The sequence below is a fragment of the Coenobita brevimanus genome, chromosome 56 (assembly GCF_032717465.1).
Source record: "Coenobita brevimanus isolate Jiangsu-jjx chromosome 56, ASM3271746v2, whole genome shotgun sequence".
Classification (NCBI taxonomy): domain Eukaryota; kingdom Metazoa; phylum Arthropoda; class Malacostraca; order Decapoda; family Coenobitidae; genus Coenobita; species Coenobita brevimanus.
Genome location: NC_137009.1, coordinates 39,630,726 through 39,774,904, shown reverse-complemented (window position 1 = coordinate 39,774,904; position 144,179 = coordinate 39,630,726). Strand labels below are relative to the sequence as shown.

The following is a 144,179-nucleotide window of genomic DNA, read 5'->3' as shown; positions in this document are numbered from 1 at the left end:
ATCATTAAGCTTGTAATGTAGAGCCACCTGAAGTGGAAAGAAGAGTAATAAGAAGTGACAGGCAGAAATGGGAAAAGTAGGAAAAGAGAAGAGAGAGAAACAATGAGAAAGAGACCTTAGTAGGTTTAGGATGATGATGATGATGACTAATAGGTATTATTTTGTAGACTGAATATAATTTCATCATTTATATTAGTAAAAATAGCTTTAGGATGATGGTGGTTGTTAAGTGATGATGTTTTTTCAGACTGAGAATGGAGGAGGAGCCAGGCAGTGCAGTGATGACTGAGACAGTTGCAGGAGGTGTTTTGAAGGGTGGCTACAACATGAAGAGTCAACAGTATTCCCTCCATGACACCTTACATCCAGGCTGAACTGAAATGCAACTGCCTTCCACACGTCAGACTTCTGTAACAGGTAGGTTGGTATTGATGTTAAAGGCTGGAATATTTAGAAAAGCATAGTTTCAATAAATGGCTGGTCTGGTACCACATTTGCTTTGTGTAGCCATGGGTTTGCTCATTGTGTTACGTTATCTCATTTCACTCATTTTCCTAATCCTGTTTCTCACAGACATCAAGGTGGGATCCAGAAACAGGAAGACGATGGCACCTGAGTAGTGAATATTAATGGAGTGGTCAGTAATATAGCATGAAAATGGCATAATCAGTGTGTGTGAGAGGGGGGTGTGAGTTGGGAGCAGGGGAGTGAAATGGCGGGGGACAGGGCGACTTGGAGGCGATTTGTTTGTGGCCACCCCAAACGGGATTGAGGCATCTGGCAATAGATAGATAGATAGTTATGCAGACTTTTTTTGTTGTTTTTTAATTTTGCTGTCTGGACCTTGCCTCACCCCATCCATTGGTGGTAAAAGTGATGGGTATGATAATAATGTTCATGCAGTTCCACACTACCATAAATCTTTTACATATTGAAAGGGAACAAAAAGTTCTTTTGACATTTCCATAGGTTAATTTAGATTTGCAGTAATATGGTGAATATTGAACTACCGATACTGTTCTTACAGTCTGTTTCTTTGAAATGTTTTCAGGATCATTCATTATTCCTCATGCAATAGTCATTTAAAGCTGTAATGACCAGTCACTTTACCATGAGTTGCAGTATAAGCAAGTCTTAACCACTCTGGATTTAGATTGACTGCCAATCCTTGTCCTCCTTAAAAATAAAAATAATAATTGGGATGATTTTATTTAGCAGTGGGAAAAACTCCAGGTGTGAATGGAATAGAATGTAAACTTGCTCCATTTTATTATTATTAGCATTCCCCCCCCACCCTCCTGAATGCAACTTCACTGCATATTTAGGTGGAAATAATGTGTCGGTGACGATGATAAGCACTCATACCGTACCCTAAACACGACAGGTGCAATGTGGTGCAGCTACAACAAGCCTGCCAACACTGCAACTACAGCTTATAAAATGCACCTGCCACCCACCCATTGACCACGTTACACCTGGGAGAAAAATCCACAGCCCCACCACCACCTTGTTTCACCTGCAAGAAGAATGCCCATCCTACTGAGTGGCTATATGGTACTCCAGCTGGTGATGGTAATGTACTAAAATGCCTTTATTTCACTTTTAGGGATTTATGGTAATAGGCTGGTCTTGTACCCCTCTCTCTCTCTCTCTCTCTCTCTCTCTCACACACACACACACACACACACACACACACACACTACGAGCTTGACTTATTCCTGGTAAGATACAATTAGGTAGGAACACACACACACACACACACACACACACACATACACACACACACACACACAAAGGCCAAATAAAGGCTACCAGTGATACATGATAGGATGGGTCAACCACCAGTATAATCCAGCAGACAAACAAATGTGAGGTTATAATGACTCTCTTCATCATCATCATCCAATCCTGTGTTGCCCCTTGAGGAGCATGGGAGCCCGGGGCTAGGCAAGCTGGTCCTGATAAATGTTTAAGAGGAGAGTGACCAGCCTCTCATCCCTGAGTGGCATTACGTGATCAGTAAACCCTAACCACCCCATGGATATAAACCTACACAGCCTCAGTCTGATTGGAGTGTCTTAATTACCCAGTATACCACCAGGTGCCATAATTGATGTAATATAAAAAGCAGAGTGTTGAGACAGTAAGTACTGCCAGTATTAATAGGTGGTACAGGTACTAATAAGAAAGAAAATGGTTACAAGACACACCTGTATGTGTAGCAAGTAAACAGAGGAGGATAAGTGTTTTTGGTACGGATTATTATATATACAGTTACCTTTCTATTATTATTGTTAGTCACAAGGAAATAAACAAACCATAAACAGTAAAGAATATATTATCATTATTATTGTATGATTACCATATGAATATTGGTGTAAAGTAAAGAGTCTTCAGTAATTTCTCTCAAGGTGCAGGTGTGTGAATGTTGAAGTATCAGTAATTCAGTGTTGGGTATACTGTACTGGTGGTTGACCCATTGTTGCTGTGAACAAAGAATAGTGCAGGGATTCATTCATTCATTCATTGCCAGACGCCATGTATCCCAAACGGGGTGGCCAAGGGCTTAGAGTTAATTATTTTACAGGGAGGGGCACTAATCCTCCACCAACCCCACTTGACACGTAGGGATGCTGAGATTTATTATAGAAACAATACAGTACAACCAGAGGGAATATTTACAACTTTAACACTGTCATTTAACTGTTTATTGATGGCATTACACTTGTTTCCCTACTTAGGAACTGACAGGATCTGAGAGTCGGATTGTAACTTTAGAAACTTGTGAAAGTCAAAACTCACTAACACAGGGTTATATAATTATGTACAAATCATTGGTAAACATGAAGGAGAAACCAAAGTACCATTGTTGTACCAATTGTTTCAGGTATTTTTAAGCATAAATACTGTACCATTAAATATTAGCGAGCCTGTTTATTGTATTTTGTAGTTATAGATGAAAGAATTACATTAATAGCATATCAGACAAATAATAATTCTGAAAGTTTCTAAGTAGGTGAGGAAGTGCAGTGTTGTGTTGGTAATTGTTGCTTGTTAATATAATGGGTATTGCTACTCCTCACCCAGCCCTAGGGTGGGAAAGGAGGTCCTGATGATGATGATGATAATATAAAATGTCATTGTCAGAAATAATTATGTTATACACAGGTACAGAGTGGTGTTGAGTTTGGATTTTTATATATTTGTATAGAGCGACTTATTAATTGTTGGATTTACTGATAATGTTGGCTGCAGTGCCTAAAAAGCAACAAAGCTGAAAAGTTTGGTTCCATTACACTGAAATTCCTTGGCTAAGTTGGTTGAATTTGCTCAGTTGAGATGCTTTACATGAATACAGTATACTTGGCTGAGGAAAACAATGAAGAAAGTGTTACCAGGTATCCAAACTTGTGAATGTAAAAATTGTCATTCTTTTCACGCTTGACTTTACAAACTGTGATATTGCCATACAAGTATTTGAGGAGAGAGGACACCACAGACCCATACTGCTTACCCCCTGGTGCCTAAGCAAGCTGTTTCATTGTATTGTTGTAATGACTCTGATTCAACTTAGGCAGCACCTGTCATATGGTAGAGGGTTACTGAGGGACATACTTAACACCACCAGTTTATAAATCCCTACAAGTGAATGCAATTGTGGGTGATAATTATTCTTGTGGCTCCAGAGGCTCACCCACTGAATTTGAAGGCTGACAGTGCCCATTTCCTGCAGTCCCCCATGTTTCTGAGGATAGGGCGTGAGTTGGGGGACATTTATAGAACGGAACAGCTATGCCATATTGGTACACTGATACCACCCATCTCCAGGACTTTAGGAAGAAATAATATAGAAATAAGAATGTCTTCAATCAGCACTGTGGGAAGATAATAATACAGATTTAATAATGTCCTCAGGCAGTAGGTGTTAACTGGCATGTAGTTTGGCCATCAGATTGTATATATTGTAATAACCAAGTCTTCCAGAAGTCATCCACTGTACATGATATACCCAGCCTGGAAATACACATGAAACTACAGTACTGTATAAATGATGTAAACTTAAAATTGGGGGAGGGGGGTCAGAATTAGACATCATTAAACCACAAGGTGCTCTCTTAAACTGAATAATGTACAGTCAGCTTGCCTATAACACAGTCTCCCATAACTATGATTGTCTATAATGCAGTTAGCAGTTAGTTAGGCCCTAAAAGTTACCAGAACAGAGAAATATCCACAACATGAGGCACATACACAAATATACCATTCTGTCACTTCATTAACGTGTCTGCAACAGAATAGGCCTTGTGACTAGTGAGGTGCATGCTGGTGTGGTCTGGCTGATGGTGTGGGGTGAAAATGTGGATGATGATGGTATGGTCAGTGATGGTGTGGGGCAGTGGTATGGTTAATGGTGTGGTCTGGGTAATGGTGTGGGGCATTGGTATTGTTAATGGTGTAGTCTGGGTAATAGGTGTGAGGAAATAGTACAGTTGGTGGTCTGGCCTACTACAGGATAAAATAGTGTTTTTGTGTTTATTTTTGTTTGGTACATTTAAGGCAGGTGGTTTGGCAGGCTTGGGGTGTCATTGGGGTTGACTGGAGGTGTTGAGCTGAAGCCATTTTTACCATAGGCTCTGTATCTACCATAACAGCTTCTAATGTTAACCAATTAGTTTGTTGAAGGCAAGCTGTCTGTCAGGTAACAGCAAGATTCTTTCTGGCTAAGATGCTCTTTTTTTTTTTCTTCTAGTGGATACTTTCACTTTAGTAGTAAGGAGGTTAATGAAGACTGTATGTACCAGTACCTCCTCTAGGCTCCCCTGTCTCCAAGCTGGGGAGGTGGGCTGCTCGTGAGCACAAGTCAGCGTTCAAATAGAATGTGACCTGCCTTCCTTTATTTATAGAATTATAGTCTCATTTATTCTCACTGTTACCAGCTGATAATATTCAGTATGGGAAGGGTTGCAGCAGTGAGGGGGTTAGTGAAGGCTTGGTAAGAAATAAGTCAGGGACGTCTTTTTCACAATACGGTATTGTGTCTGGCTGAGGATTTTATTCAGCTTAGGATAGTCTGTATGAACGACATGGGTTTAACACAACCACTTCAAATACCACAGACTTTTTGTAGCTTCAGGTACATTATGTGGTGGTAGTAAGAACAAACTAAAAATGATGTCACCCAGATTCACTTGGCTAAGTTTCACCTGTGTGTTGTGTACAGTGGAAGACACGTGTGGTTGGTCTTGGTACCAGTGTTGTGAAGTATCCAGATGAAGTGTGTTCTTGGGGAAAATAGGGAGGCTGCCAGATATCAAGCAGCATGGAGAGCCACCATTAGATGACCAAGGCCGATGCATGCAAGTATGTTGGTGCCTTTATAAATGATTCAATACGAAGGAATCGTGTCCACGTGAGGTATGGTCTTTATTAACACAGCAAAGTCATCCGAATGCTGAATAAGAAAGTATGATAATTGCTTGCTTGCTTAATTTGAGAAATAGTTAATCAGATTCAAGGAAGTGTGTAATGGCCAAAGCAAGTCCTTTTTTTTTTTTTTATGGTAATTTACAAATAACTATTGGTGCTAGCTGTGACTTGCGTTGTGTGTCATAACCCATCCAGAACATTGGACATATTTTGTTATATGCTTAAGAAATTAGCTAAAATGGAGGCTTTACTGCAGTATCACTCAATTTATTGATCCTATAAAGCTTATTTCAGTGATGCTGTATTTTTTATTTTACTGCAGAAATCCAAACTTGACACCATTTAGTATTTTGATCATTTTTAGGAAGCTCAAAATTAAGCCCTTGAACCCAATTAAATTTTCCTAAGTTAAATGGATCAGTACTTATTTGTGTAGTCTTTCACTCTGAATTGCTTAGTCAGAATATTATATGACTTTCTCTGACAGAATTAATGTCTGTTTTAAAACTTATAATGGAAAAATAAACACAGTTTACTCAAAGTTTTTATTTAGTGACCTGTTCGTGTACAATGGGTGGAATACCCCCAATCTTCTCCATAGCACAAACGTGAATGTCATCATTGAGGTGTATAACACTGATCACAGGATGTTAAGGTCAGGTAGGTCCCAGTCAGAGCATAGTCGTGTCAAGTGGACTTCAGTGAGAGTGGTCTTGTCGGTCAAACTACAGTTAGAGTGGTCTTGTTGGGTGGATTCCAATTGAAATGGTCATATTGGATGGACTTCAGTTGGAATGGCCATTGTAGTGGTGGGCTCCAGTCAGTGATAGCGTCGGGATAGACTCCAGTTGGAGTGGTCGTGTCAGGCAGACTCCAGTTAGGATGTGGGCTTTAGTCAGGGCACAGCTCTGTCCAAGGTAAGGCCCAGTCAGGGAGTACTTGTGAAGGGGAGAAGTCCTGGTATAGTCGTGGCGCAGGACTCTGAGGTTGTTATTATCGTGCCTTGGCAACCTACCATTCAAAAGTGTGTCTGATTTTGTGTATATTTGTGCTTAATATGATACAAAATCAGGCGCACTTTTGAATGGTAGGTTGCCAAGGTGTGATAATGACAACCTCAGAGTCGTGCGCCGCAACTGTACGAATAATATCCTCTAGGTAGGCCCCGGACGGAGCATAATCTCCTCGGCTGGGCCCCGGACGGAGCATAATCTCCTTGGCTGGGCCCCGGACCGAGCATGATCACCTCTGCTGGGCCCCGGACCGAGCATGATCTCCTCGGCTGGGCCCCGGACGGAGCATGATCTCCTCGGCTGGGCCCCGGACGGAGCATAATCTCCTCGGCTGGGCCCCGGACGGAGCATAATCTCCTCGGCTGGGCCCCGGACGGAGCATAATCTCCTCGGCTGGAGCATAATCACCTCAGCTGGGCCCCAGGATCACCTCAGCTGGGCCCCGGACAGAGCATAATCTCCTCGGCTGGGCCCCGGACGGAGCATAATCTCCTCGGCTGGGCCCCGGACGGAGCATAATCTCGGGCTGGGCCCCGGACGGAGCATAATCTCGGCTGGGCCCCGGACGGAGCATAATCTCCTCGGCTGGGCCCCGGACGGAGCATAATCTCCTCGGCTGGGCCCCGGACGGAGCATAATCTCCTCGGCTGGGCCCCGGACGGAGCATAATCTCGGCTGGAGCATAATCACCTCAGCTGGGCCCCAGGATCACCTCAGCTGGGCCCCGGGCAGAGCATAATCTCGGCTGGGCCCCGGGCGGAGCATAATCTCCTCGGCTGGGCCCCGGACGGAGCATAATCTCCTCAGCTGGGCCCCGGACGGAGCATAATCTCCTTGGCTGGGCCCCGGACGGAGCATAATCTCCTCGGCTGGGCCCCCGGACGGAGCATAATCTCCTCGGGCTGGGCCCCAGATGGAGCATAGTCCTGTTGGGGGGAGGGGGAAGTCGTCAGGGGGGGAGGGGAGGGGGAATAGTCTTGTCAGGGGGGGAGGGGAGGGGGAATAGTCTTGTCAGGGGGGGAGGGGAGGGGGAATAGTCTTGTCAGGGGGGGAGGGGGAATAGTCTTGTCAGGGGGGGAGGGGGAATAGTCTTGTCAGGGGGGGAGGGGAGGGGGAATAGTCTTGTCAGGGGGGGAGGGGAGGGGGAATAGTCTTGTCAGGGGGGGAGGGGAGGGGGAATAGTCTTGTCAGGGGGGGAGGGGAGGGGGAATAGTCTTGTCAGGGGGGGAGGGGAGGGGGAATAGTCTTGTCAGGGGGGGAGGGGAGGGGGAGTCTTGTCAGGGGGGGAGGGGAGGGGGAATAGTCTTGTCAGGGGGGGAGGGGAGGGGGAATAGTCTTGTCAGGGGGGGAGGGGAGGGGGAATAGTCTTGTCAGGGGGGGAGGGGAGGGGGAATAGTTTTGTCAGGGGGGAGGGGAGGGAGAATAGTCTTGTCAGGGGGGGAGGGGAGGGGGAAGTCTTGTCAGGGGGGGAGGGGAGGGGGAATAGTCGTGTCAGGGGGGGAGGGGAGGGGGAATAGACTTGTCTGGGGGAGGGGAGGGAGAATAGTCTTGTCAGGGGGGGAGAGGAGGGGGAATAGTGTTGTCAGGGGGGAGGGGAGGGGGAATAGTCTTGTCAGGGGGGGAGAGGGGGAATAGTCTTGTCGGGGGGGAGGGGAGGAGGAATAGTCTTGTCAGGGGGGGAGGGGAGGGGGAAGTCTTGTCAGGGGGGGAGGGGAGGGGGAATAGTCTTGTCAGGGGGGGAGGGAGGGGGGAACAGTCTTGTTGGGGGGAGGGGAGGGGGGAACAGTCTTGTTGGGGGGAGGGGAGGGGAGGGGGAATAGTCTTGTCAGGGGGGGAGGGAGGGGGGAATAGTCTTGTCAGGGGGGGAGGGAGGGGGGAATAGTCTTGTCAGGGGGGGGAGGGAGGGGGGAATAGTCTTGTCAGAGGGGAGGGGGGAGGGGGGAATAGTCTTGTCAGAGGGGAGGGGGGATATCTTGTCATGGGGGAGGGTTGGAAAGCAGTCATAGGGGGGGGGGAGGTCAGAGCAGTCCAGTCAGGGGGTGATCAGGACAGTCCTGGTGGGAGGGGTAGGTCATGGCATGGTCCTGTCTAGTGGGCAGGGGGTCAGGGTATTGTCCTGTCACAGAGATAGAGGATTGGGGGATAGTCCTGTTGGGGAAGTGAGGGTGGTCAAGATGTAGTCAATGGGGGGAGAGGAGTCCTGTCTAGGGGGTGGGGGTTGGGGCAGTCCTGTCTGGGGGGTGAGGGATGGGGGGCTAGGGCAGTCCTGTCCTGGGGGTGGGGGATGGGGCAGTCGTCTTGGGGCTGTGGGTTGGGACAGTCCTGTCTCGGGGGTGGGGGTTAGGGGAACAGTCCTGTCAAGGGTTGTGGTGTGTGTGTCTGTCAGGGGCTAGTTCTGTTGGGATGGGAGGTCAGGGCACTGTCCTGTCAGGAAGGAGGTTGGGGGGGGGGGGACAGTACTTTCTGGGAGGTGGTCAGAGCAGTCTTGTTGGGACATAGTCTTGTCGGGGTGGGTCCTGGTCAGGGCATAGTATACCTGAGGTGGGTCCCAGCTGGCACAGTCCTGTTCAAGATGGTGTAATCCAAGCGTAGTCCTGTTTCGGGAGGGCTCTGGTGGTCCCAGTGTAATCGTGTCTTGTCTAACAGCCATACTACTCAAGTAGGTCCTGTCAAAAGAATATGTTACTATGAAAATCCCAGTTTTACTACTTACCATGTCCCCATGGCTTGACTCTGAATCCAGAGGTGGTCTTACAAAGGATTAGAATATTCTTTTGTACTAAAAGGTTTCTGAGGACCTCATCTAGCTCAAAAAAAAAAAAAAAATATGCATGGCATGAACATATACAATAAACCTTCTCAAAGTATTGTAACTAAGTAAATGACTGCATAGTGTAATCTGAAAGTTTAAGTCCAGTGTTCAACAATCAGCTTAATTTAAAAGCCCAGGTTCAATAGACACATATCTTGTTAATCAAATATATTACAGCACCTTATGTTACTGCTGTAACTGTGCATATGTAGTTTTATTTATATTAAATGTTATATTTTGAATTACTGGGACACTTCATATTTTACATCATTAATCCATCCATCCATCATCCAATCCTACGTTGCCCCATGGGAAGCGTAGGAGCCCAGGGCTAAGCAAATTGGTCCTGACATTTAAGATGAGAGTGACCAGCCTCACTCATCCCTGAGTGGTATTATATGAGCAATAACCCCAACCATCCCCTGGATATAAACCTTCTCCGGCTCAATCCAATTGGAGCGCCGTAATTACCCACTAAACCACCAGGTGCCATAATTTGGTTATATGGTTACCACCCAGTGTAATACATGGTTTCCTGGTGTACAGGAAACCATTCGACCTGTCACTCACTGTTGAGTCACCCACAGGCAGAAGCAAGAAGAAAGAATTGACAAAGACAAAAGGGGGAGTGTAAAGTCATCCGTAGGCAGAAGGATGTGGAAAGAATGAAGTAAACAAGGACAGAAGAGGAAGGAAGGAATGGAGGGAGGAGAGGAAAGGGCAGACACCCGAGAGCTCACTGAGTAAGTGGATGGTGAGTGCCCCCACCTAACACAAACATCATTAGTAAATCAATAAAAAAATAACCAGGTAGGCAGCAGTGTGGTTTATATTTCCCAAGCCAAGGACGACTGATGCCACTGGTTAGGCCCGATTCACACGACCTCTTTTGGTTCCGACAGGCAGGCTGCTGGCTTGATGCCATCAGACTGTTGTGTATTCACATGACGTGTTCCCAGTCTGTACAACATCGCCATTCAGTGTGTGCTCATTGTTGCGAGAGGATTGTGACCAGTCAGTCTCTAAGGAATTTGGCGGCAATTGCTCTACTATTACAGGAAGAGGAGGAAGAAAAAGTTCATGGAAAGAAAAAAAGGTTATGGGTACACTAGTCACTGAAAAAGAGAAAGTTTGAGGGAGAATTCTGGAACCTGTATAATGAACTGGCAGATGATGAGGTAAAATTTTTCAGTAGTCCCGCTGAAGCACTACCTTGGGAGTGATATAGCATGTCCTGTATTAAGGCTGAGTGATATAGCATATCCTGTATTACGGCTAGAAAAAAACTGCCTGGCCAGCGCTGTGGTAATGATGCATGAGCTGAGCCCTGCGAGCGCTGATAGAGTGCGTGCGAGTTGAGAGAGCATGCATGACGTGGCCATACTCGCAGTGATAATCTCCGTTTGCACGCACGCATGTTAGCAGCTCTGTTCACCTCCGTGTACTTCATATACATGTATGGTGTATGCATTCCCCGCACCCTTCGTACACGTACACCACAGGTGCAGCTAGTTCGCTCAGAAAACGTAATCACAAAAATTTCTATTTTCCTATGTTTGTTTCTTCATGCCAATGAAGCAATGAAAGCAGAAATATTTTACCTAGATGTTAAGTTGTTCACTATCTATCTATTGCCAGATGCCAAGATCCCATAAAGGGTGGCCATTGACTTGGAGTTATTTGTTTTACAGGGAGGGGCACTAACCCTCCACCAACCCACTTGTTGACACATAGGATTTGGTTATATGGTTACCACCCAGCGTTGTAAATGGTTTCTTGGCTTACAGGAAACCATTTGGTTTGTCAGTCAATGTAAAGCCACCAGTAAATGAAAGAAAAGCAATAAGAACAGACAGAAAAGATGGGAGAAATAGGAAGAGAGGAGGACAGGCACAGGAAAAAAAAATGATAAAGGCTAAGGAAGAAGTAGGCATCACTACATCAAGTGAGTGGATGATGGTCGCCACCACCTACCACTAATCAGTTGTTCACGTATTAAATTACGTAAATATATTTCCTCCATTACAGGGGCGTAGCCAGGATTTTGGAGCGATGGGGGCCAAGTCAGACATCAGTGGCTTCCAACCTTTCGAGTTATGACCCTTCAGAGCTTCCAAATGGCTATCACGGAGGCCTGCAGTGACTTCTGTGACCTTTTTAGAAGAAATCAGAATATTTTCTAGTGTTTCACAGCCACCCTCGTATTTCATACAACTTATTCACCTATGAGCAGGGGCCATGGCCATGTGGCCCAGTGGCGTTTCTAGCCCCACTAAAGTGGGGGGCCACCTGGGGGCCAACAAATCATCTGTAGTAGCAAGAAGGACAGTGAGCAGACTCAAATGAGAGCCCCTTTCAAGTAGTGAAAATTGTTCTCTTAAACAAATAGTGGGTACGACCATAAGAAGTATTTGGAGCACTTCTGGAAGTAAAATATATATTTTATATTTATGAATATTTTTTGCTTTCCACCTCTGCATCCCGAAACTCCTTCGGTCTCTTGTGTATCTATGTAGTCCCCCTCGACTGTTCACAAGAAACGAAAGATGAATATCTTGTGTATGGAACGTTTGAGCATGGGTAATGCTCGGAGAGAAGTGCGAAAATCAGTCTTCCGAAAACCAGCTTTTGCATGAGGAAGATACAGCTATCCGTGCATACAATGGCACTGACAAAGTATACGACACCATACACTATAACTTCAAAACTGTATACTTTCAAAAGTTTAAAAACTTACAAAAGCCATAACATCAGTGTGCAGGGCCGTAGAGAGCTTGACTGCGCCCTGGGGTGCCGGAAAACGTTTGATATGGGCCAGAAAAAGAAGCAAAATTGTCACAATCCTGGTGTGGGCCCCAGTCCCTCCATACTCCTGAGTTTTGGCCCCAGGAATTATCCTCATTGCCCTCTTCTCTCTTTCATGCAACTCATGTGCGATAACTTAAATTAGTTTAAAAGGTGTTGAGTATCGCATCGATACATAATCTGCAACTGGGTGATTGGGGTACTATAGTCGCAGCGCACGACTCTGAGGTTGTCATTATCGTATCCTGGCAACCTATAATTCAAAAGTGCGTCCACTTTCACATTATACACCAGGGGTGGGGAATGTCCGGCCTCCGGGCCGTGTAATTCCCACAAGACCATTTGATCAGGCCCACGAGGCAATTCATAAATGCAATTTCATAAACTCATGAACGAATGAATATATATACATATATACTGTATATATATTTTGTACTAGGCTACAGTTGATTTAAATTGATAATTCTGTATGGCCGGCAAATGTCAAACATATCCTAGTGGCCAATAATAGGAGAAAGGTTCGCCACCCATTATACACAAATCATATTATTATGCATGAATATATTAATACACGAATCACATGCGTCTCATATTATACACGAAATCAGATGCACTTTTGAATGATAGGTTTCCAGGGCACGATAATAATAACCTCAGAGTCACGCGCCGCAACTATAGTGCACTCACTTGAGGGGCTGAGATGCCTGTGAAAACTGACCAGCAGTGCAGCACCTGCAGGCTGCAGCTACTTTTCATTCATTCGGCAGACACAAATTCTTGGTCTTGGTCTTGGTCTCGGAGGATCTGGTCTTGGTCTCGAGGTGCCTGGTTTTGACTACAACACTGATATTTCATGTATAATAAACTAATGACACACTCACCTGGTTTATTTACTTCCTCGCCGACCACTTTCCATATCTTATCGTTATGCAGATTATCACTGTACTTCTTGTTAGACATATAAAATAACTCTTCACAAGAACACATAAGTTCGATCAGCCTTTCGTCCATGATGCCAAACAATGAACTGTATGTGTTATCTACATGGACAAGGTGGTATCAGCAAGTCATGTAATGGACGGGTACGCTACGTGTCCTCGTTCACATAAGCCATCACCAACCCGTCAGCCGGTGTCAAGTCGCCAGCTAGCTGGCCAGGATTTCTCGAGAAGATATCCGTGACGTGTCGGTCGGCTGCCGCCGTCAGCTTAATGGGTCATGTGAACAGTAACATTAGAATGCATGTAAGAAATCTCGATGGCGTCTAGCCGTTGGACTGCCTGTCGGAACCAAAGCGGGACATGCGAATCAGCCCTTAGTCAGTCAGCTGCATCTGCTGTACACTCTGAATCCTTGCAGTAATAGGGACAAAACTTGCTCAAAGAGCCGAAATTTTGTAAATGACCATTAAGCATGACGAGGGTTTATTCTATTACCACCAAACTGATAGGATTTTAGCCCTCAGTTGATCTGTTAACCCTTTCACTACAGAAAGTTTCCCATAAGTTTTATGTCCTTTATATATACAATATATGTATGTATGTATGTATGTACATACATACACACACATATATATATATATATATATATATATACATACATACATATATTGTGTATATATATATATACATATATATGTATATATATACGTATATATATATATATATATATATATATATATATATATATATATACACATATATATGTATATATATACCCTGACGTATGGAAGCGAGGCGTGGACCTTGCAAGAGGGGAACAAGTCAAGAGTGAGAGCAGTGGAAATGAGTTACTTGAGAGGAGCATGTGGAGTGACGTGGAGGGACAGGTTGACGAATGAAGAAGTGAAGGAACGTTGTGGGGTGGATGTGGTTGAGAAGATTAGGAGAAATACACTGAGGTGGTTTGGACATGTGAAGAGATTGGAGAATGAAAGACTGACTAAGAGGGTGTATGTAGGTGAGGTGGAGGGAGGGAGAGGGAGGGGTAGACCGAGGATGAGGTGGAGGGATGGAGTTGAGAGGTATATGAGGGAGGGGGGGGTGAGTTGGGGGGAGGGTAGTCAAATGGTGGGTGACAGAGTGACTTGGAGGCGTTTTGTCTGCGGCCACCCTTTGCGGGATTAGGGCGTCGGGCTATAGATAGATAGATAGATAGATAGATGTATGTATATCGTTTTTGTAGGCTCCAACATGCTTGCATGCGTCAGCCTTGGTCACCTAATGGCGGCTCTCCATGCTGCACAATCTACTGCAGCCTCCTTGTTCAGTCCCTTAACCCTAAGGTCACATTTTTTTTTTTTTTTTTTTTTTTTTTTTTTTTTTTTTTTTTAAATGTGAGGAAGAAGGAACCAAAGGCCATGAGCCTTTGGTTCCTTCTTCCCATGTATTTCTTGGTCTACCCCTCATAACCCCACCCCCAATATTAACACTTCTCACCTTCCTCACCCAATTATCATCCCCCATCCTCTCCAAATGTCCAAACCATCTCAATCTACCTCTCCTCATCACAACACCAATACACTCCAGTCCCATCCTACCTCTCAACTCTTCCATCGTAAACCCAGCCCCCCTGGACCTTGCACGCAGGGACGCACTACACATCCACCTAATCATTGTCATTTCTGTACGTCTGAGCTGGCGAATATCCTCCTCCTTTACTGCCCAGGTCTCACTACCATTCAGCATTGCACTCCTAACACATGCTGCATACAAAGACCCCTTAGCACTTGGAAGAGTCCTCTCAATGTCAGGAGAGGCAACAGCTCCCTGAACTTCCAACCAATTCTCACCTTAGCCATTATATATATATATATATATATATATATATATATATATATATATATATACATACACACACACACACACATACAGGCAGATCCCAATACAATACCCCGACATAGCAATGGGGGTAGAAATACCATCCTACCCTGCCAAACGACGGCCAAACCCCTCTATAACGATTTTTTGAAAAATTGATTTTGATGGTATTTTACTTAAATTTTGTTTTTAAGTTGAATTATAAAATGATGCTACTGCATCTAATCTTGGCCTTGTGCAGCTAACAATAAGTAAGAACATCCATGTTGCGGTGGCTGCAGGGGAGCAAGTGTCCTACTTTGGCCACCAAGAGACTAACAATCATGTGATCCTTCATGGAGGAGATGGAAAGGCCCCTTCACATCTGGATCAAGAACCAGAACTGCTGCAGCATGCCCCTGTCAACTACCCTTGTTACCATCAAGGCACTGCTGTTATGGTAGGACATGAAGAGGATGGACAATGAAGGTGGAGGTAAAGGAATTTTTAAGGTTAGCTCTGGGTAGTTCAGACATATTAAGGATTGTGCTGGCTTGCACCAACTCTACATGACCAGAGAGGCTGTCAGTGCTGACCACGAAAGTGACGATGCTTTCCTCAGCAACCCGAGGCTGCATATCCAAGGGGGGTACAGCAGCAGGCAGGTGCTAAACTTCAATAAGGCAGGCCTGTTTTGGAAGAGTGTGTCTTCAAAAACCTACTTCACATGGGAGAAAGTGCACCTGGCTTGATGGCAGCCAAGGTTTGCCTGACTAGCCTGCTACGGGCAAGGTTGAGGGAGATTTCACATTGAAGTCTCTGCTTGCACTCCACTCAGAGAACCTCACAGCACTCTATGGGTGTGTGGAAAGCCTGCAAGTGATCTGGAATTCTAACCCACATGGCTGAAAACATCATTGTACCAGTCACATGGCAGAGTCTCTCTTCCCTACCTTGAGAGACTACGTGGCCAAGAACAACCTGACCAACTGCTTCCTTCATGTGGACACTGCTCTTGTCACCCTCAGGCCATGGATGACTGGATGGACAACATCAAGGTAATGCTTTTGCCTCCCTAATCCAGCCCACTGACCACGGGGTGACAGCAACCTCTCAGGCATACTACCAGTGTAGGATAATGAAGCAATTCCTGGGTGCCACTGAAGACAACAAACCTAGTATCCAAGATTTCAAACTTGGCCATAACATCTTGCATGCCATCAACATCACAGATGCCTGGGGAGAGGTTGAGCAATTCACCACTATAACGCTGAGTCTTTATCCTGATAGCGTAGAGAAACTCTGTCGCTGAATTTTTGACATTTACTGAATGGATGACAGTGCTTGATAAATGTGCTGCCTTCAAGAGATTCTTTCTGACTGAACTTGTAGTTTGCTGGCAACCCACAACCCATGACTGCAGTCAACTTCAAAGTGCATAGTCAGTAAGACTGTTATCTGACCCTACCTTCTCTTGGACAAAAAATATAAGCAACAATGAACCAACACAAGCACATCAGTCAAGTATGCACTTCATATACAGTCACAACTCTGTACTGCATACGACAATTTGGTATAAAATACATCAACAGAAGGAAGAGGAAAGAGTTGTGTCCAGTTTTGGGTTAATGATAACAAAATTTGCTTGTACGATAATTGTGGTGGCTGCGAATGACAATCCTGTGCGTATGTGGTGCCTCCCAAATGAGCCGACAGTCAGACGTTTGAGCCAAGATGGCCATCCAGTGTTTACATCTGCTGATCAGCCCCCTTTTGTCCTGCTTTATGCATGCAAGGCCACTGAAACACAATCACTATTGCCAAATAACAGTGCAAGTGCACAACAAATAGTGTAGTGTGCGACATGAAGTGATAACTTTTGTGTGTGAAATATTGAAACCTGTGACCTGAAAGTCAGGTCTGGCACAAGATGGTAAGTATGTACACATTCAGCGGGGGGGATCATTCCAAGTGTTGCAGGAAACAAGCTGGAAAATTAATGAAAAGTTTGATAAATGGTCCAGGATGTATTCACTATGCTGATATGTAAGTCTAAGGAACAGTTACACCTACTTCAATCAAATAATCAACACTGATGTGTGCCAAAGTAGCACAATATGGTACTTAGCAACCGTTACACTTGTTTCGATCAAATAATCCACACTGATATGTAAAAATGTGAGATGGTAGTGCCAAAGTAGCACAATGTGGTACTAAGGAACAGCTGCACTTGCTTCAATCAAATAATCAACACTGTTATGTAAAAATGTGACATAGTAGTGCCACTGCAGCAGAGTATGTTACTAAGTGGGAACCCTACGGATCATTTTCCCAGTCAAACAAGTAACCAGATCAGTGACGTAGCACCCTAATAATGCCATGTTGAGCTGAACTCATGACACCTCAAGTAATGATGATTTTGTTTGCAGGTAACAGTAAGTGAATGGAAGTCCTTGCTGACATCAAGTGAATGTCCAGAGTGTAAACTACAGTGACTTCCTCCAACACGACCTTCACAGACGTAAAACTCAAGTCTACAAGGATACCCATTAGTGACTATTTTGTACACTCCAGTGCCATGTTTTATGGAACCATTGTTTCAAGCACCCTGACAGGAGGAAAAATCACCCAGTCAATCTCATGGCTGGGTGTAGTACCACTGTTTACATGGCAGGGTGTGGCACCACTATTTACACGGCAGGGTGTGGCATTACTGTTTACATGGCAGGGTGTGGCACCACTGTTTACATGGCAGGGTGTGGCACCACTGTTTACATGGCAGGGTGTGGCACCACTGTTTACATGGCAGGGTGTGGCACCACTATTTACACGGCAGGGTGTGGCATTACTGTTTACACGGCACGGTGTGGCACCACTGTTTACACAGCAGGGTGTGGCACCACTGTTTACATGGCAGGGTGTGGCACCACTATTTACATGGCAGGGTGTGGCATTACTGTTTACACGGCACGGTGTGGCACCACTGTTTACATGGCAGGGTGTGGCATTACTGTTTACACAGTTTACCACCACTTTTGTTCATGTATTTGTTTGAGTAACCATACTCTCTCACCTTCCCCATATTGAGTGATTTTGTACTTGTAGCTTTCTATTTTTGTTCTTGTGAATGGGAAAATTCTTAAATTTTGTACAAACATTCATGATTAGTTTGATTTACACCAAATCTAGCGGTACACCCCTTATTTTTTACTTATCCTTCCATCAACACAAAACACACACCTAGGGAGGTTGTGATGGGACTGGGAAACTATTTATCAAGGATTACAGTAACTTAACATCACCAAAACAATTCACTATCATTACAGACCATTCTGTGTCTCAAATTTTCCAGTTTAATAAGAACTGATTTGACTGCAGACATCTTCAGTTTCAGTTTTATAAGCATGACCCTGGTGAGGCAAGCCAATCACCCCCACTCCCACCCCCAGTCAGCTGTTACTCCTAGTGTTGTGTCTGTTTTGAAACGGGTGAAATGGAACAAGATTTTTACAATATACGAGTACAAAAACAGCAGTCAGTAGTACAGGAAGGTTATCTTCAATAACAGTGCTACATTTTATATTTCTAGTAAAACTACCAGTAAATGTGTTTACTTAAAAGTTTTCAGCATTTAGACTTTATAAATTCCAGTTTTTGTGGGTATCTGAGTACACCAGGAGAGCTATACACTAATATGTGCCATTAGCCATTTATGCTCCATAATCTAATTTTGTGAACCAAGAACTCCCCTTTTACAAGACTAGGAATGAAACCTCTATTTTCTCACAGGGTATGTGCTATATCGGACATGATTCTTGCCAAACACGCAACCTTTGGAACTTCATCTACTCCATACGAGGAGGGTTGACTGTACTGAACATTTTCATTCTAACATCTATGGATGTTTATCATTACATTAAATGGCACCAACACAGTGCCATACAGACACTTAACTGGTTCATTAAACACACAGCTGCTTAACCCCTGGCATCCGACATTTATTTCTGCTGACCCTTCCCACAGCCTGGGATTTCTGGAAAATCACCATTTTTAAAAACCACATTTCAGCTAATACTTAGCCAAAAATAAAAAACTAAGTCATAATACACACCAATCCTTCAACTTTAAGCTGATGGCCTCAGAGTGTTCTGGTAGTGCATAGAGTCAGAGAGAGAGCCTTTGGAAGTGGGGTAAAGTTTTGTGTTTTTTTGTGGCAGTGTCCATATGCATGGCACAAGTAAGGCTTACACTAGCCCTCAAAAAAAAAAAACAAAAAAAAAAAAAAAAAAACTTTCAGAATACTGTACCACAATCAACCACAAACACCATTTCCATGTAGGCTTTGAGAAGTGTGGTGTGAGCAGGGGGGGTGCGGTCACTATTGCAATGACCTTGTGGCTGGCTGGCTGACGTTTCACTGGACAGAGGGAAAACTTTTTGCCAAGGTTCTACCTATGACAGACGTACACAGGTAACTGACACATGACTGGGACGCATGCAGGAGGGTTACAGCATAAGGGGGGTTATTTACCCATCAAGGGGTATTTACAGCCACCCCAAGAAGTGCTGGCAGAGTTTCAGATTGCTTCAGTCACTCTGCACTGACATCCATACAATGAAAACTTAGTGAATACATGGTAAAACTTGTGCCCCCATTACGTCATAATAAATAAAATATATATATCACACTAAGAATTATGTAAAACTAATGACATGAGTTAGTGATATATTAGAAGTTAACATTCAGATACTTCTCCCGATCTGAATGAATGTGTAATGTATTACTCTGCGCGCAGCATAACCCCAGTTCCTGATGTATCTGCTTCCCAGGATTTCAAATACAGATGCTTTAGTTTCGAAGACCAGTTAAGTTAAAACTCATGTGACTGCAATACACTACCTTATTTTCAAATGCTGTGGTGATGATACAGCAAGAATAAGAATGCCACAACAATGAATTTTTTCTTGGTAATGATACCCTACCTGCGGTAGCAGCAAGACCATTCTGCCTTTTATTCCTTATCTTCCCCTCGTTTAAAATAATTTGCAACTTTATTCCTAATTCATGGAAAGTAATTTCATGTTGTAAGATGATATGAGATTTTACCGTTTCTCATACATCAGGCAGTGAAGAGGACCAAAGCATGAATTATTTTTGAGGTTTTCCTTATTTTTCATTCATTGATAGTCCTCTGGCTTATCTTAAAACTTCAAGAGAATTTTCTTAATGAAAAACTGGCCAGATGCAGTGTAATAACTGCATGTCTTTGACTAAATGCCGTTTCCTTCCGTGCATGTGATCGAACCAATTAAAATAGCCTACTAACTTGCACCTCATTCACGCTTTCTGTCGACGTCCACGTAGACAACAAAACCAGAAATAAATAACTAAATTATTTCTTGGTATTATAACAGAAATTATTTTATACATAATAATGACTGATACTAATTGATCATTAATATTAAGTGCCTTTCTTTTTAGAAATTATCTATCTATAGCCCGACGCCCTAATCCCGCAAAGGGTGGCCGCAGACAAAACGCCTCCAAGTCACTCTGTCACCCACCATTTGACTCCCCTCCCCCCAACTCACCCCCCCCCTCCCTCATATACTTCTCAACTCCATCCCTCCACCTCATCCTCGGTCTACCCCTCCCTCTCCCTCCCTCCACCTCACCTACATACACCCTCTTAGTCAGTCTTTCATTCTCCATTCTCTCCACATGTCCAAACCACCTCAGTGTATTTCTCCTAATCTTTTCAACCACATCCACATCTACCCCACAACGTTCCTTCACTTCTTCATTCGTCAACCTGTCCCTCCACGTCACTCCACATGCTCCTCTCAAGTAACTCATTTCCACTGCTCTCACTCTTGACTTGTTCCCCTCTTGCAATGTCCACGCCTCGCTTCCATACGTCAGGGTAGGGATCACAATACCATCATGCAGTGACTTCTTAACTTCCATACTCACCTCCCTATTTCTCATCACTGCTTTCAGTGTACCAACAACCTTTCTTCCCTGCTGTACCCTTTCACGTACTTCATCCCCCAAAGTTCCATCCTTACTCATCACATTACTCAAGTACTTGAATGCACTCACATTCTCCATATCCTCACCATCCAACCTCACTGCACACTCTGTGACTTCATTCCTCTCAAACGCCATAACTTTACTTTTGTTTACATTAACTTTCAGCTTCCTCCTCCTACACACTGTCCCAAATTCATTCACCAAACCTTGCAACTCCCATTCATCTTCACTCAACAATACTGTATCATCAGCAAACAGCAACACCGGAAGCTTCCAAATCTCACCCTCATTCATTAGGGCCACCCCCACATCCACTGCCCTACCTTGTACCTCCTTTACAACCCCATCCATATATATATTAAACAGCCATGGAGACATTACACACCCCTGTTTCAGTCCCACATTGAGATCAAAGAACTCACTCAGCTACTAAAAAATTTTTGCGTTTTACCATATTAGATATGAACTCCGCAAATTATTCCTGACTGTCCCTGGGCGATAGTTCTAAAATTTCAATTAGTTCCGTTTAGTATTTTCTATTTTCATAATTAATGAACTGCTTCCTACAGTTCTGTAATATACTGGCACTTTTTCATTTGCTTATTGTTTTCTCTAACAATTTTATATAATAGGTTTCACCTTGTACAGACACAAGGAAGAATATGTACATTATCGATGACCGAAAACTTCTGGATTTCTGTAACAATTTTACACACTGTAATATGTTTCACCTTGTAAAGATATAAGGAAGAATATGTACATTACCGATGACCGAAAACTTCTGGATACTCTGCCGTAACTCCTTACGCCGACTGTACCACCTGCGGCTATGGGGTTATTTACCACCAAGGATTAAATGCCTAATTACCACCAATGGATAAAGGGTTAATTACTCCTGGGGCAAGTTTGGTTAATTACCACCAGAAGGTAAAGGGTTAACTACTTCTGAGGGTAAGAGTAATAATTACCCTCAGGGAGTTAACTGGGATGTAAGTTTTATAATATACCCATGAGGGGAAGGGTGAGTTAATTACTCAGTAGATACAAGGTGTTAATTACCATTGGGGTAATTACCCACACAGGCATGGAAGGTTAATTACCCCAAGGATTCACTCTCATCTTAAATGTCAGGACCAACCTGCCTAGCCCTGGGTTCCTATGCTCCTCTATGGGGCAACATAGGATTAGATGATGGGTGGATAAGGCTAATTATCCCATGATGGGTGGTGGTTAATTATACCAGGCAAGTGTTAATTAACCACAGGCAAGGGTTGTTAATTATCCCAAGGATATGAGGGACTAATAATTATCCCAGGATGGGTAGTGGTCAGTTATGCCAGGAAAGTGTTAAATGCCACACAGGCAAGGGAGATTAATTACCCCAATGATATGAGAGACTAATTATCACAGGATGGGTAGTGGTCAAGTATCCTTTTGGTGTAAGGATTGCTGGGAATAAAGGAAGTACCACAGGTGAGATTACTGACCACCAGGACTGAGGAAGGTTAAGCTGGGGGTGAGAGGGACTTATTACCCTAAGAGGAGTAAGACTATACCCCTGGGAAGGGTAACTTGAGATAGTTAACCTGGGGGTAAAGGGGATTTATTACCCTTAAGAGGGATAAGCATATACCTCTGGGAAGGGTAATATGGAGTTAATTACCCCTGAGGTTAGGCAGTTATTTCTGTTCTGACAAAGGCCCCCTCTTTTTTCCCTGGCAAGGGGTTAATTGACCGAGGGTAAGGGAAGGGCTGCTTTAACCATCAGGGGTACGGGGGTTAATTACCCTGGAGGTAAGGTAAGGTTAATTACTTCCAACAGGCAAATTACCTGAAGGAGGTGATGAAGGCAGGTTGATTACCACCATGTTGGAAATGAATTGGGGGTTAAATACCCCAAGGGGATTAAGGGGATGGAAAACATAAACACCAGCAAGACAAAACATAAGGACAACAAACAGGAGACAGTAGGCCACACAGAAGTGACAGAAAACTAGCAAAAATGGAAGCTGACCCCAAGGAAGGAGTAACCCACAGTGAACAAGACAACATGACGCACATACGGCAGCATAAGGCAGCAGAAAACCACCACTACCAAACACCACAATGATATAGAACCTGACCCCGAAGATGGAGTAAGCCAAGGTGAACAAGATAACATAAGGCACATATGGCTGCAAAGGAAGCAAAAAACCACCACTACCAAATAACAGTGAAATGGAGCTGACCCCAAAGAAGGAGTAACCCACGGTGTACAAGATAACATGAGGCACATATGGCTGCAAAGGCAGCAGAAAACCACCACTACCAAATAACACAGTGAAATAAGCAAAGAACACTTTATAGATGACACCCAGACTGACAGCTCTATAATACAGGGCTTGATAAAGTGATGGAAGTGACACAAACTGGCTATGAACCAGGCTGTCTCATACCCACACTGTCAGACAATTTTCTTACACACAGTGCCCGACCATAAACTCTCCCACAAAACTGTTCTAAGTCGAGTGGACAGTATAAAATTTGGGACAGTTTTTTTCTCAGTCAAGCAAACAACAGGCCACAGTTTTCTCTCATTCAAACGAATACAAGATAATGGGATGTAGTTTCCTCTCAATCGAGCAAACAATGTATAACTGCAAGTTTTCTCTCAATCAAGCAAACAATATATAACAGGATGTTTCTTCTCTATCGAGCAAACACTATATAAAAGGATGTTTTCTCTTCATAGGGCCAATGCTATATACAGTAATGGGATGTAGTTTTTCCTCACTCAACCAAACACTATAAAATGAGATGTAACAATTTCTTGGCTGGGCAAACACTATAATGGGAGTCAACCCTAGGCATGGCTTGGGAAACGTAGTGCTTACATACTCTACTCAATGCAACAAGTAATACAGCTAGTACACCTGTCATCCACTATTCAACAGGCATGCATTCCATAAAATGTGGCTGAATAACGAACTGGTCGAATAATGAACTAATTTTTCCCGTATGATTGTTAAGAAATAGGTGGGTTAGGTTCCTGGCCACCTTCGTCAATCAAAAAATATTCAATAAAGATGGAAAAAATACCGGTATATATGAACGAAAGTGACACTTGGATTTGAGGTGTTTTCTTATAGACCTACATTCTCAAGGAAAATTATTTTAGTACTACAGACATCTCGGCTTGAAGGGGAGGGGAAATAAAAGCAGCACCGAGTCATAAGAAGCCTGGATTAAAAACAAAAACAAAGGTGGGGGGGACGGAGGCACTGATTTACATGTGGAGCTCTGAGATTACATTCTTATATTTTCTGTAAAATGAACCCACTTCAAAAGAACAGTACCTGTACAAGGTTTTCTTTTAAATCCCAACAATTAAAAGAGTTCAAAAACATTACCACAAGTGAAAGGCTACAAGGTATGTAAAAAACAGCAATCCAAATTCTTGGTGGTGTAACAAGGCAACAACAAAGTAACACTGTATAAGACATTTCTCAAAGTGACAAAGTGTTGTAATTTGTTTCTTCTTGGTGCTGGTGGTGGGGTTCTCAGCAATGGTCTTTGCCACACCCTCACAATTGTTTCTTTGCCATCTTACCTTACATGTACTACACCTGGGCCTGTTATCTCAAGACACCTTCTCACAGTTCTATTTATGCCATCAAAATGGTGCTGGAGAGGGATGCCTTCATGTACTGGCACTGAGTCTTGGCTGCCTGGTTAGTCATTCTATCCCCTAAAAGACTGCAGGAAAATGGCAACTTCAGCCTGCAGTTCATTGGGTTCATGTCCTGATGACCCTTGGGCCACAGCAACAAAATAGTTTTACATCCCCCCCTCCCTTCCCAATAAATAAAATAAATAAAGAGGGGCATGGAACTACCAGAAACCAAAACAACCTTCCCAATAATAGCAAGTAGGCCTATTTTGTTCAGTTTCAGATGTGTTTATGCTAAAGACTGACTTCGATCTAAATACTCTGTGACTCTTTTTATATGAATTACAAATACAAGCAAACTATCTATCTATAGCCCGACGCCCTAATCCCGCAAAGGGTGGCCGCAGACAAAACGCCTCCAAGTCGCTCTGTCACCCACCATTTGACTACCCTCTCCCCAACTCACCCCCCCCTCCCTCATATACCTCTCAACTCCATCCCTCCACCTCAAACACAAGTGATAAAAAATAAAATATATAAATAATTAAAAAGAAATCCTGCATTACCCAAACATGTTGCCTCACCCCTTCTAAGGCACTGGCAATAAGAGCATAATCTCACTATTTTTACTGTAATCCAGCCTCTCATATACCACAATCACTTACCTCCCTCCCATTATGACACTCCAACGTAAAAGATCCTTGGGAGCGCCAAGCTGAAGAGGCATTCCTGCAGTCCACTGGGTTGGCACTGGCAGCATCCCAGGTTGAAGTTCCTCTCAATCAGACACAAGGGGGAGCTGAAGTCAGCCTCTTTCCTACCCTACCCCACCAGGAAGCATGTTGCTCCTTCCTGTGGACAATATGTACCATATTAATTCAGGTTTTTACGCTGTAACCTATAAAAAAATATTTTAAAGTAACATCCACATAAAAAATGTTTTGAGTAACTTCTATCAAGGATAATAATTCCTGATAGCTTACAGTAAACAGTATACAATAATGGACAAACTAAAATTCATAACCATAATTGGTGAAAAAAAAAAACATGATAAATATTAATAACACTACACTCTACAATTCAAAACCATACTTGTATCATGTCATTTATAAAAGCTCCAACATGCTTGCATTTGTCAGCCTTGGTCACCTAATGGCAGTTCTCCATGCTGCTCAATCACAACACACAAGTCAAACCCAGAAAATTACAAACAGATCAGCATGCAGTACCTTAAAAGGGAATATCAGATTGCTGACCAAGTTTATGATGGCATATGTGGCTAGGTTTGCTGTCACTGCATATCACAGAAACAGGTTAGCATGCTGTAACTTATGGAAAAATAGGAAATTGCTGATTAAGTTGACTTTGCTTGTAAGGATTGGAATTACAATCTCATTTACTTACTGGTGGCTCATGGACCTGCTGAATCCTGACTGCTAAAAAGTTTCTCCTTTATCTGTTATTTCTTATCAGGTCTGTGCATTATCGGTTATCCTGGTATCAATTCCAAGTGACATGTATCCTTCCTTATACAACACATCTCCAAAGTCATTCCAAGGGTCCTCTCCTCGCAATTCTCCGGCCACTGTAAGAAAAGTTTAGCATTAACTCAATCCAAAACGAATTGTAATGTCAATGCGTTCCATTAAGAAATCACTATACTGGGGATTAGCTATGGTACAGTTGATGTTTCTATGGACAAGACGTTAAAGCAAGTGCTAAAACCAGCTAATTACTTTCCAACAGTTGTGCAAATTGATGGGGAAAAAGAAATTCAGAAGGCAATAATATCTATAAAAATGTATGAGTCACAGCTTGAATTTGATTATTTACTTGTGGTTCAGTATCCTGCGTAAGTGATGACAATATGACAAGTTACCAAGCTTGCAGTCATGTTTCACTCTTGTTATTTCTCATATGACCTCTTACGTTCAATGGTAGCCAGACATTTACTACCTTATGAAGAAAGCTCAGCATTAATCAAGCACTGTAAACACTATTATTTATGTACAAGCTTCAGGATAAATATAATTCACAATTTTGTACAACAGACTTCATGATAATAACAGAATCTGTTGCTATTAACCACCTCTTGACTATGATGACACCTTTAGAGATTTAAATTTTTGTTACCAACAATCTTGACACTTCAAACTGGAAGAGCTATTGTACATACTGCCTTCATATACCTGTGCGATTATTAAAAATCTTTCCAAAATTAAATAAAACCGGTGGCTGCAAGATTAAAGTGTAAATAAAACAAAGCAGTGGCTATTTGTACAAGACAAGACAATTCCTTAAATGCCATTCTTCCTAGATGGAAATAATAATAAAGCTGTCTCAACCATAACAAGAACACAGTACAGTAACACCCCGATATACAATACCCTGGCTTGGTGGTGGGGGTACAAATACCACCACACCCCGATACCCGATGGCAGAGCCCCGGTTTAACCCACCGCGTCCCGTTGACGTATATATACATCCACACGTTTTGTCACTGTCAGTCCCGTTGACATATATAAACGCGCATGAATTGCAAGGTCCCTAATTTGCACAATTTTCAATTTTCGCGCGTGATTATTGGTACATACACATGGGACACCTTCCTCTACAAGATGCCAGGCAGGGACAATGCCTTACCACGCATGACCTTCCCCTTCCCCCCACACGCCATTGTCTCGGCAATTCACCTGTTACCAGTGACCTGGCCAGTAAGGACATGTCGTGCCACGGTATGAAATTCAGGGCCAGAGTGATTCCCTAATCGATGACAATGTGGAGGACAAAGTTTACATAGCATAAGAGGAAGAAACAGTCAGATATGATGATCAGGTAATGTCGCCAAAAAACATCAGGTGTGTTGATGCGTTTCATAAGTGAAACAATGCTTATATTGCCTATATTACTGTGTGAAAACCAATATACTCTCGTACTAGATATAAATTCGAACCAAATAAATAAATAAATACCGTTTATGAGTGGTGTGGAATAGTCACCCTCCCACAGAACTCGTTTTCTTTGGACCCAGCCTGATAGAAAACCCAGTAAGGTAAGGGGTACTGGTACCTGTATCGAGTATTTTAAACCTCAGGTGAGCGATTTCTCTATGAATTTTCGATGTTTCTCACCAAAAGTGGAGGTTTGAGCCAAAAAAAAATTTTTTTCCAAAATTGGTCAGGATTGGGGGGAGTCAGTGGTGGAAAATCAGTTGGGAATGGGTGGGTTAATGATGGGCCCTTCGATGTCGCATCCACAGGCAACAGGCTGAAGTTTTGAAATGCACACGTTGCTGCCAGCTAAGCCCGGCTGCCTCCCAGGATGTGCAGAAACGCTCACACAGGCCCTACAGCCAATGCTCACCCCGTGCTCGCCCATATCGTTCTTCTCGCACTGGCCATCTCAGAGTGAGGAACTTGCTTATACTCGTCCACCATGCATCATGTTGCACCACCACCGTTACACAAGCTGCTATCCTAGTGCATCGTAACTGTATTCGAGCAGTGATACTAATAATGTGTGAAGTGTGATACTGTGTGATTTTTGGCCCAAATAAGTGTGACAATGTCTGGTATGGGCGCTGCAAGTGGTGGGGCTAGTGGTGGTGCTAGTGGAGGCCCTAGCCATAGTGGTAAGTGGCCTGCTAGTGGTGGTGCTGGTGATGTTTCCACGAAATGCGTGCATAAGACTGTGTCACTAGAGGTGAAATGAGAAATTCTTAAGCGCCTCAACAAAGGCGAGGGTGCGTGTGCTATCGCATCGGATCTCCACCTGGCCCTGTCAGCTGTCTCCACCATCATCAAGAAGAAGGCCATTAAGCCAGCTGCTGGGGAGATTGCAACCTTATCCACCTCCCGTATCACCCACCAGCGAAAGCCTGCAATGGAGGAGCTGGTGTGGATGCTGCGCACGTGGGTGGAGGATCAGAACCGGCACAAGGCACCCATCAGCTAAGCAATTATATGCACTAAGGCACTCTTGCTATGGGATGAAATAAAGGTCAGGTGGGATCTTCATGAAAGCGAGACCTTTAAGGCAAGCCATGGGTGGTTTGACCAGTTCAAGAGGCAAGCTAACCTCCACCATGTGAAGATGTACGGTGAGTGCAAATACAGTGACGGTGGCGTTTCCTGACGAACTCAAACGCATCATCGCGGACAGTGGCTACAGTGCGAAGCAGGTCTTGAATTTTGACGAGACTGGGCTCTTTTGGAAGAGAATGTCCTCCAAGACATATCTTGCAACGGACGAAAAGTCTATGCCAGGATTCAAGTCCTTGAAGGACTGGCTGACACTCCTACTCAGGGGCAATGCCAAGGGCAGCACCAAGTTGAAGCCGCTCTTTGTCTACCACTACGAGAATCCCAGGGCCCTGGTGAGGTATGTTAAAAAGAACCTTGGGGTTATCTGGAATTCTAACAAGAAGGCCTGGCTGACTTCCGATATCTGTTCGTCATATTTCCATTTGTACCTCTCTCATATGCTGAAGAGGTATGCCTTGTGGGAGAATTTGGCAAACAGATTTCTAATGGTGGTAGACAAACCGCCTAGCCACCCTCCCGCGATGAAGGAATGGGCCAGCAATATAGAGGTGTGTTCCTGTCCTCCAACACCAAGTCTTTGTTGCAGCCAATGGACCAAAGGGTGACTGCTGCCTTTAAGGTTTATTACCTCCACCGCACTATGCAGCAGTTGGTAAGGGCCTGTGACAGAGAGGACAGGACAACATTGCAGCAGTTTTGGAACGGCTAAAACATACGCCACGCCCTAGAGAATATCACTGCAGCGTGGAGGGAGGTTAGCCAGGCCACCATGAATGGTGTGTGGTGGAAGCTGTGGCCAGAGTGCATCCACTCCTTCACCAGCTTCCCCGAGGGCGTGCAAGCTCCGCCTGTTCAGCATGTGCAGCAGGACATAGTGGAAGTGTTGCAAGAGGCAGGTGTCGAGGGGATGACTAGGATGACTTGGAGGAGGTTCTCGAGAGCCACATGGAGGAGCTCCTCAATATGGAGATCCAGCAGACACACCAGGAGGCAGAGGAGGAGGCGGTTGTTCCTGAAGTGCGAGCTTTGAATATAAAAATCCTGAATGAGATGCTAACGAAGCTGGACGAGATGATTAAGTTTATGCGCACACACGACCCCCTCCCTGGATGAAGCAGGGATGCAGTTAATCGGCTCGGGAGGGTATGAAAGTGTACAGGACGATGCTGGAGGAGAAGAGGGCGGCCAGGCAGACTACAATCACAGCCTTCTTCAAGCAGGCCCCCACCATGACAGCAAGTCATACAGGATCTCCCCAGCCCTCGACGAGCAGAGCATCTCCCCAGCCTTCAACCAGCAGAGAAATACCAAGGTACGCCTCCCACCAAGGATGTGCTCGGCCCGTGGTGCTGGACCTAACCTCCAGCCAATCCCCATCTCCTGTGTGTCCACTAGGGCACTCTGCCACTCCATCGCTGCCTTCCTTGTCCCAGCATCCATCTCCCACACCACCTCGGCCACTGTCTCAGTCTCCCTCGCCACGACGAGAGCCACCGCAACTGACTCCATCGCTACCTCATCATTCAGCGCAGCGTTCTCCCTCGCCACCTCACCGATCATCGCAGCTGTCTCCCTCACCACCTCCTCTGTCATGACATTGCACCCCATCACCACTGCCTGAGCCATCGCATCACACTTCACCACCACCGCCAGAGGAAGTGCATTAGTCTCCCGCTGCGACCACCCCACCTCACCAGGCTTCCTCCCCTCTGACCCTCCCCTGGAGATGGGGTTTGAGGGCTTTGAGGATGAGGATTGAATGTTGAGTGTTAGGGAGCACCACATGTCCCCTTCCCTCGGGTGGACAGCAATGATGATGACCTGGACCGGGCATGGACTTACAAGAAGGAAGTTATGAGAGGTGTCTGACATTTTCTAACCTACTCTTTATGATTTTCAGGCTTTATTTGTTGATTTTAGTGAGTTATTTACAGGTGTTAGGCTTGGGTTAGCTTCCTTGGCAGCTGTTAGGCTGTTTAGATAGCCTTTAAACCTGTTTTTTGGGCTAATCTGGGTGGGTTTTGGAGTTGGTTTGGGGGGAAACCCAAGGCTGGTAAACAGTCCACATTGAAATACATGTTAAAAATACCCCGATATACGATGGGGTTTTACCTAACCAATTACAGTCACTACTAGTTACACATTGAACCAGTATACGATAATTTGCTACGACAACAAAAAAGTAAAATCCCCAAATCCGCTTTATGATGAATTTCCTGCTATAACAATAATGTAAAATAATGTATTGCCATCAGAAAATTTCATACAAAGCGCGAGGCGCACACAAGGTGACCGTCGCTTGTCTCGGGCAAGATGGAGGCCCCAGCGTGCTAAGCATTGTTTTGGTTCAGTTGCAGTCCCGCCACCCCTTCAAAGCCCTGTCTTTTCCACTCGTTTATGTGCGTCCCCTGCTATCGTCACCACTCAGCCAAGCATCGTACTACAGTATACATCATGTAGCACCAGGCCAACGTTACGCAAGTGTGATTGTTGTGTTGTTGCAACGATTTACTGTACTAAACGCTGCCTGTATTGGTGTGATAGTGTTTGTTTTGGTCTTGAAGACAACTTGGACCGACACAGGAAATGATTAAGGTGGGTTGTCATTGTTGTTTCATTCTTGGGTTGGTGACTTTGAAAGTTAAGCTGACGTAACCCCCTTTTTATAATTTATTTCAATATACCAATTTACAACAAACTCGTTATACGTTAAGGTATGACCTGATGTAACCCCATCGTATAAAGAGCAGTGACTGTACATAGTTAAACCAAGGTATGCCTGTACCTTAAAACTTCAATGTAAAAATCATCCAAAACTAACAACAAAAATATTCCAAAACTTTAAATGTAAAATTATCTGAAACTTAAAATGTAAATATTTTCCAAAACCACAAAATTACCCAGAAATAACAACGACAATGTAGAATAAATTGGGAGTACTTGTTACAGATTAAAAATTACCAGAAATGACAAAAAATATCTGGAAATAACTGCTATGACAAAAATTACCCAGAAACAACTGCCACAACATAAATTACCTGGAAATAATTACTATGATTATGTGGAGATAACTGCTATGACATTACCTGGAGAGAGTTGCAATGAAATTAGGAATAATTGCTATAACTTGTAAAACTGTTCATAAATCTCTGCAACGGAGAAAATCTGCCTGGATATAATTGGAACAATGTCATAGTAACTCCCTGGAGCTCCTAAACTCCTTGTAAATGCTGCCTGGGAAAAAAGGAATGCTTGGAAATAACTGGGGGGAAAAAATGAATTTATACCTGCCATAGCAGCCACTGAGAAAAAGAATCTACAAATAGCACAGGTGACAGCAAAGCCTAACCATAATTTAAAGGTATCAGTGGACCCAAACAATAACTACTGAATTGGTGGAAATAAATTACTTAATTCATTTGTCAGCTAACATATTGAATTTGGCTATCTGTATTAATCTACTAATCATCCTAACCCTATTCCAACAACTAAAACTGGGGTAAGAGGGAGTAAAAATCATCAGTGCAACCATACCAACCCTCCATTCACTGACCATTAAACCTTTGGAATTCTTATATCACGCTTACCCATTACGCCCGGGCCATACCTTCAAACATTTGGAATTCTTATATCTATACTTCCCACTACGCTCGAGCCTTAATATACTCAAAATATATCCCTGCAAATGTTCACAAAACCCAAAGAAAGTGAATACCTGGCTAAATCAAGCTTCACCTGCTGACAAACTTCAAAGTCTCTCCCTCCCAAAACCTTTGAAAAAGCTCAAGTAAAATCGTTGTGTATCAAGTAAACTAAACACCATCTCAGGGTTATTTGTAACTAAACTTGACCTCAAATGATTCTTACCTGGCGTACAGTAGGTGACACAGCTGATATTTGCATTTTAGCAGTATGTGAGGAGGGAATATAAACACACCACCAAAACCTTAGCCATTTTCTCCGTCTGCGCAAGCGCGTCCGAGCATTCGATTCCTTACCTGTTCATTTATTTTATCAGCTTTAATCCATACCTCGTATTTAACAGATGAATGTGTATCAAATAATATGCCATGAATTAAATTTTATAATTATGGACTGAAATTTGGCTTCCTTAAAGTATGTGGATAAAAATAATTAACCAGCGATAATGAATGATGATTCATCGCAATCGCAACACTTTAAGATCTGTCCAAGACATTCGTAATTATTTTCGTTCATCATTTTACTTCTGGTGGGACTTTGGTCACCTTAATGATCGTACCTTTAGAAACATACATGTGGTAGGTGGGGCTCCTACCACCCATTCACTCAATGTAGTGCAACCTTTAGGTTAATCTACTGTGACAAATGCTTTCCTGTAATCCGGGAAAATATTTCCTACGTTTGACAGTAACGCAAGAACAATTATATGGTCTAACGAGTTAAGGTGCTCCAACCGGATGTGGCCCAAAAGGATTTCCATCCGAGGATTGGTTGGGGTTTACCAATCACAGAATGTCATTCAGGGACGAATGGGGCTGGAGCCTAGACCCCGGGCCCCTACGCTAAAAAAACAAACAAAAAAAAGTCTGATGATCAAGGCTGCGATGATGATGACAAACGCATTTCTGTAACCCATTCAGCTGCGAAAAAATCGTCTGACATTGGTTGGAATACAGTATTACAGCTGCTTTGGCCCTGAGAGAGTTAATGGAGGCAGTAATACCACTTTCAGGCTCCATGACTCAGCTGCAAAATATCACCTGCCATTAGCTGGAAGGACACCTGTTGTAAGGGTTAATGGAGACAGTACAAACGAGTGTGAAAGATGAAGCGAAAAGTGGCGGAGAGAGGAAGAATGGAAGAGTGGTTGAGTGGGAAAAAAAGGAAGGGTGAAAGACGAAGAAAGGGGGAATGGTAGAGGGAGAAAAAAAGGAGGATGAAAGAGGAAGAAAGGGAGGGACAAAAGGAGGGTGAAAGAGGATAAAAGGGAAAGTAGTAGTGGGAGAAAAAAAAAGTGTGAAAGAGGAAGAAAGGGAGAATAAAGGTGAAAGAGGATGAAAGGGAGAAAAAAAAGGAAGGTGACAGAGAAAGAAAGGAAGGCCGGTACAAGAAGAAAAACATTAACACTGAGGCTGCTATGACCCACTCAGTTGCATAAAATCATCTGCCATCAGCTGGAATTGTATATCAAAACTGTCTCTGTGAGGGGGTTAAGTGTACTGTACCTGTGAACATTCAGGGCCCTAGGACTCACTCTCACCTTAACAAAATCGTTTAACACTATACCGACAAAGCCTACCAGAGGGTTAACACTATTAAATCAACGAATAAAAATAATAATAATAATAATAATAGTTTGTGGTACAGGGGGGCGCTCAACATCCACTCACTCGATGTAGTGCTACTTTGGGAGCCTCTCCTTTCCTCTCGTCCTTCCTTCCTCTTCTGTCTTTCCTTCATTCTTTCCTCTTCCTTCTAACTACGGGTGACATTACACACCTTATTCTGTATTTCTTCCTTTCATTCTTTCCTCTTCTTTTTGCCTATGGGTGACTACACTAAGTGACAAGCCGAATGGTTTCCAGTACACAGGAAACCATTTACTATGCTGGGTGGTAACCATATAACCAAATTATGGCGCCTGGTGATTTAGTGGGTAATAAAGGTGCTCCAATCTGATTGAGCCTGTGCAGGTTTATCTCCAAGGGATGGCTGGGGTTTATTGCTCAAGTAATGCTACTCAGGGATGAGTGAGGCTGGTCACTCTCATCTTAAATGTCAGGACCACCTTGCCTACCCCGGATTCCTACGCTCCTCATGGGGCAACATAGGACTGAATGATGGACGAATGGATGATAATAATTAATAATAATAATAATGGGATGGGGTATACTGTTATTACTCCCGCCTTCACATGCTGGCACCAATATAACAGGGCAGGTCCTCTGCCTGACTATACAAAAGTCACTCAGTTTCCTCCCTATTCCCCAAAAGGAAAATGGTGAACTGAAGGAGAAACAGTCTGCAGTCCACTGGGTTCACATTAAAGGCGAATCTGGGGCATCCTTGACTGCTGCTGCAACTACTACTACTACTATAACTTGGTCTAAAATTGCCATCTGCCTAAATAAAAAGTTAATAACAAAGATGTGCTATGGAAAGGTTGTGGAAGCGTAACGATGCTTGTTTTACTGACCAACGTGAAAGAAGCTGCAATAGGACGAAAATCTGGGCCAAGTTATAGTGACAGGATTATAGAAATGAAAAATCTGAGCCACGTTAAGATGAAAGAACTATAATCTATACTTCTTGCATGTTTTTTATTCTGGTATATGTACAGTATTGCACAAAAGTATCACAATAATTATCACTGCACAGATTATCGATATACAGGGTGGTCCATAAATAGCACTACGCTCCAGCCCCACCTGCTGCTATCTTAAGTGCTGCAGGGATGGCGCAGTCTGCTGGTGTGGGTGTAGTGGGACAAGAAAATGTATAAATGATGCAGGATAAACACTGATAACCCTGACTAAACCGCCCTTACAGCAGAAGAAAAATAGGTGGGTGGAGAGGGATTAGAATTATATATAGCCTTCATGCGTTGTGCGGATGGCTCAGTCTGCTGGTGTGGGCGTGGCAGTAGGACTAAGAAATTAATACATGATGCAGGGGTGGCTCAGTCTGCTGGTGTGGGCGTGGGTGTGGCAGTGGGACTAAGAAATTAATAAATGATGCAGGGGTGGCTCAGTCTGCTGGTGTGGGCGTGGGTGTGGCAGTAGGACTAAGAAATTAATACATGATGCAGGGGTGGCTCAGTCTGCTGGTGTGGGCGTGGGTGTGGCAGTAGGACTAAGAATATTAATACATGATGCAGGATAGACAGTGATAATCCTAAGCTGTCCCCGCAACACACGAAAAATCAGTGGCTGGAATGAAGGGTGTTATAATTGGACCACCTCGTATTAAAACTGAGAGCATGAGGTGGTAGGCAAACACGCAATTTTAACGATAACTAGATGCCTGGTGGTCTAGTGGGTTAAGGCACTCCAGCTGCATATATAAAAGTTTAAGTGAGTGATGGTTAGGATATACTGTTAAATAATGCCATTCAGGAAGAAGAGACCGGTCACCCTCACCTTAATGAATGGAATTAAGTAACCTATCCCCAGGCCTTTTTGCTCCGGGATGAAGAGAGATTGAATGACAAGATGTAAATGCATGTAATGATGGGAGGACACCTCTGATCCATCTGTATTGTTCATGATAACACTATACAGTAATGTGGGATGCAGGCTAAACACTTCTAATAACACTTCTATCAGCTTCTAACAACGCTTTTAACAATTACAAACAAATGACCATCAAACATTACAAGGCCACTTATACCTTGGCTAACGAGGATGCAAGCTAATCACTTCTAACAACTTCAAACATCCTCCAATCAACTTCTGACAATTACAGGCGTTTCACAAACAACCATCACACATTAGGCGTTTGCTTACACTTTGGCATACTCAGTTTTAATACCACAACCCTATGGTAAACGGTTATGATGGCACGCTGTGAACTTTTTACAGAATCACTACCACAAAACAATATACCTTATATGTATTTACCCATGGAATCCTCTGACACGTTGTATATATGTATTTAAACCCATACGTGCTCCCTACGTGTCAACAAATGGGTTGGTGGAGGGTTAGTGTCCCTCCCCGTAAAACCAATAACTCAAAGTCGAGTGGCCACCCCTTATGGGATTATGGCGTCTGCAATAGATAGATAGATGGATAGATTTATTTACTTATATACAGTTGTTTCTTGCTATCACTTTATTTTACTTAACCAATGAAAGGCCTCGGGTACAGCAGGTGTTACTAACGGCTATGTAACATCGAAAGTGTCTTGTATGCTGAACAAATCCAATTATATTTAGGATAATGCCAGTCAACTGCCAAAGAGCCATTCAGGGCACAGAATTAGTTTTTTTTCCTAACTTCTTGCTTCAACAATACGACATGCAACAACTGAATTTAATCTGGGTCCCAACTGGCACATTCTAGGGGTGGCCAATGCGACATGAGGCGGCCACTGCCAACCCACCCATCCCTGTTACTATCCTTCACAGGTAGTGTTCAGAGCTTTGCTTTGGGCTCGTCAAGGAATTGCTTAACCAGTGTGACGGCGTGCATGGATGTGCCTGGCGCCGACATGACACCGTAGCCCCCGTGGCCGTAGTTGTGCACCACCTGAAGCATACCAAAGATGAGTCACGGCAGGAATACACCTGTTCCTGAGACTTACATTATGTATTACTCTGACTGGCCTCAAACACTTTTGGCTTGGTCCAGAAAATTTCGCTGCAGCCACTGTTAAAGTCTAGCTAACCCTGATGCAGCTACTTATGAATTTTACACTTCATTTTGGCTAATTCAACACAGTGTAGGCTAGTGGCTGATTCACAAACGCCTGGCGCCAATGGGAAGTTCAGCTATATGTGACAAAGTAGTGTTTTATGGGTCCGTCCTGAAGAGTAACTGAACTACTGTATAGGGCAAAAAATTCACTTTCTATCACTGGAAAATTGACTTGTCCTCATTCTGCTACCAACATGGGTCTAAATATGAGATTTCAAGCATAGGGTGAGACCTGAATACAGACTTCCAAGGAATACACCTATATAGAGTGGCCTTCCTTTATTTCAGCCGTTAACTGAGTAAATGATCATCCCACAGGTGTATGTGATGCCCAGCCATAAAAATTCAGGTGTTTACGTGTTTCAAAGCATACTGGGTGCCAAGTTGCTCCAGCACTACCACTGTGACAATTTTTTTTTATATGCTCTTACTGCTTCCAATTTTTACCGCGGTCCTTGGCTTAGAATTTAAGTTTTCCCTCTCCTAAGCCTGGTGGAACCCAAGGCTAATAATAAGCTCAGCCCCCAAGCCCAAGAAGCTTCGTGTAGTTGTGTGGGAGAGGTATGTACAGTGGCGTTCATGAGTCCCAATACACATGCAGTCATGTTGTCTACTACTGTGTCCACCGCCGATAGGATGTTGAACTATTTGAACTTGCTATCCAGCCAAATTATGTTCAGTGTATCAGGCAGTAAGCGCAAACGTTCCACATACCACAAGCAGTGAGCACCACAATGGACAACACTCCCACATATGTACTGGGATTCACGAACACCACTATACGTATAACACTCGGCAAGGACTCTGACAGCGCACTTTTCATCACCAGTCCGTTTCATCACCTTGTAGACCCGTTTTGATGTCTATTTCTTGTTAATCAGGGTAGAACAACACAAAGCTTTGATGCCCCCAACCTTTCCACAACACTTCTTCGTGACTAGCACTATACTGAGGGGATTTTCGCCGTTTTGCAGGTCAATCTCGTATTTCATTGGTAGAATAAGACAATGCTACTACGCCCAACCTTCACCATAGCACTTCTTCGTGACTAGCACTACATGCTATCATTACTATTTGACTGTGGAGATTTTCGTCATTTTGCAGCTTAACCTCGTAGTTCAGTTGTTGAATAAGACAATTCTATGACGTCCAACCCCCTCAACAGCACTTCTTCGAGACTAGCACTACATTCTATCAATACTACCTGGCTACAGCAGAGCGACGCAGATGGTGAGATGGTAATTTTAAGTCTGGTGAAAGTACACAATAAAAAAGGATGGTAAGGTCTGTGTATCTATAGTCAGTCTGTTTCCCCTGACATAAATAACTCCTTTACAGCTGAGTTTATGGCCAAGTGTTGTCTGATTGAGGGTAAATTCTTGACTAGTAACCAAGAAGACTCATTCCTGCCTCATAACTTCCAATTTCTGTTCAGTATATGGCCAAGTACTGTCAAACTGGAGGGTAAGCTTGACCAGTAACCAAGGAGACCCACTCCCACCTCATAACTTTGCAGTGTAGGTTATGGCCAAGTGTTGTCAGATTAAGGATAAATATGACTAGTAACCAAGAAGACTCATTCCTACGTCAAAATCAAGACCCTTTCGAATTTTCCTGTTGACCTTATGGAAGAAATTATGAGGAAGATTTTTACCCATACTGTAAGGTCAACAATAGTTGAGACTTGGACCAATGTTACTATATTATTATTATTATTGGGGGAAAGGGCCCACGAAGAGGATGGTGTGAGAGACTAACTAGGAGAATGTATGCAAGTGAGGTGGAGGGGGGGACCAAGGATGAGATGGAGGGATGGAGTGGAGAGGTTTACGAGAGGGAGGGAAGGCAGCAAAATGGCCCCTTACAGGATTATGATTTCTTGCAATAGATAGATAGATAGATTTTTACGATTAACTCAAGACTCACCTCCTCAATCTAGTACATAATATCCTGGGGTGTCCTCTTTCCTACCACCTACCCTACCACAACAATTCTTTCTTACCACCTACCTTACCATCCTCTTTCCTACCACCTACCCTACCACAACAATTCTTTCCAATCACCTACCTTACCACCCTCTATCCAATCACCTACTCTACCACCCTCTATCCTACCATCTACCACATCAAATCTTTCCCACCACCTACCTTACCACAACAAATCTTTTTCAGTCTCACCTTCAGGGTTTTGCCTCCACCGAAGTTCATCCTCTCTTTCTCCACTCTGACAACTGGTCTGTAAGGTCTCCAGCCAACCCACTCCCTCACAATCTGTCGACAAAGGCTTGGACTGAAGGGATCACACACATAACGAGGCTACCGGGCTCAGATTTTCATAGCTAATTCAATTTTAACTCAACACTGCTATATACCTACACAAATATCTATTACGTTTATACCAATAGATAAATAGATAGACTGATAGATAAACATGTAAACAGACACAAATGAAGAGGGACAGATAGACAGAAAAATGGATGGATAGATAAATAAATAGATAGACAGATAGATAAATAGACAGACAGACATGCAAGGACCTCACCTGGGCATCCTTGAGGCTGGGTAGTACTTGCAGGCACCGTTCCCAGATGGCTTGTGAATCGTACTTGCTAACTTCAGTGTTGTAACTGTCGAACTGCCTCGTTCCACCCAGCGTCACATAGTCCATGCCGGGAATGATGTAGGCATCATAATCACAGTAGTAGAAGTTCTTGACCCACGGCGCACGAACCTGAAATAGCAGTTCTTTGTAGCTCCTTTTCCTTAGCGATTTATTATTCTCACTGTGATCCTGTTTTCTCTTCTATCTATCTATCTATCTATCACCAGACGCCCTAATCCAGTAAGACGTGGCCACAAACAAATCGCCTCCACCTCGCCCTGTCCCTCACCATTTCACTGCCCTGCTCCCAGCTCACCCCCCCCCCTCTCATATACCTCTCCACTCCATCCCTCCATCTCATCCTTGGCCTCCCCCTCCCTCTCTCCCCCTCCACCTCACTCACATACTCTCCTCGTCAGTCTCTCACTCTCCACCCTTTCCGCACGGCTTTTTCTTGCTTGTTAATTATTTCGCTTTAATGCTGACATGTGTTTCATAAGTAATAGGCTATACAGGAGGATACTAAGGTGCTACGTGCTGAATAAACAATGAGGAACAGCATTAAGAAGACTTGTAATACGATCAATCCCATGTCATTTTCTTGCACATACTTTTGCACTTTATCATAGTTGGTGTAAAATATATTCACACACACACACACACACACACACACAACATAGCCATTACAACACTTCCACTCAGACATGCACTGCTTTCTCCCTTCCTGACTGGCACTTGGTCATGTTAATTCAGAGGCTTACTATCATAATCCCTCCAAGTGCAAGAGAAGAGCTCCTGCACGCGGTGGCATTGACAGAACAGTGTATAAAAACGTTCCTCAGGCCACAACTCCCTCCATATCCCCCAAGAGAAGGATGGTGGATCGTTAAAGGTCAATATCAGCCTCTAATCTACCAAGTACACATTCACAAAAGCCTGGAACACCACCACCACCATCCTTAGCATCATCATCATCACCATCACCACCACCACCATCATCATTATCATCATCACCACCACCACCATCATCATTATCATCACCACCATCACCATCACCATCACCACCACCACCATCATCATCATCATCACCACCACCATCATCACCATCACCCACCACCAACATATCTCACCTTAAACACCTGTCCTCTTATAGGTGTCATGGTTTGGTCTGGTACAAGGTCCTTGGCGCCAAACCCACAACAGTTGCACACCACATCATACTTGCCAGCCAACTCCTCTAAGCTGTCCAAACGTCGCTCCTCTATCACCCCCCCACGACTGGTGAACCTGGAGAGGGCACGCTGGGTTAGGTTTGGTTAAATTTAGGTTAGATGGGGTTAGTTTAAGCTGGGTGGGGTAGAATGAGACAGGGTAGGGCAGAGGCAGAATTTCATATTATGGAAAAGTAACCTAGGCAGCTGTATCAGTTTCTATGGGTGGGTTACAATGCTATGGGATGGAAAAGTGACCAGGGCAAATTTATAAGTTTTTACTACTACTACTAATACTAATACTCCTCCCATTACTACTATTGTTACGACTCTTCTTTCTCCTCCTCCTCTTCCTTCTACTACTACTATTACTATTACGACTCTCCTCTTCCTTCTACTGCTACTACTACTCTCCTCTTGCTGCTCCTTCTATTACTACTACTACTACTACTCCTCGTCCTGCTCTCCGTGTACGTACTTGCGTGTGAGGTAAGGCAGGTAGTGGGTACAGTCAGTGAGGAGGGTGGTGGCAAAGGTTCCATACTTAAACCCATGTGTTGACAGTTCCTCAGGGGTGCAGCCACGATACTCCTCCAAGATTGGTTTGAGCAGGGCGTTCTGTGTGGAGGGGTAGAGGCAAAGTTATCATCGCCATCAGTAATATTATCATCATCATCATCAGTGGCATTTTCATCATCATCATTATCAGTAACATCATCATCATTAGCATTTTCATCACCAGTAACATCATCATCATCAGAAACATTATCATCATAGCATTATCACCATCATTATCATCAGTAACATCATCATCAGTGACATTATCATCATCATCACCAGTAACATCATCATCATCATCATCAGTAACATTATTATCATCATCATCAGTAACATCATCATCACTGGCACTATCATCATCATCATCATCATCAGTAGTATTATCATTATCATCATTACGAGGAAAGAGTTCATTACTATCATTATCATCATTAGCAACGACATTATCATCACTATCATCATCATTATCAACATCACCATCACTGTCACCATTAACATCATCATCATCATCTCGACTTCTTTTCCTACTTTATGAAGGGGTGAGAGAGAGAGAGAGAGAGAGAGAGAGAGAGAGAGAGAGAGAGAGAGAGAGAAAGAGAGAGTCCTAATCTGTGTGTGTGTGTGTGTGTGTGTGTCACTTACCCACACAATCTTGGGGTAGTTGTTTGAGAAGTGATATCCTGACACTTTCTTCACCCCTGCACTGGCTGCCTCTGAGGAGTTGAGGATCTTCAGGTAGTGGTCGTAGGAATCCTGTAGCCAGCGTCTGGAGGGGAGATGATAGTAATAGTAGTAGTGGTAGTAGTGATGATGATGGTGATAATGTAGTTGTAGTCGTGAAGATGATGATGGTGATAATGGAGTAGTAGTGGTGGTGGTGTTGGTGGTGGTAGTAGTAGTAGTAGTAGTAGTAGTTAGTAGCTGTAGTAGTGGTGGTGGTGGTGGTAGTAGTAGTAGTAATAATGGTAATAGTAATAGTAGTAGTACCGATGATGATGATGATGATGATGATAATGATAATAATAATAATAATAATAATAATAATAATAATTATAATGGTTCTAAAATTGACCACAACACCTTTACTACGGCAGCTGTTTCCTAAAAATGAATGACTCTGGCAATAAAAAGATGAAAAAAGGAAATGGCGATGGCGTAGTGAATAAGTTTATACACGTGGATGAATTATACAAAGATGGGCTCTCGTAGTGAAGGGGTTAAAATATAAAATGCATAGTGAATACTGAATAAACAGCTACGTGAAAGAAATGAAGATAACACACATAAACATGAATAACTGAGTGAATAAACATCTCAGCATCTCACTTAAGGATAAAAATAATGAATAACTGAAAATAAACAATCTCAACACCTCACCTACGGATATACACAAATAAACATGAATAACTGTGTGAATAAACATCTCAGCATCTCACCTAAGGATAAACATAGAAATAATGAATAATAAACACAATCTCTCTCACCTACGGATAAGCAGACACTAAATAACTCAGTGAATAAACATCTCAACCTCATTCACCTATGTATAAACGAATTACTGAATAATTGCCTTAAAGTGAAATATTAAGGATAAATTGGCCACAGCTCAGGTGCACGAGGATATTAATTTTGTCAGGTGTTCCAATATGGCTATCTCCAACGCAACCAACTTCCACTTTACCTAACCCTCTCTAACCTAATCTAACTTTAATCTAACCTATCACTTCCTTAATCTAACTTTACCCCACATAACTTAATCTAACTTAAACCCATAGCCTATAACTTTATCTAACTTTAACCCATATTACTTAACCTGCCTTTAACCCATATAACTTAATCTAACTTTAACCCATACAACTTGATCTAACTTTAACCCATATAACCTAATCTAACTTTAATCTAACCTAACCCTGCCCAACAAACTCACCCTTGCTTAAATCAAACTAGCTTAACCTAATCTAACCTAGCCTAGCCTAATTCATCCTAATCAATATTATCCAACAACCCAATCAACCTAACCAATCCCAACCTAATCTAACTCAACCAAACTTCACTCAACCTAACAAACAAAACTGGCCTAACCTACCCTACCCCAGCCTGGCCTTGTAGTTAACATATCCAATCTCACATAATCTAACCCTATCTAATCTATCCCTTGACTATCTAACCAATCTCAACTAGCCTACACGCATTATCACTGCCTTAACCCCAACCCAACCCAGTCTAACCCAACCCACCATCTCTGCCCTAACCCCAACCCAATCTAACCCAACCCACCATCACTGCCCTAACACCAACCCAAAGTAACCTCGCAATGTACATAATCTAACCCAACCCAACCCAATCCCACCAAGCATATATCTCCTACGGTACATAATCCAACCTAGTCCAACCTTGTGATCTCCTGTGTGGGTCCCTGAAACTGGAGGCCTGGTCTGAAAATGCCCGCTGCCCCGTCTGAAGTGGTGTTTGAGAGGAACTTGTCGGCCACTAGGGTGATGGAGGCGTCTGGAGGGAGGGCAGCTTGTAGGAGTGTGGCTGTACTAAGACCAACCACGCCTCCCCCCACGACACACACGCGCACACCCATACCACTGCAAGAAAATAGTAGTAGTAGTAGCAGTAGTAATAATAAATGTAATAATAATGAGGAGGAGATGAATAAGATTTAGTTTTCAATAGAGACGCTGCACAGAAACATTAGCTAACCTTGAGTCTGAGCGTGCAACACAACACAATCACGTGTACCCTTTACCCCTCCACACACACACACACACACACACACACACACACACACACACACACACACACACACACACACACACACCAAGCGCTGACACAACAGCAAACATGCCAGTAAGTTTCACACACACACACACACACACACACACACACACACACACACACACATACATCAAGCGCTGACACAACAGCAAACATGCCAGTAAGCTTCACACACACACACACACACACACACACACACACACACACACACACACACACACACACACACACACACACACTTCTCTAATTTCAGTCATAACAATACCCCCCTCTGTTTCGTAAGCAGCAGGCAGTACGCACAACAACAAAACAACCTCCTCCTCTCTCTCTCTCTCAAGGTCTTACTACAAGATATCTCGCCCATACTCAAAATAAAATTGCTTTCTCGCTACCTCATTAAAATAAGTCTTATCACCGAGGGGTCAACAGCGTACCATGTCATCAGTATGTTAAAAGTGGTGCATCTGATTTGAGAGAGAGAGAGAGAGAGAGAGAGAGAGAGAGAGAGAGAGAGAGAGAGAGAGAGAGAGAGAGAGAATGGATGAAAAGATGAAAAACAGAGAGGGAGGAGACGGGATGGAAAGAGGAAGGGAGAGAGGGAAGGAGGAAGAGAAGAATGGACAAGATGGGAGGTTAGAAGGGCGGAGACAACTGAGAAATAGAGAGAGAGAGAGAGAGAGAGAGAGAGAGAGAGAGAGAGAGAGAGAACCCATCCTCAGGGTAGCTACATTGCTAGTCATCCTGATATTTTGGAAGGTCGCAGAGAGAGAGAGATTAATCTGTAGTTATGCTATCACGTTCATTCCCTCCCCATCTTACCCCTTCCTTCCCCTCCTGCGCTCTCTCCTTTCCCTTTTCTCCTCCCTTCCGTTCCTGTCTTCTCTCTTTCCATCCATTCTCCTTCCATCCCTTTACTTTCATCCTCCCTATCTCTCTTTCTCTCTCTCCGCCACGTTACTACTCTCATCCAGCTAACACCACACATTCACTGAGCAAAGTTATGAGGCCTCAAACTGTTCGTATTTTCAACGTTAACCCCCCTCATGCTCAGAACAACTCTATGCCGCAAGAGGAGGGAAATCTGTGTCAGTTTAAAGGGAATTAAAGAACCACAGCCAAGCAGACCCTCTCATCTGACAATAAGGTGAACATGAGTTAAGGGTCATACTTAAAAAAAAAAAAAAGTTCTAAAACGCCATTGCAGTGAAGTGGTTAAGTTACATTAATTAGCCCATCATGCAACATCTGCAACACGGCTCAGAGACTCCTGGGAATGCATGCAGTGTGTCTATGGTCCTCCCCAGCTAATAAAATGACGTGCAAACGAAAGGCAACTCAACAGTAAATGAAAATGAAAAAGCAGTTTGTTTCTCGCTATCCATGACACCATTTATTACCATACGTTGTAACTGTGTAACCAGAAGACTTCAGGTGATCTGGTGGGTCAAGGAGCTTCAACAGGGTGGGGTCTATACAGGCTTACATCAGTTTTTTTTTTTTTTTTAATGCTAAGACACTAAGGGCTTGGGGCCCGCAAATTGCTCCCTTTAAGAAAAAATACAAACATGACACTGCTCACGTAATGCCGCTCATGGGCCTGTGAGGCTGGTCACCCTCGCCTTAAATCCCGGCACTGAGAAGTCTTGCCCCGTACCGGTACCTTGTGAGGGGGGGAGGGCACCTCAGCTACGTCACTCATACAGTGTTACGAAACCAACTAGCCTATGCCACCTTGAGCATCCTCATGTATGTTGCTGATGCATACTGTCTTGATAGAGTACATAACGCATACCAAAATGTCTAGATGCCTAAACAAAATAAATCGCTATTGGGAAGTTGCTACGGCTCCAGTATCACCGTCTCCAACAGAACAAATATATAACGTAGGTAATATGTCATCTTATTAAATCACTAAGGGAAGATTATGAAGCCTCCTGTACCACCATTTCAAACAACAAAACTGAGATATATATATAACGTCGGAATTGTGTTATTAAAATCGCTAAGGGAAAGTTGCCACGAAGCCTCCTATACGGTACTACCATCTTAAACGGAACGAAAGTGCATATCGCCGGAATCGTGTTATCACCACTGGCCATGTAACTTATCAACTGAGGTGAATCGTCCTTGAGCATGCTAGGGTTTCAAGTCCATGTGACGTAATATGAAGTGTTTGATTTTATACAGGTTAGTGCCTCCCATACTCCTCTTACCCTAACTTGGTCTAAAATTGCCATCTCTCCTATTTGAATGCGGAGTTTTAACAGTAGGGAATGGCGCCTATACTCCTCTTACTCTAACTTGGTCCAAAATTGCCACCTCTCCAATTAGTAAGCTGAGTTTTAACAGTAGGGAATGGAGCTAGTCACGAAGAAGTGTTGTGGGAATGTACAACCACAGCCTTCGTCTCGTGCCACTCAGCTACCGGTAAATGAATTAAGGCAAGTGGACAAAAAAAAAGGGTCAATAATAGTATAAATCACATAAGAGAATGTCTGAGTTAATATGCAAAATAAATCTCTTAGGAAATAGTGCTAAGAACCCGAGAAATACGACTTTATCTCCTCACTAAAATGTTTTCCAAATTAAGTCTATTTATATTATGTACTTGATTACATACCGCATCAATAATTGAGATTCTGTGTGTGTGTGTGTGTGTGTGTGTGTGTGTGTGTGTGTGTGTGTGTGTGTGTGTGTGTGTGAGAGAGAGAGAGAGAGAGAGAGAGAGAGACTTCAATAAATGGATCGTCAGGAAAGTAATTATACAGTACAGAAAAACGAGAGAGAGAGAGAGAGAGAGAGAGAGACTTCAATAAATGGATCGTCTGGAAAGTAATTATACAGTACAGAAAAACAAGTGAGAAGAGAGAGAGAGAGAGAGAGACTTCAATAAATGGATCGTCTGGAAAGTAATTATACAGTACAGAAAAACAAGTGAGAAGAGAGAGAGAGAGAGAGAGACTTCAATAAATGGATCGTCTGGAAAGTAATTATACAGTACAGAAAAACGAGAGAGAGAGAGAGAGAGAGAGAGAGAGAGAGAGAGAGAGATCGTTGCTATGTAAACTATAAGAACTAGTTATAATGTTTCACGTCTCAAGGTCAGTTTGTGCTGTATCTGGGCGCAAAACACACACACACACACACACACACACACACACACACACACACACATCCCCCCCCCCACACACAAAGATCCCTCACACACACACACAGATCCCCCCCCCCCACACACAAAGATCCCTCACACACACACACACACACACACAGATCCCCCCCCCACACACAAAGATCCCTCACACACACACACACACACACACACACACGTCACTTGCATCACCACCACCACCACCACACCACCACCATAAAAAAAAAAGGATGGATCGATAGTCATAAGAACGGGCGAGTTTTGCACATGCACCCGAAGCTAGCAACATCTTTAAAATTATATACCATCCAATACATGACGATTAAGGCTATTTCGAGTTCTACTAATAACCAAGGACGAGATCTGTACTTATAATTACAGGCTGAGCAAAATATTACAAAACTTGTCCGTGTTTTAGAATGGTACGTGCAAAGGCCGATATTTTTTTGGTTGCCTGTACATACATAAGAGAGAGAGAGAGAGAGAGAGACTAAGCCACAGTTTAACATTCCCTACTCCTGCTTTGTTCAGTTTTAGTTGGTCTTGAGTTATGGCGTAGGGAACTAGTTATTATCACTATCATCATCATCACTAATAACACCACCACACCATCACTATCACCACCACCATCACCACTATCATCACCAGCACCATCACTACCACCACCACCATCACTACCATCAACATCAGCATCACCACTACTACCGTACCCATCATCATCACCACCATATCACCACCACCATCATAGGTTACTTCACCAATAAACTTTCAAATTTGGCGGGAAAGCCGAAAATTTTAATTATATATATACATATAATATATATATATATATATATATATATATATATATATATATATTTAATCTGGGGGAACTGGGTCACAGTAACACGAAATCCTGGTTACATGAGATTTTAATTTTACTCATGACCTAGGAATGAGTCTCCTTGGTTACTAGTCATTTTCATCCTCCAAACTGAGTACACGTACGCACCTGGCCATCAGATAACTGAAAGTGTTGCGGGTCTCTGATAAAGCCAGGTTTAACCCTTTCGCTGCGGTTGGTACCATTTATCTACCTATTTATTTGTTTATTTATTCATCTGGTCAACACCTAGCTTTGTACAAATGAGAAATCCTGTCAGTTAAATGCTTCGAAAACCATCTCCTGTAATCCTTGATGTTATTTGGTAATCGGCCACTGGAACACACACACACACACATTTTTTAATAACAAAAATGGATAAACATTTCGGGATGTTGGTCATACTTTCATTTCTCGATGCAGTTACGGATGCAATAACAATAATAACAATCGCGCAGGAGGGTTCCAACGTTATCTGAAACTATCACAACAGATAACAATGTCCCCAAAAGATTACTTTGTTATCATCCAAATATTTTCATAACAGTTCTGCATCACACAATATCACCAACATGCAATACTGGGCGTCCTCATCCATCGAGCATGTTGCATTAGCCATTGTTTGTGACAGAGTGTTTCATGTGGAATGTGGACCGACTGTTTTCATCCACTAAAGAGAGAGAGAGAGAGAGAGAGAGTGAGAGAGAGAGAGAGTCCCAGTTGTCTAAGGAAAAAAAAAAAGCTGGAAATACATTGAAAAACCATATCTCACCTCGTGCAAGTTTTAGATTAATCGGTTTTCCCTCAATGTATTCGTCAAACGTTGGGAAGATATCTATGTCTGTAGATATGTGAATTATATTACGGTTCACAGCACAGCTATATGTTAAATCCCGCACCAACCCAGCAGTTCCACGGTTAATGGGTAGCCTATCACAGCATTATGTAACTCCAGCACTAATCAGTCTGTGCCATCTGAAATTTCGTCCCTACCTAGCAACAAATTCCAAAGTACGGCAGACCTAAGTTGGTATAACATCAAATTTCTTATACATCTGATTACAAAGCATCCTATACTGACGTGAAATGAAGAACTATTCCTTATCTGTACACTATTATAGGAACTTAACACGATAGTCAAAGCAGGAGATACAACAAGAGTGACCCCAACTTTGCCATCTTTAAATTTTCGACTTACTCTAGCAACAAATATTTCCAAAGCAAGCTAGACCAGAGTTAATATAATCTCACATTTCTAATATATCTGCTGGGGAAGCATCCCAATATAATAACATAATGAACTATTCCTTATCAGCACAGTAATAAAGGAACAACACTTACGATAGTCAAAGCCCGGTACACTGCAAGTAACTCCACGCGCTGCTGCCAACACACTGAGCATCAACCACACACGACACTCTTCTATATATATATATATACACACACACACACACACACACACACACACACACGCTGGTACACACACACACACACATACACACACACACACGAGAAATCTCATATAATAAGGGCTGTCAAATTAATTTATCTCTTAAAAGCATAAACTATTACCACTGGTATAACTTAATATTCGTTAACTGATCGATCGTTATAAAAAAAAAAAATGTCTTAAAGCATAGGAAATTAGTTGCTTATATACAGGCTAAAACTGAACAAGGGAGACATATTAAATATCCGTTCAATTTGAATGTAAAATCCTGGAGTTTATACTATGGAAAAACGATACCAGGTGCTACAATATTTTTCACCTCAAAACTTAAATATGATGCTGTACTTGCTTGAGATTCGATGAGCCTTTGGCAGATTTCCTAACACTTCTTCCCGAGCGATTTATTTTGCACATGGCACCTCACAACCCTCTAGCATGTTAGTGAAGCACACTATCTTTTACATTTTGATAAGTTACGCCCAAAGAGGTTTATCAATCCTCCCTGATTAAGCCAGACCCAGATCAACTCCCTCACCTAACACTTTCATTTGCAACAAGAATATTTGGAAACTGCACTCCTTTGCTTGTTCTTTCTACAGCTATTTTCCTACAAAAGCTTCAGTAGTTTTCCTTCGTAGCCAAGATGTTTTTTTAGACAGCGAGACATGACATTCTAAAGTTCTTCCTGCATAAACGTAATAACGAGTTGGTGAATCTTAACGTTAGACGGTCTGAGTAACAGCACATGAAAGAATAACCATGCCATGATGTGAACTCAGCTTGGTGAAAAACTTGAACATCTGTGAATGACAGCTCTCCTACATTTCGTCCATTATCAGTGCAATGGCAGTTCAAATGTTCAAACATAAACAAATGGTCTACCTGTTTTTCTTCCTTACATTTCTTGTCTCCTTTGGACAGCACCTGAAGGTTATGTTCACTTACACACCATAACATTAATATAAACCACGAGTTCCACTGATACTCCACCACAGCACCCGTTTCATGAGGTGAGGCAGATGGACTGTCACTTCGAGCTTGTCACACTTATAATCTGACGCCTATATCACACTTCAGGGCCATACTTCTATTGTTTAGATCACGCCTCTGAAGTTTTGATCATAGCTATAACGTCTAAGTCATATTTACAACGTCTAAGCCATATTTACAACAGCTTGATCACCATCCCTTATACACACAAACCTCAACTAACGACTGTAATGGCGTCTGTCACCTGATGTTCGAGTATGTGGAAAAAATATTAAGATTTATAAAGTGGTTTAATTACATTTCATCTAATGCTACTTCGTGATTCAAACATTTAAAACCAAGCAGAAATAACGTAAAATTCATTACTCTAAATATACACTTACAGGAATGTTATTAAGCCTCGCGAATGCGCTTTATTTTTTTCACACGAGCGCAACATTTGAAATCCCTATCACCTCGTTGAGTTATGAAAACTTAATTAATTTAATCAGCATCTCCGAATGTCTTAAAACTGATTCATTTGTTAGGAGCTTTTTGACACATTGGCCCACATAATACGACCACTGGAATGCTCTCTCCAAAGTCTCTCCTCTGTCTACTTGAGAGAAGGGCTATAATGCAGGGTGTTAAGAGCTGGATGATCGAAGCTGAGGTAGACAGACAACGAGCAGAGATCAGTGTGGGGAATATTCGTGCATAGAGGGACTAAGTCGGGCCGAAGGTGTTTTATCTTTACAATAAACACTATACGTGGGTATAATTTTCCATAATGAAAGCTGATGAGACTCGTATGACAAAAGAATATGAAGGGGAGGGTGGTGATCTGGTGAGGAATTGTTAATGAGTAGGGACAGGATACATTTTTTTTTTTAACCCATCAGGAGCGCAGGGGCCCGACATTAGGCTACTCAGTTCCGATATTCAAGGCAAGAGTGGCCAGCCACTTTTCCCTGAGTGGCACTGTGAACATAAAACACATATAAATTCTTATGGGTCCAATTATGAAGGTCAGCTTGACCCACTGGATCGCCAGGTGTCAACTGGGTCTACAGTAACCATTTAATATAGAAGACTATTTCCATGGTTATGAGGAACCATTTAACTTGTCAGTACAGATTCACTTAATGGCAGCACTACATCAAGTGAATGGATGGTGACCGGCCCCACCTTCCACCACCATTTTAACATACAGATAAACAGCCGATGGATGGATGGATGGATGAATGCATAAAAAGGGCTACAGAAAAGCTAGATAGATCCAAGACCATATGAAGCTATGCTTGTGCTGTATCCTATCAGAGTTTGCAACTGAAGAGAGTGACTGACTGACTAGGCCATCCCGAGAGATGCCCCAGGCCCTATAATCAGACAAATTTAAGTGCACAGATGGATCAAGATGAATGAAGTACCAGGTATAATCCACTAAGTCATAATGTACTTTAAAATGGACTTAAGTAATTTTCAAAACTCAATAAAACGTGGGGGGGGGGGGTGGAAGCTCAGGGTTCAGACTTATGAGCTTCGTGACTATGAGTTCGTAGGCGGACGGTGGTACACAAGATAAATTCCCAGCAACTCCAAAAGCACAACCCTGAAATCTAATGGGATACAATAGACAGAAAAAATGTTGTGGATTTAAATATATATATATATCCATACATCTCACCATATCCAAGTGCCGCATTAACCCTCTCTGTCCACTTCTTTCCATGCATTTCAGCTAACTTAAGATGGTTTTTTCAGCTAAGAGGGAGTCATGAAAACCTGAAAGTGTAAAAAATAAAAGTCTGATTAAAAATTATACCATGAGGCTAGGCAAAGGCAGGGGTATTAAACAATGAAATTTTTATTATTGTTCATAAATAGTTTCTATGATTGGAGATTTTAACAATAATGAGAGAGAGAGAGAGAGGGAGAGGGAGAGGGAGAGGGAGAGGGAGAGGGAGAGGGAGAGAGAGAGAGAGAGAGAGAGAGAGAGAGAGATTGAGCACAAGATGGATGGCAGCAACACCACAACGTAAGTGAGGGACCAACCAGATCAGTGAGCGAAGGGTTACCGGTATGTAATTTTCTCACCGCACACACAAATACCTATCATGGACTAGGGGTGGTATCCTTATCAGCACAGCAGGCTACCAAGCACATCTTTCTTAGCTATTTGTCTTGAGGTGGAGGGTGGAAGAGGGAGGGGGAGGCCAATGATGAGATGGAGGGATGGAGTGGAGAGGTATATGAGAGAGGGGGTGTGTGAGCTAGGAACAGGGCAGTGAAATGGTGGAGGACAGGGCGACATGGAGGCAGTTTGTTTCTGGACACCCCTTATGGGATTAAGGCGTCAGGCAATTGACAGATACACAGATAGACAGAATTATCTTTTATGACAGTTGTTAGCTGTATCCTTTAATACCAACAGGTTTAAATAAATTGCTTAAATATATTCATCAGACATATGCTCCCTTACTCAGATATGTGTATGTCATGCCTTTGCTTATATAAATGTGCTAGGAAACATTGAGAAATATGTTGAAATGCTTGGCCATATGGAGAGGATGAAGAATAAGACAATGACAAGGAGAATGTATGTGACGTGTAATGGGAAGAGGGAGATTAAGAACGAAGAGGAGGAATGGGGTGGAAGGGTATATGAGAGAGGGGGGAGTTGGAGATAGGGCAGCATGATGTATATACAATATGCCTTTGCTTAAATAAACTCACCAGACATATGCTCCCTGCTCAGATATATGTATGTCATGCATTTGCTTATATAAATTAATTAATCACCTGTTGCCTTGCTGATATATATATACAGAACACCAGTGCTTATATAAATTTACAAATCACATGTTCCCTTGCTCAGATACAATAACATGCCTCAGATACAATAAATACCAATCATATGCCTTGTTGCTGACTCTGGCTGGCCCCTCAGAGGATAAATACATATGTAGTAAAATACAGGACAGGCCTTTGGAGTAAATAAATAGTCTTTTGGGCTTACGAGACTCTCCAGCACTTCTTCCTTACTAATTGTCACTTTGTTTTCATCTGACGAAGATCCATACCCCTTTCCAGCTTACATGATGGCCAAATGTAGTCAGACTGAATGGTAAATTTGACTAGTAACCAAGCAGACTCATCCCTAACTCCAAACTAAGGCTCACTGAATCTCAAGCAACCATGACTTAGTCTTCAAGTAGTTGTGCGGCCCAGTGCTGTCAGATGAAAACAGACTGACTCATATTAATAAGCCATATCCCCCCCACCCAAGAAAAAAAAAAAGGGAGTCTCCTAGGCCCACAAGACTGTTACCCCTGGACAGCAAGCATCGGCCACAGCAGACAAAACCTCCTGGATCACCGACACTTGACAACACACCACCTCACTCCACGTGCTTGCTATTAATCACATCATCGTCGTCGTCATCATTATACTGACCCCAATCTCACACTAATAAATGCTTTTGAAAATCTTGCTATACCCCATTATTTTGACCTTATTAGGGCCTATAATTTGGTGTTCCTTTGTTGTATCCTCAAAAAACACATCACCACAACCATCATCATCACCATTATCATCATCATTATCCGACTCAGTCCTATCCTTCAATGGTAACAACTGTCAACACTCCTCAGTATCATGATCATCATCAACTCAAAGCAAATTTCAAACTGTTTCAACCTTTCAATAATAATCATTATCATCATACTATCCTAATTTTCTACATTTCAATTCCTTCACAAAACTACATCATCATCATCATCATCAGTCCTAATCAAATATCAAACTGTTTCAACCCTTCAATAACATTAACAGTAATAGTAATAATAATAATCATCATCATCATAATTATCATACTATCCTGATTTTCTACATTTCAATTCCATCACAAAACTACATCATTGGTCCTAATCAAATTTCAAACTGTTTCAACCCTTCAAGAATAACAACAGTAATAAAAATCATCATCATCATCATCATCACAAACACCATCATTGTAACCTAATTTCCTATACTGTATAATCAATCCCATGACAAAAATTTCCAACAACTGTACTCAAATTACCACCATCATCTTACCCCAAAATCCAAATATCAACCATTCATCATCATCATCATCATCATCATCATCAATCCTGACCCATCTCCCACCTTTTCCACCACGTAACTCCTCAATGGCCGTGGGTTCAGAAATCTAAAGGCTTCCCTGGCCAGCCTCGGGACCATTTTTTCAAAGATCCAAAATCGATTTCTTTTTCTTACAGATGTAAAGAGAACTGTCTGGCACACCTAGCAATGCATTTTTATTTTTATTTTTTTTTTTAGCTTCCTGAACCTATCCTGTGATTCAGCTACGATTCGCGGAAGATGCATAAGTCACTGTGCACGTGATGTTAACATGTAAACATATGGGCGATAACACCCGAGAAAAAGTGATTGCCTGAGTGCTTGGAATGGTACAGTAGGGTCAGGAAAACATACCAGTGACCTTCATTCCTCTCTCTTAACTGTTTACAGTTTTCTACAACTCGCACTAATTCGATGTCACTGGCACATTTACGGTAATGCGTCACCAAACGCCAGCGGCCACTGAGGGGTTAACCAATACATATCATTATCACCATCACATCCTAACCAAAGTTCCAAACATTTCAATCTTGCATTAATTCACTGACCCAACAGACCAACAAGAGACAAAATAAAGAGGTAAACAGGAACATCTTCAGTATCATGACACATTTTTAATTATTTTTCTTTTTACCACTAATTCTTTTTTTTTAAATGAGACCTCCATGAAATTTTACTCAACTCAGGAAAGACCTCTATTTGTGAAAGAGGCATAAAAAAAAAATCCACATAAAAAAATCAATCATGAGCTGAAAACTGACTGGAACTGGCATAAATAAAAATAATAATAATTATAAAAATGAAATTGCCATCAGATTAAAAGTGGTTAATTAGCTTACAACACTCCTTGTGGTAAAGGAGCTAAATTCTAATAAACACTATATAAATCCTTCTCACAGTTTATAAATCCTTCTCATACACACTCACAACGGAGGAAACTCTACATTAATATGTACACAAAATATATAATGAGATACTCAGCCCTATATCATCATCATCATCATCACTCGGTCGCTCCCCTTTCAAAATATACTCGACATCAGAGATAACAACAATGTCATACTTAAACCATATTCCTGTGGGCTTAGAAGGATCCCCAGCACCCCTTCCTCAATGCTTTACATTCCTTCACCTTAATATTCACCTGTAACTTTATGATTATTTTTTTATATATGGACCCAGCCTGCAGAGAAAAATCATACCCACATATAGAAATGAGATGGAAGAATGGGATGGAGAAGTATATGAGATGCTGGTATGAGCTGGAGAGAGAGAAACAAGATGGAGGAATGGGATAGAGAGGTATTTGAGAACTGGGTGTGAGTCGGAGAGAGAAACAAGATGGAGGAATGGGATGGAGAAGTATATGAGAAGCTGGTATGAGCTGGAGAGACAAACGAGATGCAGGAATGGGATGGAGAGGTATGTGAGAACTGGGTGTGAGTAGGGGAGAAAAACGAGATGGAGGAATGAGAGGCATGAGAGAGAAGGATGTGACAGCTGAAAAGAGGACAGCCTGATGGCAAAAGACAGGGTAATATGGAGGTGGCTTGTCTGTGGCCACCCCATACAGGATTCAAGCATTTGGCTACACTCAGATAGCTGGATATGGAAATATTGTTTATGATGACGAACCAACAGTTTCAGCCCAACTTCACCCATCATATATCTGAACAGGTCAGTTTTATACGTGGGTCAAGCTTTCTTCATATGAATAACTGACAATAATGTGAAACCAAGACACAGTATCTAAAAATAACAAAACATTACAAGAGATATTGATACGTCATGTGCAGAAAAAAAAAAAAACACGGCCGAGGGAGGTGCAGGGGGACTTGTAAACCTACTGGAATATGGGCCTTAGGATTTATGGACACAGTAAAACAATATTAACACTAATAGTAAAAAATGCCATCTAGTATATACACGGACACTTAAACCAAGTAACTCTACACATTAGCTCTACAGGGGTTGGGTGGAGTGTTGGAATGGAGGGCTGGGGCTGATGGCAAGATATTTTAAAGTGGCAGAGGAGGCTTCATAAAACCCCTTCCTTACTGATTTATTTGCTATATTTCACTTAACACTTTCCTGAATGCTATTTATCATCATCATCAATATCATCATCATCATCCACACCTCCTTTCCCACCCTTGGGTTTGAAGAGATCTGGATGATGATGGTAATGAATAATGAGAAAATGTCAGGTTGTTTATGCATGTTATTTGTATCATTTTACTATCAACATATAGCAGTTTGCACCACTAACATACACAAGACAATGCTTAATTTTAATGTGCATAAAAACCCATCAATATGCAGGATTAATAGTCTCTTATGTTATTTATATTGAATTAATGTTGACATAATTTGCACCAATGTCACACAAGAGAATACTGAGGTGTCAAACGTAAAATAAATCACTAAGGAAAAGATGGGAAGACATCTCTCAAGCCAGTTAGAATGTGATCCGTACACTAAACACCTCTACACATGAACTCTACATATCTTAGGGCTGGAGTGTGTCTGAATGCAGGACTGTACTGTATTCTGTGTGGTCTGGACTCTCCCTGGCACCTCTCATATACCCTTTTTACTCTAACTTGACCTAAAACTGCCATCTTTCCATCTTGAATGCTGAGTTGTAATGCATTCTAGAGAGGCTGCTAGAGATCAAGCAGCATGGAGAGCTGCCATTAGGTGATCACGGTCTACACACATGGAAGTATTCTTGAGCGTTTATAAGCAAAATTATTCTTGTATGGTGTTACATAAAAGACACAAATAACACACACAAGATAAAGTGTAATATGCACAACAAGTCACTCACCTCTCCAGTTTAATTATGTATTTTCTAATGTATTCTTGCTACCTCCAGACAGATTTCTTTGACTTAGGAACAACCTCTAACTGTCAAGTAGTTGATGCTTTAGATTCCAGTTATGTTCTGTGTTCTTTACTCTTGTTGCTGCCTGACAAATTTTAATCAGCTTAGGACAGGCCTCTTGCATGGACGGGGTAAATGAAGGCTATATTTAACCATACAGTTCAAAAGGCATCCATTAACAAAACAATAACAAGCAGTTGATGGCAAACAGTCAAATAAAAGATATCCTCAGGCTCTATGGGCCAATGAAGGCTATATCAAAATCCTTATGTTTATAAGGCCTCTCTGCAACTGAATAAAACCATGTGGAGCCAACAAGAGTGAAACAGAAAGTACATTACTGGATCTGATGGGGTTAAGGAAGATAAATGAGAGGCTTGTAAAGGTATGAGAGTACAGCACAGAGAGAGAGAGAATGGGTGGAATAGCTCATGTTACTGTACAGTATTAGCACACGCACAAAATGCAACAAACATACAGAGAGCAGCTGGAGAGGGGAGGCAGGGAGAGAAGGAGAAGGAAGGAAGGAAAGTGGGAAGGAGGGAAGGAAGGAAAGTGGGAGGGAGGGAGGGAAGGAAGGTTCAAAAGAATGGATGGATGGGAGGAAGGAAGTATATGTGAAAGGTAAATGGAATGGATAGGAAGTTGGAAGGTATGGAGGGGGGAAGGGTGTAAGGTAAGGAAAGAGGCAGGTAGGGAGGCAATAGTGAAATGTAGGTTGGTAGGTAGGCAGAATGAACGGAGATAGTGATGAAGAAAAAATGAGGGAAGTTGAAACCAAACCATGCAGAGTAGGATGGAAGGAAGGAGGTAGGAGGGAGAGAGAGAGGGAAGGAGGATGGAAGGAGGGATAAAGTTAGAGGCAGAGGGATCACAAAAATAATGCAGGGTTACCAAGTTAAGGCTATGGATAAAACATAACACTCTATGCTGGAATCAACATTTTCAAAACACCCCTTTGTGCATCACTGTGTTACGTCCAGTGTCTTGAATATGATCCTTAACACCTCTTTCTTGGTGATTTATTTTGCATATCACACCTACGTATTCCTGTATATGTTATTTGTTCTATCTATATTGACTGTTGTGTCCACCGATAATATACATGATGGTACTGAGCAGTAATGGATAAGGGGGACTTGTAGCACCTTTTCCTTGGTGATTAATTTTACATATTACACCTTAACATCTTTCTGTATGCTATTTATGCTGCCTTGATACTGACTGAAATTTGCATTAGTAACATACAAAAGGCTAGTCAGGCATAATATATAGGGGACTTCCTAGCACATCCTCAGTGAATTAGGCTGCATATTACATCTTATCATTTGCTCATGTGTAATTTATATCATTTTTATACCGACACAAAGTTTCCATCAACGACAGAAATGGACAATGAAGAGGCTTGTAGCACCTCTTCCCCGCCAATTTATTTTCCATATCACACCTTAACACTCTCTTCCATGCTACTTACATCACTTAAATATTAACAGTTTGCATGAAAGACAATACTGAAGTGTAATGTGCACAATACATAATTAAGGACGTTGCCTCACTAAGCCTCCCATGCCACTTACAAGCCTTTATCAGCACAACCTTCCCCTTCGCACCACAAACGTAAACAAACGTGGCATGACGCAGGAGCAAAGAATAACATGCACAACGCCAACCTCACACACGCCTTGAAAAACATATTGGATTCATGCACACAGCAGTTCTCGTTACAGGGTGAATATTTTCTTTCTGCATTAATTTCTCCTATAAATTTCTTCTATTCAACCTTTTCATAGCTTATTCTTTCTACCTTTAGATGCACAGATTCACACTACGAAACACCTTTCATAGTGAAGAGCATTAAATGACAGCTACATCTAACCTGTCCTGATCAAAAGATCACTCCCAAGTTGAATAGAAGCACCTGAATGAGGCAAGATTAAATTAATGTGTACACACACACACACATATCACAGGAAGTGTGAATGTCTAGAGTAGGGTTGTGAGAGAGAGACCAAAACAGACCTGGGATGAGGGCAATAGTATGTGACCTCAGGGACAGGGGACTGAATATAGAGGCAGTCAGATATTGAGCAGTTTGGACAGCCACTATCAGGTGACCAATGTCAACGCATGCAGGCCTGTTGGGGTCTTCATAAACATGTGATTAAAGTAATTAAGCCTTTGATTCACAGACACTGTTTAGAAATTAAAGTATTCTTGGTTGCTCCAGTTAATTTCATTCAGTGTGGGAGGTAATGTGAACTACAGGACTAAAATACAGCCTTCATTAACCCCTTCATTACCAGTAGGTTCTCCTATGTTGCAAAAAATTTTCTACTACAGCCAGAAAAACAAAGAATTTTTTTAAATACATCCAATACTTATATCGAGAACTGCTTTAAATATCACTGCTATATCAGCAAATCACACACTCATATACAAAACACTTATATCACTAGTCACCAGGGCCTTATAATAGCATCCAGTGTTATATATGGGCAGGAGAGAGACTATGGGTGGGGCAAAAATAACAGCTTTGGTTTCTACGGCAACACTCACTCGTGTTCAACATTTACATCACAAGGACAGGCAATGAAGTATGAACAATGTGAACATCTACATTTTTCTCCCAGTAAAAGCTAACTCAAGTATAAACATCTACTTTTCTCCTGGTCAGCTCATTTATAAACAACAATTTTTTCTCCCAGTAAGATCTAACTCAAGTATAAACATTTATTTTTCTCCCAGTAAAAGCTAACTCAATTATGTACATCTATTTTTTTTCTGTCAAAGCTAACTCAAGTATAAAGTAAACATCTATGGTATTTTTCTTCAAGTCAACTCAAGTATAAACTTTTTTTTCTAAGTCAAAGCTAACCCATCTATTTTTTCCTCTCAGTAAAAGCTAACTCAGCTATAACATCTATTTTTTCTCTCAGTAAAATCTAATTCAAGTATAAACATCTGTTTTCCTCCCAGCAAAAACCATACCTCCCTAATTTTTTTTTTCTCTGTACAGTATAATCAAAGTCCTTGCTCACTTCTGCCTTCAAATGTCCTATCTTTCACACATGCCCGACCGATAAATATAAATTCATATATATATCTATTTTATACATACACATTTCTCTTTCACACCTTTCCTCTATTATCTCTAAATTCTTTCAGTTTAAATACATATAAATCTTACAGACTACCTCTTTAATATCTCTCTGAACGGTTCCAAATTAGTTACAGAATACATATACAGCTTCCAGTCTCTACTTCATCGTCTCTCTAAAGTGTTTCATCTTAGTTACGGACAATTCTTACGATTTCTCTCTCCATACTGCTCCTCTTATTTGAATATGCCATCTCTCTACTGTTTCATCTTATTTACATATATATATCCTCCAGTCTACTTCATCATCCATTCTCTGAACTGTTCTATTTCTACAATGTTCCACCTTAGTTACACATAAATCTTCCACTCCATCTTCTTAGTCATGCAAAAATATTCCACTCTATCTCTTAAGTTACGCACATACCTTTCATTCCCTCTCCCTAATTACGGATATATCTTTCGCTCCATTTATTTAGTTACACGCAAATCTCTCACTCTACATACTTAGTAATGCATAAATTTCCCCCCTCCATCTCCTTAGTTACGCACAAGTTCTCGTCTCCAGTTCACCACTCGAGCCATCCATCTGGCTAATCAAACGTGGTCCACCCTCCCTCACTATTCCCATCCATCGTTGTGTCTTCTGGTCTGTTGTTGTTTATTATGGTGTTGTTGTTGTTTGTGGTGGCAGATGCTGTGCCGGTGGGCTGTGTGGCTGTGGCTTGGGTGTCACTTCTGGCTGCCTGGGTGTCGGTTTTGGCGGGATTGTTCACTGTCAGTTTCTGGAAGTCCTTTGAGAAGTCTCCAAGTAGATCCTTCTGTGAGAGTCTGGGTGGACGTTGTGGTGTCGTGGCAGTAGGTGGGGGATGAGATGACCTTACTGTAGCGGAGGGTGAGGCCTGAGATGACCTTACTGCATTGGCGGTATTAGTAGGAGGGTTACTAGAGACGGCACTGCTCCGTGATGGGACAAAAGGAGGCTCAAACTGAACATATGGCCCTGCAGATCTGGCCGTATCATTTCCTGAGCCCAGCAGCTTACTAGCAAAGGCGGCAGCCGCATTCCCAGCTCTTGTTGTGGTAGGCAAGGAGCCGGGTGGTTGGTGTTGCGTGTACATTGGATTCTGACAGCCAACTGGAGCACCTAAATTGGTCTGCAGGGTGGAGAATGGTCTGAATGGGCCTGGAATGCTTTGTGGGTGAGGGGGAGTCGCACAGGGGAGACCTGTAGTGTTGATCGGGGCATCACGGATATCTGAGCGCTGAGATGGGGCAGTGGAGGGCAGGCGGGGGGCACTCAGGGACGTGGATAGGGTATAGTCCCCCGTACCTACACCTGTGGATCATCATCATCATCATTCTTAATTTTGCTAAACAATGATACTCCTTTCTAACCCTATCACTCGCTAAACTTTCATCATCGCCATCATCATCTCAACCCTAAATCCCTTCTACGAGACAGGTTGAGGTAGGGTCCACAAATAAAGAAAAAGAAATCACACAAACAGAACCATCACACAGCATGGCCAGTGATATAAACCATAACAATCATTCACACATCATCAAAGCCTCTGAAATCCTGGCTCCACCTCACAAGCACAAAGATAATATCACCCTAAACTCTGTATGGCCTATGTGACTCACCCTAAACTCTGTATGGCAACTAGTGAAATAAATAGGGATGACACCCACACCCACAATCAATACCTATTTTGCTATGAATCACCCAATTACAACTGTATTATATAAAGACTCATTAATATCAACTGTACAAATAATCATAAATACTGTATAAATAATCATCAATAAACTGTATATAAAATCATCAATTAACTTAATAAAAATAAATGTAATTACGGGAAAAATATTATGTAAAATATTCACAAGGTAAAAAAATTATGTAAAACATTCAGAGGCATATACAATACAACATTTGAGTGTTTAAAAGAAAAGACAAAAATGAAATGGATCATTATGACTACAAAATATATACAAGAATAAAGGACCACATTCAGACTCAACATACATACAAATTTCTTTTTATTTTCTCTAAATGATGAGGAAAATGTCAACTCTTCTCAAGCATCAATTTTTCATGATGTCAGCCTATACTAACCTTCTTAATTACAACCTCTGCATCTTACTTAATTCTTGTTACCTCCATAACATCATTCAGATTGGGCTGGACTTTTAGTAGTGAAGGGCCTGGCGAAGAATATTTTACCATACAGTTTATAATGTCTCTCCTAAACCGAATAAAATCATGTGGTAACAGGAGTGATGGAAAACACATCATCACACTGAATGAATTACAGTAAGTCATGGACTTCAGCTCTCAAAAGTTTTGAAGTCAGCTGTAAAACCTTGTGAACATGCAGCTTCAACACGTTCCTTGGCTTTAAAATGACACCCTGGACCCTTCAGTCCTTCATTCTGGGTATCCATGATGATTTAATCGTCAGCTGAGGAAAAATTCAGTTCTTAATGGGCTGATGGTGGCCTGTGTTCAAACTGTTTCTCTACTACTGGTGTTGCCACTGCTCTCTCAGTGTTATGGTGTTACCTGGCAGGGTGGGGGCGGACTTGGCGGCGGCTGTAGCTGTGGGGATCCCCGGGGGTGGGTGGCTGGGCCGGGCCAGGGGCGGGGCGGACGAGGGGGACGGGGGGACCTTATGGGATGAGGTCGAGGGGGGGAGCCTAGAGGATGAAGGTGGGGTGGAGGGGATTCTAGAGGACGAGGCAGAGGTCGAGAGAGGAAACTTAGAAGACGGGGGAGAGGTAGGGGGTATCTTAGAGGATGAAGCAGAGGAGGAGAGGGAGAGCTTAGCGGCCGAGGACAAAGTGGAGGGAAGTCTGGACGTGGAGGCGGAGGTGGAGAGAGGGAACCTGGTGGGGGGTGCTGGGGGGAGGTCTTTGGAGAGGAGGGGGTCAAAGATCTCGTCTTGGGGTGACTCGAGGAAGATCAGGTCCTGGGTTGACCCGTCCTGTGGGGCCGGGGTGGAAGGTCAGAGCACCATAACGTAAATATATATACACCATTTCCAATAATCATACAGAAATAATAATACAGAAATAAATACAGTAATAAACAGTGTAAGCCAGACATAAAAATAATGCAAGATACAAACACAAGGACCCCCATCATGACTTACCCCTGGAAATGCGAAAATAATTCTCCCCAAATTTTAGGTAGTTCAGAAATTCATCTTTAAAAAAAAAAAAAAAAAGTAATTTGCTTTATTTCACCTCATAAAAAATAAAATAAAATAAAAAAACTGCAGTAATTAGGAATGCATATTTTACTGCAATATTTACATCTAACTAGTTGTCTGATGATGACTAGCTTTCACAAGTCAGTAAACATACTTTTCTTTTGCTTTAAGCCTTCTATCTATCCCTGTTATCAATATCTACCACATCTATCTTAAATATGCAAAATTACAAGATGTTAATAGAAGGAAAAAGTGTGATCACCAATGACTGATTATTCCCTATCTATCTACAGCCCAACACCCTAATCCCGCAATGGGTGGCCGCAGACAAAATGCCTCCAAGTCGCTCTGTCACCCACCATTTGACTGATTATTCAAACAACCAAATGTTTTAGTGCCAAATGTATCATATGTGAATACCAGCTACTAATTTTTATATGTTCCTAAGTACTGTACAAGTTCCAATTCTTTATATTTACTGTATTCTTACTGTTAGATTTCTATATAAAAAATACATTGTAAGCTGGGTGTTTAAAACTTACATCACAGGAGTTGTAATGGGTTAAAAGAAATAACTTGTACAACTTCCATATGCTACCCAATTTCTCCATAATCTGCTAACCGTATCAAAAGTATGTATGAGTGTTGCATCATCTTTAATTTACCCAACCCTCTGACACACACACAAATGGGGGTCCTGGTGCAGAGTGACAAAATTATAATCAGTGAAAAAAAGCATGTCCGGTGATGAACAAAACAACTGAAACAAAAATACACAGGCAATCCACAATCAAACTCTCAGATTTATCCACCATACATTAATCAGATTTGGGAAGGTCTCTTGGCTCAGATTTCTCTCCCTTTGTTTCTTACTTCACATAGCTCAGTGTCAGAATGTGAAAAAGGTATGACTCTACATCCTTTCCATTTTTTGTGGCTATCATCATATTCAAGTACTAGACTGTGTTTATATTAACCAAAACTGCCATCTCTATATCCTGAATGCTGTGTTGTTAAATGCATAGGCACCAGAATATGATGCTAGTCACAAAGAAGTGTTATAGAAAGGATGCACAGCTGTAGTACTACCGCTTTCTGCTAATGTGCTGCATGAATTAAGCTTGCAAAAGAACGAAAATGGGAGTACTGTTTATTGCTTCATCTCAGCATTCAAGAAGGAGAAATGTCAATTTTAGGCCAAGATGAAGGAGAGATGTCAATTTTAGGCCAAGTTAAAGAAAGAAAATTACATGAAACATTATCATCCGTTCCCATACTGCCCCATAAGGAGTGTAGAATGATTGTGCTGTTTTTTCCAAACATTCAAATTAACAAATTAACATAAATGAACTTACACTGAGGACTGCCTGGATAAAAAATTAATCAATGAAAAATTATGACATAAAGGCCAATATTTGCAGGGGCTTCAAAGGCTCCCTTAAAGTCTCCTTTCTTGTGACTATTTTGCATATGACACCTTACTATTCTCTTGCATGTTGCCTGCAGCCCTTCAATATCAATACACTCTGCATTACGTGCAATCAAGCTGACTTATTTTGCTCATTACATCTTATTACTCTCTTGCACGTTATTTACAATTCTTTAACTCTGACATGACTTGCATAAATAATAGACAGCAGAATCTTAACACTCTATAGATCAAGTGGCCAATTAAATATTTCATTCTAGCTAATGTCAAACTTTTTCTTCAGCTGAGGGACAACTATTAAAAAAGTCATCTTACAGTAAATAAATTAATAAACAAATAAATGAAGAAAGAGATATCCAGGAGCCTCCCAAACCCAAGAGAATAATGTACAGTCAGGTTCAAAAGTTGTGCTGGAGAGTCTGTAATGGAGGAAGTACAGCGAGGATCAAAAGCTGTGTTAGCATGTCGGTGATGGTAGAAGTTACATACTTCCATTACCACTGACACCAACTTTTGACCTCAACTGTATTTTAAATAACTGTCCCCAAACGCAACCCCATCCCCAGTTTTAGAGAGAAATGTTCAGGGAAGATATAGAGATACTCCTAAAATAAATAAATGAATAAATAAATAAATAAAATAAAAACCTGTGGTGGCCATCCTCTGGTTATGCCACTGCCTCCATCTGACACAAATTCTGATCCTGACCATGGAATCCAGGGAACACAGAGCACAGTGCAGCGTTACAGCTTCTCCAATACGTTACATTAATTATCACATTCACTTACTCATTCTCATCACCACAAAAACGTAAAAAATTATAATGTTACTTTACGGCAATTAAGATCTGGTTATGACATCAAGCCTGGCAATTTCACTAAATATTTCTCATTTTATTCTTGTTACTGGAAGGCAATTTTATGCAGCTTTAAGGAGACATCACAGCAACAGGGTTATTGCTCACTACAAGAGACAACCTCCTAAATTGTTTTGAAGTTCTGTTGAAGTAACCAGAATAAAATAACGTGACTTCCTCATAGAAGACAGATCAGTAATACTTACTGCAGATAATACTATGGTGAGACATTTATACCATTATCACCACAACAAATTCTTAAAATATTATGGAAGCTTAAATTGTTATGACCTACAAAATACTGTTCTTGCAAAATACTAAATATGAAATTTACAGAAGATTAAATTGAAAGAAGACTAAATTACATTACTCCTTTACAAATGCACTAAAGTATTAGTGAAAGAAGACTAAGCTATGTTACTCCTATATAAATGGACTAGTTATTACTGAGCTAATTCCGTCATCACATAGTTACAAACAAAAACCACTTCCATTCAGTGACATCTTCATACAGGCTTATTCTTGCTACCACCAATCCATTTTACTTGACTAAGGGAAGACCAATTGGACTGCAGGAGGTGGAAGCATCTCTAGTACCCCCTACTTAGCTCAATAACAGCGCTGGAGTGGGATGCCTTCATGTGGTGGCACTGATATGACCTGGCCGTGGAGTGAATTGGTTGTATAAATGTCCTACCATCCCCTCCCTAACCCTCCAAAAGGATGGTAAATTGCAGAGGAAGGGGAATTTCAGCCTGTTTGTTTCAGCAGGGAACTCCACTGCCCAGTCAAATCAATGCCACCACATGAAGGCATCCCTCTAACACCATCTGACAGTAACAAGAATATAATATCAAGACGTCACTGCATTGAGGAGGTAACACGGAATGTCATCGTTTCATGCAATACTGTATAAACAACTACGAGCGTGTGTGTGTGTGTGTGTGTGTGTGTGTCTGTGATCAAGTGTACATGCACTGCTGTGTATACTCCACTGTGTTTGTGTGTGTGTGCATGTTTTATCTGCTTGACCTTCTTTGTTGTGTATGTGTATGTGTGTGTCTGTGCTTTATCTGCTTTGACTTTGTGTGTGTGTGTGTGTGTGTGTGTGTGTGTGTGTGTGTGTGTGTGTGTGTGTGTGTGTGTGTGTGTGTGTGTGTGTGTGTGTGTGTGTGCAATAAACATACTGTACATACACATGTACACACTGTACTAAACTTATAAGCTCAAGACAATTATGCTAATGGAAGTAAGTTACAGTAAATGCAAAAATACTAATGTATACTTTACCTGTTTTCTGCACACACACACACACACACACACACACACACACACACACACACACACACACACACACACACACACACATGCGCATAAAGAAAGGCAATATTGTTTATGGTTCACAAATGGCAAACACCAAGACCATCAAAATGCAATGTGTTAAAACAACTGAGTATCAGGAAGGAACGTGTGTGTGTGTGTGTGTGTGTGTGTGTGTGTGTGTGTGTGTGTGTGTGTGTGTGTGTGTGTGTGTGTGTGTGTGTGTGTGTGGAATGTACTGAAAATACTCTAAAGATTCACTAACCATTATCAGGTACAAAATAAAAATGGCCAATGCATAAAAAAAAAAAAAAATAGAAATGATCTCAAAAAACACTTCTGTAAAAAAAGGGAATGGCTGAATAAACTAAATACAGTAAGTGCAAAAATATACACTTGAGAAATCCACTGAAAAAAAGGGACACATTAAAATCAAAATAATACAAAATATAAAAAAAATGCAAAAATCACAAAAGCTCCATCACATCCATCGCCAAAAAATAAACACACACACACACCAAAACATTTATATCACATTAAAGCCACATCTAAAAAATTGCCACGGAATATACAAAATATACATACACAACTATATGTCTATTGATTTATTCCCATCTCTCTAGTTCACCAACTATAAAAGTGTGACCCCTTAAAAAAAATCCATGACACTACACCAGCTGGCCAGGCGAGCGAGACACAGAAAACAAGAGAAAAATTCAGGCACACCGACTCTAAAAAATGTGACCCCTTCAAAAGAAAAAAATCAATCCATGGCACTACACCAGCTAGCCAGGCGATCAAGAGCAGGAAAAAGAACAATGGAGAAAAATTCAGGCATTGGAAAAATACGCCAGGCATCCATTTCTACCCTTAGCTTTTACCTCCTCCTCCGAACCTGGGTAAGGGCCGGAATGGGGGCCGGAGAGAGGGCTGGGGGTCCTCCTGCGCTGACCCGTGGCTTGAGGGGGCGGGGGGAGGGGGCTGAGGCAAGGGGCGGGCTGTGAGGAGAGCGGGGACTGATGCGAGTTAGACCGGGATGAGGCAGGAAAGGGGTCACATGGCTTGGTGTAGGGGGGCAGGGAGGAGCTTGGCTGTGAAGCAAGGGGGTCCTGTGGGCGGGAATAGAGAGGAGGGGAGGTGCTGAGGGCATTGTCTGGCAGAGGAGGGGGAGAGGGGGAAGCTAGCACAGCAGGGAGACTCATGGTCATGATATCTGTGGGTTCGGTAGGTGTGGAGAAGAAGAGAAAGTTCCCAGCATACCCAGGCTTGGATGACGATACATAAGGCGAAGCACAAGCGGAGGAAAAGTACGAGGAAAAGGAATGTGAAGCAAAGGAGGTTGAGGATGGGGTGTGGGGGAAGAGAGAAGGGTTAGCCTGGGGTATTGGGACTGGGGAGCACATAACCGGCTCATCAAGAGTCTCCGAGGCCTCGATTCCGGAGACCGACTGCAAGACATCCTCCTGCGACCTAGTTAGTTTGGAGTAAAAATAGCCTGAGGTGTCTGGCTTGGGGGAAAACTTAGACAAGGAAGCAGAGAATGCCTGACTTGCACCGTACTTGGGGAGATCAGGGAATGGGGATGGGAGCTGCGGCTTTGGCAGCAGCTGTGGTTTTGGCGGAAGCTGATCTAGCTTTTTATGTTGCCGAGAATACTGGGTTGGTTTTGATGTAGCTTTCTGGCTTGCTTGTGGTCTGGGTAATGAGTGTTGTTGGTAGGGTTTGGAATGTTCCTGACTTTGATTTGAAAAATCTGATGGAGGATGTTGAGTCTGTGGTCTTGTTCTGTGTTTGTGTGGTAATGTCTGTGATTTGTGTAATCTGGGAGGTGGCTGGCTGTTATTCTGGAGATCTGTTGGAGGTCTAGGTGCCTCTCGTCTGTGCTCCTGTGATCTAGGGTGCTGTGGGGGTTTGGGCAGGTGTGGGGGTTGTGGTGCAGGGTGGGATTTGACAGGCCTGTGTGTGGGATGCCGAAGCGTGGAGGAGCCAGAATTGGAGGTGTGGGAGTCATGCTTGCGTGGGTGGCGAGGGAGTGAAGCCGATCTGTGAGGTGGCAGTTGCTGTGATGGTGGGTGCTGTGGGGGCTGCGGTGCTCTGCGAGGGTGGGACAAGGTGGCCGACTGGTAGGATTTGGTGGGCTGGCTTGACGACCAATCACCCGAGGAGAAATGTGGGCGCCCTGAGGAGGCATTTGATTGGCTAGATGAGGGGTAGTTTGGTCGTTCATAAGGAGGATTGGAATGATTTGATATGGCACTGGAATGATCTGAAGATGATCTATTACGACTAGCCGAGGGATATGTCGGTTTTTCATACGAGGGGAGATTAACATGATCGGAGGAGGACCGGCCACGATTGTAGGAGGGGTAATTTGGCTTCTCATAGGACGGGACGCTATTGTGGTCTGAGGAGGATCGTGAATGGCCTGATGTGGGGTACTGGGGTCGCTGGTAGGACGGAAGGGCATGTTCATTTAAATTAGACGTGGGAAGGGAGGAACGCTGGTGGTGTGAGCGACCGGTGGGAGGGAGGGAGGAGTTAGCAGTGGGAGGAGGAGGAGTAGGACGTGGAGGGACAGAGCGAGAGGTGGAGGAAGGGTTCAACTCAGAGCGGTGTGAACGTGCTTGTGTCGTGCCTGCTGAAGAAGCCGTCTGCTGCTGCTGTTGCTGTTGCTGTCTGCCGCTGCCTCTGGACCTAGGCGTGGTGACGTAGCCTCGCGCGAAGGTGGAGGTGTGAGAGGAAGAGGAGGAGGAGGAGGCGGCTTTGGAGGAAGATTTACGGGACCGGGTGGAGGACGGGGGCCGCTGGGAGGAAAAGGAACTGTCTCCCTCCCCCCAGGACTCAATGGGGTCATGGGGGTCGGACAGTTTGGGGGAGCGGAAATGTCGGACCTTGGTATCAGCGTTGGTGGTAGAGGAGTCAAAACCACCACTACCACTTTTCCTCTTAGTGGTGGTAGTGGTAGTGACATCATTGCTACCAACACTTCCAAAATCATTATCATCATCAAATGTGACTGGGAAATGGTAGCCAAAGGAAGCCATGATAGGAGGCGGGAGCTCTATGTCAAGGGAGAGGTCTATGAGGGGGAGGGAGGTGAGGGAGGCGCTCAGCTGCTGCATTGTGGGAAGGAAGAAGAAACAAATGACAGTCTTAGTGTAAACAGAAGGCGGCCATCTTGCCTACATCTATGCTAGTACAAGGTCACATGTGGACAGTACTAAACAGAATGCATTTCAGCAGGCCTTCAATATATGCATTTTTTTTTTTAAATGTCCAATTCTGTTACTCAATCCATAATATTATACTGATCCACTGCCATCAATAAAACTTATCTGCCGGTTCCCCGAAATGTTTAACTCCAATCATATGAAAATCTATAATATTTTGGAATTCTTCTTGACTTGTAACCACACATGTGACTCCAGAGTAACTTTTCAATTTACATAACCAAACAAATATGACACAAGGCTTCTGGTAAATACAAAAAATAAACACGTCAAAGATTATTAAACTACAGGTAATTCAAGAATCCCACATGAAAGAAATAATTATGGCTGTAAACTGAGGAAATAATACCTATACTGAGTAAATTGGGGAAAGCTTCTGATTACCTGCAACATGATAAACCTTCAAAGTCACAGCATCAAAAGCTAGCACTGATTTACAGTTCCATCAATGAATTCAAAATATGATTTAAAAAGTCATTACCTTGTTTAACAGAGAAAATTTATGCTAAACCACCACCAGAGAAATATTGTTCTACTACTTCCAACCACTGATATACTTTACCGTACAGAAATATTCTACCTTAAAACTGTTCCGGTATTCCCGCCATTCCATTATTCCATCAGACCTACAAGTCCGAAACTGTAAATGAGGGAATTAAAAAAGTTCTCTTCATATACATAACTGTTTTCCAAAATGCTTAACATCTCTGGATCCTTGGCACAGCTCTTACAACAACAGAAGTACATGTTTCTGTATACTGTACACACCAGCTGAGTATTTATAGAATGTTGCCTGAAAACATTTCATCAGTTATTTTGTGCACAGATCTAAGTATTCCTGAAAGGCCTAATTATATCTTTTTTAAATAAAAGTGCCAATTTCCATTGAAATATAAAAAAAATATTTTTGGAATAATGGCAGTCTTAAGTAATTTGCATATGACTTTTTTTTTTTTAATTAAAGTAAAGCTGAATGTCTTCAGTTTAGCACACTAACCACATGTGACCCTAAAATAAAGAGTTTAACCACAAATGACTAATTACTAATGTCAAATCACTCAGTTCCAGGGAGGCATGAAAGACATCACTATAGTATCTGTCTGCTGTCAACAAAATAATATTGTATCATTACTATATACTCACACAGCTTTACATTCTTAAATACAGCATATGATGAATTTTAAATAATATGCAGTACATGTTATTTCCTTAATTCCCTACATTACGATTATTATTGTTATTATATATATATATTTTTTTTTACTTTATTCTGACTGATCTAAGTTTTTTTTTTCAATTTAGGAAAGGCCTGTCTGACTCATGGGGGCACCCATATACAGTACAGTATCGCATTTTACCCTGCCACTCAATGCTCTAAGTCCTGCTAAAAAATTGCATTCTAGCATTGTCCAAACAACTTTTTTGACCTAAGGGGAAGTCATAAAGGTGTAAAACTATATTAGCAAATCATTGAACAGATAGATAAATAAATACATAAATAAACAAAGACCTCCATCTGAATTTCTTTTACTAATATTACGATGCATACCACAACACTTGGAAAAACTGCTGCTCAAATCCAGTTTATGGATCCTAGTGGTAATGATACAGATATATATTTTGTTGAGATGACTTTGAGGTTTTACTCTGTGTATGTACAAGCTTCCAGATACACACAAAAGCCCTCATGAATGTAGACACACAGCAACGTACACAGGATACCCCTCCCTGGGAACGTGAGATTTGGTGGCAACACAAAAAAAAGCAGCACTGACAAAAAGGTTATCTAGAATCAGCATCATATAATCAAGTCCTATGGCTGTAGTCTTGTGGTCTTAGGAGGCTCATCAATACATCTTCCTTGATTTTATGGTTCGTTTATTACACCTTACTAGTTATCTTATACCGTACATTATTTTCTGTATACAGAATATATTTTCACAGAGACAGTGTGTTTAAGAAACATACTGTACTGCAAAAACTTTCCTTATTATATGGAAGCAACCAGCTATGCGTTTCTCAGAAAGATTTAAAGAATGAGTCTCTGTCGTCAGATTTATTTTTTGAGGAAAGACAATAAGAGTAAAACCCCTCCATGTCTTTCACTCTTTCAGCAAAATTAAACTCTAGTTACTGAAGGAATACTGTCACAGCTAATACACATGTCTGATGGAATGATGTTGACAGAAAAGTGCAAAAACCTCATATATCTTCTTACAAAAGCAAATCTAAGTATTGTAATTACAAAGAATTGATCGTAAACGTCTTTCAGAATCCCATCTGTGAATTATGTACCTACTAACCATGGTATAGTGTTCACTCCTGGACGCCGTATGATGTCTTTGTTCGTTTATTTTGCTTCTACCAGACCATTACCTTTAACTTAAAAACAGCTACTTGCAAATGATGGGATTTAAATTGTTGTATATCTAACCCCTCCATTCAAAAAGCCTATTGTAAACTACTGTAATTTGAATTTTCAGATGGCAAAAATAAATTAAATAATGCCCACAAACATCAAACCATGAATGTGCCATCAGCAGAAGTAAACAGAGGAGGAAGACATGGTAAGGAGCCTCCTAATGCCACAAGACTGTCCCTTATTATCCATACACCAGCTCTTCCTATTTGATTATATGATATATTACACAACGTCTGGCCTGAAATTCACACACTTTCCATCAGCTCCTTGTTGTAAGTTTTGTTTTGACAGGAAGGATAAAGAAAGCAGGATGTAGAGTCTTCCCTTGTCTCTTGTCCTTACTGCAAAAATAAATACAGGTATATACAGTACAAACTCTCAAATCAGATATGCTTAGTTCCAAAGGCTTTACAGAAAATGGAGTATTTTGAAAAGTGAAATAACAATATTAACTATGAGAAAATTAGGCAAGAGAACAGTCTAGTGTACAAGTGAACAGTAAATAAAATCAAGTACTGTACCTTGCATTAGTGATTTTTCATCTGTTCTTATATATGTCTACAATGGAACTTTCTCTTCGAATATGCACTGACTGTGTAAGGACGTGTGGTATCAATGCCTCTCTGTAGCATGAAGAAATATTTTGAAAGTAGTGGTTTCTGGAAATTGAAAGTTTGGATTTGGGAGTTATGTACAATATTTCTCTACTTACAACACGGAACTGACATTAAGCAAGTCAGTGAATCCAGGCCAAGAATCATATGACTTCCTGACAAAGCCGCAACTGACAACTTCACATTAAATATACAAAATTCACCTCATGGAGCTATTGGTATTTAGGACATTTAACAGGAGCTCTGCCAGTAATCTACAAATCAGGTAATATACAGAATAATTTGAAGGGGAAACAAAACAATCACCATCACTGTCATCACTATAATCATAACCCAGACCAAAATTCTCACCAATGCTGTGGATAAGATGTGGATACTACCAAACAACTTTAATTTACAAGTGATCATTTAGTGTTTGATTATCCACAGAATAGTAAATCAATCACGTATACAGAGCCAATGTAAGGTCTATGGATAATGGGAGCTCTATTGGCAGCTGCACAACTTTACACAGACAAAATAACATAAGCTCTGAAATATTAAGTTAGCATTATGATGTTGCTTTGATAAATTACGCTTGGGACAAAATAACGGAAGCCCTGAAACATAAATACTGTACAACATTACAACAATATATTATAAACACCAAACACAATGTAAAGGTAACTGGCAGTCTATAATTACCCCCTTCACAAAATGGAGGCCTGAGACTAAGCTGTTATAGTCAATAAAAGAGAGAGAGAGAGAGAGAGAGAATAAGATGAATCATAACTAACACATACTTGTCACCTAATCAATGTTGTTTTACTAAAAGGACTGAACTGAATGGATGATATAAATAATGTGATGCAAATGCCAGTCTGCACCACCTCTTTTTTTAACCTTACTTGACAAGGGAACGATGATTAAGAGTAAATAAAGTGGGAAGTAATGAAATAAAATACACAGTGGATGGTATAGCCTGTGGGATGTACATTAGTTGAACATCTGAAAGTGTGAATGATGAGTGAATGCCAGAACAGCCTATTTCACAAGGTACATTTTGTTTATACTGTTTATCAAGTATCTCATTTGTCATATTTCTAATTCCTATCCAACCAAATTACTATAGAAAACTTTATCTATCAAGAGCCAGCTGCCATAATCCCATATGGGGTGGCCATTTGTATTTGAGTTAAGCAACAGCTATTACTAAATAAATAATAATAAACACTACTACTACTACTACTCCTAATAATAATAATCCTGTATCATCATCATCCCCATCCCCACACTGATGACCAACAAAGAGACAAGGCAATGGTGAGTACTTAAGTCAAAAGGTTAACTACTAGCATATTACAGAAAAGAAAAAAAAATGCTATACTGTTCCGCCCCTTGGACACTGTAAAGGCCCAAGGTACAGTTGAAAATCCTCTGCCATTATTAAGTCCTGTCTTCCATAATTCTCGTGCCTTCCAAAACAACAGACAGTATCCTTCCTGCTCATACTTCATATTGCTGTCACATAAAAACAGTTCATGTAACAACTTCCATTGCCACAGCCAGAAGGAGCGGCAACAAACTTATGCTTAAGACTGCAAAAGGCTTGTGTGGTTCAAAACATTGCAGGGAAGATGACCATCCTTTTTTTTATTCATTTATTCTTTTTTAATGTAAGGAAGAAGGAACCAAAGGCCAGGATCCCACAAACCATTCCTTCCAAGAAAAAAACAAAAACAATCCTACTCCCCTTGGTGGCAACACATATTAAAAAACTTTCCATAAACTCTCGGGAATCAAACCTATAAATGTGAGAAGGTCAATACTCCAACTCAGGTGATCAGCCACTAGACCATCATGGATCCTACTGCTGTGCACTCAAAATTTAATCGCCTCATCTTTGGGTCAGTAACATCATCACACAAAATATTCAGTACGATTCTCAAATTAGTTTTTTGTTATCAACTGAACAGATAAAGATAGAGATAAACTGACACACGTATACTGACAGACACAGACAGATAAACAATAGTACACAGACAGATACAGAGACAGAGAATGGACAGATTCACACAGACTGACAGGCAGACAGACAGAGACAGACACAGTCACACACACATACAAAGAGGAGATACAGACAGCCACACACACATATACAGAGGAGACAGCTACACACACAGAGGGGAAACACAGATCACCACACATACCAAGAAAGATATGGACAGACAGTCAGTCAGTTAAAGAAAAAATATATATATAGATAAAGTAAAACAGACTGACAGTTACAGACATGAAAACAGATATACCAACAAACAGAGATGGACAGACATATAAACAAGGGTGCAAACAACTTCTGTCCACCTTCCTTTCAATTCACTACGGCATTTCCAAAATTGTTTCATTTACTAGTCAGGCACTGTTGCATTCGTTATACAAATTGTCCAGCATATATTTACATCCATTCTCATTACTAAACAATTCATCTGCAAGACAATTAAAGATTCATGGTAGAATGTGCAATAATACAAGGAATTCTGCAATTTTAAGTCAATACCTATCTACTAACTACTTCCACTACCACAATATCTCTTTATTTCATTCTTGGTGCTGTTCTTGTTGTTGTTGTTGTGGTCCCAGGTTCATCTGGAAGCGAACCCAGTCAACTGGAGGCTGAAGCTGCTCTCCCACAGTTTACCATCCTTCATTTGAAAGGTATGGGAAAGATAAGGGACATACGCACAACCAGGAAGTACAGTTGCCCAATTATACAGATGCCACCAAGTGCAAGAGTCCCTTACCAGTCTCTTCATTTCTTGCCACCACTAGATAATATTATTCAACTTACAATGAACATCTGGTAGTGAAGGGTTAGAAATGACCTCCATCAACCCCTACAGTACCAGGATTTACATTCATTATTATTGCTGCCAAATGATCTATTCAGGTGAGGAAAGACTTCTGCAACTGAAAGGGTTAGCATGAATTTCCATTAACACCTTCAGCACCAGGACATGTTTGTTTTCTATTCATGTTACTGCCACATGATTACACTCAACTCAGGAGACCTATGGTAGTGAAAGAGTTAAAACATCACCACTTGGCCACTCAGGCAACTCAGTTTTCATTTTCATTTACATCACCTTTATTCACTTGCAAAACCATTCCATCTATTCTAGTTTATCAATGGGATTCGTCACATCTGTGGCAAATAGCAATATCTTATAAATCTGCTGGCTAAAGCAATGGCATAATTGTAGATTCAAACCCTTCAGTATGGTTTTTTTTCTAAGATTATCTTGCTACTGACAAACATTTATTTGCCTATAGTGTCAAACAAAATGTTTGAAAGTAATGTATTTTGGTAACAAAACAGAAGACCTACAGCCACAAACAAGAGAAGAGATGAACAGTTTATACGTCTGACTGGTAGCTGAAGGCTGACAACTTGCAAAACTTGCTCCTTCCAAAGAAAGAATATCAAGAGAAAGATAAATTCAAGATTCTGTCATTACAAGATGCTGGGACACGCTTAAAAGACTGGAGGTCACAGGCAGTGGGAATGACAGGCAGAAGAAGGCAGTTCCAGACTAGACCAGTTACATACATGGAAGACTGAGAACTGGTTAGCTCTTCCATGAAAGAGGTGGACAGAAAAAGGATGAGTATGTGTAGGAAGATGGATGCTGTGTGCCTGCTGTAACTGAGCAGCAATGAGGGCAGACACCACAGAAGAATAGTGATTGGAACAGTAACAGCAGGTGAGGGGGAGAGAAAGATGCAACACTGAAAATGATAGAGAGGATGAAGGAATGCAGTGAGAGTGAGACGGTTGACTGACATTCAGATACATTGTCCTTGATGAGCTGCATTTTCTGACGCTGTTTTGATATATTAATTTCACAGCAAATTATGAAAAAACTTTTAAGTTATTTCTACTGTCACCCATAAAGTAGATCAGCCAGTGTCCCCCAAGTTACAGCATCGTTGTTAAAGAAAATGCTGTGAAATTTTGGAACACATCCCTAACTAATTTTAAGAAATGACTAAGTGGTGTTGTTGTAAGAGGAGGACATTTGGTTATTTGTGAGAAGTGAGTTCAATTGTTTATGACTGACACCTGGATCAGCAAGTAAGCTGGAATTTAAACACTTTATAAACATGAGATAGATAGATAGACAGAAAGACACAGATATAGATGGATACATGGAAAGATAGACAGATACAGATAGACAGACAGATGAAAGAAATCCCTCATAATCAAGAGTTAGGCCCAGATTCTTGTCAGGTAAGGAAGCTCCCTAACACCTTTTCCTAAGTGATTTATGTTGTTTATTACACCTTGCTCTCCTCTTCTGTATCACATAAATCCTTCCAATATCACCACACTCTATATAAATAACATACAAAAGAATATTAACCATCCATATCCAAAAATAAACTGTTCGAGAAGAGGCATTTGAGATCTTCCTTAACCAATATGGACTTAGGCATCCTGTAACCACCTGTATCACAAAGAAGTCAGTACATATCTATTCCTCCTACTGTCTGGTGATTTTATTCAGAGATAATCCTCATACTGAAGGGATGAAAGCAAAGCAGGAATTATTTATACGCTTAAATTTATACCCTGGACCCTGACTCAAACTTAAAATCAATCCCTTTGTAACCAATGGACGTATGTTTAGGAGACAGGTCTGGGGCTGCACACAGAAGGCCAACAATACGAATGAGGATATTAGCCACTGAAAAAAATGTCTGTCCATCCACGCACTCCACTAAGTTATGGACCATTCCCACAATAATCGCTTAAGTTTATGATGTCCATTTCTTACTAATTAATATCATGGCTCCCTTTTGTCCATCCATCCATTATTAGAATACGAGCCACTGAGAAAAATGTCCGTTCATCCACACACTGCACTAAGTTATGGACCACTTCCACAATAACTGAGTTTATGATTTCCACATCCTTCTTACTAATCAACTGTGTCTCCCTTTTGTCCATCCATCCATCAGTTATGAAATCCTGCACTGTCCCCTACGAAGCATAGGCAAAGGTAACCAGTTACTCACCTCTGGCCAGCATTATGTGAGCGATGAACCCCAGTCAGTGCTTGTAATAAAGCTCTGGCAGTCCACAGCTGATCAGAATGCCTAAACCTATTAAACCACCAGGGTTCTTATGCTGAGTATAATGGTTACCACCCCATGCACTAAACCATTCTTATGACAAAACAAATCCTGGTTACAACATGGGGTTGTTAATTAGTTCCCTATGTCTCACTAAAAAATAAACATACAAAATCATCATTAAACATTAAAAAAGATTGTAAGTTTCCTGTCTCCTTATTTCCTGCAAAAATAAGTCTGGTTACAACTAGGATCTGATTATAAGTTTATTTGTGAATCAGGTTCCTGGGCAATAAGAAGCCAATCTCAACATGTACACTTATATCATCAGCAGAATAAGCACAGCAAATTCTTGGATGTTGCTAGTTGGTAATTCATCTGTACTATTTCCGGATCTATTTTATCTTGAGACAGTTTATTAACCCTCTCACCACCCACTGAACCTGGGGATGTCCTTTTCAGCCTTGCCTTCTGCTGATGGCTTTATTCAACTGAGGACAAACTTTATGAACTGGAGTGGTTGCATATAGCATCAATAAACCCCCCTGATATAGTAGGCCTTTCCCAAGTTAAATATAATAATCCAGCAGCAGCAAGAATGAACTAACAAAGGACGTCAACCTGATTCATGTGGTCAGGGCAGACTTACACCCAATGTTTTTATGCATCTGAGAGCAATCCACATGGTAGAAAGATAATAAACTGTCTCCATTAACCCTTTTGCTGCTTGGATGCATTTAGGTGTTTGACTCAGGCTACATAAGATCATATTACGCACCTGAGAGAAACACCTTGGCAGTCACAAGGCTGTATTCCCATGAGTTTTGGAGTCTACCCAGATCCTCTTCCTCAGCGAACAATTTTGCACATAACACATTAATATTCCCTTAAATGTTATATTGTATCTTTTAACTGATGTACATACTTTGCTTGAATAACATGTAAGTGAATATCAACCCCTTCACTATGATACTGTATTTATCTTATTCTTCCTAAACCCAGACAATCTTATTCAGTTTTGGTGGGACTCAGAACTGGAGGAGTTAGATCCAGCCTTCATTAATCCTTTTGTTACTAAATGATTGTCATATGTTGAATGATATCATCTGGTGGTAGTATGAATAAGATAGCAAAATACATCATCAGACTGAAGGGGGTTAGTGTCATATGCAGAATAACCTGATAAAGAAGAGGTGTTAGGGCACTTGGGAACCACCTAAACTCACAAGGATGCAGCCCCAAAGGGTTAACAGCAATACTGTATGCACGTATGTTTGGCAGTTGGCCAAAAAAAAAAGGCAGATAATAGCAGTAGCGGCATTTATGTATATATATGTATACTGTTAACTGGCTGAGGGTGGAGACACTGGTTGCACTTGAGACTGCATAATGAACAACACACTGGACAACTTGTACCTCTGGTGCTTCTGCCAAATACCAATCTGTAGCAATTAATGTTAAATCTTTTGTGATTTGTATGGCAGACCAATCTCATACAAGTGTGACTGTATGTACAGTACTGTAGTACATGGATAACACATGCCTAACTTGGGCAGGGAGTTCTACACATATCAAGGCCTTGTTTTATGGGTCTTGAAGGGCAAATGATCACTGGAAAATTATGGGTGAGGAAGGCTTTTGCAGTGTGAGGTGAGAAGTGCATTGGACAATTATTGCTGAAATGGCTGTGTTTGGCTGTTTGCAAATGAAAATCTGTACATTTCAGCAAGAGAATCTGGACAGGGTAAAAATGGTTGAAAAACAGGAAAAAAAAAATACAACTGCACCCTCTTAAATGTCTGCCATTGAGTGGGTTCAACCTCAGACCAAGGGCACGGGCAGACGTACACGCTACTGATACTACTAATGGGTGCTCCAGAACAGCCAAGATATGTATTTTAAACCAGACATAGAAATAAAAATATGTAAGCATGTTAAATGTTTACAAAGGTTCAGTTGGTGACAGATGTACTAAAATCATGAAAGTTGTCCCAGCACTGTTTACTATGTGGTCCAAAGTGCCACTATTTTATCCTTGGCACATCACTTAAGGCCCGTCCAGACGATCGAGCAATGCCCGCGGGCACAAGCGAGCAGTTTGCCTGTTGACGGGCTCACCGCTTGTGCCCGCGGGCAAATGCGTAAATTGCCACGGGCAATTTACGCATTTGCCCGCGGGCACAAGCGGTGAGCCCGTCAACAGGCAAACTGCTCGCTTGTGCCCGCGGGCATTGCTCGATCGTCTGGACGGGACTTTAGTCTAGGCAGTAAAATATCTTGTTTTATTATCTACTTATTTACCTATTCAAGGAATCAACTGATTTCATCTGCCTACCTACAAGTACACATCTAACCTATATCCACTTATCTATGCAAAGTACATAAGTTACTTCTGTCTACTTAACCCATACCTCACTGACACCTTTCCTCCATCCAGGAAATTCACCTGCCTAAGACAAAAGAGTCTCTGGGCTGCTCTACCTTTACAAACTTCCCTTACTTTCCTATCTATTTTCCCTACAAAGCTGTCATATTCCTTTCTCCCACGTCACTGAAGGTTTCCACTTGCAACACCATCAGTCATCTCACTTTCCAACACATTCCACTCCTCTCAGTTGATTTTTCAAACCCACGCTATACTAAAATCTTACACTAAGTCCACAAAATAAATGAAGGATACTTTCCAATATACAATGACATTCTTCACACAATTAGTATTTTAAATCATTTCAGTTGCAACATTGATTAAAAAATTTTCTGATATCTATTTTGTAGAAAACACCACAACAACCATATATTGTTGCTGTGGAGGTCCCAGGCTATCTAGATATAAACCTGATGGACTGCAGACTGAAGCTGCCTTTTTCCAGCAGTCCACCACACCCCTTTCAGAGGACAGTGAGGCAGCTGAGGGACATTTGTAAGATCATGCAACAGAAGTGCTCAGCTTTATTGGTGCCACAATGTGAGTGCATCCCATTCATGCATACAGTATATGAGCTACTTATACTGAGGTATTACTGTACTGTGCCCTGCCAACACTTAGTACTCTACAGTACCTAAATTAGTGTATAATACCTGGTACACTAAGATAATGCCTCAGATCAGCTGGTGTGTCAGGATAAGGACAGTCTGAACCAACCTGCCCCTCCCTCAGACAATTTACTGTACAGGTATAATTTATGCAGCGTCTGCGTTTGAGCTTTAAGTGCGGCAAATACCACGTTGGGGGACTCACCCCGCGGTACACACTGCCATGAAACATCCACGACTCGGCCGGCAGCGAAATGGTCAGTTTTAGCGGCCTAATGTGGCGTTCCGGACGTGTGGGTTGGGGTGACTCCAAGTACTGCCACAACGCAAAGAATCACACATGATAATTTAATCATCAGTATTAGCATCAGAACTCTGTTTCCCACTCATGTACAGGGTAAACATAATCAGAATGGACAAGAAATCAGCAGTGATGCAAAATAATGGGAATATACAATAAATGATAGTAAATCCTCACTTAACAGCACAGATGTACACCAAGTACTAATGTCAGGTAAAAATGGTTTTCAGCCAGGATAATGTTCAAGCAACAGCATTAGCTTCAGAAATGTACAAAACATATTTAATGCTGGAGGTAAGTCTGGCATGACTGGAAAAAATCTGTTAAGCACTGAATGTTAACAAAACAAAACAAATAATATATATATATATAAAGCTGGTCAGAGTTGTATCAATCCTTTTTCTTCAGGGAACAACTGGACAGAATACTACTGAACACTGGCATGTTATGTGAAAACTATTTATACACTGGTTAATGGCTTTTTAGTGAAAAGCATGTTATATGAAACCATGTTACATGAGGAATTACTATATGGGTACAGCATGTGGTGAAGCAACTGAACAGGACTCCCAAAAATAAAAATAAAATTTGAATTGACAAAATCAACTGACAACATTATTAAATTTCATCTGATGTAAAACAATGGAAAAACCCAATGCACATAAAATCATGGGTGAAGCACACATAATGAAAAGCTTAAACAAAAACAAAGAAAATCAGGTCTGTGATAAGCAAATTGATGTAAAACAACTAGTAATCAGCCTGGTGGTGATCAAAATATCAATGGTAATGAAAAGAAAAAGTATGGCATAGATATGAGTACTTAATAAACTCTGTGGTAATGGAACCATGGGAGGAAATAATGATAAAATAAAAATCAAGAAGCATTATGGTAAAGCATAGCAGAATTTTGTGAAATAAGGGAGAGTAAGGTTTCAGAGTAAAGTACAATAAATAAATTAAAAGAATGATGAACTGAGGCACTAGTTACCTCAAGGGAAAATGGAAGCCCCTTGAAATAGTTATCATCACCATCATCATCAGTGGCACCTGTCATCATCACCATCATCATCTTTGTCATCATCATCACCTCCAGTGTCTTGCACCTTCTTGAGAACCTCCAACAAGGGATGGCTATGACAGTACTGTCCTGCCTCCACGGTACTGTACTTAGTCCTCATATTCTTCTGTCACTCTCTCAAACACTCCTCTTCCTCTTCCTCTCTCCCCACTATACTCATCAGAATGACATCTTCCTGTTTTTTCCTGCTACCACTGGACAATTTTATTCAGAACACAGGAGACCTTCAGTAAGGAAAGGGTTAACCTTTGCCGAGCCCCACACCTCACACAAGGCACGATGAAGGTCTGCATGGGTCAAACTGCATGTCTCATATGAGGTACAATTTATACTGGTTATACCAGACAATGGCTCAGGAGAGTCAAACTACCTTACAAAGAATCTGCCTGGCAGAGGTTAATACTACTTTCGTCCCCCTTCACTAAACGGTCTCCTTAAAGCCAAATAAAATCGTCTGAAGGCAGCAGGAACTAATCACAGTTGTCAAAACACTACACATTTCTAGCAACTCAAGCTGCATACACAACTAATTAGGCCAGTCTCTAATTACCAAACTTATACCCATGAATCCACTGACAGATTTGCCACTTTATTCTTGCTACTCAGATGATTTTATTCAGCTGACTCTTTTTTTCTTTCTTTCACTGGAGGGGTTAGCAACAGCCTTGCATAACTCCTTCCCTATTAGAAACTTTTCATACTCTCAATTCACCTTGAGATGGCAAGAATAAAATGCAATAATACATCACTGGACTCAAGGGGCAAAACCTCCCACAAACCTTGTATATTGGTCTAAAAAAAAAAAACACTCCCAGCCTTAGACACTCCTCCAATTACCATTTTCCAGGCGTTTACAACTGGATTTCTGCACTGGCTTTGGATAGACATTCTGAAATAAGCTGCATCTCTGACTTTTCATGAAGGTTTAAGAAATTTATCAAACCATGACCGCTTAAAAATATACATCGCCATCATCATCATCGTCATTATTATCATCATCATCATCATTATTATTATCATCATCATCATCATCATTATCATCATCATCATTATTATCATCATCATCATCCGGACCCCTTTTCCCACTTAACAATATCAAGCCTTCCTCTTAACCAAGGACTAAGATTAACTGCTGGTGGTTGTGATGGCTGGTGAGATATAGGAAATTATACAGTATGTCCCTACTTATGAATGTTTATGAAATACATTCCTGATTCTGGAAAAAATAATAATATAAAAAAAAATACTAACCTTCTTTGCTGCCAACTGTGGAATTTATGAAAAATGTCTATGAATCGGCACTATATATTTCTACTCACACAGGCTCATAAAACGTACTGTAAAATAATATAAAAATAATAATAATAATAATAAACATCACTCTTAATGTGGACTAACCTTCTTTGCGGCCAGCTGTGATGAATTATCGGTGTTGTCCTGGTGGGCAGCCATGACAGTGTTGGTGGAGCCTGACGCTGACTGTGACCCAATGCTGTGCTTCAGACTGCTGTTGCTGCTGCTGGTGTCACTGCTCTGAAGACTGTCATCCTCATCCTGTGCACCATCACCACCATAAGCATCACCATCATCAATCACTAACACTATCGTCATCATCATTATTCACCACTAACGGTCATCACCATCATAAAGAACACTAATTACAGCCTGACTGATGGATGGATGGCCACTCACCTCCTCTTCCTCCTCATGTTCCTCCTCTCCATCCTGGCCCAGTTTGGCTCGGAGAATTTCCTCCATCTCACCTGTTACAAAATTACAGTTTACACACTGTGATGTCAATTAAAATATGGTTCTGAATACCATCATCATCATCATCATCACTCACCCATAAGGTTGAAGGTCTGAGGTAACATGTGTACCAGTACTTGGGCTATCTGCTGAGCCACATGATAGTGACCTTACCTAACTTAACCTAACCCAACCTAACCTAACTTAACCTAACCCAACCTAACCTAACTTAACCTAACCTAACCTAACCTAACCATACCAATCACAAAAAACATAATCAACCCACCACAACCTCACAAAAACTGGACACTGTGAAGTCTAATTTTAATCTTTTCCCCCTGGGGGTAGGGGGTTTCAAGAATACTCCCCAGTATCCCTGCTTGTCGTACGAGGCTACAAAAAGGGTTGGTGATGGGTTAGTGCCCCACCCCGTAAAAAGAACTAACTAAAAAAGCAAATAAAGCGCCTCGGACCCGGACGGACCATACGTTGACGACTAAGGAACGGACAAAGGACATTCTGAGAGTAGGAACGTGGAATGTGAGAGGAGTGAATGATGAAGTGAAAGAGAGAGAGATTGTCCAGGTGCTTGAGGATGCAAAAGTGGATATATGTGGATTGACTGAAACTAAATGGAAAGGTGAAAGGATGAGAGAATGGGAATACGGTGTAGGTATATGTGCGGGAGTCAGTGAGAATGAGAGGGCAAGAGAGGGAGTATGTCTGATGATAAGCAAGAAGTGGAAGGAGAATATAAGAGAGTATGGAACAGTGGGTGCAAGGATTGTATGGGTGAGGATGAAAGTAGGTCTACAAGCATGGGCGATTGTATGTGTGTATGCTCCAACAGAGGATCGAGTGGCAAGAGTGAAAGATGAGTTTTGGGCGAGAGTAGAAGCATGTATGGACAAGTTTGAGAGGAGCGAGAGAGTGCTGTTGATTGGAGACATGAATGGCAAAGTCGGGAATGTACGAGTGGATGGAGTGGTTGGTCAGTGGGGTGTGCCAGCAGAAGTAGATGGGAATGGTAGTGCTTTGGTGGACATCTGTGCTGGTAAGGGGTTGGCAATAGCCAACACCTACTTTCGTCATAAGATGATCCACCGGTATACATGGAGAGTAATGAGGAGGATGGATGTGGTGAACTTCTAGAACGAAAGGCAGTGATAGACTACGTGTGTGTGGATGAGCGAATGAGAAGACAAGTGTTGGATGCAAGGGTGTGGAGAGGGTGGGGGAATGGAGTCTCGGACCATCACTTAGTGATGGCCAAGGTAGAGCTGCAAAGAAAGTGGTTGAGGAGGCGAAGGGGAAGCGGAGGCAACAGCTCCTGTGAGAAGTGTGGAGAAATTGCAAGATAGTGAGAAGAGGACAGAGTATAAGAGCATAGTGGAAGAAAGATTGGGAAGGTATGAGCTAGAGCAGATGGAAGGGGTGGAAGAAGACGTATGTAAGATATTCACGGAAGAGATAAGCGCAGCGTGTGAGGTGGTTTGTGGAGTGAGGAGGAGATGCAAGGGGTGTGCAAGGGACAGCATGGTGGAATGATGAGGTGAAACGAGCTGTGGAACAAAAGAATAAGGCATATGGTGAATGGTTGGCCGTAGTAGAGGTAGGGGAGAAGATGAGAGAGAGAAGAGAGAGGTATATGTGAGCAGGAGAAGGGAGGTTAAGAGACTGGTGAAGGAGAGTAAGAAGAAAGTGGATGAAGAGTTTGGGAGGAATCTGAGTGTGAAATGGAGGGAGAGTAAGAAATTGTTTTGGAAGGAGGTAAAGAAAGTAAGGATGTGTGAAAGGGGAAATAGTAGGGGAGTGAAAGATAGGAATAATAGATTGTTGGTAGAGAAGAGAGAGAAATTGAGGAGATGGAAGGAGCACTTTGAGGATTTGTTGAATGTAGAGAGTGAGAGCAGTGTGAGTATAAGTGGTTGGGGAATGGCTGGGAGAAGAAGAGATGAGAGGAGGGAGGAAGAGATCAGTAGGTCGGAAGTAGTGGAAGCGATGAAGAAGATTAAGCTGGGAAAGGCCCCAGGAATTGATGGAGTATGTGGTGAAATGCTTAGGTATGGGGGTGAGATTGTTGTGGAGTGGATATGGAAGTTGTGTAGATTGGCTTGGGAAGAGGGAAGGGTTCCAGAGGACTGAAAAGGGGGTATAATTGTTCCTCTGTACAAAGGAAAAGGGGAGAGAGAAGTATGTGGTAACCATAGGGGTATTTGCCTTCTTAGTGTGACTGGTAAAATATATGGTAGAATACTCATTGATAGGGTTAGGCATATGACAGAGGAGCTAGTTGGAGAAGAACAAGGGGGATTTAGGATGGGGAAAAGGGTGTGTAGATCAGATATTTGTTCTAAGATGTTTAGTGGAGAAGTATCTAGAGAAGGGAAGGAAAGTGTACGCTGCCTTCATGGACTTGGAGAAAGCTTATGACAGAATAGATAGGAAAGGTATGTGGAAGGTATTAAGAATATATGGAGTGGAGGGGAAATTGTTGAGTGCTGTGAAGAGTATGTACGAGGGAGCTAGGGCTACGGTGCGAGTGGATGGTGAGCTGAGTGAGTTCTTTGATCTCAATGTGGGACTGAAACAGGGGTGTGTAATGTCTCCATGGCTGTTTAATATATATATGGATGGGGTCGTAAAGGAGGTACAAGGTAGGGCAGTGGATGTGGGGGTGGCCCTAACGAATGAGGGTGAGATTTGGAAGCTTCCGGTGTTGCTGTTTGCTGATGATACAGTATTGTTGAGTGAAGATGAATGGGAGTTGCAAGGTTTGGTGAATGAATTTGGGACAGTGTGTAGGAGGAGGAAGCTGAAAGTTAATGTAAACAAAAGTAAAGTTATGGTGTTTGAGAGGAATGAAGTCACAGAGTGTGCAGTGAGGTTGGATGGTGAGGATATGGAGAATGTGAGTGCATTCAAGTACTTGGGTAGTGTGATGAGTAAGGATGGAACTTTGGGGGATGAAGTGCGTGAAAGGGTACAGCAGGGAAGGAAGGTTGTAGGCATGCTGAAAGCAGTGATGAGAAATAGGGAAGTGAGTATGGAAGTTAAGAAGTCTCTGCATGATGGTATTGTGATCCCTACCCTGACGTATGGAAGCGAGGCGTGGACCTTGCAAGAGGGGAACAAGTCAAGAGTGAGAGCAGTGGAAATGAGTTACTTGAGAGGAGCATGTGGAGTGACATGGAGGGACAGGTTGACGAATGAAGAAGTGAAGGAACGTTGTGGGGTAGATGTGGATGTGGTTGAAAAGATTAGGAGAAATACACTGAGGTGGTTTGGACATGTGGAGAGGATGGAGAGTGAAAGACTGACTAAGAGGGTGTATGTGGGTGAGGTGGAGGGAGGGAGAGGGAGGGGTAGACCGAGGATGAGGTGGAGGGATGGAGTTGAGAGGTATATGAGGGAGGGGGGGGTGAGTTGGGGGGAGGGGAGTCAAATGGTGGGTGACAGAGTGACTTGGAGGCGTTTTGTCTGCGGCCACCCTTTGCGGGATTAGGGCGTCGGGCTATAGATAGATAGATAGATAGACCATCATCATCATCACCATTATATACCACCACCACCACCACCATCATCACCACAAGTACTCACCCATTAGGTCAATGCTCTGAGGTGATGGAGTACTGAGACTGTCCGTTGAGCCAGGGGACATCAGGCCACCTCCCGTCCCAGTCTCAATCAACTCATACTTACGCGGCCTACAATGCAAGAGAGGCAGGATTATATATAGACCTTTTACCTTAGCTTGGCACAGAATTCTGTCCCTTCACAGTACAGTATATTTCACATAACCTAGTGGCAGAAAGGACTACTATGACATCCATTCCAAAGCACTTCTTCATGACTAGTATAATATTCTAGAGTTAAGCAGAGAAAAGTGTCATTAAATATCTGCATTTAGTTCTTTCACCTTACCTTGGCCCAAATTTTGTCATTCTGTGGCATATATCACATAGCCCAGTGGCAGGCAAAGATCATGCTATGGCACTACATCCTTTATAATATTCTGGTGTTAATGTTACAACTCAGCATGCATAGCAGACAGATGGAAATATAGTCAAGCTAGAGTAAAGAGAGTCTGGTGATGTGGCAGGAGGAAGGTGGGATGGAAGGGATGACAGAAACAAGAGCGGAATTCAATGTCAATGCTTTAACCAGTGTACATACAACAAATACTCTTGTGCTGTTTTGTGTCACTAGTGCATTTCTGTATTATTCTGCATATTTCTGCATCATTACTATATATTTTAAATGCATGCTTGTCAGTAGTGGGCAAAAACGGAAAAAAACAAAAAAAATCAGGACCCTCCACTGGGGGAGGGAGGAATCTGGCCCTGGTGTGAGTGCACTGGAGTTGGTTTGTTTTCACCATAACCTCTTTTCAGCTAGATGACGGCCAAATGTAGTCTGATTGGAGAATAAATTTGCCTAATAACCAAGGAGACTCATTCCTACATCATACCTACAGGTCATCAAATTTTATGCTATCATGATTTCCAATTCACATTTTGAGAGGCCTATGTCCCTCCGATGAAAACAAACCACCTGATCCCCACTTACCGATACCTATGATCATCCCTGGCGTTGTGGGTTGACTGGCGTTTGTATGTGGCGCGGGCGGAGTAGCCTGGTGGACCGTCAAAGGTGGTGCGGGGCCGGCGACGGATGGACAGGGTCGGGGAGGAGGGTGCCGAACGGGGCTTTGGATGTCCACCTTCACCTGCAGGGTAAGGGTGATTTGTTAGTCAATTTTACATACAGAATGCCCCAGGACTTAATATGCTAACATCAAGGGATTATTCTTGTGCTGACTTTATGTACAAACACTATCAACATGCTTCCAATTCTCAGTCATCACAGAGCAACAATTACTGATAACCTGATGGGCAATAATGGTTTCTCCTCATAATTCACCCATCAAGTCATCAGCAATTGCTGCTCTGTAATGGATGACAACTAGACCCAAGCTGCTATTGTATTTTTTAATTAATATCAGTCCTGTAGTTAGTATGTCAAGCCCCAGGACATCTTGTATATGCATGGTGCTGCATAGGAATGCCTTCACTTAGGCATCAACATAAGCAGGCAGTTCCAATGGCAGATTTATAAATATATCCAAGCTCCCTACCTATCCTGGTAGAATGCAGGAGAAAGCATATATACAATACTGCAGTCTGCAGTACAGCAGGTTTAAATTCAGCTGTCTAGCATCAAAACTATATTGTTCCCCCCCCCCCCCCCCCCCGAAAGTTTTATGCCATGTCCCCTTTTTTCGATAAGGGCTAAGGGATTGCCCCTGGGTAGAGGACTTAAGTTTGGGACGTGTAGCACTTTAAGACCGAATGCCCTTCCTGATGTCTCCCAACAACCCTTGGATGGACCCGAACCTCCGACCCTTCGGCCAGAGCTGAGTGCTCTAACTCACTGAGCCACTCTTCCATGAACAAACAGCAGTAATATCAAATGATCTGAACACACACTAGTAGGGATAGGGTTTTCACTGTATTTCACCAGCTGTGAATTTTCTTCAGACAGAATTGGATAGATAGCTATTTCTTTGACTATATGTACACTTCATTTCTCTTTCCCTCTGCCACTAACCGTTAATCCAGGCGGCAGTGTTGTTCTCCAGGCGTGGTGGTGGCTGCTGCAGGTCCTTCAGCCGGCCTCGGATATCCTTGTACGTCTGACGGCTTCGTTCCTTCACTTGCTTACCACCCTTAGTTACCTGGGGGGGGGTTGGATTGGGTCAGATTAAGGTAGGTTATGTTAGGTTAGGTTTGTGCTGAAGAGAAAAGTTAGGCTCAGCCTGCACAGGGTAGGTTGAGGTGGGTCAAGTTTGTATGGGTAATTGAGGTAGGTTTGCAAGTTAAGTTAGATTAGGGTAGGTTTGAACTGATAAGAAAAGTTAGGATCAGTTTGCACAGGGTAGGTTAAGGTGGGTCAAGTCTGCATAGGTAATTTGGGTAGGTAGGCAGGTTAAGTTAGATTAGGGTAGGTTTGAGTTGCAGTGGAAAATCTGAGTTAGTTAGGTCAGGATGGATCAAGTTACACTTGAGTTCATGTGGAAAGTTATGCATAGTTTGGAGAAGTTAGGTTAGGTTTGGTCAGGTATGAAGTGGAAAGTTAGACTAAAGTTGGAAAGGTTGGATTAGGTTAGGTTAGATTTGTGTGAGTAAAGGAACATTAATTTATGATAGATCTGGAGCCTGTGGAGTCACAGGGAGAGACAGACTGACAAATGAGGATGTGAAGGAGCGTTGTCGTGTGGATGTAGATGTGATAGGAAGTGTTAGGAGAAACACATTGAGGTGGTTTGGCCATGAAGAGAGGATGGAGAGTGAGAGACTGACAAGGAGAGTGTATGTGAGGTGGAGGGGGACAGAGGGAGGGGAGGGCCAAGGATGAGATGGAGGGATGGAGTGGAGAGGTATATGAGAGAGGGGGGTGTGAGCTGGGAGCAGGGCAGTGAAATGGTGGGGGACAGGGCGACATGGAGGCAATTTGTTTGTGGCCACCCCTTATGGGATTAAGGCATCTGGCAATAGATAGATAGATAGATTTGGATTAGGTTAGGTTCGGTAACTATATTTACTGAGACTATCAGAAGGAGGTTATCTTTATGTTGTGGTATGGTGTGTTATGCTAGTCTATGCTGGGACAGATTACATTATACTTTTTATTACCAGTATGTTATGTTAAAGTGTGCTTAGTTATAAGGTAAGTTGTATCAGATTATATTAAGTAAGGTAATGTAAGGTGAGGTGAGGTGAGGTAAGGTAAAGGTAAGGCATAGGTAAGGAAAGGTAAGGTTAGGTTAATTTAGACTGGGATATATAGACAGGTATGAGAAGAAAGAAAAAGAATGAGAGAGAGAGACAGAGAATAATTAAACACTACATATATACACATCTTATATTCTAAATTACAGTTTACTTCAACTTGTAATATTTAAAAACAAGTACATCACAAAAACAACACAAAGCAAGCAGTTTAATGTACCAATCAAACAAAAATGTACATAAAGATCACACAGCAAGCAAAATTCATAGCCTTTTCAACCTTACCGCTGTGTCCTTCAATAACACAGAAAAACGTAGGAAAATTGATAGATAATACTGACAGATGTAGCTTCTATTTACTCCTTCTGTGCTAGAGAGTGAGTCCTTCATGGGGTGGCACTGATATAACAGAGTTGCTTCACTGCCTGGTTATACAAACACCCTTCAACTTCCTCCCTATCCCCCTAAAGGAAGATGGTGGACTGCAGGAAAGAAGCAATTTTAGCATGCAGTCCACTGGGTTCTTGCTAAAAATAACTACAACTATTACTACAACATCAACAACAAAAACAACTACTACTACTATTACTACTACCACTACTACTACTACATATGATGCCCTCTTTTGAACCTCTTGTGGGGATTACCTAACACCTCACCCTCAGCAACTTATTCAGCACACTGCTACAAAGCCTCCTATGTCACTCTTTCTTCCACTTCACAACCTTCTTCAGCTGGGTAAACCTCTCTCAATTCCTTCAGTATGATGATGTCTTTTATGCACAGTGTCATGAGTAATGTGAAAAACTATGAGGCTCTTTTGGGGCTAATTTTGAGGGCTATATCAACATAGGTTCAATTCTATGTTGCTAATTCAAACAAATGGAAAATGTCATTCTCACAAATGTCAACCAATAACATCAAAATCGAGCAAAATAATAATAATAATAATAACAATGAATTAGTATGAAATTACTGCACTTCTGGAAGGCAATCAACATTTACTGAAAGGTTAGCAATTAAAAAAAGCCAGAGCAACAGTCATGAAAAAAAAATTCACCAGATGCTTCACCTCTTCTGCTTCTCACTGTCCTCTGATGCCTACTACTGTGCTGTTGAGCTGACAGAGGCTTGGCAAATATTTCACCTCTTCCACTTTTTCTTTCCTATGATGGCTAATATTCCTAACCTGAGAGGCCTGTTATGTATTGCACCTTTTTTACTTCTCACTTTCCTCTGCTGGCTAATACTCATAAGCTGAGGGACTTGGTATATTTCTCTGCCTAATATTTCATCTCTTCTACATCTAACTTTCCTCTGCTGGCTTATATTCCTGACTTATGAGAGACTTGGTAAGTTTCCCTGCCTCATATTTCATGTCCCCTACTTGTCACTTTTCTCTGCTGACTAATATCCTAAAATAAGAGGCTTAGTTAATATTTCACCTACTCTGCTTCTCACATTCCTCTGCTGGCTAATATTTCTTATACGGGAGAGACTTGGTATGTTTCTCTGCCTAATATTTCACCTATTTTACTTCTCACTTTCCACTGCTGGCTAATATTACTAATATGGGAGAGGCTTGGTATGTTTCTCTGCCTAATATTTCACCTCTTTTATTTCTCCCTTTCCTCTGCTGGCTAGTATGTTGAAGCTGAGAGAGGGTTGGTATGTTTCTCTGCCTAATATTTCACCTCTTTTACTTCTCCCTTTCCTCTGCTGGCAAATATGTCGAAGCTGAGAGAGGCTTGGTATGTTTCTTTGCCTAATATTTCTCCTCTTCTGCTGGCTAAGATTCCTGATATGGAAGAGGCCTGTCATGCTCTTCTGCCTAATATTTCACCTCTTCTACACCTCACTTTCCTCTGCTGGCTAATATTCCTGATATGGGAGAGGCTTGGTATGTTTCTCTGCCCACTATTTCACCTCTCCTACTTTGCACTCTCCTCTGCTGGCTAATATCCCTAAAATGGGAAAGGCTTGGTGTGTTTCCCTGCCACACATAATGCTCTCTTATACAATGCATTCAAGAAAGAGTAAATGACATGCTGCAAGTGAGAAACAGATGCAGTGGAAAATTAGGTGAAGTTTTATGCATGACTGTATCACTATCACTACTGTACATACAAGTGGAGAGATCACGTGCTGTCTCACCTCAGCGTACCAAATCTTTCCTCGTCAACATAAAACAAACAAAGAGAATCAGTCACCAATAACATGCATCCATCTACTACTAAAATGTATGCTACTAAAACCAACATATTGTCTACGATGTTCCTTCAAGTCCGGAATCGTGGAGAAAAATAGATAATACTGTATGCATTTTTTCTTTCTTTTTTCTTTTCCTTTATCTTTTTTCTTCCTTTTTTTTTCTGGGCCAAGATGTTGCTAGGATTTCTCGTATGGATTTATGTATCAGGAATGGTCAAGAGGACACTGAGCACTTACTGTGAATAAAAGCTTTTTGTGATTCTTATTTGCTACGATTCCAGACCTGAGAGAATCCCTGAACATTGATTCTAGACTTGAAACTGATAAACTTGATGGTGAAATAAATACATTATATACTGACCCTCTGAATCTGGGCAATGTCTTTTTAATTCACAGACCATTTAGTTCACCACAGGAAATGCCTCCCAAATAGAACATGTTTATTAAATCTATCTCTAACTCTCTCCAATATGAAAGGTGTATCTTGAGGTGAATACAACCATAAGGTAATAATAAACAGAAAAAAGACACCCCCAGATTCAATGGGTTTAAATACAAATAAGACAACTGATCCATGATAAATACAGCGCTGGATTAACCTTGTTCATTTAGTCAGTCATCATTATAAGTCAGGGCTATAACCTCCTTTGAGACACGAATCAGAAGAGTGCAAAGTCCCAGATACATACAGTACACTAATGGCTATGATGGTTCCCAACTGCCTCTTCTTTACAAGTTTATTATGCATGCAGAACATTAACATTCTCCAGTATGTTCTTTAACTAATATTTCTCCACATAAACCCTTCAAAACAGTAACATTTTCTTTTTTGTATTCCTTGCTATCTCCACACAATACTATATAACTGTAGTGATAGGTAGTCTTAATAAAACCTCTCACTACTACAACTCCTCCTCTGTTGAATAAAGCTGTGCAGATTTAAAAAAAAAAAAAAAAAATCTCAGGGCAGCTCTATTATTTTTTTTGTTAATCAGCATATCTAACAGGCATTGTGATAGTTTTTGCATCATATTCTGAAGCTGTATTAAGGCAAAATTAACAAGGGTTGAAGTCTACAGTATATACGCTCTGAATTATGAGGACTGTGGCCTGTACTCTCGTTGGATATGGAAGTTCCCTGACACCTTTTCCTAAGTGATTTGATTTGGGTCCACACTGTGCTGATCTCTTCTGTATTATAAGAATCCTTCTACTATGGCCATACTCTGCATAAACAGTGCACAAAAGGATGTTAACCTGCCACATCCAAAAATAAATTGCTAAGGAAGACATGTTAGGAAGCCTCCTTGAGCAACGCGAATAATGTATATATAGCGAAAACTGTGTGTAAATTGAAAAGTCCAAAACCTGAACTGTGTCTTACGAAAGTACAACCACTGAAAAAAAATATTCGATACCCTCATGGTGTAACAAAATACGACACATGGACCAAGGCTTCTGAAATATGATCAGTACCAAATGAACACACTTTCACTTTTACAAATCATGCCAGGGTTCACTACACCCAGAGGTAACAAATATTCCTTAGTAGGTGTACACTTTAAATCCCTTCACCTTTATTAGTCTGTTATGGAATCTTTGTCTTTATGGAATACCCTAGAAAGCATCCCTATACATGAACAGCTTAAGGTATACTATGCAAAACCTGTAAAATTAATTAGCAAGAGGTATCAAGGAGCCTCATATGTCTATAAGCATACTCCCCCTTGTTAGTAGGTTAGTATGTTAGTACATGTGCGATCTACTTACGGTTTTAACGGCAGACTTTACTGCTGGGTTGGTCTGTGGGGTGAATGGGAAGCGGAATTACCTTCAAGCATAAACAAAAGCCACCAAAACAATGAAGGAGATACAAGCTTATAAATATGGAGGGACAAAAGCTTAAAAATACAAGAAAATACAAGCTTAAAACTATTCCAGTCTTTGTTGCCTGTGGTGTTCAGAATGAAGAGGGGTTACGAAACAAAAGCCAATTTCTAGACCCTTCAGTGTAATGCCAAATTATTTATTCTTGCTGCCACCAGACTATTTTATTCAGCTTAGCAGAGAAAGCTGATGGTGAAGTGGCTATGAACAAACTCTTTCACTCCCTTCACTACTGTATGTCTCTCCTATGCTGAGTATTTAATCATCTTGTTGTAGCACAAATAAATTATGATATCAGATTAAAGGGCTTAAAAGGTAAGGCTGTAAACTTAACTGCTTGAATACAATGACACCTCTTTGCTATTTATTCATACTACTGTATCATCACATTATTTTATTCGCTTAAGAGAGTTCCCAGGCAGCAAAAGGATTAATGAAGGTTATACACAAAACCCCATCTAATTTTGAACAAATAGTCTCTCCAATGTTGAATAAAATAATTTGGAATCAGCCAAGAAGTGTCATTGCACTGAAGAGTCAAAACCAAATGCATAAGGTGTAGGCAAACCCCTAACTTCTGACCAACATGTATGAACCAATGACTAGGGTTAAGTGTGTTTAACTTCACTATGTTAGCACTGTTGTTGTTGTGGCTTGAACTCATCAAAGCGTGGACTCAAAGAAATGCAGTCCAAAGTTGCTCTTTCCTGCACTCCACCATCCTCCTTTTTGAGGTCAGGGAGGGTGTTGTGAGATACTTGTAGAGCCAGGAACCAAAGATGCCCCGTTTATCTTTAGCATCTCATAACGCAGCATCAGGCCAACCATAGCTAGTGCATGGTGCGTCGTAATCAGAATAAAATGTGTCAGGCGTCTCTATCTCCTAAATGACACCACTTTACAGCAAGGCACCAGGCTGATCTTTACCAATATTCACAATCATTCCTCATACAACTGTCTGAAAGTGGGGCCAGCCTACACCTCTGCCCTCTCAGTCTGCCTATACCTCTGCCCTCTCAGTCTCCCTACACCACAGCCCTCTCAGTTTGCCTACACCTCTGCCCTCTCAGTTTGCCTACACCTCTGCCCTCTCAGTTTGCCTACACCTCTGCCCTCTCAGTTTGCCTACACCTTTGCCCTCTCAGTTTCAAGGATATAGGTGAAAGACTGAGACAGAATTACAAAGCAATTACATAAAAGAATCATGGTAAATAAAATGAGTAAGCAGGTACAGGGTTAAAATAAATTTGCCCCTCCACCAGATACCTGAAAAATATAGCCAAACACTGCAGAGTCAACTTTTAATTAAAATGCACAGGTATTTATTTAATGTAAGCAGGGTAATCTACAAAAAAAAAGAATGGTACCAGTTGAATTACTCACAAGGGACCCTAAATCCATACTGTATATTAAATTTTGGGTCTTCCATAAGCAGTCATGAGCAAAAATTAAGTGACAATCCTCTCCTGGCATCATGTCCTGCCTTTCAAACATCCAAAGCCTCCCCAAACAATAGAGACTCTCCTTCCTTCTCATACTATTTTGTTGAGTTATCACTATCATTCAGCTTCCATATATCCAATTCCTCCTTAAACAACAGAGTACCCTTCCTTCTCATAGGCTTTGGTTGTGTTTCATATCACTATCACATAATTCACACACACAACTTCCATTGCCACTGCCAGCAGAGAAGTGTCAGCAAATATTTACTTATGGCTGTATATTAGTGTGTGTGTGTGTCTTGGCCTCAGCTGTTTTCCACTCTCCTGGAGTACCACAACACATGGTGGCAATGGACGTTTTACACCAATATAATGCCATCAGGGGTGTGGGCTGGTCATCTACCCTCCAATTAACAGTAATAGATAATGGGTAATGGTGACTTTGTTCTTGGTCCCTGCACTTCAATGAGGGTAATATGGAATGGCTACAGTGAAATACTTAGAAGCTGGAATGTCAAGATGGGAAAAAATGAATATCTTGAATCCTATGAGACGGGGATCATGGCAATCTAACTGATGAATACTGTAATGAAAAACAAGAATACTGTGAGGCTAGAATCATGGCAATCTATCTAACGAGAATCTAGAATACTATGAGGCTAGAATCATACTGGAAGGAAGCTGACTAACTAAGGTGATTGGCCTATACCATTTTTACTCTAACTTGGCCTAGATGATTGTTTTTGGAGGCTATTACAAAAAGCTCAGTGGCAGAGAAGGACAGTGACTCTAGGTCCCTTCCATACCACTTCCTTGTGACTAGCATTATATTCCAGTGCCAATTTACTGTTGAAATTCAGCATTCAAGATAGAAAGATGGCAATTTTAGGCCAATTTAGAGTGAAAAGAGTATAAAGACACTCCTTTGCCAAATATCCCAGGTGTAAAAAACAATAATGATCAACCGGCAGAGACAACTGAAAAAGTGACTGGCATCGTAATCAGAATTTTTTTTTGGTGAGATGACCGTAGCTATGATGCACTTTCCTGTGGTGCAGAGGTATGTTAAAAACAATAAATAAAAAAAATAATGAGACTCAAAAACTAATATGTATAGAGGAAGGTTGTCAAAAACTGCTATGTAAGAAGAAAATTTAGTGAAACTTACCTAACATGCTTCAAATTCCTTGCTTAGAAAGTTAATGTATTAATAAAACAATCCTTAAAAGTGGACTTAGTAAATTTTTTTAAAAATAATTTTCTGTTATATGTGCTTATTGGAAAAAAAAAATCATCTTTGTGTGTGTGTGTGTGTGTGTGTGTGTGTATCTGTGTGTGTGTATGTGTGTGTGTGTGTGTGTGTGTGTGTGTAAATATGACACCACCACCACTACCAACACTACACACACAGTCACAGTGGTCAGGGAGGAACTATCTTAACTGACAAAGATCTGTAACCCTTTTCAGCTCACTTGATGGTCAGATGTAGTCAGATTGGAGGATAAATCTGACTAGCAACCAAGGAGATTCATTCCTACATCATAACTATGGTTCAATAAATTTCACACAACCATGACTTAGTATTCAAATTGTGAGAGCCACCCAGTTCCATCAGATGAAGAGAAACTATACACATTTTACTTAAACTAACTCTCTCTCTCTCTCTATCTATTGCTCACTATTTAATCTCTTAACTTTCTCAATCTATTGCTATTTTATCTATATCAATATCTCAATTTCATCTCTATCTATATCTCTCTCTATCTATTGCTCTCTAATTTATCTATATCTACATCTGTCTATTTTATCTCTATCTATTGCTCTCTATTTTATCTATATCTATATCTCTCTATTTTATCTCTATCTATTGTTCTCTATTTTATCTATATCTATTTTATCTCTCTCTCTCTCTCTCTCTCTCTCTCTCTATCTATCTATCAATTGCTCTCTATTTTATCTCTATCGATGTCTCTACTTAAACATGGCCTAAAATTGCCACCTCTCCATCTTGAATGCTGGCCTGCAGCAGCAGATTACGACTAAAACTTCCATCTATCTGTCTATCTATCTATTGCCAGACGCCGTAATCCCGTAAGGGGTGGCCACAAACAAATCACCTCCATGTCGCCCTGTCCCCCACCATTTCACTGCCCTGCTCCCAGTTCACACACCCCCCTCTTATCATAAACCTCTCCACTCCATCCCTCCATTTCATCCTTGACTGAACTTCAAGCTAGTTATCAAGAAGAGCTAATGATGGGATGTAGAGGCACAGCATTATTTTTTTCTGCCATCAAGGAATGTGAAATAAACTGGGGAAAAAATCTGGGCAAAGTTTAGGCTAAATCAACGCTCCAATCTGACTACACCTGGCCATCAACTGAACTGAGTGGAGTTAGGAATCTTTGTTAGGTTACAGCAAACTACTTATACCTGGTGATTCTCAATTTAAGATGGTCTCAACTTATAATTCAATTTAGGATGGTATTCTTTCCTCAACACTTGATTTAAGAATGCCCCTTTTCCTCAACTTTTAATTCAATTTATGATGGTTTTCTTTCCTCAACTTTTAACTGAATTTAGGATGGTATTCTTTCCTCAACTTTTAACTGAATTTAGGATGGTATTCTTCCCTCAACTTTTAACTGAATTTAGGATGGTATTCTTTCCTCAACTTTTAATTCAAGTTAGGATGGTCTTCTTTCCTCAACTTTTTATTCAATTCAGGATGGTATTCTTTCCTCAACTTTTAATTCAAGTTAGGATGGTCTTCTTTCCTCAACTTTTTATTTAATTCAGGATGGTGTTTTTCCCTCAACATTTCATTCAATTTACGATGGTCTTCTTTCGTCAACTTTTTATTCAATTCAGGATGCTCCTTTTTTCCCAAATTTAGGATGGTCTTCTTTCCTCAACTTTTATTTCAATTCAGGATGGTCTTCTTCCCTCAACCTTTTATTCAATTTTGATGGTCCTCTTTCCTCAACTTCTCATACTGCTCTAAGACAGTTTCCTTGCTCACCACTGTACTTATTATGGCATGATGGTTAGCGGCAGTGTTCCAGTATCTTCTCATGTGCGGATATACAGAATTAAATGCAGTGTGTTAGGTGAATAAACACAGGCATCCACGAGAGAATATCATAACTATAAAAAAGGTAAAAAATATGTGTGGTGGTTGGAAGCATGATAAATACACACATAACCAACCAACAAAACACACACGCATATAAACCCGACAAAAAAAAGGGTGACATCACAACAAAACCCCAAAAGCAGAAAAAAAAAAAAACACCTTAACCCGAACCAAACCAGAGTGCGGTAAGTATATACAGTATGCGGGAGTCCGGTTGTGTGTGGGCCCGCTTGGTACTCACAGGGTCTTTGCGAGGCTTGAATGGACTCTACAGGAAGAAGGAAGGAGGGTAAGAGGTGAGGGTGGTAGAGAGAAGGATCATCATCATCATCACAAACATCATCATCACCACAATCATCATCATCAGAAGTCACTGTCGTACTAGCCTACATCTCAGGAGGTTACTACACATACCAAGTATATCATTAACAGTTAGGTATGATACAACATATCTTCAGTCATTTTACCTTAACTTGGCCCAGATTTTTGTCTTTTTGCAGCTTAATTACATAATGGCAAAATAAGCCAATACTATGGCTCTAAATTCCACAGCACTTCTTCATTACTAGCACTGTATTCTAGTGTTAATTTCTAGTTACAACTTGGTATTCAAGATGGCAGTTTTGGGCCAAGTTAGTGTAAAAAGGGTATGGTGATAGCTGTAGCTCCAGGTTCATATAAATTGTGACCCCAATGGACTGCAGGCTGAAGTTGCTTTCTCCTTCAGTGCACCATCCTCCTCCTGGGTGATAGATAAATAGCTAAGTGGCTAAGAGATATTTGTATTACCAGCCAGTTAAGTCACCCAGTTAAATTAGTGCCACCACATGAAGGCATCCCTCTCCAGCACCACAAGTAAAAAAAAATGTAAAGACACACCATCAGCACAACTGGTGATGGAGAGGGGGCCTTCATGTGGTGGCACCAACTTAATCATATGTTATCGCTGCCTGGTTATACAAACATCCCTCATCTCCCTCCATATCCCTTGAAAAAAGAATGGTAGACAGCAAGAGAAGGGTAATTTCAGCCTGCAGTCCACTGGGTTCATATAACTCCACATGCTCCTCTCACATATCACATTTGTCCAGTTCTTGCTCTTGCCTCAAGTCCATTCAACAGGGTGCAAGCGTCACTTCCTTATCACACAGTAAAAATCAGAACACTGTCATGCAGCTACGTTTTGCATTCCATGCTCAGTTCCATTTTTCTTGTCACTGCTCTTGGGGATCTGGTCCAGGGTCACTTTTCTATACAGAAAAGTGATCAGAGTCAGTTTTATATAGGTACAGAAAAGCAACCCGAGTCAGTTTGAAACATGTATAGAAAAACAACCTGGGTCAGTTTTGTAAATAGAAACATGACCCAGGTCTGTTTTCTATAAAGAAAAGTGACCTTACCTGACCTAATGTGACCTAAGCTAATATAATCTAACTTCAACTAACCCAACATACACAGCCTCACCCTTCCCCAGGCCACCTCACCTTGCTCTTCATGGTCTTGACGATGGCACCGCCCTCCTTGCGCACGCTGGTCACAAACTGCCGAACCTTGCCACCCCCACCCTTCTCGCAGTAAACACTGGCTTCAAGCTCAAATTCATCTGATGTCTCACGATTGGTGTTTACTTTCTCCAGGCGCTCTTGAATGAACTGGGTGGGAGGAGATGGGGAAAATATCATCACCATCATCCATGTCAAAACACTTCAAGATTTACATGCAATGCTCTCAGTAAACACAGGGTGGTCCACAAATAACACAACACAATTCTCATGTATAGCAGGCACAACACAGCATTAACAATGACTCCCTACACTGTCATCTACTTCCCATAACCTTTTTCATACTCTTTAGTTTTTTTTTTTTTATGCCCATTAACTGCATGGTTGATGATACTCTTTTTAATTTACCTTTGCCTAAAACTACCACCTCTTCCTCTTGAATGCTGATTTGAATCAACAGATTTACATTAGAATATGATGCTAGTCATGAAGGAGTACTACAGAAAGGATGTACTTCCATAGTACTGTCATTTTCTAATGCTGAGGTGTGTGAAAGAGGCTGCAAAAGGACAAAAATCTAATACTGTACTTCTCCCTACTAATACTTCTCTCTACTCACACATCTCCCATCACCAACATACCTGCTGAAAAATCTGCAGTTCCAGCATCTTCTCCACAAACGGCTGGAAGTGTGAAGGTCGACTGGTGACAAACTTTTCCCTACTAAATGTGATCTTCTTGTCCTCGGCCCTGAACTGCAGAGCTTCCTTGTAGTTGCCGATGAGCTGCACTAACGCCCGGAGAAATGCCCGCGCCACGCCGTCCCCCAGGGCATTGTTGGCCGTTTTGAGGCTGCGTCGGAGATTCTGCGTGACTTCCTCTGGCAGGGCCTGGGCATCGGGAAACGGGGACTTGACTGAGTTGTTGTCCGCATCCAGGATCACCGTCTCACCTACGTCCTCCATTTGTACTTTCTGTGGGTGGAAAGAACGACCATCTTTGCTGTAAACATTATCATCATCATCCCTCTATTTGTACTTTCTGAAGCTATACTACACATTTATCATCATCATCATCATCATTATCGTCATCATCATCATCCCTCTATTTGAACTGTGTGTCGCTATATGTCGTCATCATCATCATCATCAGTTACACATACAAGCAAACATAACAAATTCTTACTAAAAGGAGTAAAGTGCCTACCCAATAAGGACTGGTATGAGTGCAGTGAGATAATCTGTTAAATGTTCTGATGGGGAAATAAAGATAAATAGACAGATAGATGAATTAAAAGTCTAGCATATAATTAAACAGAGGTATCGCTATCTAAATCCTTACCAATGGAAGTAAAGTGTGCTGGCAGGACTGGTAGACTGATAGATAGATTGATGGATAGATAAATGGATAGCTAAATAGATAGATAGATAGATAGATAGATAGACAGACAGACAGACAGATGGATAGATTGATAGACAGAAAGATAGGTAGATAGATAGACAGACTGACTGAGGGAGAGAGAGAGAGATACATATAGACAGACAGACAGGCATACAGGGAAACAGATAGAATGGTAGACAGACAGACAGACAAATAATTCCTTACCGACAGAAGTGAAGTGCTAACCCCAATGAGGAATGGCATTGGAGCGGTGAGATAATCTATTAAGTGCTCAGGCAGGACGGGTATAAATATGTGCTGCCACTGCATGGGGTATATGAGCGAGTTGGCCGCCTGCACACATGCCGACAACCTCGACACGCGCTTGGACACCACGATGATGCGACGCTCGTGTAACATGGAGGCGAAGATGGCAATCATGTTGTTGGCATCCACAGCGTTGTAGTACTCGGACAGGTTGCGCTGTGGGAGGACACGTCACGATTTTTACTATTAATCATACAGTCATCATCATCATCCAGACCTCCTTTCCCATCCTAGAGTAAGGTGAGGAGTAGCAAAGTCCAGACAGCCCAAATTTGCCCAATCCAATAGGTCACACTTGTTAATTAATATCATCATCATCATCTGGACCTCCTTTCCCACCCTAGGGCACAGTAAGGAGTAGCAACATTCAGACAGCCCAAATCTGCCCAATCCAATAGGACACACTTATTAATTATATACACAAAAATAAGGCCAACACATTTATGCATACAGTACTGGAGTCTTTACACATGAAAATTGTACGAATTATATATACTGGACAAAATTAATTTTTCTAATGCATTCCAGGACCAAAACTATTTCATGAACTGCCAAGTAGAAGAGGGATGCAATGCCTGCCATATGCACTGCAGTCCTTGCCATGCACTTCACAATATATTCCAGTACTTCAGCCATCTAGTTTTATCCCATCAGTTAAACAGCCTCTTCAGGTTTAATAACTCTCTCATCCACACACTCATTAACCATACCAAGGCTGCTTCTTCATGGCCTTACTACTACTACTAAAATTACTACTGCTACTACTACTACTGCTACTACTACTACTACTAAATTAACTTACATGAGCTTCTATCAACACCCTACAGAACACTTCACAACCTACCATCAATATACCCAAGTGGTGGAGCTAATCAGCTACACAAACATACCCCAGATCCCTCCCCATCACCTAAAAGCAGGATGGTGGAGTGCAGGAGAAAGGTAACTTCAGCCTGCAGTCCACTAGGTTCATGTTCAGCTGTCAGCGGCAACAACAACAATTACTACTACTACTACTACAATAACAACAACTACTACTACTACAATAACAACAACAACAACTACTACTACTACAATAACAACAACTACTACTACTACTACAATAACAACAACTACTACTACTACTACTACTACAATAACAACAACAACAACTACTACTACTACAATAACAACAACAACAATTACTACTACTACAATAACAACAACAACAATTACTACTACTACAATAACAACAACTACTACTACTACTACAATAACAACTACTACTACTACTACTACAATAACAACAACAACACCAAGTCCACAAAACTTACATTTTCTGGGATGGTAGGCAGCTTGTTGTGATCAGGACAGTGGCCCACAAAAAACTGAAACACAGAAGAAAAAGTAAAATGTCTTCACAATTTCAATAATAATAATAATAATAAAAAAAAAAAAAAGATAAAATATAATAAAAATAATAAAATAAAAAAATCAAGCAATCAACTCCCTCCATGTGATTTATCTTATTATTTTATGCTTTTTAATACCAGATAATTACATTCAACTCCGGAAATATGTCCCTACACTATACTGAAGGAATTTATAGTGCTCAAAGAATGTCATATTGATTTTAGTCTTACTGTAGACAATATTATTCTTGCAGGCAGAACACAGAATGACATGGAGGTGATTCGTTTGTGGCCACCCCCTACAGGATTATGGCTACAGGTCTATCTATCTATCTATTGCCAGACGCCTTAAACCCATACAGGGTGGCCACAAACAAATCGCCTCCATGTCACCCTGTCCTCCACCATTTCACTGCCCTGCTCCCAGCTCACATCCCCCTCTCTCATATACCTCTCCACTCCATCCCTCCATCTCATCCTTGGCCTCCCCCTCCCTCTCCCCCCCTCCACCTCACTCACATACACTCTCCTCATCAGTCTCTCACTCTCCATCCTCTCCACATGGCCAAACCACCACAATGTGTTTCTCCTAATGCTACAGATCAAGATAGTATTTGTCAAACTTTGGGGATACATTTGCATGTCTCTCTGTGTACCTTGTTGGCGTAGGATATGGTGATGTCTGTGCCGGGTGGTGGGACATCTGTTTTGTACGCGCTCTGCAGGCACGCTGTCAGCTCGCTGGTACGCTCGTTGCTCAGTAGCTCAGAAAGGTGGTTCAAAAGTCTGAGAAAGTAAGTAGTTTTACACACATATTACCTACAGTTGTGGACAGAAATACAGCTGTAAGTACCATAGTTTTACACATACACTACCTACAGTTGTGGACAAAAATATAGCTGTAAGTACCATGGTTTTACACATACATTACCTACAGTTGTGGACAAAAATACAGCTGTAAGTACCATAGTTTTACACATACATTACCTACAGTTGTGGACAGAAATACAGCTGTAAGTACCGTCATTTTACACATACATTACCTACAGCTGTGGACAAAAATACAGCTCCATGTTTGATTCCAACAATCATGAAACTCTAACAATTTACTCATCATCTACATTTGCATACAATAATATCAACACATTTTTTAGTCAATAAAAAAACTAACAATTCATACACACATTACCTACATCTGCGGGAAATAACAAGACTCCATTTCTTTGCTCAGCTCTTATAAAACTCTTCATGTATCTGACTTAGCTAACTACATTCACTAATCTAACAGTGTATTCACTTACCTAACCTATCTAACTGAAGCTACAATCATTTATCTAACTGTGCATCCACTCCTCTTACTAATCTAACTGAGAGAGAGAGAGAGAGAGAGAGGATGGGGGGAAGTGACAAAGAAGGATAAGTTTGGATAGGACTGGTGGCTGTGATAAGTGTATGTGTTGGTTAAATGTGAACCGTTAGGTAGATGAGGAATGTTGTTGAGGCAGAGAGAGACAGTGAAAAAGAGAGCTAACTCACTTGTAAAATGTCTGGTGCCAGGGTAGGTGAGAGAGAAGGATGAGGGCAGTATCCTGGTTGGGGGCGTGGCGGCAGAACCCGTACGTCCATTTCGAGTCCAGGCTGGTGAGCACAAACGAGAAGTGTTGCACCGTTGACCTGTGCGACGGAACTCTGGTTAGGGTCGTGGTGGTGATCTATCTATGATTTATCTATATATCTATTGCAAGACGCCTTAATCCCATATGGGGTGGCCACAAACAAATCGCCTCCACATCGCCCTGTCCCTCGAATTTCATTGCCCTGCTGCCAACTCACACCCCGCTCCCTCATATACCTCTCCACTCCATCCCTCCACCTCATCCTTGGCCTCCCCCTCCCTCCATTTCACCTACATACACCCTCTTAGTCAGTCGTTCATTCTCCATTCTCTCCACATGTCCAAACCACCTCAGTGTATTTCTCCTAATGATGATGATAAAAACCCAATTTCTCATCACTTTTAATAACCTTCCTGGGCTAAACCTATACGGAAGATTTCAATAATTGATAATACCGCTATATCATGTGTCCATTACTGTCGTTACCCCAGGCTCATCTTGTAGTGAATCCAGTGGACCATAGCCTAGGAAATCTGCAACTTCTACTGGACACTCTCAGAAGTGCTGTCTGTATAATGATAGTGTGATGAAAGTGGTGTTTTGGTGTGCGGAACAGCACTGCAGTTTCAGCAAAGTGGACTGGTCGTGAGCTGTATTTATTTTTTATTTTTTTAAGGAAGAAAGAACTAAAGGCCAGGAGCCCACAAACCGTTCCTTACAAAAAAAAAAAAAAAAAAAAAAAAAAAAAAAAAAGAGAGAGAGAGAGAGAGAGAGAGAGAGAGAGAGACAAATTCAAGATCCATTCATTTCGAGATGCCTGGACACACTGCGTCTGAAAGACTGGAGATCATAGGAAGTAGGAAATACAGACAGAGGGAGACAGTTCCTGAGTTTGTGTTGGTACTGCAGCAGGGGAGGGTGGTGGATGTACTGCAGTCTGGCTACGTGTAATCATGTCTTTATGGGCAAGGAATACTGAGGGGTCTATGTCCAGTGGTGGTCCTTGAAAAATGCTGTTTGGCTGGAGGTTTTGTGTGGTTGTGGTGGCTGCGTGTTTAAGTAAGTGTTTGTGACTCATAGTGTTGGGTGCTGAAGGGAGGATGTTGCTGAGATACTCTATGTTGGGCAACTCTTCATTTCTAGTTTCTCTGTGGATGGGGATGATGCAACATGTAGTCACAAAGATGGTATGAGTCTTGTGCTGAAGCAATGAACTGTGTCTCTCATATTCATATCATCTTTGACTGGAAATACTTTTGCTTTCCCCCTCCCCCTCCCCCTCCAAGGCAGGAAGGTGGACTGCAGTGTTGGTACAAGTCCACATTTTCCATGATACATGCTTCCGTTATAGACAGGAAGTAATGAAGAGATGACTAATCTGAACAGAGGAAGCAAAGATTAAAACAATTCTTTTTCCCCAACTTCAACAATCACATCATCACAATAATAACATTAACATCATTATCTTCCTTGTTTCAGGGGACAGGATGGGGTGGCTGCAGGAGGAGGGCAACATCAGCCTACCCTTCACTGCGTTCATGTTCAGAGGAGTTTGGAGTCACAGAAACAAAAGAAACATCATTATCATCAACTCCAAATTCCAACTAAAAAATGAACTGAGGCAATATCTGGAAATGAATATATCATGCATAAAACTACGAGATGAATCAAACAGCATGAAGGAGGAGGAGGAGGAGGTGGAGGAGAGAGAGAGAGAAAGAAAAAGGCATCTCACTTGTCGAAGGTGCATGGGAAGGCAAACTGTGGTACGCTTTTGAGAATTTCCTGGTCGTTGTAGGAGTTTGGGAATTTCTGAAGGATCCATGGCGGCCGGTCCTTTGCCTGAGGCCCAACCACCTCACACCAGCACTCCATCAGCCGCACCGGGTTCTCTCTGAGGAAAAAAGGTGATTTAGAGTATGTCATCTCAGAAAATAACAAAAATAAGAGTACAGTATAATAATAATAATAACTAATAATAATAGTAATGATAATACGACAACAACAACAATAATAATAATAATAATAATAATCAGCATAACTATTATCATCATCATCATTAGTCTCTTCCCTAATTTCCACTTAAAAAAGCTGAGTTGAAGAATGATCCATAAAAAATAAAATAATAACAATAATAATAATAATAATAAATAAACTACCATCATCATCATCATCATCATTATAACATTTTCCCCCAGCTCAGGATGGGATGAGGTAAAATATAGACTTCAGATGAATATAAAAATGGGAGAACCATAACCAATGTATTAAAATGAACCATCCAATCATTCATTCATCCTAATGTCATATTACTGTATAGGATGTTGGTGCCTTAATCTATACCAATGAAAACCAAGAATATTAACGGGTAAGTAATTGGCCTAAGCTCCTGGTGGCATTAGATGAGAACACACACACACACACACACACACACACACACACACACAATCAAAACACACACACACACACAATCAAAACACACACACACACACACACACACACACACACACACACACACAGCCACCTCCTTGGGATTCAAATCAATGAGAGTCACATCTGACCTTCACATCACCTATACTCTTTTCACTCTAACCTGGCCCATATTTTTGTCCCTTTCCAGCTTATTGCATGTAGCTCTGTGGTGGAAGGAGAGAATGCTGCTGTTCTACCATACATACTATAGCGCTTCTTTGTGACTAGCATCATAATCTAGTGTTAATCTTTTTTTAAACACTGAAGATGGGGAGATGTGAATTTGAGAGAGAGAGAGAGAGAGAGAGAGAGAGAGAGAGAGAGAGAGAGAGAGAGAGAGAGAGACCCTGCATACCAATTACTCACTTCCATTTAGCCCTCCTCTCATTTAGACCAAGGACATGTTTAATACCATATTTACTTTTTGTACAGAAGATACAATATTAGCCATTGTTATAGTTAGACACATACAGACACAGATAGATAAAGACAGACAGATAGATAGATAGATACTGAGATAGATAGATACAGATAAGATGGATAGATAAATAGATAAGATAGATGGACACAAATATATAGGATGGATAGACAGACAGATAGATGGATAGATAGATAATGTGCAATATTGTCTATTCCCTCCATTTGCTCTTGTACCTATGAGACAATTTTCTTCAGCATACACAATGTTTTCCACAATGGAGGGGTAAAGAAACATCCTCCCAAGACCTCTTTAAAAGTACTTCTCTTGGGTTAAGGCAGACCTCTTGTTGTGCAGCAGGCTAGCTAGAAACACTCTCCTTTAATCCATTTCATACACATCACTTTTATTCTTATCTTTCTGCCCTAATTTGGGAAAGAACTTGCATCCTTTTAAACAGCATACAAACCCTAGCACTATACTGCGTTTAATATATTCTGGAGTGAATCTGCCATCTCTCCATCTTGAATACACTTGTTGCTTTTATTCTCATCTTTCTGTCCAGGTTTGGGAAAGAACTTGCATCCTTTTAAACAGCATACAAACCCTAGAACTATACTATGTTTAATTTATTTTGGAGTAAATCTGCCATCTCTCCATCCTGAATAAACTTGTTGCTCTTATTCTCATTTTTCTGCCCTAGTTTGGGAAATAACTTGCATCCTTTTAAACAGCATACAACCCCTAGCACTTTACTGTGTTACATTTATTGTGGTGTACATCTGCCATCTCACCATCCAGAATGCTGAGCTGTAGCAAGATATAAACATTAATATATGATACTATAATAGTAAAAAAGAAGTGCTATGGATAGGATGCAGGGCTGGAGTTTTCTTTTTAGTGTAAATTTCTCCAACTTCAATCCTGAGATATAATAGGGTATCAACACTAAAATGCAATCCTAGTCATGAAGAAGTGCTGTGGAAAGGATGCAGGTTTGTAGTATTCTATTATTCTAACAATGAGCCATGGAAAATAGGATGCAAATGGATAAAAATCATTGCAAAGTTAAAATGAATGAACTACAGATAAATTTAATTACCACAGAGAACACTTCTTGTGCTGATAAAATGAAAAAATAAAGAAGCCATACTGTAATAAAAAAATTAACAGCCGCGGCCTGATAACACACTATCTGCAGTACAAGAATAAGACAAGATAATCAAGTCTCTCTCTTTCTCTCTCTCTCTCTCATACACAGAACACACATGCAACCCCCACAAATATCACCACACCAGTCCTGAATAAGACTCTTGTATGCTTCAGTCTGGATAGTACTGACACGAAATGAATGCCCAAGCAGTGTGTGTATGTGGTGCCATCTGTTATATATGGGAGAACTGCTGGGCCTCAGGGAACAGTCAAATCCATAATGCTTGGGTCAACAGCTTTATAAAAAAAAAATATATATATATATATATATATATATATATATATATATATATATATATATATATATCTTCCAAAAAAACTGTCTTCAACTATGCACTAATTTTGCAAGGCCTGATGATAACAACATCCATCTATTGCATAAAATTTTTTATGAAAAGTGGAGGGTTTTGGAAAATGAACTTTCAAATTTGTGATTTGTACTGTATAAATTGTAATGTCCATGCCCAGTATCAGAAAAAATACCATACAGTATTTTTTTTTTTTTTTTGCCACACGCCATGTATCCCAAACGGGGTGGCCAAGGGCTTAGAGTTAATTGTTTTTACAGGGAGGGGCACTAATCCTCCACCAACCCCACTTGACACGTAGGGAGAACGTTAACAATAGCAAATCCAAATACTTAATGAACATACAGTATGTATCAATGTAATAAACAAATCCTGTACACAAAGAGTCAGGAAATACATGAATAGATAGAGAGATACATACAAATATAAAGATACCTACATACGTACAGATAAGTAAGGAAATAAATTATACACAAACATACTGTACACCAACAAACATAAGCTACTGATGGATACAGTCACAAAACTTTAAAATATCTATCTATCTATGGGTGTTCTTTAAAATATCTATCTGTCTATCTATTGCCAGATGCCTTAATCCCATATGGGGTGCCCACAAACAAATCGCCACACATACTGTACAGTATTATGTTCTGCATGTATGATAATATTTGATGAGGTTCCAAGTGATTAGATATGCCTGATCATGTACCATTACATCATGTTTGGGTTACTTAACATTAGTCTAGGTTAGGTCCACTCCAGTAAACATAATCTATCCCTTATATATTACCTATTTTCTATATTTAACCTACCACTTACTGTAATATTTAACCTGACCCCTATAATTAACCTATCACTTACTGTAATATTTAACCTGACCCCTATATTTAACCTATCACTTACTGTAATATTTAACCTGACCCCTATATTTAACCTACCACTTACTGTAATATTTAACCTGACCCCTATATTTAACCTGGTACCACTTACTGTAATATTTAACCTGACCCCTATATTTAACCTACCACTTACTGTAATATTTAACCTGACCCCTATATTTAACCTACCACTTACTGTAATATTTAACCTAATCACTTTATTTTGCTTAGGCTACCTCACTATATAACCAACTCCTCCTATTTCGCCTACAACCTCTGCCTAACCTCGGTATCTAACACTTACTCCATAATTAACCTAACCTCTATATTTAACTTATCCAATATCTAACCTTAGTACTGTGCTGTGGTAGTACCTATATTTAACATAGTGTACCCCTTATACCTAACCCACAGCCAATATGCAATCTACTACCTATATATAACCTATCACCTATACTGGTACTATGACTTACTTCCTATATGAAACCAATCTCTTGTAAGCAGCTCCTGTACTTAGCCTATATCAGCAGTTACTTATATCTGAAGAAATTTATTTACGTCGCAAGCTAAAAACGTCAGTCCATCAATGAAAGGGTCTGAATCCTGATGTATGCAGGAGGCACCACTCGACTCAGGTGTCCAATGATCCTCAGGTGGCTGGTTGCAAAAGGAATACTACGAGAAACACCTAGGGGAAGCAACCACAGTAACTTGACTGATGCAGTGGTCTGGCATTGTGGAAAAATGACTAAATAATCCACCACAGGCTCAAAGACCAAGTCACGGAGATGAGCACCTGAGATGTGTCGCATGGTGTCTGCCCCTACCTTTACCACTATCGGTATTTACCCTAACATACCAACTATTTTTACTGGGTGAAACTGTAAAACACCGGTGCACCAATTCCACCTGTCTTCTTACATTCTCACTTTCGTAAGGAAAGTAATTTTAATACAGTTCCATGCAACACAGATAATTACTTGTTGATTTCAGACTATGAAACATGTAAAACAAGCAAAATTTTGCCTATTTTGGGGTATTTATGGAGGCTACTTGGATGCCTGCGGCAGCGTCTTTACTGATGGTTTCATCAACCTAACTAGGGGACCTCGTCTCCCAGACCCCCTATGATTCTAACCACCTAGGATTGCCCCTAAATCTAACAATGGAAGCCACCAATACGTATTACAAAACTCCTGACCTAACCTATCTTAATCAACCTAGGAAAGACCTATTTGATTAATATGTAACACCAGTGCCCATGTGCTACAGTATCAGTTTTTCATGTAACCCATTCAGGTCAGGCAGCCACTCATCATAAGATGGTAGCCATTAGTAAAATAACAAGGTTAATCTCATTATGAATCTGTTAAGCAAATTACTACACAGGTTGTTATAATTCATCACCTAATTTTACTTTACCCTCTAAATTCAACAATTCTACCATCTAAATTTAACTTCCCATCTAAACTTATGCAAACTACCACCTCTATGCAAGCTGCCAGCTATACCTATCTCATTTAAATTAAAACTGTCACAAAATAAAATTTTAGCTGTAAATAAACAATAGCAATTGCCAGGAAACAGTGACCTACTTATATACCACCCAATTAAACTCATGGACGGTGGGAATTGTCAGGACATGATGTGAGAAAGACAAACATGCCAACCTATTGCAGTGGAATTATACTCGGCGAAATGAGCAGAAAAAAATGCTGCAAAAATTAGCCAAAAATCACAGTAGCACCAACGCCCCAATATAATCCCTGGACTCAATTGCTCCCATTCCTCGGCACAGATCGCCCTTTTTCTTGATTGCTTCATTCCATATTGACAAGAAATGGTTGTTTTTTGTATCTGGTGCATATTTACCTCAGCCTCGAGCCCATGGCGGGGTAAATAAGGCTGACATGACCAGCTGGCCGCCTCTCCTCACTCTCACTCGCCAACTACACTATTCGCCACTGCCAAAAAATCGCCAACTTTGTTGGGCATTTTGACATAAACGTGGACTAAGCCTTCCACACTAATCTGAATTCCTCGAGCTGGACCAAATAAAGGCAATATTAATTATTATAAGTTGACTGGCTTCATTTGTCATCGTAATGTTAATATACTGTGAAGGTGATGAACGATCTCTGTCGGTGAATTCTCCAAAAAGTCTCACTCCCCAACGTTCACTCTCAAGCCAAGGACTGACACTAACTCAATGCTTGAAGCATTACTTAAATGCTTTTTTTTTTAATACAAAATTTAAGAATCAACGTATTATATAACTCTAATACAGCACTATAAAAAATGAGCGATCTATAACCTAGTCACGTAGATACGCAAAACATAAAAAGTCTGTGATTTGCCAATGTTGATCTTCCTTGTTTTAGTTTATTTATGCTGAATTATTCTATTATCCTTGGGGAGGAGGGAGAAAGAATCACTCACATATTCGGTAAAAGATGATTGAAAGGGGGAAAAGATGAAGCGACTTTCCCATTCTACACTTTGGTTCAAGCAACATCATACCACCACCGACACAATTTTTTTATTTTGGGTAGACCTTCAGCACAATAAAACAAGAAAGGGGGAGGGATGAACAAGTAATTAAGTACAGTAGTTTCCTTTCTTCCATAATAAAGTCTTCTTATGGATACCAAAGAACACAAATGTATTCACTGCAATCATGCTCGGGCTTCCAGGTGACTGCCAAAAAATCTCCTCATTAGACCGTCAATGGTTTGCATTAAAAGTCTGTCTGGGTTTCAAGTTTTGTTACACAAGTATACAAACTTTAGCACCCTGTCAAGATCCAACAGCCACTATATTCAATGACTGGTGTAGATTGATGTCCTCTGAGTGGGTATTTTTGGTGGAGACAATGATGCCAGCTGCTGCAGAGTAGTGCAGTGCTGGTATTCACTCTCTTGTATCACTGGGGAGGAAATTAAAGTTGGTATGATAATATTTTCATGTGTTATTATTACTGCTGGCATCACAGACACTGGACGGATGTGATGGTAGGACATTCACTCTACCTCAATACCACAATCATGCTGACCTTAAACACAGCAACTGCTGCATTATACTCATCAGCCTTTGCTACAAGTGAAACAAGCATGATAATCAGTTCTAAACAGTTCACAGTATTTTACTTGATGTTTTGACTCAGAAGTTGCTCATCAGACCATCAGACATGTAGTGGGTATTCATCAATGTAGTAAATGATTACCTGGGTTGCATGAAACACTCCATTTTTTTTTTATTCCTATCAGCATCCACACCAGCATATATGCATCACCTTACAGCTAATAATTCATCTCTGAGATCATCACACTTCACAGGGAATGTAAGAAATGCTGGAATCACAACACACACACAGCTGGATTCTATGTAGCACAGAACATTTTGTAACACCTCTTCCTCAGCAATTTATTTTGTGTAATATATCCTAAAGTTCTCATGCTGTATGTTTTAATGTTGATGTATTTTGCATAATCAACATACTTTTTTTTTTTTTCTTTTAAATTCCATACACCCAATTACAGGTGCCCTCCTTTCACACCTGACAATACTGACATGTAATGCACAAAGTAATCTCTGAAGAATTGTTACAAAATCACCACAGCTACTTAAACTAAGGGCTATAAAATTCAACATAAAAAGTATCAATACCCATACCATCAACCCTTTCAATATTGTATTTTCTTTATCGCAGTTTCTTCTTGTTACTTTTGAATAATTTTATTCATCTTTGGAAAGACCTCCTGATGATGAATGATTTATCATTTTGTAAAATTCCCAATGCTCAAGACGCTTTTACTGAAGGCCTGGCAGGAATAACTAGAATTGATCAGGAGGGTGTCCTGGGAAATATATGACATTCTACAGGAGGTTGCTCTATGGCTAATTCTGACTAATAAAAGCTACATCAACACATGTCCAATTCTGAAATATATGGAGCTGTATGGTAATTACTTATCATCTATGGATGAAAATGTATCTTTTGTATTCACATGGTCATCAGTAAAATTTAGCTCCATAATGGCTTACAATACTCAAAATTGCTCCACGAATATCCTGATATTTCTCACGTATTCCCCTCGCCACCTTGTACACCAACAGTGATTCATGCTGCATTCCACCAGTTCTCGGTTCCCCCTCCTGTATATCCTCGGAACTATCCTACATTATACACAAGTCCGTCACAACAAACTCACTCTTACATTAAAGGACTTTTCTTGTGGGTTAAGGAAGCTTCCCATCACCTCTTACTTGGTGAATTACTGGAGTTTGCATATTACTGTGGCACTTCAGAAGCTGGGAGGCACACCTTGGGGTCCTGATGCTATGAAAAGTTATGGGCCTTTGAACCTCCTGCTATACAAATGGCCTCTCCACCCCAAGCTAAAGAGTTAATTCAACATTATATTCTATGAGTATTCCTTATGTGTCAATCATTTTAGATTATGAAACACAGTACAAAAAATATTTGCTACATAATAGTAAGCTCCTGGCTGGCTCTCCAGGTCCCTCTTGCGCCCAGTCCCTGATGTTTTGGTACAATTTACTGTATGTCCCACTCTCTTGGGACCCTGTGGCACTTAGAGATATAATCTGATAAGAAGAATGTGTTAGGAAGCTTCTCCCAAACCCAAAAGAATACAGTTATCTTCTAAGTAAAGACTAAACGCCTTAATCACTAAAATGGAATGTGTTTTAGCTAAAGCTTTTGAGCTGCCGGGAATTAAGGTTATTTCAGGCGAACTTGTCAGACATGGTTCTCTCTCTCTCTCACTCTCACGTACATGCACACACTGCAATGGTAATTCTGCTTTTAGCCAAACACAAAACATCTAATCATGTCCAGAATGTGTCACAATAGACAAACAATTTGATCCAAACAGTGAGCATTTAAGAGTTTAACCCCTTCAGCATGATGATGTCTCATAGTTCATTCTAACCACCATCAAACAACTACAGTACATTTAGCTTCGGAAATATCTGAGACTGAGGGTAGTTAAACACTATCCCCAAAAATTCCTTCAGTCGTGTGCAATGTCTTCACTATTTACTCTTGCTGTTTAGCTTAGCAAAGATCTGAGAATGAAAGGGTTAAAAGGCATTTTTATTTCAGACACATAATTTTATCCATCCCAATCCTCTGGCTGCAGAATACGAACCTTACTGAATTTCACACACAGTGGTTAGACGATTAATATGGGTCAGGGAACCACAACACAGCCAAACAGTTAAGACTATCTCAATTAAGGTTTTCTTGCTGAGGATGACAGTCCTATCTTATGTCAGCTCAAGCCAGATGATTAAATTCAGCTGAAAGAAACCCATCACAGCCAGAGAATTAAGAAAGACATAATGGACAACAAAGGCTAAACCAGTGAGCACAAGAGAGCTTAAACTAGGGTAGCAAAGTGATGAGCAGCATTAGGGTAACTTATTTGGCAATGCGTATAAACACCTGCTACATAACACGAGGTGACACACTTCATTAACCAGGTACATTATTAGCAGCAGTATCGCCCAACATTCATTTACACATATCTGACTAAACTTAAAAATGAACAATAGGTAAACTGGATGGATGAAGTACCATGTATGCAAGTAGATGCACATAACAATGGATACACCCCTCTTTAGCTTGGCAGTCGACACAATGACTCTATTCTACACACGTCAAGAAAACAAGATGAGGCTGCCTGTAGGATGGCACTGAGATTTCAAAGGCTTGAATGATATATTAGTGGGTGTACGATTAGTCTCCTACTATTATTGTTTTCTATTCCCTACTTCTGACTCCTACCTCACTGATGTTGTGGGAACTGAATTATGATGATGATGATGATGATGATAAATTATTTAACTTTAGTAAACTGAAATGTAAGATGATTTTGGGAAAAAATGTTATAAAGTGTTAGTGCCTGACCATGAGGTTTTGTGCACAATGCAGTTGACCAAATTTCACCTGGTGGCATTATCAGTTTGAGTGTAAGAGATATTTGAGGACAAAGAAGCTTGAAGGTGGTTGTCAGGGCCATCTCCTGTTAGGGAGTTCCCAGGAGAAAGAAAGACATAGGAAATGAACAAGATGTGGAGGAATATAGAGGATGGCACAGAAGCCATCTGAATCGTGAATCAGAAATGATTACATGGAGTTTAGGGAACTGCTGTCCTTTACTGTCAATAAAGGGACTCTATCTCCACAAGAAAAAGGAGTTGTATATGGTACTTCATGTGTGCAACATGTGATGCTGTTTGGTAGTGAAACATAAGTAGTAAAGGATTAATAGATCTGCAGACAAAATGCCACTGAGGTTATGTAGAACCACAATGAGGGACACACCAACATGTGCAGATTTAAGAGGACATCTGGGTACTGACAGTGTCTGTCAGGTGATGTACACTCGCTCCAGAAAGTATCGGTGCAGCATATGTGTTTAATATTATGACACGGAACAAAGGAAACTGGAAATTGCGGTTCTTTCCTTCCACACACAGGCATCCCAGACGATAATTGACTGCTGTATCAGACACCTCTTGTGTCCTTCATAATGTGTAGGGAATGGCCGTAAATGTTATAATATATGTAGATATTAACGGGCTGTCACTGCCACAGGGTCGAATCATTCCGGATGGCATCGAACCTACAGTGCACCGATAATTTCTGGAGCGAGTATACACAGGTTGGCTCTGGTGGTGTGAAAAGAAGACCATGTGTGCAAGTAACTGAGTAAAGCACTGTATAAACCTGTATGTGTATGGGTCAACCCCGGCCGGCACACCAGGATGAGGTTCTGGGAGGAAACCTCAGGGTTACATGAGGGACTTAAATGAAATGTTGCAGGAAACGATGCAGCTTGGGTAGCAGCCATCTTGTAAATAATGAATGTAAATACACAGTGTCCCAGGACAACATACTAACATTAGGAGCTGATTCTTTGGCTAATTTTTAGTAGATGCCGTATCAAAACAGATCTAACTTTCAACAATTATGGAGTACAATTGATGATGATCTTATGGGTGAACTTGGTTGTTGGTACTTAGTAGCACTGGTCTGTCTGACTAAGCAGACCCATCAACCACAAGCAAGCAACTGTCCCTGCAGGGCTGTCCCATGCACAATGTTCCCTTGCAGGAGACAGTGCCTCACCACAGCGAGGCACAGGGAAGTGTGGAGGTTTCCTTCATAATTCAACAATAAGGTCATCAGTAACTGTAGCTCTGTAATGGCTGAGAACCGGACCCTACATAATACAGTATAGCTTTTTTTACCCATAATTAGCCAAAGATTTACCACCTAAAGTTAGTATATACATCCTGGAATACCATACATATTTATTAGAATGTACAGTACAAAAACAGATAATGGATGTTTTAATCATACCAATAATTACGTGATGCTTGATGCTGTCTCTATACTTTTACACACACATCCAAACTTTCTCGAAATTCTTATGAAGTACATGTCTAATTTCAGCTACCTACTCATCTACCCACCAACTGCTTGTACAGATGCAATAACAAGAGACAAAATAAACAACCACTCTCATATTAACAAGTGCTTGCAGGTGCAGAGAAAATAACAGTGTGATAGAATGCAAGTGGCTATCTATAAATATTTAAATACAAACCATAAATTCAATAAATACATAAAACAGTAAATAAATAAGTGAATTTAATAAATATATAAAACAATAAAGTATCAAGCTATTTTTTTTTTTTTGCCAATTCTTGTGTGACTGACCAAGGCCTATAAAAAACAAAGCCACCTTCCACTCATTCTGATTGCACAGTTAACAATACAGTACAGTACTAATTTTAAAGCATAGATGATTGAATTGTAGCCTTTGGGACTTTCTGATACTGATAGGATTAACCACTTGTCTTCAGTAATAAGCAGGGAGATGAGGAGGAACTGACGGATGTTTGTATATCTGGGCAGTGACGCCAACTGGTTATACTAGTGTCACCATGTGAAGGCATCCTAGCCAGGCACCAAATTGTCAGGATATCTATCCATCTCTATACCTAGGCAGCTGCCGCCAAAGAAAGACAGGTAGCCGAGACAGGACGACACACTCCCAATTTACTCACCCACATGTACACATTTATTCGTATCTGAGCAAAATAAAATAAAAACTCCCTCAGGCCTGGCAGAATAAAAATACCTCCCCTCAACCTCTTCACTTCCGGGGCATCTTTCCCACCATAACCTAGTTCCTGAAAGTTATTCAGCTGAGGCTTGACAAGTGCCATTAATCCCTTCAGTACCACTAAGTCTCTGGCATTTTATTCCAGCTACTTAAGTTACAACGATGCTATTCATTGCTTCACTACTATTGCATGTCTTCTATATTTTACATTTTCTTCACATGAAAGTGGAGTCAGGTGCAGATGATGGTGGATGGTGTGATGACGGGTGGTGGTGGTGGTGGTGGAGGGTGGTGGAAGTAGTGGTGGTGGTGGTGGAGCGTGCCTGGAACAGTTCTCTCAGCAGTGCAGCCTTTTCTCTCTCCAACACCGTAATGCGCTCACTCTTGTTGCTCACCTCCTGTCATTCACACCAGGACACACAGGCAGAGATACAGTGCACGTTAATACCTCCTTCAGTACAAACACATTATTAAATTCAAAATGAAAGAACACAAGGCTGAGACAGTAAAGATTATACTGTATTCAACTTAAGAGTAATTGTTCCTTGTTTAACCCCTTGTGTCCAGCGATGTGGCTTTGTTTTTATTCTTGCTACCACAAAAATATCTTACCCAATTTTCAACAGAAATTCAGTAGTGAAGGAAAAAAATGAAAACTTTATATCTACTGTTTGAGCGCCTCCCCTGAGCTGAAAAAAAAAATCCCAAGACAGCAAGAATAAAATACATAATAAATCACCAAAAAGAATAAGTTAAGGGCAGCGTGTGATTACCTCAGTCAGCAGGTGGTTCTGTTCCTTTAGCCGGCTGATGACCCTATCCACATCGTCGGGTGCGTCAGTGGTGCGGCTGGTGGTGTGGTGGGTGGGGTGTGGGGCCAGAGTCAGGTGGGCGGGTAACCCATGTTCACTGGCATCCATCAGTGCCTGTGGCGGGAAATTTGATTGGCTTTTACCTGAGAGAAGTGGACTGCTGCCATCACCATTCATGTTAAGGCTAAGGTATTCTTGGTATCTTGCCTGCATCATCATCATCATCATCATCATCCCAATTAAGGCTATGGTATTTATTTCTATCTTGCCTGCACCATCATCTCCAACACCTTACTCTCTCCTTGGAATACCAAAACAGGGGATGGCCATGGCAGGAACACCTAATCCTCAACCACCTGTCTTACTCTCTTAGAAACTCTTCATCTTCCTGCTCTCTCACAAACATACTACTGGACTACCGCCACAAACTGAATGCTAAATTGTGGTTATGAGGCAGCAGTAAGTCTTCTTGATTACCACAATCTTTTCACTTTAACTTGACCTAAGACTGTGATCTCTCTAACTTGAACAGTTTACTATGACAAGAGATTAACACCATAATATGATGCTATTTGATACTCTTTTTTAGTTCAACTTAGGTTAAAATTGCCTTCTCTCCATCTTGAATGATAGGCTGTGACAATGGTTTAACACTAGGATACTGTTACTCTTTTCACTTTCACAAAAAAACAATAAAGCATCCTGGGAAACCTAAGGCATACTTGATATTACCTGTAAGTGGCCGTTAACCTCATGGATCCGCGCCAACTGGAAGTGTAGTTTCTCTTGCTGTGCTTCTAGACTTGGCTCCTGTAACAAACAAGTGAACCATCATTATCATCATCACAGCTTCTTTTTCCCGACATAAGAAATGGTGAGGCTTGGTCCAGAAATCAATAAAAGCAAAACACAAAATAAGGAGAACCATCAGCAGCATGCCCAGTAAAATTACATACTTCTCTCTGACAAGGGGTGTATGTTTTCACCCGTTTCTTTGTTTGTTCATTAGTTTGTCTGTTTGCAAGATTACTCAGAAACTAAAAGAGATTTGGACCAAATTTGGTGGGCAGATAGCCCATGTCCCAGGGAAAAGCCATTTAACTTTTGAGACCGATCTGAACCATGCTACAGATTCTGGATCCGGAAAATGCTTTTTGTGAAACCCTAATCAATGATGAGAAAACCTGACACATTATGAAAAGTGGTTTGGAAATTTCGTTGCCCTTGTCGGCGAGATGAGGTCCACTGAATGCCCCTCTAATTAACTTCATGGGTTTGGGTCACAAGGAAGTGTAGGTTATCTTGGTGCACTTCTCAGGCTGGCTCTGCAGGGAAAAGACTGGAGAAGTACAAGTGAGAGAGTAACAATGATCAGAAAGAGTGTACGTGATGAGTAGAACATACCCAACATTTAAAAGAACTACTTTCCATGTGTGTGTGTGTGTGTGTGTGTGTGTGTGTGTGTGTGTGTGTGTGTGTGTGTGTGTGTGTGTGTGTGTGTGTGCATGAAGAAAAGTGGGGAAGGTACTGGAGACAGAAAAAGGAAGTATTGCAAAGGTGATTTGTTTTCAATGGACAGAAGTGGGACATCCCACAATGCACTGCACCCTAAGTTATAGCTGCATGAAGCTCTAGGAGCCTAAGATATGAGGCAGGCAGGAATGAGTTTCTTTTGTTACTATCAAGTCCTCCCTCCAATCCAATAACATATGGACATGAACTGAGCTGAAAGGGGTTAGGGATCTTTGCAGGTAAATGATGTTAGAACAAGACCGCACCTGTGTATGTGCTGAGGAGTGTGGTAGGTAGTGCAGTCGCTCTGATATGGCATGCAGTTGTTGTCGATACCACGCCCTTGCCCGTTCCACCACCTCATACCCCTGCACCAGCATGTCACGCTCCGCCTCAAGCTGCTTCAGACGACGCAGCTGCACAGAAAGACATCATAACTGACACTTTTGCTGATATCTTCTTTGAGTAAACATCATCAAGTATACAGAGAGTTCACATCTTACCTGATGAATCTTCTTGCCACACATGGGTGTTTTGATCATGCTAACAAGAAAACACTGCTTAGCCAACTGAAGGAAATCTGAGCAGTAAAATGGTCAAGTACTGTAGATGAGTACACCACACTACAGTCCTGACATTCCCTAATTACCTCAGTTGATGTGTTTATAATTTCTTCCACCGCTATGAATGAACTTAACAAAGGTATGGTACTCTATTCTGGCTAACATCCAGCAACTCTGCTCAATGGAGGAACCCTGCTGGTCAACTGATTAGAGAGCAGGAATCAACAGAAGGTTTTTTTTCATTAGAAACACAAAAATCAAGAAGCTGGAAGTCCTAAACAATGAAAAAAATGGATGCTTGTCCCATATCACTGGACACATTGTTGGTGATGATCATGATGATGACTGATTGTTGACTGGTGACAACTAATGACTGACTGCTGATTGGCAACTCGTGACAGATGACTGATGGTGATTACTACTTACCATATTATTGTCAATGCCATTCTGCAAGGTGTGTCTCCGTGGCTCTCTCTTTCGACTTGACTTTTTGTGTCCTGCTCCTCCTCCTGCTGTTGTTGTTGCTGCTGTTGTGGCTGCAGTGGGTGGGTCCTGCTGTGCTGTGGCTCCTATGGCCCCTGCCCCGGCCCCATCTCCAACCCCCCGCATCCCACTCGAGGTGGGGACACTTTCACTCTCTCGTCTCCTCTCACGAACCTCCTCCCGCCCTCCCACTGCACCAACTGGTACTCTGAAAACCATAAGTATTGTCATTATTGCCACTGCCAATGAAGCTGGAGGAAGGTATGTAATCATGTTTGTCTGTCTGTTTGCTGACAAGATATTTCAAAAATTTGTTGTTAGATTTGAATGAACTTCAGTGGGTAGGTGGGCACTGGGTCAAATGAGTGAATCAGATTTTGAAGTGGATCTGGATCCTGATGCAGGAATAAATGATAAATTTTATTAGCACTGATGGAAGCATACCATCACTGAGATTGTGTAACATGAGCAGACTAACACCTCAGAATTAATTACCTCCACTGACGCTGCTGGACAGAGGTTGGTTTATAAATCATAAACTATAATGGTGATGGAAGAGGTATGCACTCTGAGTGCTTCCTGATAACTGTTATCATTAAAATTATAATTAACATTAATATTATCCCCACTGTCATTATTTTTCCTCATCATTACCATCATTATTACTATCTTCTCCAATGTCATCAGCATTATTCCCACTTCACCCAGGATACTGATATCAAGTTGTATGGGCTCAGTTCCATCACATAAAAACTGTCCTCCTATTGCATCCTTTCAAGTCACGTTACACTCACCTGGCATCCCTGTAGTCTCTGTTGGTGCCGTAGTTGTTGTTGTCATCAGTGTGTGGGTTTGGGTCTGGCCTGGGGTGCTCAGGTCGAGTGCGTTCCTTGTGCCAGGTCTGCAGTGCCGATCGTATGCCTGCCCGCCTCAGTGGCACCCCCGCCCCACTGCCCCCTGGTCCCCCCACCCCACCAGATGCTTCAGGGGGGTCCAGATAACGCTCCAGGCTCCACCCTCTCTCTCGACGATTATCACTGTCACCACGATCCCTGAAATACATAAAGCAATAAAGACTATTATTATCATCATCACAACACTCCTTGAAACTTACTGTACAAATACTGCCACTGGTATACACCTATCACTGCAACACAGGTGCTGAAGAGGAATGCCTTCACACAGTGGCACTGACACAACCATGAGGCTCCACTGCCCTATCATACAAACATCTCCAATTCTCTCCTTATTCTCCAGAACGAGGCAGCTTCAGCCTGCAGTTCACCAGGTTCACATCCACATGAATCTGAGGCCACAACAACAAAACAGCTACAATCCCCTCTCACTCCAACACATACAAATCATCATCATCATCATCACAGTCACCACCCCAGGTCTTCATGATTCACTGTTACCACATTCCCTGGTACACTTATGACCATCACTGTACTGTCTTAACTTGGCCTAAAACTGCTATCTCTCCATTTGAAGTGAGAAATTAACACTAAAATATGATGGTAATAAAGCAGCTGTAGTGTTGTTTTATTCTGTTACCAAGTTGTAAGTTGAGCAGAACATCGGAATATAGTGCTAGTCATGAAGTGGTATGGATAAGATGTAAAGTCAGAGTACTGCCTTACCCTACCCTGTCCCATCCTACTCCACTCTGCCCTGCCCTACCTTCCCCTATGCCACCAGACTGACCTGTCTCTGCAGATGTCCCTGGATCGGTCATGGTGTATGGTGTGTGTGGTGCGGTCCAGTGAGTGGGTGGCTCTGTGGTCTTGGTGTTGTCGACCATCCAGGTTGCGATCCAGGCTATGAGTCCCCGCCCCATCCCGGTCAAGGGCACGAGGGGGCTTTGGGGGCCCTGGTGGTGCTGCCCCGGGTCTCCCCAACACACCCCCAACCCCCATCTTAATGTCGGGCTTGCTGAGGCGGTGCAGTGGAGGGTGGGGCTCCCGGGGTGGGGGCGGTGGGTCCACCAGCTGGGGGAGGGACGCTGTGCGTTCTGCCCGAGAGTGGTGGCCACCTGGGGGTGGGGGAGGAGCTGGGGCCAGCCTCACATGGGGCCCTCCTGGCTCCTGATTAATGATGGGAACATCAGATTAACCCAACACCATAATACACTAAATTATTCTAAGCTTACTAAGATCTCTAGCATATTCTCCTAAGCATTGTGCTATGAAAGAAAGAACACACAAAAGGCATTTTATACAAAGAATTAACTGTATTAGCTAAAAACCTGATACTATGCCAGCTGAGCCACATCACCCCTGCATGATGTCTACATATCTATCATTCTAATTCTTTGTTGCCCGATCAGCAGTATAAGGGTTAGGGACTACGCTACTTAATCCTGACATTTAACTTGAGAATGACCGATTGTTCTCCCCTGAGTGGCATATGTGAGCATTAAACCCCAACCACCCACTAAAAAAATACCTGATCCAGCAGCGGGGCGGAGGGTGGTCGGTTATGGCCAAGAGGGGGTGGGGGTGGCTGGGGAGGGGGTGGGGGCTGAGGCTGACTGGCGGCCATGTTGCCACTCCGGTCATCAACACTGCGGTCCTCCATCTTGTTGCGCAGGAGACTGATCTGTGGGTGTGGGTGACATTACAAATAACAACACAGCTGACCAGTACTGAATGTGAGAGAGAGAGAGAGAGAGAGAGAGAGAGGGGGAGGGGAGAGGGTATCTCTGAATCATTAACACATCTATAATTTTACTGTATTACATAAAAACTATATCTATCTACCTACAGCATCATCCAATCCTTTGTTGTCTCACACACAATAATATTTCCATCCCAGCACTTCATTTCTTTCTCACCTGTAGCCCTGCACAGAATCGCTCAAATGAGAGATAACCGTCAGGGGGCGTAACTTTCCGCAGACTGGCCAAAACATCCCGAGGCAAACCCTGCCGACCATCATCCTGCCAACGACGCTCAATCTCTGTCGACATAATGACTGAATCAAATAAATAAATAAATAAGTAAACTAAGATTAAATAAACAAATAGGCACATAAACAAAAAGGCAAAATCAGTAACGTAAAATGCATTAAAAAGTACAGGCAAACAAAATGATAAAAATAAAAATAAACAGAGCCAAGAACATGCAAGCTATCTATCTGTCTACAGCTAGACACCATAATCCCTTAAGAGGCGCCCTTTTGTCTTAGAGTTATGTAGCTGTTTTATGTAGAGGAGCACTAACCCTCCGCAAACCCACTTGTTGACATGTAGGGAAAGTGTGTGGGTTGGTTATAGGTTACCACCCAGCACTGTAAATGGTTTTCTGGTTTACAGGAAACCATTAGGCTTGTAACTCAATGTAAAGTCACTTATATGGGAAGAAGAATTACAAAAAGTGGCAGGAAAGATGGGAGAAATAGGAAGAGAGGAGGGCAGACACAGAAAAAGCATTATAAAGGTGAAAGACAAAACAAGCAAGCAAAGAGATACAATACATACACAAAAAGATATGTAAACAAGCCCGCACCTGAGAACTTAACAAATCCTGAGCGCTGGTCATCCATGATGTCAAACAGCGTCCTCATGGCACTGACGAAGGGCTTGGGTAGGCCTTCAAGGGCTCGGCTACCACTCTGGGTTGTTGTCATGGTGCTGGGGTTGAGTGGGTGAGGAGTTGCTGTGACTGTGAGTGGCTGGATGAAGTGGCTCTAAGTGGCTGGGTGAGTGGATGAAGTGGCTGTGAGAGGTGACTGTTTGAGTGACTGGAGTGGCTGACTGAGTGTATGGAATGGTTGTGTATCGGTCCCTGGGTGACAATATGAAGTGACTGAATGGCTGGGTGACCATGAAGTGGCTGTGAGTGGTGACTGGTTGAATGACTGGAGTGGCAGACTGAGTGTATGGATTGGTTGTGTATGAGTCCCAGGGTGATAAGTAATTGTAACTGGCTAAGTGACTGTGTGGATGGAATGAACTGGTGGAGTGACTGTGTAGTTGCAAGTTGGCTGTGAATGGCTGTGGGAATACTATATGTGGAGAAACTGTCAGTGGTTGGTGAAGTGACTGTGTAAGTGCTGTGACTGGCTATGAATGATTGGTGAAGTGCTTGTGAATGGTTAGGGAATGGGGAGAGGGGAAAAGGCTAAGTGAATAACTGTACTTCTCAAATGGGTGGCTGAATGACTTAGTTGGAGGACTGGCTGTGTGTGGGTGAAGTAGTGACTGGATGGCTAGGCATAGGTGGTGATGAAGTAGCTTTATAACTTAGTGAATGTGGTTATGGTAGTTAGCTGAGTGGTGAAGAGTAGTTGGAGGGTGGCAGTGTGGATGAATGATTGGTGGAGTTGCTGAGTGAGTGGCTGAAAGTGGGTGTGAAAAACTAAGTGGCTAAAAAAGATTGGGTGGGTGAAAGTGGCTGTGAATGGATAGTGGAGGAGATGAATAGCCAACTTGGTTATGGAGCAGCTGAGGGAGTGGTGGAAGAACCCAGAGTGATACGTGGCTGGTGGCTCACTAAATATAAGAATGAAAAAGGCAAGAAAGCAGTGAATGACAAACAAGATATCACGCAGTACGGGATACCAAGTGCAAGAGGGAAAGATGAGTGAGAGGAACCAGTAAGTTAAAGTTAAAGAAAAAGCAAGTTACAAGGATAAATGGATGGTAAACAATGCTGAACAGACCTGTGAGTACTGTAATGAATGAGTAAATGAGTGAGTGACGGTTGCTGAATGAGACAGTGCTAGTGTGTTGTGGAGCATTAAGGTGAATGAAAGAATGAGTAAGCAAGTATGTGTGAGTGGTTAAGTGCAAATATGACTAAATCTAATGAGTGATACTGGGTGAGTGTATGGATAGTTTATAAAGGATCAAGAAGTTGGGTGATTCCACTTTGACAGACTGTTAGGATGTGAACAAACACGCTGCACAATAACAAAGACTGGGGTGTATGCCAAATGGAAGGGTGAGTGATTGGTGGTTGTTTTGGTAGTGGGCTGGTGACAAACAAGCTGCACAATAACAAAGACTGGGATTTATGCCAAACGGAAGGGTGAGTGGCTGGTGGTTGTTTTGGTAGTGGGCTGGTGGATGGATGTGAAGAGAAATCAGGTGGCTGGAGTGATGGAACCTGTAAAGTGCAATAGCATCAGTAACATATAAACTGTATCTGTAAATGATGACATAAATAAATAGGGTAAAAAATACATCCAGCCCCATATTACTCTCTCCAAGGGCTGGGCAACAGTAACAAACAACAGGGAAGGAGTAGGAGACTGCCCTGCATCCCTAATGGTATTATAATTCTGTGAGTTCTGTAGGCTCTCAAACACACCTTTCTTACAGTTCCCTTCTGTATAGAGTCCTATGGCACAATATTTTACTACAGGCAATGACTTGTACAGAAATAGTTATCAAATTAACATCTGTAGTTTTTCTTGTCATGTGGTAGGTACAGGCACTCACCATTCATTCACCTGATGTAGTGCTACCTTCAGATGACTCTGCAGTTAGCAACATGCCAAAAAGTTTCTTGTAGCCAAACAAATCATTTACCACACAGGCTGGCAACCACATGCTAACCAATGGGCACCTGGTGGTCTAGTAACATGACATTTCCACCAGATTTGGCACATATTGCTTTATTTCTGAGATGGTTGAGGGTTTATTGCTCAAATAATACTACTCATGGCACAGCAACTGGAATTCTCATCATAAATGTATGAACTCAGTAGCCTAGTCCCAGCCCCTACACTCCTGATGGGGCATTAAAGGACTGAATAGAGTACACTTCTTGTCAGTTACTGGTACGTTGATAATGTGTATTCATCTTAGCAAAGTCTTTCGTATTGATGGGTACAAAAACAGCCTCCATCAACACTTAGTATGATGATGTATTGCGTTTGTGTACTGTTGCTACCACACCTCCAGATAACTTAATTCATCTTAGGACACCTCGTACTGAAGGGGTTAATGGAATCATAACATAAAGGTAGGAAATAACACTGCAAATAAAGTAGTATACAGTAGTTGGTTCACCTTAACCTGGCCCAGATTTCTGTCCTACTGCTGCTTGTTTCATGTAGGTCATTGACAGAAAACAATAATGCTACAGCACCATATCTCTTCCATATCAATTCCTTGTGACTGACACCGGCACCATATTCTAATGTTAATCTTTTGCTACAACTCAGCATTCAAGATAGAAGCATGCCAGTATTAGACCAAGTTAAAGTGAAAAGAGTACAGCAGTTAGCACTGACAAGGAAATAGTGTTTATACTGAAAAAATACATTGATAATGTCAACCATACCAATAATTTTGTTTGGCTGCTAAAAATGACAAAATTTCTAGTGCACATACTTCCAGTCTTATAAATAAATCTGATATATAAAATGTACAGTACTGTATACAGAAAGTTCTTGTTATACACAGCATTTCTTTACATCACTGTTTGCTAGTAAGTACATGCTGATTAACGGAAAAATGCTTATAAAAGTTCTGCTGTTGTCTATACAACTGACTTGGCTGTTTCCTACAACTTCCAACACAAGCTCTGTGGAAAAAGCTCTGGTATTATGGAACATCACAGACAAAAAAAAAGGACAATGCAAATATCTGCCTTATATATTGTACTGGTACTGATTTGTAAATTAATAACAAAGCACTTAACATCCTCTGCACATCAGTTCTATATGTATATGCAACTTCGTTACTTTTACAGATAATACCCGTTATTTCATAAATATCAATTATTTGCACCTACTCATTTTCACTGAATCAATGAATTTTATGGGTAAACTTTCTAACTATTATTACCAAGTAACAAAATTACTGAAATGAATAACTGTCAATACACTTTAAGTTCTCCTAAGGTATATCAAGTTGAGCTGCCCACCTACTGAATCTCCACCAGTCAAAATTTTAATTCAGCTCACCACGTCACTAGAAAGCTCACTGGAAAGTTCAAACATCTGAGCTGTGAAAGAAATGTGTGGGAATCCACTGCTGAAGCTGCCCATTCATGATGTAGCATTATGCATTAAAATTAACAGACAATGAATACCGATAAGCTATAGAACAAAAAGATACTCTGCTTGTAACTGAAAACACACATACATAAAAAACACAGAACTGTGAGTGATGCACACTTTAAATAACACCATAGTTGGGCTGGAGGCAACAGGTGTTTGTCAATGGCAGGACCCGCCCCTCTCCTCACCTGTCACTCTTACGCACTCACCCTCCTCACACCCACTTCACACGCACCTTAAAACTCTCCCACCACTACTACGATGGACCCAGACGCCACATAGCCAGAGGACACCAGGAAAAGGAGGTCAAAAGAAAGTTAGTGAGAGTTTGTCTGTCCTGGGGCTAACTCTCGCAGTCACACCTGAAAACTCGTGCTACTTTAGACAACAATGATTTTCACAAGAAGGGAACTTAATACAGTCATCTTAATTTAAACACAGTGATAGTTAATTTCGCTGGTACACCCCTTAGTTTCCCCGTATATCTCACCAGAGAGTAGAGAATAAAGAAAATGGAGTGAGGTTCACATGGTGCACCTGCTGCTGCCTCGCTCTCAGGTGTAAACAAAAGTTGAAATGCGGGTCAGCCAATGAGAACGCAGAGGACCCGTGACGTCATTACCCCGTCAAGCCAATCGGAATGTAAGAAATTAATGACGTCATGAATGAGTTAAATGTCTAGTGGATTTGACTTGCTACTAAACCATGTCACTCCAAGTACCTCGTTTATTTTTCATCCGCTATTAGTAGATGACTATTCAAGTTAAAGATCTTGATCTAGAGACGTCAAATTAATAATGTCTAACCCCCTCCAGTTCGAAAAATCTCTTCCAAAATCGTCTGGAGGCACCATGAAGGCAGTAAAATACAGTATGTCTGTGAATTCAAGAAGTTAATAAAAGGTTATTAAATCGTTCAGACATATTATATAAATGCTTTGTTGATAAATATGCTAGGTATATTGCACATTCCCACGATCCACATTCCACTGCAAACAGCATTTCCTGCACAACGGTACTCCGTTAGATCGTGATGCTAGCAAGGGCATAACTTTTTTTTTTTTTTTTTTTTTTTTTTTTTTTGCACTCGGAAACTCACGCTCCTCTCTCCTCCTTAACCTTCTCAATCAGACGGTTTTCTTCATTATAAGTAGGGAATAATCAAGGCTAGTTCAATCCTCTTCTGTTAAAAAATTATCACGTGGCTGAATAAGGTTGTCTCGGGGGTGAGGGTAGTAAGAATCATCATAAAATAGGAAAGACGATATCTGGGTGAAGGGAGTAGAGTCCAGCAGAACGTGAGAATTATGAGTCTATACAGATTCCTTAATCCAGGGGAGGGGGTTCTCACTATAGCTTCAATGTCACCCTCGCCTCTGCCATCAGGCTGCCCTTTCTCAAGTTCGAATTCCCCTCTTCTGATTACCTTTCCACCTTATCCTCGGCCTCCCCTTCCCCCATCCTTCCTCCACCTCATTTATATTTCAGAAATATGAAGTGTTAGGGCTTATATGAGGATATGTGCTTAGTTGATGAACTAAATGTTGTGGAGCAGAGACACATTTGTATACCTATCTGCACCTGACTACACAACACAGTAAATGGTTTCCCAGGTTACAAGGAACCATTTGGCTTGTCACTAAGTGTAGAGTCACCATAAGGTGGCACTACTTACATGAATTGATGGTGAGTGCCATAACATTACTTAAATACTAAAAAGATTCACATTTTCCACTTCTATCCCACCCAGTCTGAAGCTACAATTTGTCTGCGTACATCTTTCAAACACTGTTACTTTGCTATTCCCTACATACACTTTCAGGTCTTGTCTTTCACTACTGCTGCCAAAATTTTCTTCCCAACTCTGTAATGTTCATTCATCAGCTCTTACATCACACTAATCAAAGATTGGAGTGCCAGGAAGGGACACTATCACATGGTGGCACTAACATCTGTCTGGGAATACACATATCCTTCACCATCCTCCCTACTCCCCAAAAGGAGGATGGTGAACTGCAGGAGGACAACTTCAGCCTGCAGCCCACCAAGTTCATGCCCTCCATATAAGCCACTGCAACATCAACCAAATTTTCCACTCATAAAAGGGATGGGTAATATTCAGAAACAGGAAATTACTAAAACAAGTAGAATTATAAACATTTTACTTATCATTATCAGCCAAACCCTATTTTGTACTAATGAAAGGAGTATATAGGATCCAGAGACAAAAAACAGAGACTCAAGTGGAAGAGCTATGAAGAGAGTGACCAGTGATATCGTGTACATCCATTCTCTCATCATTCAAACTTTTAAAATGATCACCTCCACCACACACACCATCATCACCACCATTCTGACTTCTTTTACCCACCTAAGGATTGGGTGAGGTAAAGCTAGGAAAGAAAATGCATGATAATTGAAACCTGATCAAGAGTATGCCCAGTGGAATGGGTCAAACATTCACTTACTATCAATTAAAGCATCTGGAATCCCGGCTTTGCATCGTAGGCTTAATACAGTATCATTTAAGCTTTCATAATCCTCAGATCCAGCACAAATCTGTGTTACAACGGAAATAAAAGACTGAAACCAGCTTAATAAAACATTTTATTTCAGTAACTGAAGAAGACTTGGGACGAGGTCATAAAGTGTGACCTCTGGGATAAAGGACTAAAATAGAGGCTGCCAGAGATTAAGCAGCATGGAGAGCCATCATTTGGGTGACAAGGCCAACACATGTATGCATGTTGGAGCCTTTATGAACGATATGATGCGAACCAAAATAAAAATTGAGATCTTAAATAAAACTTTACATTCATAACAAAAATAAAATTAATTAATTCTCAACACAGTCAAACAGAAATTATTCAGTGACGAACATATTGCTATAACATATAATTTTTGTAACCAAAATAAAAATTAATTTATTTATTATTGTCAGAACAAGGGAAAAGGCTGTGGTGTTAAGTAGTCTCCTCCTTGCGGCCTTTGAAGAACTGCAAAGAATACAACAACAATATGTAAGGAAAGAAAAAAAGTAATCACCTGTTACACTCTTCCTTCTGACTTCTACAGAACTGTGGAAAACATAATATTTATGAAAGTAGAGAAGAAAAATTAATACACAATAGGAAGAGAAAGGAAATGAAAAATTCAATTACAGATTTCTAGACCCTTTTTCTGTTTATGAATTTTATTTATACTAACACCAGACTATTCTGTACAACTGTTACAGATTATAGCAATAAAAGAGATACAGCATTCAGTATCATTTAAAAAAAGATTATGCACGTAATGTGCAAATTAATCACACATGAAGAAGTCTGAAGTTATAATTACAGACATAAATATCATGAGACTTCAGTGCCAAAAAGGTGGGGCATAAGCAATGACATCTGAAATCCTGTAATGCAGTTTTCGCAGCACAAAAAACTTTTCAGATTATTATCATGTAAAGATTTCATACCGTAATTATTTAACTAAAAAAGGTGGATCGGTATCACTCTCTGTAACTGTACCTCTCATAGCTACTGTATAACCTTCGAGTGGCTGAGACAACCCACCTTAACAATCTGTCCAAATGCCTGTGAGAAGTTCTGTGGCTTCTGTAGGTGCTGTGAGATCCAGTCTGGCAGGGCAGAGACGGAGGAGTCTAAGGTGTACCGGTGGTCCAAGAGAAGGATGGTTGCATAATCATTTCTGGAGACAGCAGAATGAGAGAGATCAATACAGTTGCTCCCCTCAACCTTTCTTATGAAATTAATATCTCAATTCTGTATCTACAAAACACTGTGCTGTATATAGCTAAGGAAATTTCTGGGTTGGAAAGCACTGGCGATGAGATGACTATGGGGATGAGGTCTGGATATGTTATGAGAATGAAGAAAGAAAATTAGGTGAAGAGAAGAGAACTATGAGTGTGAATGTAGTAGCAGAACACCAAGAGAAATATCTAAGATGACAAGGAATGAGGTCCCTACAATATGAAAAACAACACAATAAATCACACACACAACTGCCGCAGACCCCCAACTGACCTGTGTCGTATGGCTCGACCGATGGACTGGTTGACAGCTTTGAAACACAGGTTCTTGTAAAACACCGAGCCTGCCTGCTGTCCATCACTACCTGTAGGCTGAGTAGGGAATGTCAGTATTATATTATTATTACAGTATTATTATGTCAGCAATATTCAACTAAGCATCTACTACACTGTACTGTGTTTCTTTCTCTAACTATATAATCATTCAACTCACCATGTGTGTGTTGAGATAGTTCATCTTCTCTTTCAGCTCTGGAGAGTGAGTATTGGGGTAAGGCAGACCCACCATCACCACACAGCGACCCAGGTCATCGCTGAAGTTGATGCCCTCACTCATCTTGCCCCCTGGTGGTCAGTAGGAGTTGAATTAGCTACATCATCATCAACAGTATCTCTATATTCAATATCATCATCGTCACTGACATCAACATCATCCAAATCTCTCTTCCCACCTAATGATGCGGTGATGTAGGGTCCTAAGAACAAGGAAAAAACTAGACTGAATGAAAGCTATTTCTTAATTAACCAGCAACTTGATAGAATGAAAACTAACAAAAAGTCTACCCATTCAATAAACATAACAAGAAATAAACTGGTAAGGAAGATAGCACTGAGTCTCCTAGGGCCACAAGGATGCCTCTCTTAATTAACCGGCAACTTGATAGAATGAAAATGAACCAAGAGTCTATCCAATTAAATAAACAAGAAATAAATAGGTAAGAACAGCACTGAGTCTCCTAGGGCCACAAGGATGCCTCTCTTCACTGGCATCTCTACTACGCTCCTGCTACTCACCCACCACACACAGCAGCAGAGCCCCGTTGACCCCTGATGTGTTGCCGTGCGTCTGCCGTATGATGCGTGAGTAATTTGTCAACACGGCATCAAGCTGGTTAGATTTCTTTGGCTCACGGAACACCTGGGGGCAAAACCAAACTAATTATCTCACTCATCCAGAAGATGTCTTTTATTTTACGTACAAGCCTGATGGAGAGGAATACAAGGTCTGTCTCTTGAGTTGAATAAATTTGTAAGGAGAGAAGGGACAAAAAGATTACTCAGGCCGAAGAGATTAATGACCTCCTCTACCCGACCCTTCACAATGACAGAACAAACAGAGGGAGGGAGACAGAAAACAAACAACAACAACAACAACACACACACACACACACTATATGCTTGTATGTCCTTGATTATCCTTCTCTCTTTCTCTCCTTGTTTGTCTGCAAACTCTTTTATTGATAGCTTTGTCTTTGTGTTCATCTCTCTCTCTCTCCCTCTCCCTCTCTCTCTCACTGTCTGTCTACATGTTTATATGTCTGTGTGTCTTCTTGTTCATCTCTCTCTCTCTCCCTCTTTCTCTCTCTCTCTTTGTCTGTCTGCAACTCTTTTATTATATGTCTGTGTGTCTTATTGTTCATTCTCTCCTTCTTTCTCACCTGTTTCTTGCCAGCGATGGATGCCAATGCTCCTGATGCAGTAAGGTGGGCAACTACCTGCTTCTCGTACTGGTATGATGGCAAGAACACCACCACACCACCACACACCACACGCGACACATTTAACAGTACACGGCCAACCTCATCCATCTGTGTGGTGGAGAGACAGTTCATCATCATCATCATCAGCAACACCATCATCATCATCACCAATATCATCACCATCATCATTGTCATCACCATCATCATCATCAACACCGGCAACATCATCACCATCATCATCATCACCATTGTCATCATCATCACCATCCTCTCTGCCTACTCACCACCTTAGGATCTCCTCTATGCTGGTACGTGAAGTCAAATGTATACGATGATGGCCCTCTAGCAATGGCCAAGGGCAGGAGCTGACGACTGGCCGAGACAACATGGCCGCAGGAGAAGGTCACCACACGCTCACGTCCCTCTCGGAAAACTTGATCACGAAATTCCGACACAGGACGCATTGTGCCGCCTGCCACCACCACGGACCTGGCAAGTTAATGGGAGACTAACTAGGAGAGTGTGAGTGAGGTGGAGATTGAGGATGAGATGGAGCGACAGCGTTGAGAGACTATGATGATACTGGAAGGATTTATGTAACACAGAAGATGACAGCAAGGTGTAATAAAGAGAATAAGATGCTTAAGAAAAAGTGTTAGGGAGCTTCCTGAACTGATGAGAATGCAGGCCAATAAACAAATGATTTTACCTTCACTATGCAGGATCCAGCAGCAGATATTAAGTAGCAGAAGTGGACAGTAAAGTGTAACAAAATAAATCACCCAAGAAAAGGCGTTAGGGAGCTTCTTGAACTGATGAGAATACAGGCCCATTAACGTATGATTTTACCGGCACTGGGCAATGATCTGGGAGATATGTGAGGCAGGATCCAGCAGCAGATATTTAAGTATGAGAAGTGGACAGTAAGGTGTAATAAACAAATCACCCAGGAAAATGTGTTAGGGAGCTTTTTCAACTGATGAGACTAGGGGCCTATAAACACATGATTTTACCTGCACTGGGTGACGATCAGGGAGAAATGTGAGGCAGGATCCAGCAGCAGACACTAAAGTAACAGAAGTGGACAGTAAAGTGTAATAAACTAAGTAAATCACCCACAAACAGGTGTTAGGGAGCTTCTTCAACCGACAGGAATACAGTACTGGGCTATAAACGTGTGATTTTACCTGCACTGGGCAACAATCTCGGAGAAATGTGAGGCAGGGTCCAGCAGCAGATATTTGAGACATCTTCCAGGCGTCACCACCACCCTCCCCTCCTTCCCAGACCCAAACACCAGCGCCCCCAGGAACGCCCGCACCTGCAGTAGCGGCGACCTTCCCACCACCTCATCATCGTCATCCTCCTCCTCCTCTGGGTTCCTCTTGTTTGCGATCTGGTCTCCGGAATTTTTTGGTGGGTCTTCCTTCCTGCCTGATGGGTCGCTGGGTCTCTTGTTAGATTCAGGAACCGAAGGCTTCACATTTTCTATAAGTAAATACGGTGCTTGTAATCAATATTCAAGGCTAACAAATATAAAAAAAAAATCACACTCTAATCATATATATATATTTTTTTTAAGAGATAATGAATGGAGGAAGGAAAAACAAAGGAAAAAAACTAAACTAAACATAAACACAACGAAATCTCTTACTTTTCAAAAAAATACTCTACATTTCTATCCCTTAACCCCATCCATTTATGCTTACACCTTGCAATCCATCTCTAACTCTAAAATACTCCTCAGCTCTCTCTCTCTCTTTCTCACTCTCTCTCTCTTTTCAACTCTCTCCAAACCTATCTTACAACTTCATCTATTCATTCTTAAACTCTGCTCTGACCCACAAAGATTCTCAATGATCAATTTAGTAATACACAGAATACAACCATTACTCACCCTTTGACTTGTTCTGATTTGACTTCTGGGCCGTTAATCTTGCTAGGAAGGCTGAGGTAGACGATGATGGTGATGCTGCTGCTGCTGCTGATGATGATGATGATGATGATGAGGGCGGGTGGGATGGCTTCTGTCTTCTGTGGATGGTGATGGAGCCTTCAAAGTGTTGGCTAAACGAGTGTAGCTGTATGGAGGAATAAACTATCATCATCATCATCATCATCATCCAGACATCTTTCCCCACCCTACAATGGGGTGAAGCACTTACACTGAATAAACAGTCATCATTATCATCATAACCATCATCATCATCCGGACTTCTCTTCCCAACCTACAATAGGGTGAGGCACTTACACTTAATAAACAATCATCAATATCATCATCATCAAATCATCAATATCATCATCATCATCATTCAGACATCCTTTTCCACACTAGGATGGTATGAGGTATGGTCCAAACAGCCAGATGAATAACCCAATAGAAGAAATTTATCAGAGTCCGCACAACTGAATACGTCTCACTGTCATTCACCCACCATGCCATAATATTCCATCTGTCTATCCATTCACTCACCATTCCATAATATTCCATCTGTCTATCCATTCACTCACCACGCCATAATATTCCATCTGTCTATCCATTCACTCACCACGCCATAATATTCCATCTGTCTATCCATTCACTCACCATGCCATAATATTCCATCTGTCTATTCATTCACTCACCATGCCATAATATTCCATCTGTCTATCCATTCACTCACCATGCCATAATATTCCATCTGTCTATCCATTCACTCACCATGCCATAATATTCCATCTGTCTATCCATTCACTCACCATGCTATAATATTCCATCTGTCTATCCATTCACTCACCATTCCATAATATTCCATCTGTCTATCCACTCACTCACCATGCCATAATATTCCATCTGTCTATCCATTCACTCACCATGCCATAATATTCCATCTGTCTTTGTATAATCTAATCCTTTACTGCCTCATCAGGAGTTTATAGGTTTGGGTTAAGCTACTCTGTCCACACATTTAAGATAACAGTGACCAGTTCCATCCCCTGAGTAGTATTGTGGGAGTAACACACCCCAACCAAACAAAGCTGCAAATGTGCATAGGTCATATACTGTTTTTTTTTCCTCTCTCTCTCTTTTGAATGAAGAGAAGATGGAACCAAAGACTTGAAGCCTATTAAGCTGTTCTCTCCTTTAAAAAAAAGAAAGAAAAAAGAAAAGAGAGTCAAATTAATATCTTTTATTTCCAGATGCCTGTGCACAATGCATTTAAAAGACTAGAGGTCATAGGCAGAGGGAAAAACAGATTCAGTTGGAATGCATGAATCCACAACACCACCAGGCATCAGAAGACCAAGAATACTCCAAACAGCTCACCTTATGTGCAATCTTGCTGTGGTCAATGTACTGGAGGAGCTTAAACAGGTTGAGGTTGTCCGTCAGCGTGTTCACCAGAAACCTGCTCACATTCAGAACCTTGGATGTCTCACTGGAATCCTGTTTTGATGCTGGTGCACCGTCTGTTTGGGTATGATGGCTGGATTAAGTACAACACATCTCTCCGAAGATAGGGGATAAAAAAAAAACAGAAAAAACATGCATAAAATAACAGTTAATGATTCAAGCTGAAAAAGAAAAAATATATAACAAGGTAAGCATAAAATAATGATGGACTGATCTCTCTCAGCTGCAGAAAAAAATAAAAAAATAAAAATAAATAAAAAATAACAACAAAAAGGCATGCATAAAATAAGTGACTGATCTCTCTGTGCTGAAGAAAAATGAATAAATAAATAAATCGTCCACATTTTACTACTGTCACAACCAAACTAGTCTTTCATTCAGCTTTGGAGGTACGTCTGGTAGTGAGAGAGTCAACTAACCTGTATCGAGCATCTTGATGAGGGCGTTGATGAAGAAGATGATCTGATTGATGTACAGCAGGTTGCGAGCACACAGACGCTTCCCATAACGATCAACGTACTGGAGCAGCTGAGACCTTGACCCTCGCAGCTGTACAAGAGAGAAAATAATAAAGGAATGAATGAAAGAAAGAAATATCATCATCATCATCATCATCCCAGTCCTTATATCATGATCCTCCTCCTCATCCATCACTTCCTCCTCACTTCTATCATTATCATCTCCTCCACCACCCTCCTATTATCATCATCATCATCATCATTACCACCTGACTTAGTTACCTAGATGCACAGTGTAATCCATCACCATGATTAAGTCCTCCAACCCAAATACCCCTTGTCAAGCCTTCATTCCATGCTTTCCCTGATCTGATAGCAATGTCTGTCCCGTTCACATTCAGCTTTGTACAGTACTTTACCCTGTTATTCTCACACATTCCCCCTACACATCCAGATCACCTTACGCATCACCCCACCAGCACACTCAATGCTTAATTATTCTCCTGCAACTGTACACATTGTTCTCTGACTTGGCTTGACACTGAACATCCATCTCCCCATTCTCAGTGCATTGTGCTCAATTCTGGAAACATACAGTATTTCTCCCTTCTGCCTGTTTTGCTGTCCTATAGCAGTGGTGTAGATATGGGGAGTGCCCTGTCAGACCTCTGCCCCCTTTCCCCCCTCCATTTGAAATTTTGGATTAGACTAACACATTTACTCCACAGTGGACCTAGTGGGCCTCCAGAATAAGACTTACCCCACCTTGCCCCCCTCCCATCTGTGGAACCTGGCTACACAACTACAGCATCACATCATGTACACACAAAGCATTACATCTGCCCTTCACACACAGCAAGAATCCATTCACTGTCAGATGAGGCAAAAGTGTTCTGAAATTCTTCCAAACACTTCTGACTCATGCAACTGAGCTGGCAACGTACCACCCCCAGCACTATAGTTCTCTCACTTTAACCTGGCCCAAATTTTCATCCCTTTGCAGCTTATTTCATGCAGCTCAGTGGCAGAAAAAGACAATTCATGACTCTACATCATTTCCATAGAACTTACTTGTCACCAGCATCATAGTTTAGTGTCAATTTATTCTCACAACTAAGCTGTCAAGATGAAGAGATGGAAACTTTACACCAAGCTTAAGTGAAAAGAGTACAGTAGCCTCACTATAAAGTATAGGGTAAAGCATGTTGCAATTTATTCTCACAACTAAGCTGTCAAGATGAAGAGATGGAAACTTTACACCAAGCTTAAGTGAAAAGAGTACAGTAGCCTCACTATAAAGTATAGGGTAATGCATGTTGCCACGCCATTTACATTTCATGTTAAGATTTTTTTTTTTTTTTTTTTTTTTTTGCATATTTAATTTCCCAGATTTCATGGCAGAAGTCTGAGGGGAAAAAAAAAAAAAATAATGGCAATGTATCAATACATTCACTTTTCATAATCAGCTGACAACCGAAGATTTGCAGGTTTGTGTACTACCAGACCACTCCACTTACCATGGGTATGCCCCACACATTCCAGGCTAAATGATATCAAACACAAAGTAGGCTAATATATGTAATGAAACTAATTCTCTCTCTCTCTGCACACATACCTGCCTTAGAGACAACATAACAGAATGTATGCCTGATATTGTCTCCAGCAAGTTATGTGCCTCATCTACTATAACAACGTTGCCCTTCAGTCGTATTCCGCTGGCCTCCCTCGTACCCTCGTGTAGCAGTGTGTTGTACGGCACCACCACAAGCTGAGAGAGGAACCATTATATAACACCATGTTCCACAATACACTTAGTTACCTTCATCTTAACCACTTTGATATGGAAGGCTTTACATGAACTATTTTTACGTATACCAATATGAAGCAAACAACAAAACAGCATGTGACACAAAGATACCGTATTCTCTGGATGTACAAATATGGAAGGCAGGACATGATAATGGTCAGGGACTGTTGGAAAATTATTCCTCATGGCTGTACCTGAGTGTCCCTAACTGTGTGTTTGGTTGAGTTGTTGTTGTTAGTGCTCAACAGCAGTCTGTCTGGCCATGCACTCTCCTCAATCACAGGTACACAACTCCCCCTATGGGATTGGCCCATACAGTATGTTCCCTACACAGCTGATGTTGTGTCTGTTTCTTAGTATGGCATGTGCTGCGCAGCGCTACATTATGTGCGTCATGTTGTGTAGGCCTATTCCACAAGCAGGGCATCTGTTGTCTGTGATTCCTTCCTATCCAAATCTATGCTGGTATGGTAACTAGGGAGGGCTGAGTGATGTCCTGATATAAGCCTAGCTGGGTGAACTCAGTCAGTTATATTTACTATCACCTTGACCTGTAATATATACACAACTGGAAGCCTAAACTCAGGCCTCTACACTTCTAAGGGATGATATGGGACAGAATACTGCAGTAGATTACCTGTACACACATACATACCTGAGCGTCCCTGATGGCATGCCTGGCAGCGTAATATGGACAACTCTTGCTCTTTCTCCCTGATGTAACCATCTGTTCTATGTCCTGCACCTCTAAGAGTAACTGGTGGGGAAAAGTGCCATCATCAGTAATAATATTTCAAGGTACATTCCTTAATCTCTCTCTCTCTCAACTAACATAACATAATAATGTATTTTTCACCTACTTCTCCATCCTACATAATTCTCAAAAATATTGATGATGATGATTATGATGATGATATAAATTTCACAACAATAACCCTTTCACGTGTACTGGCAGTCTTTTCCTTGCTGCTAACAAGCAATTTTATTCAGTTTTGGAGATCCACCTGGCAGTGAAGGGGCCCATGAAGGCCATATCCATCCACTCCATTTTAAAAAGTCAAGTGAGAGAATACTGTACTAATAATGGCAATTGAAATAACAACATATTCACACTCTCACCTGATCACTCAGTCCCTGGAGAGCATTCTGGCGGTAGAATGGACAGCCTGATGACGACTTTCGCTTCTTGCTTGTTGAGCCATCCAACTCCACCTTACTGCTTCTGCCTTTCTTCCCTCGCTGTAGCTCCACACATCTGATGCAAAGACAAAGGGGATGGATTTGTTCTAACCTGATGAAGGTCCCTAACCCCTTTCAGCAGTGTAGCCAGACTGGAAGGATGATTTGACTAGGAACCAAGGAGACTCATTCCTACTGCTTCCACCCTTCTTCCAACACTGTAGCTCCAAACATGGGAGAAATATTGCATTCCTCCTAGCCTGACAAGAATCCCTAACCCCTTTCTACAGGCATCTCAGGGTGCTTCTCCCAGCACTTTCCAGTACATCAACATTAATACCACAATGCTCCTTAACTTCCTCATCTGTCAATCTGCCTCATGTAACTCCACACGCTCCACTCAAATACCTCCTTTCCTGCCTTTCTCTCACCTGTCATTAATAAGTGTCATATTGCCCAGCCGCGCCACCTGTTCATTGACACACAGGTTCTGGCGCGACGCAAGTGACACCGTGCGTATGTCACTGCTGAATGACGACCTCTGAACCTCTCGAACAAACTGCGACAACTGAGAGTGTGTGCGACTGCAGTAGATGATCTGTGGGGAAAGAGAATATTCGTCATCATCATTGTCATCTTTTTCACCATCATCATCATCATCATTTTCACCATCATCATCACCATCTTTTTCACCATCATCATCATCATCTTTATCACCATCATCATCACCACTATCTTTTTCATCATCACCATCTTTATCACCATCATCATCATTCATTCCTCTTTTTCCACTATAGGATAAGGTGAAGTAGGGTCCAATGCCAGAAAACCTCTCCCTCCTCCCCCTCTGCTCTATTTGATCTTTATACACCTCTGCTCTCCTTCCAACCTCTGCCTCCTCCTACTTCCTTTCCCTCTCCTCCTCCCTTCCCCCTTCCTCCTACCTCCTCTCTCTCTCCCTCTCCTCCTCCCTTAAAACAGTCCTGCTCCTCTTTGCCTTCCTCATCACTGGGAATCATCCAGAAAGATCACATTCTCTTCCACACCTCTCTTATTTCCTATTACCTTCCTCCTTCTCCCCCTTCACCTCTCCCTCCTCCCTCTCTTTCTCTTTCTTCTCCCTGTTCACCTTCTCTAACTCAACCTTTTTCTTTCCTTCCTCCTCCTCCTCCTCTCCCCTCCCCTTCTTCCTCCTCCTGCTCTCCCTTCTCCAATTCTCCCTACCTTTAGACAGCCATGCTCCTCTT

The 144,179-nt window shown here is 41.5% G+C and overlaps 4 protein-coding genes across 4 annotated transcripts in view; all 4 read right to left on the bottom strand.

Moving 5' to 3' along the window:
* Positions 1-34,884: 34,884 nt before the first annotated feature.
* Positions 34,885-49,526, bottom strand: LOC145401785 (D-aspartate oxidase-like). The gene is made up of 8 exons (XM_080273964.1): positions 49,486-49,526; positions 43,744-43,944; positions 41,993-42,116; positions 41,271-41,410; positions 40,712-40,868; positions 39,522-39,710; positions 39,158-39,250; positions 34,885-36,812 (listed from the first exon to the last, which is right to left on the bottom strand). The coding sequence occupies exons 2-8, from the start codon at positions 43,938-43,940 to the stop codon at positions 36,699-36,701; spliced, it is 1,014 nt and encodes a 337-aa protein (XP_080130090.1). The 5' UTR covers positions 43,941-43,944; positions 49,486-49,526; the 3' UTR covers positions 34,885-36,698.
* Positions 49,527-61,213: 11,687 nt separating this feature from the next.
* On the bottom strand, positions 61,214-113,965 carry LOC145401734 (uncharacterized). The gene is given in 23 exon segments (XM_080273915.1): positions 61,214-61,595; positions 61,668-62,032; positions 63,260-63,541; positions 63,544-63,590; positions 63,592-63,680; positions 68,395-68,798; positions 68,886-69,960; positions 70,138-70,404; positions 70,498-70,629; positions 84,705-84,839; positions 84,969-85,069; positions 88,656-88,762; positions 89,631-89,778; positions 90,666-90,792; positions 95,828-95,860; positions 102,007-102,174; positions 102,666-102,998; positions 103,630-103,887; positions 105,045-105,098; positions 105,779-105,908; positions 106,659-106,796; positions 108,474-108,632; positions 113,902-113,965. Coding segments are annotated over 23 exon segments (4,878 nt in total). The 5' UTR covers positions 113,919-113,965; the 3' UTR covers positions 61,214-61,286.
* Positions 113,966-115,054: 1,089 nt separating this feature from the next.
* LOC145401733 (suppressor APC domain-containing protein 2) lies at positions 115,055-127,188 on the bottom strand. Its single transcript, XM_080273914.1, is given in 12 exon segments — positions 115,055-115,122; positions 120,411-120,508; positions 120,510-120,589; positions 120,965-121,117; positions 121,736-121,810; positions 122,782-122,931; positions 123,505-123,769; positions 124,356-124,613; positions 125,266-125,645; positions 126,007-126,159; positions 126,395-126,519; positions 127,068-127,188. Coding segments are annotated over 12 exon segments (1,926 nt in total).
* A 6,097-nt stretch (positions 127,189-133,285) lies between these two features.
* LOC145401784 (ATP-dependent DNA helicase DDX11) overlaps positions 133,286-144,179 on the bottom strand; it is a 13,936-nt gene continuing 3,042 nt past the window's right edge. Inside the window, exons 5-21 of the mRNA XM_080273963.1 lie at positions 144,157-144,179; positions 143,364-143,530; positions 142,873-143,008; positions 142,409-142,510; positions 141,562-141,714; positions 139,904-140,037; positions 139,402-139,561; positions 137,992-138,175; positions 137,547-137,582; positions 137,282-137,471; positions 136,379-136,583; positions 136,053-136,202; positions 135,409-135,532; positions 134,828-134,958; positions 134,609-134,706; positions 134,135-134,270; positions 133,286-133,567 (exon numbers count right to left, since the gene is read on the bottom strand). The exon at positions 144,157-144,179 is cut by the window's right edge and continues 105 nt beyond it. Coding sequence (XP_080130089.1) covers positions 133,535-133,567; positions 134,135-134,270; positions 134,609-134,706; positions 134,828-134,958; positions 135,409-135,532; positions 136,053-136,202; positions 136,379-136,583; positions 137,282-137,471; positions 137,547-137,582; positions 137,992-138,175; positions 139,402-139,561; positions 139,904-140,037; positions 141,562-141,714; positions 142,409-142,510; positions 142,873-143,008; positions 143,364-143,530; positions 144,157-144,179 — 2,162 coding nt within the window. The 3' untranslated portion in view covers positions 133,286-133,534. The remainder of the gene's footprint in view (positions 133,568-134,134; positions 134,271-134,608; positions 134,707-134,827; positions 134,959-135,408; positions 135,533-136,052; positions 136,203-136,378; positions 136,584-137,281; positions 137,472-137,546; positions 137,583-137,991; positions 138,176-139,401; positions 139,562-139,903; positions 140,038-141,561; positions 141,715-142,408; positions 142,511-142,872; positions 143,009-143,363; positions 143,531-144,156) is intronic.

Coding starts and splice junctions, on each gene's coding strand:
- LOC145401785 (XM_080273964.1), bottom strand. CDS start 43,940: ATGGGTGTGCGCGTGTGTGTCGTGGGGGGAGGCGTGGTTGGTCTTAGT. Junction 39,711..40,711: donor TAAGAGGACAGGTGTTTAAG/GTGAGATATGTT, acceptor CTGCTATTTCAG/GTTCGTGCGCCGTGGGTCAA. Junction 36,813..39,157: donor GTGGAGGCAAAACCCTGAAG/GTGAGACTGAAA, acceptor GGTATGCTTCAG/GTGGTGCACAACTACGGCCA.